The sequence below is a fragment of the Bos taurus genome, chromosome 4 (genome assembly GCF_002263795.3).
Source record: "Bos taurus isolate L1 Dominette 01449 registration number 42190680 breed Hereford chromosome 4, ARS-UCD2.0, whole genome shotgun sequence".
Classification (NCBI taxonomy): domain Eukaryota; kingdom Metazoa; phylum Chordata; class Mammalia; order Artiodactyla; family Bovidae; genus Bos; species Bos taurus.
The window spans coordinates 115,086,936-115,230,226 of NC_037331.1; the positions used below are offsets into that span (position 1 = coordinate 115,086,936).

The following is a 143,291-nucleotide window of genomic DNA, read 5'->3' on the forward strand; positions in this document are numbered from 1 at the left end:
TTACTTGTAGGGCATCGGGGTGGGGTAGAAAGCCTGTGCCCTTCAGTCGGTGGCTCAGATGGTAAAGAGTCTGCCTGCAATGCAGGAGACCTGGGTTCGATCTCTGGGTCGGGCAGATCCCTGGAGAAGGAAATGGCAGCCCACTCCAGTACTCTTGCCTGGAGAATCCCATGGACAGGGGAGCAGGGCAGGCTACAGTCCATGGAGCCGCAAAGAGTCGGACGCGACTGCGCAGCTAACTTTCACTCTCCAGTCCCAGAATCCCTCTCAGCCCGTCTTGAATCGGCAGTTGACCCTGTGGTTTTTGGTTGAACGGTTTACCTAGTGGAGTTGGTAACAGCACCCGGCCCTCAAAGGCGTCTTTGCATTTTTGCTTTTTGGCAGAGTCCCTCATGAAGCTAATATATTTAAATTGCTGTGAAGTAGATAAGTGAATGTCTGTCCCTTCACCTCTTTACAATAAGGGTTCAAAATCCTTTAGCAAGTGGAACCTGAGACAGAGGGGGAAAAAAAAAATCCCTTGAAATGTGGCCTCACAAGACAACTAGACAACACTGTCCCCTAGTGTCTAATATAGGTACTGCTTCACATCCGAGGACAGAACCGTGGTGCCTGGAGACGGAGGTTTCGGGGTTGGTTGAGCGTGTATTTACACGTAGTTTAATCACAAACTGGATCCCACACAAGGAACTTTTGAATTTTCACAACCAAGATTCAAACCAGGTCTTCAAATTCACATCCCTTCCTGAGGCTGGCAGGTAGGGTTCACAGAGCTGCGGTAAAGGCATTCACTTTTCTCAGCATTTATAGTATCATTCATGTGTATGTGTGTGTGTGCATGTGTGCTCAGCCCTGTCTAACTGTTTTGGACCCTATGGAGCGTAGCCCACCAGGCTCCTCTGTCCATGGTATTTCCCAGGCAAGAATACAGAGCGGGTTGCCATTTCCTCCTCCAGGGGATAACCCAGAAATGGAACCTGCGTCTCCTGTGTTGCAGGCAGATTCTTTACCGATGAGCCACCTGAGAAGCCCTTGAAGATTCAGGGGACCCTCCACGCCCCCTTCCCCGCCCCCAAACACTTCAGAAGCCCACCTCAGACCCTAAGCCACCTGTTTGCACTTGAAGGATTCTATAAGATGCGATGGAAAAACCCAAAAGAATTTTTTTGCCAACCCCATGGGAGAAAAGAGATTTGCTTTCTTTTGGAGTTTCTTTCTTTAAGAGTTTCCTGGAGCTAGTGAACCGAGCTCCAGAGTTTGCAAAAACAGGCTACTTGTTTGCCCAGTCCCCGGGTACCGCAGACATACGGCAGGGTAGGGATACTGGGGTCTTGTAAAGAGGACGACGGCTGGTACCCACAGGGCTCCACGCTGAGGATGGTCCCACGCTGGGTTCAACGTGCTGATGCTAGCTTGAGCTTCTTAACACTTTCTGAACCATGGTCCCCACCTTTTTCTTTTGCACTGAGACCTGCAAATCATGTACTTGGTTCTGCTTTTGATAGAATTTGCTACCTTTCTCTTTTCTCCCCACTTCCTGCCTTGACTCTCTGTTCTCAGCACCCTGCTGTGCCCTAAGCCTTGCCCGGAAAAAGAGAAGAGTCTCGGTGATGGTAGTCTAGACCCATCTATTACTCCCCAACCCCAGCCTCTAAGACTAGGAGTGTGTGTCTTCCTCTGAAGTGCACCTGCCACTGTCACGTGACGACACGGACAGGGAAGCCCAGGCATCGTCACGCTTTGGACCCATCGTCTCTTACTGGACCTCGTCTGGCTACCATGCTTATTCTTGCTCTCCAACTGTATCTTTAAACAGTCAGTGACCCTGCTGGCAAACCTAGGTATCAGGTAAAGAAGCATATGGGGCTGAACACTCTTCGGCTCAGGCCACTATTCTGACATATCTGCTTTTTTTTAAATTGTATTTTATTGAAATATAGCACCGAAGAATTGACGCTTTTGAACTGTGGTGTTGGAGAAGACTCTAGAGAGTCCCTTGGACTGCAAGGAGATCCAACCGGTCCATTCTAAAGGAGATCACTCCTGGGTGTTCTTTGGAAGGAATGATGCTGAAGCTGAAACTCCAGTACTTTGGCCACCTCATGCGAAGAGTTGACTCATTGGAAAAAACTCTGATGCTGGGAGGGATTGGGGGCAGGAGGAGAAGGGGACAACAGAGGATGAGATGGCTGGATGGCATCACCAACTCGATGGAAGTGAGTCTGAGTGAACTCCGGGAGTTGGTGATGGACAGGGAGGCCTGGCGTGCTGCGACTCATGGGGTCACAAAGAGGCAGACACGACTGAGTGACTGAACTGAATTGAACTGATTGAAGTATAGTTGATTTTCAATGTTGTGTTAAGTTCTGCTGTACAGCAAAGTTGACTTCATCATACATATTCTTTCTCATATTCTTTTCTATTACAGTTTATCACAGGACAGAATTCCTTGTGCTATACAATAGGACCTTGTTTATCCATCCTGTATGTAATAGTTGCATCTGTGGATCCCAAAATGATAGTCCCTCCCTTCCCCCTGCCTTGACCCCTTGGGAACCACCTGTTTTTCCATGGACGTATCGTCTTTATCCCCCACATCTCCTTTTGATCACAGACTTCCTTGTACAATTTGTCATCTCCTCTCTCCCTGCCCATGTCTGGCAGGTTTCTGCTCCCCTACATGACCGTCCACTTACCTACCAACCACTTCTATCTTCCTCCTACCTACCTGCCTGTAGATCACACACTGAACACCACCTATATGCCAGACACTATTAATAGGTTACGCACATACTCTTCATATTCAAGATCAGTAGTTTTTTCCCTTCACTTTCCTCTTGAGAACACTGAAGCTTAGACAGGTTAGATAACTTGATGGGGTTGGAAACTGATCTCAAATCCTTCTAAACGTAAAGCTCCTGCTTCTTCCTCTACACTAGTGGTTTTCAAAGTGTGGTCCCCAGATCAGCACCCGGAAACTGGTTAGAGATGCAATTTTTAGACCCACCACCCCAGACCTGTTGAATCTGAAACTCTGGGAGGTGGGCCCAGCAGTCCCTCAGAACACACCCTCGGGGTGATTCTGACGGATGCTCAAGTTTGAGCCACTGCTTCCCGCCGCGTTTTACCCCGTTGCTGTCTGCCTTCTCTGCATCCTGGAATTGGTAGCCCAGGTTTGGGGCCCTCCCCACTCCTGCTCCCTCAGAGTCTGAGCGTCGCAGCAGCGGGCAGGTAGCGTTCTGGCTCTAGGTCCCTGCCTTTCCGTCTTCTCTCTTCCTGGGTATCTGCACCTTTTCAGACAGCATTTCCAGAAACCCAAGCCATCTTTTCCCCTCCTCAGAATGCCTCCTCCCTCGCTCCATTTTGGTTTCTTATTTCACTTCTTTCCTGTATACTCAAACTGAAATTTGAAGTTCTTAATTTTGTATTGCTTTTGCTACTCTATCTATGGGGGCTTCCCCAGTGACTTAGTAGGTGAAGAATCCTCGTGCAGTGCAGGAGACTCAGGTTTGATCTTCAGGTCAGGAAGATACCCTGGAGAAGGGAACGGTTACCCACCCCACTCTTCTTGCCTGGAGAATCCCGTGGACAGAGGAGTCTGGCGGGCTACAGCCCATGCGGTTGCAAAGAGTTGGACACGACTAAATGACTAAACCACCACAGCCTATCTATATCATCTTATAAAATCTCTTCCAGCCCTCATACCAGTTTTCTCAGAGTCTTATGTCATCTGGCCTTTTAACTCTTCCCCTTGTCCCTATTTCAGCCTGTCTTATGAGTGTCTGTGAGAGCTATTCTGAAGAGCAGGTCCTGACCCACCATTCAGAGACAAAGAGTCTCGATTCTCAGGTCTCCCCTCCCCCACAGCCCTTTATATGTCTTTTAGGGCACCTCACTTGAATTGCAATACTGTGTGTGCTTGTCTGACGTGATGGCACAGTAAGAAAATGAGACAGGTTTCCAGAAACCATTCAATATAATCAGCTTTAGTGTTTTTTTTTTTAATGTCATCACGTCAACTGGCTGATTAGACACCTGCCATTGGCAGAGAATTTCGTGGACATCACCAACATTTTTACAGACCCATAACGAACATTCCCAGTGACCCAGAACAAACTCCCAATAACCCAGAATTTTCAGGGACTGCAATAAGAAAAGCTCTACCGCCGAAAGCAGAAAGCTTTTTAAATGACCATAGAATCACCTTTGGAAGAGCTGCCTTAGGGCCAATAGAAGAGGTAGACAGGTTCCCAGTATTAGTGCCCTAATGACACAATTACCACCTCCCTCCTCATTTAGCCTGATTCATTAAGCCCTTGGTTTCCATTAGCTAAATCCAGTCCTTTTGTTGCCGGTGGAGGTAATAAATAGTGAATGGCACCTTTCTCCAGCCACCCATCTGATTAGCTTAAAATGACCTCATGCTAGTTTTACACACTAGCGTGACTCACACTGATGTCATCAAATCCTGTTAAACGATTGTTGATTCCCCACGGCCATCAGCACCTTCCCAAAGGCTTCCACAGGGACGATTACTGAAAGCCTTTTGTACTAACTTTTTTTTTGGATGTTGTACAATAAGCTTTACCCGTGAGTTAATTGTCTCTGTTGACATATTAAGTCTTTACTTTTGAGTGCCTTGCATGCAAACAACTTGTCGAGAATGAGCCACCCTTACATTTCCAGGTTTTAGTGAAGGCCATGTTCTAATAAGACTAAAAAAGAAAAAATCCAAGACCAGTTTTCTCTGGTTGGGGAATATTAGTGTTTCGGCTCATGAATTATTCATCAGAGCACCTGACGTTTGTGTCAGTCTTCTCATTTCATCACAACGTGAAGGTATTATCTCGCTTGCCCTCCCAACCATCCCTTCAGGTAGACAGGGAGACAGTTAGCCCCATCTGCCGACAGCAAGGATGTGTGAGTTGATCCAGGTGGCTGAAATCCTGCAAGGTCAAGTAAGTAGCAGAAGAGCCCCAGCCTTCTGTCTGCTTCCGGTAGAGGCTGATGCTAATAGTCTCTCTTAATTATCATAAGCAATTGCTTAAGAAAATTCTTTTTTACATTGGATGGCCGATCCTAAGAAATAGAGGTAATAGGAGCTAAGAATAGGAAGAATGAGGTGAAGAGGAAAGATGACAAAGGAAGAGGAAGAAATTTTCTTTGAATGGACATCGAATCTCAAGCAGTTTCGAATTTACGGCTTCTTTTTACGGAAAACTTTTGATTTAAATATTACCATAGAGGAGAGCTACAAGTTTAATGGTGATTGATTTTTAAAAGTTAAGAACTGGGAAATCAAAGAAGCAAAAGACTTGATATAAGAAAAGAATCTCTCTAGTCAACAGCTAGAGTCAAGCTGACCTTTATGGAAAAAGATTCCACTGCTAAACGAGGTCCCTCCCATGGCCCCTACGTGACTGCCAGTTGCTCCTGTCTCTTCTCTACTGGTGTTAGCTGCTATCGGTGGAAAGAATAGCCTTCCACCCACACTTGAGCTGCAGCTTGTTTCTCTCTGACTTAATCCTGCCCATTTTGGCCCATGACCCAGTTGAAAAGATGGACTTGTTTTTGACTCTCCTGTGTTTGACTTGTGTTTGACTCTCCTGTGAAGACTCGTTGCAAGGTTGACTTGGAAGTTTAAACAAAATCGGCAGCTTGGTATTGGTGTTGACAGTGAAATGTTTAAAAGTAAGTTGTGCTGAATTTGTGTCTTGCTAGGGTTTCCTGAAGCAGTTTGCCTGGCTGGCCAGTAATGACCAATCCATTATTCAACTGTTTATTGACCACTTATTTTGTTTTCTGCACAGTGATAGGCACAAGTTACAAAAGCTTAACATTTGACAAGTGTGTCACTGGTTTCTAAAGCATGTTCATGGCTGCCGAGAGGGAGGGGGAGATAAATTAGCAGTTTGGGATTAATATATACACCATATTTTATATATATATATATATTATAGAATATATATTACATATAAAGAATCAGACATGACTGAAGTGATTTATCACACACTACACGCACTTAAGTTTTCTATTCAATTAGAAGGTATCATTTACAAGTTTTATTTATTTGGCTGGTCGGGTCTTAGTTGTAGCATGGGGGATCTAGTTCCCTGAGCAGAAATTGAACCTGGTTCCCCTGCATTGAGAGGGCAGAGTCCTAACCACTGGACCACCAGGGAAGTCCCCAGGTATCATTTTTTTACTCATTAAATTTCCTAAACACTTAATTTAAAGCAGAAGTTGATGGTGCCTCTTCAATTAAGGAAACACTGTACTATTTTAGTTGAATTTTACTTATACTCTGGTAAGTAAAGGAGTCATATTAACGAATCAAATCTTCTAATTTTCCACGTATCCACCTAAGACATTGACCGACAGGAGAGTGATATCAATGGCTGACAGCAATCAATCAATCAGTCATAAAGCACGATCATGAGAGCAAGACTTGTCAGTCCCTTTTAATTTTCTTCTCCAATGGAGTGACTGTTTTAATTGCTAGATGTAGTGAAGCAAAAGACATGCAATATTTTGATTTTCATGAAGCATTTAAGTTTTATATTTTGAGTAACATAGTCATCACCAGATATGAATTAAAATATATAAAATTCTAATAGATATAGTGTATATATATATATATATATATATATATATACATGTAATGCCTCTGAGTACGTATCTTTGTTCTAGATGTCACAGCAACATAAGGTAAGGGGGGGGGGTGGATAAATGACCCCTACATGGTTACACATCTTGATTAAGGCTTTTCCTTTCTCTTCATCTGAAGAGCCAGTGGGGTGAGAGTTTCATTTGATTTTCATTTGAAAATTGAAATTCAGAGGATTTTCATTTGAAGGGGACCTGAGAAAATACAGTGAAAATAATGGAAAATTAACCTAGTTCATTCTGCTGCCTTCTAATATTTGTGAGACCAGATTGTTATAACAAATGGTCAGTTAAAATACATGTGTCTCCCTCTTCCTGGGTCAGGAACATCCCCTGGAGAAGGGTGTGGCAACCCACTCCAGAATTCTTGCCTGGAGAATCCCATGGACAGAGGAGCCTGAAAGGCTACAGTCCATGGGCTTGCAAAGAGTAGGACGTGACTTAGTGACTAAAAAATAACAAATCTAGCTTTATATACTTTATATCCGCCTTAAGATAAAAAAATCAAGTAGACTGGTCTATAATCTCTAGACATACTTTGCTCTCATTTTCCATACACAGGTAGTATATTTATCAGCTCCAGCTCTGCCCACTTTTGATTCCTAATAACTAATGTCAGCATCTTACATTCTCCAAGTTTCTAGCATGACATTAATGCAAACTGCCTTTGGGAATTCAGTATGTCAACAGCAATCTCACTCAGATGGAGCAAAAGCAACCTGAAGAAAATGTGGACAGAGATAAACAAGAAGTATCTCACCCTCTTCTTCTGGACGAAGCTGCCCCATAATTTCTGCTTTCATTACTGCCTGCAAATAGTGAGCCCAGGAATAGCAGGTCTTGGCTCAAACGTTCCCTTCTACCAGGATTGTGTTCAGACATGTACAACCTTAATGCTCGCTTTCATTGTGAAAAAGAGATGGGGGCGTGTGTGCTTGGAAGGTTGCTCGGTCGGGTCCCACTCTTTTCGACCCCCATGGGTGTAGCCCACCTGGCCCCTCTGTCCATGGGGATTCTCCAGGCAAGAATACTGGAGTGGGTTGCCACACCCTTCTCCAGGGGATCTTCCCAATCCAGGAATTGAACCCGTGTCTCTTGCGTCTCCTGCATTAGCAGGCGGATTCTTGGCCATTATGCCACCTGGGAAGCCCCAGTCTACTTAGTTCTAATTCTGAAAATGTTCAGAAAGCCAGAGGCAAAGATCTCAAACGCTGATTTTGTAAAGGACACTCTTTGTCAGGCCAACTTGAATTTTCTTCGACGATAGAGGTTAACTATGAGAAGAGCTTAGAACGAGTATGGGGCATTTCAATTTTAGTGAGTTTTTGGCCTTTTAAATTCTGAATAATGCAAGTAGGTCCTGGTAGCTTGCGAAACATTTGGGTTTTACTAATAGGTTGATTTACATCATACCCACACACACAATGATTACACAGGGGTTTGTAAGAGTCAGGACACGCCACAGGGCTGGATCCCCGGGGGCAGTTCTGAAGTTCAAAAGGGCTCTGAAAACAGAAGGGCTTTTGTTTGGTATGTGGCAAACTTTTGGGCCGTAAAACCCCACCTGAACCAATGTGAGACTATTTTTAGTCTGTATCCTACTTAGTGTGAGAACGCCTGTGTTTCACTGCAGAAACGCTACCGCGATTGATTACAGCGCTGCTCGGGCCCCTGCTGCTGTTACCCGATGGGCTACACCCGCACTGTTTCCTTTCTAAAACCCCAAATCCTAAGTTCTGAAAGGCAGCTGGAACTAAAGGCAGTGGATGAAAGATTGTAGAAAAGTATTAAATAGTTTCTCTTAGCTTTTTTTAAAAGGATGAAGAAGGTGCAAATGAAATGTATGAAAGATACTAAATCCCCAGAGATAGTTTGCATGGACTTTTGAAAAACTTTTTTAAAAATTCATTTGATCTTATCTGTTGCATGCAGGGTCTGTTTTTTTTTTTTTTTTTTTAAAGTTGTGGCATGCGGGGTCTCTTTTAGTTACAGCGTGTGAACTCTTAGTTGCCTGCATGTGGGATCTAGTTTCCTGACCAGGGATCGAACCCTGGGACCCTGGAGTCTTAGCCACTGGACCACCAGGGAAGTCCTTGGCCTCCTTTTTTATTTCATACAATTAAGATTTTTTTGAGAAGATCACCTGGTCTAACCCCTTCATCTCACTAATGAGGTAGCGATCTCCGGAGGCTATGTGCTTTGCTTAAGGTCCCATATTTCAAAAACCATAGAGGACATTGAAAATGATTTTCTCAGTCACTTATTACTGCAAAGTGAAAGTGAAAGTTGCTCAGTTGTGTCTGACTCTTTGTGACCCCATGGACTATACAGTCCATGGAATTCTCCAGGCCAGAATACTGTAGTGGTTAGCCATTCCCTTCTCCAGGGGATCTTCCCAACCCAGGGATCAAACCCAGGTCTCCAGCATTGCAGGCAGATTCTTTACCAGCTGAGCCATCAGAGAAGCCCTATTGCTGCAAGGCACTCCCTATAAAATGGCCAGGTCCAACTGCAGAATCAAACATCTGTAGACTTTTAGTTTGGTTCTGTGCAACCCCTGAGTTAATGAGAAAACAACACGAAGCAAAATAAATCACTGGGACCCCCTCTTCCCCAGTGGGTGGGGCGAGGGCTTGGCTTAGTTGCCATCACACCTGCAACCTGGAGCACTGCGGTCAGGGCTTGGGGTTTGGCACGTGCTCAGGGCACCTGCTGGGTGACAAGCCAGAGGCTTGGTGCAGGGGCCCTTCACAGTGCACTGAGGGCTTGTCACCTCCCTGGAGCTCGGACAGCCAAGCTGGGTATATGTAAGAAAATTCATGAGGCTGCAGGGGAAGCAGAATTCTGATTGGATCTGTTATATGTTCTATACAAAAAGACGCAAGCAAAGCTTTGCTCATATCTGAGAGCCTGGTGGACACAGGTCAGTACTACAGCTGCTCATGGCCACACCCAGGGGCTGACACAGCCTCTCCATGGCTCCTTGCTCTCAGCACTTGGTGAGGATGGCAGATTACCTGCACGGGGTGAAGTGGCTTTACACATTGTATTATTGTTTTACAATTTATTAACATTTTTATTATTTTTTATTGAGGTATGGTTAATGTTCAATGTTGTGTTAGTTTCAAGTGTACAGCAAAGTGGCTCAGTTTTACACACCCACACAGAGGATGAGAGGGCTGGGTGACATCACCAACTCGATTGGACGTGAGTCTGAGTGAACTCCAGGAGTTGGTGATGGACAGGGAGGCCTGGCGTGCTGCGATTCATGGGGTCGCCAAGAGTTGGACACGACTGAGCGACTGACCTGAACTGAACTAAACACACATAAATATTCTTCTTCACCGTCTTTTACATTACAGTTTATTACAAGATGTTGACTATTCGTCCCTATGCTACACGGCAGGCCTTTGTTGTTAATCTGCTCTCTGTCCCGTCGCGTGTATATGTTAATCCTAAACTCTCAGTTTATCTCTCTCTACCCCTTCCTTTCCCCTCTGGTAGCCATGTTTATTTTCTATGTCTGCGAGTCTATTTCTCTTTTGTAAATAAGTTTAGTTGTATCATTAAAAAAATTTTTTTTCACAAATAAGTGATATCATATAATATTTGTCTTTATCTGTTTGGCTTTTTTCACTTAGTATGAAAATCTCTAGGTCCATCCAGGTTGCTGCAAATGACATTATTTTTGTCTGTTTTTTTATAACTGAGTAATATTTCATTACATATATATATATATATAATATGCACATATACATACACACACACACACATACACCATGTATTATCTTAAGTTGTACAATCTTCACAGAAGTTTTGTAATGAGATGGGGAATGACCCTTAACGTGTATTGTACCACACTTCATTTCATTGGTTATTTCGTCCCAGAGTACTTCAAAGAATCCTTGAGTTTAAAGAGCAGCTGGCTGTTCAGGGGAGTTCCCTGGTGGCCCAGGGGCGAGGACTTGGCTTTTCACAAGGGTCCAGCGACCCCTGCTGGGGGAACTAAGATCCTGCAAGCCATGCGGCTTGGAAATCACTGCCCCCCTTCGCCCACACCACCAAATAAAGAGGAGCTATTCATTTCTCAGCTTTCGTGAAGGATCTTTTTCAGCAAGATAGGCAGGGTTTAGTAGTGAAATGAACACAGAAGGAAACCAAATTTGATAATAGACTTTGAATGACTGCATCAGTGTTAGATCAAGATCTTGTGAAATTCACGATCACAAAGCACAGTCACAAAGTAAAGTGTGTTTTGTTCTGTTAATAGGTGAACGAGAATTCTTTAAAAAGATGATTCATTTTATTCATTTATGTTTGAGAATAATATTAATGCAGTAGCATATACACAGAACTATGTGTATGTGTGTGTACACACAGGCACACACAGAAACACATACACACAGGGAAAGCCCAGTTTCCCTGGAGCAGCGCATGACTGAGCGTTTGGAGACCAGTTCCCCTGGACTGGCTTCTGCTCTGTACCCTCAGCTGACTCTGAGTCTCTATAGCTGGATTTAACCTTTCCTTATTAATGCCAAATACCAATCTGGAAAAAATGCAAAAATACATTTGCTAAGATGTACCAGGCTTGTGCAGTGTGTGTGGGAGGGACCTCTTCAAATTCCTACTCTGTTGTTCGCCAGCCTTGTGCTCTTGGACAAATTCTTTTTCTTTTTTAAATTATGGAAGTATGATAACACATTGACAGGAAACCAGGAAAATACAGAACAAAGTTACATATAGTTCCACTATATATTACAATTCCATTTTAAGTAGATAAAGATTTTTAATTGGAGTTTCAGTATCAAAGCCTCAAAAATCAATAGAATGAATATACAGAGTTGTAGAACGATAAAGTAGAACTGAAAAGCACTATGAACCAATTCAACACAATTAAGATTTATACAGTTTTCACACAATAGTAGGATAGAAATTCTATTCAAGTTCCCATAGACTATAGACTAGGAGACACTAGAACATATCCAGGGACATAAAGCAAGTCCAAAAATGTCATGGTCTAAAGGTTTTGAAACCATACCGAATCTGTTCTCTTATCACTGCGGAATTACATTAGAAATTTGAAAGTGACTTGAAAATAATCCATATACTTTCAATTGCAATGTAACATTTACCAAGAGAGACCTTGACCTAGCCACTGAAAGCTTCAATAAAGTTAGAAGACTGAAAAAAACACAGAGGGTGATTGCAGAGAAGAAAGCATTTAAATGAGAGACTAATATCAAAATGAGAAATTAGCATCAAAGGTCCTTCAGAAACCTCATGTATTTGAAAATTAAACGGCTCTTGGACAGCTTCTTTACCTCTCTGGAATTTGGCTCCCTCATCTGTACAGTGATGACAATGCATCTTCAGAGGGTTCTTGAAGTTTAGGTTCAAGCAAGGTAGACTTGAAGCGTCTCCGGCATTGTTAACACTCTCACATCTCTCCATTGATCCCACTCCTGAGAAACGTCCTTCTCCAGTTTTCTTCTACACGCGGGCAACAGTCTCACCTAAAGAGGCGATAAACTCTCTGCTGAAGGGTCCTGTTGATTTCCGTTCATCGCCCCGACCCTGGAGCCCAGTGAGTCTGTGCAGAGGAACAGTGGAAGGAGCTATTAAATGCTGGCTGACCATTTAACTTTTCCATCTGTGTAAAGAGGGCATTTCTATGTTCCAAAGTTGCAGACGAGGAAACTGAAACCAGAGGTTAAGTAATTTGTCCAAGACAGCAGAGCTGGTCTGTGGTGGAGCAGGGCTTGTTAACTGAGCGATTTAGGACTGGCACATATAACCATGGGCTTCCCTGGTGGCTCAGCTGGGAAAGAGTCTGGCTACAGTGTAGGAGACCACCTGCAATACAGGAGACCCAGGTTCAACCCCTGGGTCGGGAAGATCCCCTGGAGAAGGAAATGGCAGCCCACTCCAGTATTCTTGCCTGATATATGCCATGGACAGAGGAGCCTGGCAAGAGTCAGACACGACTTAGCAAGTAAACCATGTATGTAACCATAAAAATCCATGGAAAGGTTTCTGGAATATCTTGTTATCTTTTGTGTTTCCTCCCTTATTTTCCAGTGCCTTCTATCCCATGGACAAAATAGCAAAAGCATGAGACTTTCCTGGCAGTTCAGGGGTTAAGACTCTGCTTCCACTGCAGCAGGGAATGGGTTCAATCCCTGGTCGGGGAACTAAGATCTTGCATGCCCCCTGGTGGTCAAAATAGCAAAGGCTACAAGACATGGTGGTTTTTTTTTTTAACCTACTGGTTGATCTCAGCCCAACCAATTGAGCTTGAGAATTTACATCAGTTTTCTCTCTTGTCAGCTGTAGGGTTAGGAATAAAACTGCATCGCTATGAGGTTGGCTACTGCTATGTGATCACACTCAGTTGTGTTCGTCGTTTTGTGACCCCCATGGACTGTAGCCTACCAGGCCCCACTGTCCATGGGATTTCCCAGGCAAGAATACTGGAGTGGGTTTCCATTTCCTCTTCCAGGGGATCTTCCTGACCCAGGGGATCTTCCTGATCCCACATCTCCTGTATTGCAGGTGGATTTTTCTTTTTTTGAACCAGTGAGAAACCAGAGAAGTTAGTAAAGACTGTGTAAAAATGCTTCTCATCTTTTGTCTGCTTGCATATTACTTGGTGAGGAGGGGGTTCTAAGACCCAGGAGGCATGAGCTGACTCCGGTTTCAGTGAAACCCTTGCCATTTCTTTGCAGAAGCTGCGTGTTTGCAGGTACTGCCGAGCTTACACACCTGCCGCCAAAGCAGGGGTGCTGTTACCATTTCCTGAGTGCTTACGAAGTTCCAGGCTCTGTTTCACCAACTGATTAAACCTTCACACTGTTCATGGCTGACTTGTTCCCCCCTGTTTTATAGATGGAGGCATTAAGTTTCAGAGAGAATGAGAAACTTGTCCAGTGTAACTCAGATTGTAAGTGGCAGAATCTGAACTTGATCCCATGTCCACTTGGCTCAAGATCTCCATCTTTAATCGCTCCTCACACAGCCTCCTGTGAAGATAATGCCCAGAACTGCCGTGGTGATGGACAAGCTTTTCTCCTTTTCGGAATGAAAGCTTCCAGGGGATCTTCCTGACCCAGGGATCGAACTCGCATCTCTTGCGTTGGCAGGTGGATTCTTTACCACTGCCCCATCTGGGAAACCCAGAGGTTCTATTTGAGTCCCCCGTAAAGTGCTATTATTGTGTCGCTGGCAATGTGTGCTCTTAGATTTGCATCCCAGAGCGGAGGCTTTGCAGGATGAGGATGGAGCCTGGCACAATCTACTCTACCGCGGGGTTGTTCTCCCTGGGTCGGGGGGCAGGGAAGGTAGGGGGACAAATCCAAGAGCTCCCAAGCTGCCTTAAGCCCTTGCTCCACGGTTCGATTAGGTTTTCTGCTTCAGTATTACTCTCTTCCTGCAGTAGGCATGAGCTAGTCAGCACCTCTGGCAGCTGTTCAAACCTTAAAAAAAACGACAGTCCTCTTCCCCCTGCAGCCCTGCCTTTGCTCTGTGTCGAATATTTCCTCAATAGCTGGCTCAGGAAAACAGCCGCTAATTTATGACGATCTGTGAGCCCTTCACCTTCCCAGAGCAATTTACAGTTTTGAAGAAATGGAATCTAGAGTTTCAGGCAGTGAGTCAGAGAGCAATCCCAGCATCGCAAGCACTGGGATATTAACGATGCCCTTCTTACAATGCCATTTTGAGAATGATGGGGCTGATTGGTGCCCCATCTGATTCCTTACCTAATACTTTTATGACGGAAGATACTTTGAGGCAGGCCAACTTCACTTGGAAGTTTGACCTGGGATCGTGCTGATGCTGAAGCTGAAGCTCCAATACTGTGGCCACCTGATGCAAAGAGCCAATGGATTGGAAAAGACCCTGGTGCTGGGAAAGACTGAAGGCAGGAGGAGAAGGGGACGACAGAGGACGAGATGGTTGGATGGCATCACCAACGCGATGGACATGAGTTCGAGCAAACTCTATGGGATAGTGGAGGAAGCCTGGTGTGCCGCAGTCCATGCGGTTGCAGAGTTGGACGCAATGAGGGGCTGAACAACACATCTCTCTTAAGCTGATCTTGTTGTCTTCATCACCTCTTCCCTTCTTCCATTCCTTAAGCCAGTTTTTTTTTTTTTTTTCCCTAAAAGCCTCTGGATTAAAAAAAAAAAAAGTTGTAAGGTAGACTGACTGGTAAAAACTGGGACCTCTGATAGGGTATGTGCTCGTTCAGTGACCAAGTCAGGGATTGTCGATGTATTTGTGTGAGACACAAGCAATACATGCAGGCCAGTGACAGAGCGTGTGGGTGACGGATCACTGATGACTAAAGTTTTCATCTTGTCCAAGCCAAAATTCCGGACACATGATCTGACAAGTACAAATAAATTTATGAGACAACGGAACCAAAGAATTGAAACTGGAATGCATGCCAGAGATATGACAGCTGAAAGAGCCAGAAAGATAACCGGAGAGAGGAGGCTTGCGGGGCAGCAGGAAGAGTCTTGACATTTCTATATTCCTGTGTCATGGGCAAAGACCAAGATGAATAGGCCCAACGACCCACGGCGCCCCTTCCAAACAGAACAGGGAATTAGTGATGCCCTTTCTACAGCACTGGAGCAAAAAACACTGTGCACCCGCTCCGCTCCCGACCAGCACTTCTAACTGCTTCTCAAGCATCCTTTCCTGGATGTGCAGGAAGTGCCTCAGAGGGAACGCTGATCTTTGGTCTCAGTTCACGGCTTCATGATGAACAGAACCATCCAAACTAAATATATTGATTTTTTTGTCTTCCTCTTCCTCACTTAAAAATCCAGCTGGCCCCTGAGAACTTTTATTTCTACATTTCTATCACTGCAATGTCTTTTCTATCCCTATTGGCCGTCATGATCCTCTGTTTTAACTGCTTCATTGGTTCCCTAGTTGACATCCTTGCATTCCATCTCCTCCTCCCTATTTTTCCCAGACACACACACACACACACACTGTCCTCCCAAAACACTTTGCATATTTATTGTCTAGAATAAACTACAATGCCCCACCATAGTGCTGAAAGTTTTCCTTAGTTTAATTTCAAACTCTTCTAACTTCATCTCAGTCCCTGCATCCTGCATTGACTTACACTGGACTAGTCATTTCCTGAAGTAAGCCTCTGTGCCTTTGCAAATGCTGTTCTTCCTTTCCCACTTTTCTCTGTTTTATTTTTAAATGTCTCTTTCTCTGTGGAGCTTGTCCTGGCTCTCCTGATCAGAATGCATCATTCTCTCCTGGGCGCTCCCTACATTGTCCCCACTCGATTCTAGCACATTCAAAGACTAACATGTCTACACCCCCTCCTTGACTCGCCCTCACAGGTGTTGTCTTTAGACCCCAATCACTTAGCCCACTGTCAGCATCTGAAAGATACAAGTGCAAGTGTTGCTCAGTCATGTCCGACTCTTTTCAACCCCATGGACTGTAACCCACTAGGCTCCTCTGTCCATGGGATTCTCCAGGCAAGAATACTGGAGTGAGTTGCCACGCCCTCCTCCAGGGGATCTTCCCGACTCAGGGATCGAACCCAGGTCTACTACACCACGGGCGGGTTCTTTACCAACTGAACCACCAGGGACTTGCTAATAAATGCATAAAGTCAGAGCTGAAATCCAAACTGAGGGAGTTTGGCTTCAAAGTCTGTACTTCTCACCATTAAAGACTATTTAGCTTTGAATCACAATCTTTAGCACCATGACAATGAAGTGTCCTTGGTCATAAGGGAGAGCTGTTAGGAGACATGAATGATTCAACAAAGCTCATCTCCACTAATGCAAAATGTCTCAAATCTTAAGCATTACTGAGGGCAGGTCAGTCCTTTTTATCCCTTAGTTACAACCCAAATAGCTGGACTGGAGCTGTGTGATGTGGCCACAAAAGTCTAAGTTTAAGAAAATTACTAATCAAGGGAAAGAAGCCTCTGAGAATCAGGAGAGTAATGATACTGAACACTTTCCATGTTATAATGCCTGGTATTTTTATAAGCTAACTTGAAAACTCAGAAAAATCCCTCCTTATAGATTAGGCAATGAAAGCTTAGAGACATTAAGTAACCCGTGCAGAAACATATTTAAGTTCCTGAGATGAGATTTGGACACAGTTCTGAAAGACCTCAAAATTTAGACTCTTTACATACGTCAATAAACAAGCAAAATTAATTTTATACATTTTCTGTTGGTACAAACTATTACAACCAAAAATATCTGGATTAAGAATATGATGTAATTTTTATTTTAACTGATAAGCTATTTGTTATCAGTTGTAATTACTGGGAACACAGAGAGCAAATGCTTTTCTGCAAACTACTCCTGCTCTGAATTCATCTTGCACCTTGATAAGTAAGAAGCACAAAAACCAGTAAGATAAGACTGGAAACATTGTGACGGTGTGTCTGGTTTTCAGGGACACATTGTTGCAACCAGAGTTTCAGCCAGATGAAAAGAAATTCAGCAGGCATGGGCTCTCACTTTGCACCTTCTTACCTGTTACTGTTCAGTTGAAACTCCTTTTTTTTTTTTTAATATTTATTTTTAGGCTTCCCTGCATGTGGGATCTTAGCTCCCTGACCAGGGATTGAACCCGTGCCTCCTGCAATGGAAGCATGGATTCTTTTTTTTTTTTTTTTAGTTTATTTTTGGCTGCACTGAGTCATTGTTGCCTTGTGTAGACTTTGTCTAGTTGCACCAAGCAGGATCTATTCTCCAACTTTGGTGTTTGGGCTTCTCTTTGCAGTGGCTTCCCTTGGTGAGCACAGGCTCTAGGAGAATGGGCTCAGCAGTGGTGGTGCACGGGCTTGGTTGCTCCATGGCATGTGGAATCATCCCGGAGCAGGGATCGAACCCAGGAAGCATGGATTCTTAACCACTGGACTGCTGGCTGAGTGCCAAAGAATCCATGCTTTTGAACTGTGGAGTTGGAGAAGGACTCTTGAGAGTCCCTTGGACTGCAAGGAGATCCAACCAGTCCATCCTAAAGGAGATCAGTCCTGAATATTTGCTGGAAGAACTGATGCTGAAGCTGAAACACCAATACTTTGGCCACCTGATGTGAAGAGCTGACTCACTGGAAAAGACCCTGATGCTGGGAAAGATTGAAGGCAGGAGGAGAAGGGGATGACAGAGGATGAGATGGTTGGATGGCATCACCGACTCGATGGACATGGGTTTGAGTGAGCTCTGGGAGTTGGTGATGGACACAGAAGCCTGGCGTGCTGCAGTCCATGGGGTCGCAAAGAGTTGGACACGACCGAGCGACTGAACTGGACTGGACTGGGCTGCCAGGGAAGCCCCTCGGGTGGAAATTCTACAAGTTTCCCTGCACATCTTCTCCTGCCCAAAGGGACCAAGTCAATATCCAGTGAAGATAAGTTGAAATGGTACAGTCTTGCTTCCTTTATTCTCTTATATTAATAAGTGTGTGCTGTGATGCTTCTAAAAAATGTTCTAGAATGAACATCAATAAGGAAAGGGGAGGCCCTGGGAAGGCAGCTCCTCCAAAACCTGTTGCTTGTGAGATTGCACAATGGCAAGAAGCATTTGGGCCAAGCTCTTGGCAGAACGTCCTGTCCAGATTGCCTGGCGTCCAGTTCTACTACTCAGCAGTTTCATTCCCATTGGCAGAAGAATTAGATTTTTATTGGATGCTACTCAGTCTCGAGAACATATAGTGATTGCCTAATGGGAGTCCTTGGGCATTTGTTACTGGAAATAGAAGACATTCAAGGTGAAGAGCTCAAAAAATTTCAAAGTGTATTTGAAATTCTCAAAGGACACGATTGTTCTGAAGGACTGAATGTTGAGATTCCTTCTGGCTCTAATATACACTGAACCTCTGCTTACCAAATGCTGGCTTTGAACAATTTAGCATCTCCCTATTTTGTCGAGAGGGCCTAAAGAAAGTGCCCAGAACAAAATTAAAGTTTTACTGGCTTCCCTGGTGGCTCAGCCGGTAAAGAATCCGCCTGCAATGCAGGAGACCTGGATTTGATCCCTGAGTCGGGAAGATGCCCTGGAGGAGGGCATGGCAACCCACTCCAGTATTCTTGCCTGGAGAATCCCATGGACAGAGGAGCCCGGTGGGCTACAGTCTATGGGGTTGCAAAGAGTTGGACAGGACTGAGTGACTAAGCACATATCTTAATTGAAAAGTACAAGCCTTGGTTTCCTTATTTGATTAAGAGAGGTTTTCATAATACCTCCCTCTTGGGATTATGATGATTGAATGTGTGATGGACTGAAAGTGCTTTTGTGAGCTTTTGCTGTCATCCAGCCTTCTCCTTAAGAAGTGGCTGGGAAATAGTTCCAGATAAAACCATAATACTGTTTGGCAGAACAGAAGACCTCATTAGAGTGCATCTCTCCAGACCTCAGCTATAGACGCTGACAGCATAGGTGCTTTATTCTGATGAGAGTCATAAAGATGCACCTGTCCTGAATGAAAAGATGAAGTGGATTTGCACTGAAACTGGAAGGATGAGTGAGCTCTGAACTGAATCAGGAAGGGTGGAGAGCATGAGGTAGGCAAAGAAGAATGTTCTAGACTGCAGAGCCTGCCTGAAGACCAGACGATAGAGAGGGTTTGGTCGGTCGTCCGTCGTGCCCAGACGTGTCAAGGATGTCTAGTGAGATGAGATTAGAAAGGTGACTTGGGGGACTTCTCTGCTGGCCCATTGGCTAAGACCCGCAGTGCAGGTGGCCTGGGTTCAATCCCTGGTCACGAAACTAGATCCCACACCCTGCAGCTAAGAGTTCGAATGCCACAACTCAAAGATCCTGCCTGACGTCACCAAGATCCCCAGTGCCACAGCTAAGACTGTGCAGCCAAACTGAAAAAAACCAAGCTGGTGACTCGGGAACAGATCATGGAGGACCATGAATGCCACCTGAGGGCTGGGGTCAGCTTCTCCAAGAGGGAGTCGCTGAAGACTGTGGGGAAAGGAGACAGACGTGAGGGACAGAGGTCCTGGGTCTCGCCAGGTTGCTTCTCCTAGCAGCGCAACTCACCTCAGAGATGTCTTGGGTGGGGAAAACATGGAGATAGGCTGGCCAGTGGGTAGCTACGGAGTAGTTTAGCAAGAGTGACAGAGGAAAAAAGCAGAGGGGTAGGTATCAGGGATGTGAAGAGACTGAATGGACAGTGCAAGAGGGGAGGCGGTCGAGGACCAGTTTTCCGGTCGAAGTCACTGCCGTGGGTGCAGGCAGAAGCAGCAGAATCGATCTGAATAAAGTCAGTGTTAGTTGCTCAATTTGTCCGACTCTTTGTGACGCCATGGGCTATAACCCACCAGGCTCCTCTGTCCATGGAATTCTCCAGGCAAAAATACAGGAGTGGGTTGCCATGCCCTGCTCCAGGGACTCTTCCCAACCCAGGGATCAAACTAGAGTCTCCTGCGTTGCAGGCAGATTCTTTATCATCTGAGCCTCCAGAGAAGCCCCTGGTGATTTCCTTCCCAGGCTTGTGGTTTTAGGTCGGTTATCAACTCAGCGCACTCCGGCCAATCAGCTCTAGCTTGGACCATTTTGTCCCACTATTGCCAAGCCCTCTGGGAGGTCCATTGACTGCAATGACAGACCCTTCCTCTTGAAGGAGGGTGCCAGCTACTTTCAAAGGAATGGGCCCTACTTTGGGGGCACTCTTTTCTCTATTTGCATCCTCATGGCAACAGAGAACACACTGATCGCTTCTGCCCACAGCTTTGCAACTTAAGATTCATAGAGCCACTGGCTGGGCAGCTTTTCAGGATAGCCTTTCGTTTTTGTGTTCTTTTTCCTTCTTGGCCCAGCAAGACTAGTTAAATGCAGGAAATGAAGATCACATTGTCTGAGTGTGCCCTGACTAAATTCCATTAGATTGACAAGCTCTGTAAGTCCTGATTATTTTAAGTTGTCTTCGTATGCATAAAAATTGTAACCAGCATCAAACATGTTTATTAAAGGTTCATTGGAGAGTGATGCTGGCTTATCCAGACCTCAGGAGAGTAGTTATGAGACAGTCCTGTCGTCTGCCATGGAAGAGATGCTGAATTCTATACAGGAAGACTTCCTGTTCCCACGTTTCTGTCCCTTTAGGAGTTGGGGGATGGAGGAGTAGGAAGTCATTGTTGGGTAGAAACATAGTAAAGAGAAGCCTCTTTCTGTCACGGGAAGTCAACTAAAAAGTCCTCTCACTATAAGGAGAGAGTAGAATTTTGCAAAGTATATTGGAAGGAGCAAACCTTAGCAATACAATTAACAGAGATTGTACTTGAAGTACCTCTTACAGAATGGGAGGTTTGTTTCTCTGTGGGTGTTTTGGCCTTTGTCAAAAGGGATGCCATCAGTCTCCGATCCATAGGAGTTTATGACCTCAGAAGAATAACAGAGAACATGCTTTGATATATAGGAAAAAACAGTGAAAACACTAACACAGAAATCACACGGAAGGTTCGCCTTTATTTGCTTTTGATGATGACAAGAAAGCAAGTAAAAACAAATGTTATGTGTAATTGAGAGGCTTAACAACTGCTGATGACTTCCATTTATTTAAGAACCTTTCACTGAGTGGCCACAAAATGTCAGAAGTGCCCGATAACCCAAAGACATAAAATTATCGGAGACATACTTCTGCTCTCAGGCTGGTGTACCAGGGGCGATGGAAGCGCAACCGTTGTGATGCCATCAGATAAGCGAACACGTGGACGATGTAGGAGGCTCTCCGAGTCCAAAGGAGAGCGAGACGACTCTTTCTGGAAGCTGAGGGAGAGCTTCAGAGAAGGGGCAGAGCTCCACCTGGGTCAGCAAGGAAGAGGCTAGAGGAGTGAAAAGACACGGAATGAGCGACCGTATGTGGTTTCATCAGGAGAATGACGAGTGAGGCGGAAACTGTTGTCCTTCTCCACATGCGGGCTAAGTTGCTTCAGCTGCGTCCGACCCTCTGTGGACCACTCTACTGTAGACCTGGAGAAGGAAACTGCAGCCCACTCCAGTACTCTTGCCTGGAGAATGCCGTGGACAGAAGAGCCTGGTGGGCTATAGTCTGAGGGGTCGCAGAGAGTCGGACACGACTGAGCGACTCACACTCTCACTACTACAGACTGTAGCCCACCAGGCTCCTCTGTTCACGGGATGCTTCAGGCAAGAATAATGAAGTGGGTTGCCATGCCCCCTCCAGGGGATCTTCCCGACCCACGGATAGAACCTGCGCCTCTTTTGTCTCCTGCATTGGCGGGTGGGTTTTTTACCACTAGCGCCACCTGGAAAGTCATTCCCCTTATGCTCATCAGATCCCATTAGCCGCAGGTATGGGTGCCATATGCTTCTGAAGACATGACAAGGCTCCTCACCAGCCCAGGGGTGTGGTTTTAATAGTCTAAGCTAATCAAATGCATCAATCCCCCTCACCAGTGGCTGCTTTTGGTATAAGCTGGTGTTATTACGAGCTAAACTGTCTCCCCCAAAGCCATGCTGGAGTAGTCACCCCAGCACCTGTAAAAGGGATCTTATTTGGAAACAAGGCCTTTACAGATGAGATCAAGGTAAGATGAGGTCATTAGGGCAGGTCTTAATCCAGTGTGACTGGTCCTTATAAGAAGAGAACACCAGGGACTTTCCTGGTGATGCACTGGTTAAGATTCCACGCTCCCAATGCAGGGGGCCCTGGTTCGATTCCTCATCAGGGAGCTAGATTTCACGCGCAGTGACTAAGACTCTGTGCAGCCAAACGCGTGCGTGCTGTCGCCTCTGACTCTCTGCCACCCTGCGGACTAGAGCCCACAAGCCTCCTCTGCCACAGAATTACCCAGGCAAGAATGTTGGAGTGGGTTGCCATTGCCTCCTCTGGGGGATTTTCCTGACCTAGGAACCGAACTCGCATCTCCTGCATTGGCAGGTGGATTCTTTACCGCTGAGCCACCCGGGAAGCCCGGCGCAGCCACATAAATAAATATTAAAAAAGAAGAGAACGCCAGGTGATGGTGCAGAAACAGAGGGAGAGCATGGCGTTGAGACGGAGGCAGAGACTGGAGTGATGCATCTATAAGCTGAGAACACCAGGGATTTCTGGGAACACCGGGGCTCCTCCTCGAGGCTTCGGCGAGGATTGGTCCTGCTGACATCTCGATTTTGACCTTCTGCCCTATCATGAGATGATAAATATCCGTTGTTTTAGGCCATCAAGTTTCTAGTACTTCCACACTGATGTCATCCAACGGTTGAATTACCCTGGAATTTCTGGATTTTCTTTATATGGAATAATAAAATTTGCTCCTGTGCCCCCTGAAGAAATCTCTGTTCCCCGCATGTGAAAACGCCTTTACTCAAACATCAAGGGTTAGTGGGGTCGAGAGGACCCATTTGAAGTCAGGAAGTCTTTTGCTTGCTACCAGCTGCTGGCCTTGGTCGCCATTTCCAGTAAGTCCTTTGCAGAAGGGACACTCCCTGAAAAGGAACCGCCTTTATTACTGGTGCTGCAGCTAAGTCGCTTAAGTTGTGTCCGATTCTGTGTGACCCCCTAGACGGCAGCCCACCAGGCTCCTCCGTCCTGGGGATTCTCCAGGCAAGAACACTGGAGTGGGTTGCCATTTCCTTCTCCAATGCATGAAAGTGAAAAGTGAAAGTGCAGTCGATCAGTCGCATCCGACTCTTCACGACCCCATGGACTGCAGCCTTTATTACTAGGCAGTTCCAAATCCCACTAAGGGTTCTTCCCTGGTGAAGGTGACAGGGCCGTCTATGAGTCTTGAGGTCCTCTGGCCTCCTCGTCCCAGAAATCCTCTCCTGCCCCACCCTCTCCACCATTGAGTATTTCTCCATCCACCCTCTGGGTTTCAGCTTAGGCACCGTTGCTCTGAGAAGGCTTCACTGACTCCTAAGACAGGTGTAGATGCCCTGTTTGGCTTTTTTTTTTTTTTTGGCATGCTGTGTTTTCTTTGCTGTGAGGGCTTTTCTCTAGTCGTGGAGGGCAAGGGTTACGCTTTAGTTGTGGTGCTCAGACTTCTGCTATCTCTCACAAGACTCTAAAGTCTTATGGGCAGAGGGTAACCCTGACCCTGGTGGTCCAGGGTCTAAAACTCTGTGCAACTAAAGATCCTGCATGCTACAGTGAAGACCCAGTGCAGCCAAGTAAATAAATAAATAGATATTAAAAAAAAAAATGTCTTAGGGGCAAAGACTGCAAATGTCCCACTTACTGTTTCATGCCCTGTCTAATGCAAGGCCTGTCCCATAGTAGGCAGTTGATAAATATGTGTTAAGGGAGTGAAAGAGGTTGTAGTGCTGACTGTCTGCAACCTAGAGTTTATCCACAGAATTCTGATGAGGGCCACGGAACAGTGGGGTTGGCCAGGGCTTTGGCAAAACACAAGGGAGGCAAGTGAGCCTTTGCCCCCAGCCTTGGGGTGCTAAGCATCCCCGGTGGCTCAGAGGTTAAAGCCTGCAATGCGGGAGACCTGGGTTCGATCCCTGGGTCGGGAAGATCCCCTGGAGAAGGAAATGGCAACCCACTCCAGTATTCTTGCCTGGAGAATCCCATGGACGCAGGAGCCTGGTGGACTACAGTCCACAGGGTCGCAAAGAGTCGGACACGACTGAGCGACTTCACTTACTTACTTCAGGGTCCTATACAGGCTTTCCTCCACACTCCTCACCTTTCTTTTCTTCCCACCTTCTACTTCTCTTTCTAGGTTCCTCAAAAATTTTCTAGATCTGTGCCTTATTTGACCTGAATAGGTTAAGGGAAAAAAAAGGGAATCATCATGGGTTATCTAACGTGATCAAGTAATCTACCACTACTTCTCATATGGAAAAAGTTTAAAAATGCTTTTAATACCAGTTAAACTGCATGGAACTACGTCTCCAGAAGAGTCCTAAAAAGTAAGGTCAGGAATACATGATAGGGAGGGAGGAGGAAGCACGTGGGACCTTCCCGACCTTCATAACATAGTTGGTAAGTGGTGCGTACTTCGGTCCGGGTTCCAGGAAGATCTTTTGGACATCACTTCACCTTTGATACTTGAGAATATGTTCCATAATGATCCTGGTGTAGTGTTAACCTGATTGAAGGTCAATCACCCCTTAAAGCTGTCGGTGCATTTGTTGCACCGGTTTTTCTTCTATAGAGGAAAGCACGCAGTGTTTGACAGGTGTAAGAATTCTAAGGTCAAGTTTTGTTTTTTTTTTCTTTATTAAGAAAACATTTGAGTGTTTCCCGGAGAAGGCAATGGCACCCCGCTCCAGTACTCTTGCCTGGAAAATCCCATGGACGGAGGAGCCTGGTGGGCAGCAGTCCACGGGGTCGCTAAGAGTCGGACACGACTGAGCGACTTCACTTTCACTTTTCACTTTCATGCATTGGAGAAGGAAATGGCAATCCACTCCAATGTTCTTGCCAGGAGAATCCCAGGGACCGGGGAGCCTGGTGGGCTGCTGTCTATGGGGTCGCACAGAGTCGGACACGACTGACGCGACTTAGCAGCAGTTGCAGCAGCATGAATGCACCAAATACTGTGCTGCGCATCCTTGTCATCAGTGGGAAGACATTCAGGAGCCGTATCTAGCGGAGCCTATAGCCTGCTATAGGAGTACAAATAAATATATATACACGGAATAAATTTACTCCAAATGTTGTGAAGCAAAGCAATAGATTGTTGAGATAGTGAGTAAGGTGCGGGGGGGAGGGGGCATCTAGCAGATGAGCAGGGACAGCTTCGCTGAGAAGGTGACATCTGAGCGGAGACTTAAAAGGATGAGGAGTCAGGCTTCGGAGTCAAGTCCACGGTAAGTCAGTTAGACGAGCTCACAGCCTCTCCCGCAGCAAGGTGGGACGTACGGGCAACGAGGCCCCGCTGCCAGCACTAAAGATGGCGGGCGGCCGGGGGCGGGGACAGGGCGTGTCCTCGTAGTGATTGGTCAGACGGCGGTGGGCGGGGCGTCACGTGGGCCGGCGGCGAGCATCCGGGCTCCCGGCGGCGGCGCTGCGGAGGCTCCCGGGAGCCCGGCGGCTGCGCGGGGCGGCGAGCGGGCCGGCGATCGGGGGAGCCTCCCGGGCCGGCCGCGTGGGCCGAGCATGGCGGGCTCCCTGCCTCCCTGCGTGGTGGACTGCGGCACCGGGTAAGAGCCGCGGGCGCCTGCTCCGGCCCCGGCGCGCCTGGCGCCTGCCTGCCCCGCGGCCCGGCCCCCCGGTCTCACCTGGGGTGCCCCGGGCCCGGGTCGCGGCCCTCACCTGCCCAGGGGCCCCCTGACTCACTCACCTTGCTGGGGAGGGAGCCGAAGGGAGACGTGGCCTCCTCGCCTACTCCCCGCGCTCGGCCGGGGCTCCTCGGGACCCCTCCGCCTCCCGGGGGTGCCGGCTGCGCACCCCGCTGCCGTTCCCTCGCCTTCCGCCTGCCTCACGGCGCCCCTGCCTTCTCTTCAGAAGTGGCCCTCGTCCTGGGTCCCCAAGCGCATGCCATTTCTCCTCGCTGATAGGGCTTCTTTATCACTTACTTGTGGGAGGTTTTTACAACCGTCTCCCAAGTTGACATCTTAAAAAAAAAAATGTTTGTTTTTTTGCAGCCCACTCTGTCCTCTTCCAATATTGAATGGCTCAGTCAGGCTAAGGTCTTGCTTTAGTTTGCCTAGAGTTGCCTTTGCATTTAAAAATGTTAAAAAGGCTCCATTTTGAAAAACAGAAACATGTAAAATGTGGGAAAGGCTGTTGGTGGTAGTATAGTTTCTATCTCTCCCCCGCGCCCCCCCCGCCCCCCGCACCCCCGCCGGACCCCCCAGCGCATTACTTGTGGGCCATGATTGCTTCTTTTGATGTTGAGATATGCCAGAGATACCCTTCGGAAATCTCCCGGTCCATTCCAGTGGCCCAGGCTCCGCTCATTTTTAGGAAGGTGCTCGCTGAATCCATTTAGGTTTTGGTTTAGAAATTCAAGCTTCCCTGCTTGCACTGTAGGTGAAGTGCTTAATAAAATAGCCTGGAAGTAAGTTTAGCCTCTTAAAAAGATTTTTCAAGATGGGATTTTAGTCATTTTTTGCCACAGAATGAATATTCCATGGCACGTTCACCTTAGCCTCGATTCTTTGTAGAGAAACGCACTCGGTTTAGTTTCCTTGACAACCTTGTGGGGGTGTCTTCCTTAATTTGCTACAGTCCATCTCCTACGGATTGTTCTTTCCTTTTGCTGCAGAAAAAGGAGTGGTTACAAGCTGGAAAAAACTGCCTCTTTGCATGTATTAAATTTCCTTTCAGAGATACACACTGTACCAGAAGTTTTGGGGCTTTTTATTTCAGTAGTTGTTTGGCTACCCAGAACCTGAGCCAATAGCGGTGTTGATAGGAACACCCCCCAGGTACTGGCTTCCTTACGTGTCCCCTTCTCCAGCCATCTAGTGTTCACCCCACACCCACCTGAGGTCTGGTTGTGTCAGGAGAGAAGGCAGCTGGTCAAAGAATCTTTCATCCCCACATTTGCACGAGGTTTTTGTGGTTTTGGTCTCATAAAACTATTGAAATACAAAGCATTTCTTGGTACAAGCAGTAAAATGTGCCCACAGGATTTGTCATACCTTTAATAATAGTAAGCTGGGAGCCTTACTCATCGTTCTTGCTATAAATATCAAAAGTGTGGTGCTCAGTTATGACCGTTGGAGGTAGGTGGTATCTCACGTGGCGGTATAACTTCAGGATATCTTTGTTTTCTGGCTCCAAGTTATGTTATCGTCTTCACGCTGTTGTAGGCTTTGTGTCAGGACTTAGAAATAGTGGCCGGGAATCCTCCCAGTGGGTTTCACACGGACATAGTCTGTTGTGGAAATGGTGATGGTCAGTCAGGAATTTCCAGTGTCCAGTGTGTGGCCAGGAGGAGGAGCCTGGAAGAGCCCAGGTTTATTTAAGCATATTACTGCTGCTTGTATTTCCTGCAGAGCCAAGTGATTTTGGATTGACCTTTAACTCAAAATAGGATAAAAAGGGATAAAATGCAGATAAATATAACTAGGACCGAAGACAAGAACGGGCCTGGAAAATCACCTTAAACTGTAGGTCCGTCGTGCAGCTGCTTTGGTCTCAAGCTTGGCCTTCCTGTATGGGATAGGATTATGAGAGAGTCATTGTCAGTTACGTAATTCCTGTCATCAGGGAAGAAGAGAAATACCTGTTTTTCAGGTGAAAAATCTTTTTCTCATACTAAATTCTAAAAGGAAAATTCATACTGATAGTGGGCATTTATGATTGAGTAGACAGTATACTAAATGGTGCTTTTTTAAAATAGCAAATAAATTTCATCCTGGGAGCCTGGCCTCATCTAATAAACCCTGAGACCAGCTTGGTGAGCTCAGATGTTCTGGGGGCTGGGATGACATGGACCACGGCTCTGCCTGCCCCACTTAAGTGAGTTACTGGGCTGCAGAGTGTTCGGAGAATAGCCTCACTTTTCCTAACTGAACTTGTAGTTCTGGAGATTTTTGTATTCTTTAAACTTATTTTGAGAAACTTCAAATCTACTAAAAAGCTGCAAGAAGAGTACCAAAAAAATGCTATATAGTCTCCATCCAGCATTCTAACTACTAACATTTGCTTTACTGTTCTCTGTATACTTTATACATCATTATCTTTTTGAACTGTTTGTGAGTTGCAGCCATCCTGCTTTTTACACCAGGGTACTTCAGTATATCCTTTATGAGAACATACAAGCACAGACCAGTGATCAGAACCAGAAAATGTGACATTTATGCCGAGTGTTATCTGCTCTGCAGTCTGGATCCCATGAATGGTCTCGCTGTGTCTCTGGACGCTCAGCTCTCCGCCCTCATCAGCACCGTACACCGTGTTTGCTTGTCATCATGTCTTTTTAGTCTCGTTTCCCTGGACCGGCTCCTTAGGCTTTTTTTCTTTCAGGACGTTGGTATTTTTGGCAGCCAGTTGTTACGGATAATGCTCCTCAGTTTACACTTGTCTGGTGTTTCCTTACAGTAGACACAGGGTGTGCGTTTTTGTCAGGTACCAGAGAAGTCATGTCAGAGCTTCTCAGTGCATCAAATCAGCTTTATTGAGAAGTAGTTGACATATTACATTGCATAAATCTAAGGTTACAGCATGTTGATTTGGTGTGTTTGTACATTGTGGAATGATTATCATATTGCATTACTGACACCTCCATCCTGTCATTGTAAACACCCTTTTCTTGTGATCTAAGATCCACTTGTCTTGGCAACTTTCAAGTATATAACAACACAGTGTTGCTAATATCATCTCTGTGCTGTCCGCCATCTCCCTAGAACTTAACTCCTCTTATCAGGAGGCTTAAGGCAGTTGATGAAGTTCACTTGGATCATTGGATATAGTGCCCCCCACTAGATTTCTCGCTGTGTGGTCACCGTTTTCCCCTTTGTAATTCATGTCTTTTGTGGAGAGAGGTTAGGAGATTGTGTAAATACCCTGTTCTGCCTTAAAACTTTTCACCCATCAGTTTTAGTATCCATTGGTGGTATTCTTGTTCTAATTGATGATTACAGCAATGGTTGCAAAATTGTGTGTGTATTTTAAACTCGAGTATTATCTACATTTTTTAGTTAACATTTTACAAAAAGGGTGCACTTTCCAGTAACTCCCTTTTACTTATCATCTGTATGGGTTACGGTTTTCAAAGAGTTACTTATGGTGATTCTTACTACATTCAATGGTTCATGATTTCTTACTGCTGTTCCTTGTTTTCATGCTTCAGCTGTCCAGTAGTAGAAGCCCCATTCAGGGTGTTTCTGGTCATCTTGAGACATGTCCCCATCAATTTTTGAGCATTTTGTTTTTATCAAAAGACTGCAGTGAAGTCAGTGCTGTGCATTTGTCTTTTTTTGCATTTTTTTTCTGGAGCATCTCTGAGACAGGTTTCTAGAAGTGGGACTTCTGAGTCATAAGGTCCTTTTGCCGGATTGTGTCAGATCCCACCCTGGAGTGTGTGTCTTCCCCAGCGATGTGTATCAGTGCTTACGTCTTCTTACAGACTCATCTCTGTAATTGCTGAGTTAAAGAAGTTTTTTTTTTTTTTTTAACCAATCTGGAAGGTGGGAAATGATATCGTTTTAATTTGAATTTCTTATTATGTGGGAAGATGAGCGTCCTTCCACCTGATGAAGTGGCATCTGCATTTCCGTTTTCTGTCTTCATTTCTCTAGCCCGTTTTTCTGCAGGCCTTCGGCCTTTTGCTGCTTTAGTTTTGGAAGCTCCTTGTGGATTAGGGTCTATTGAGGGTCCCACAGGCCACCACCAGGTTCAGAGATTTGCTAGGAATAATCCCAGGATGACAGTGAAAAGGTAAACGCAGAAACAGCCGAGGAGAAAGGCGTGTGGGGCGGAGTCTGGGGGAGCCAGCCGTGGGCATCCCAAGTCCTTTCTCAGTGGAGTCACTGACATCCAGTGTGCTGTGTGTGAGACCCTGTTCACTGGGGAAGCTCCTTAGACGCTCAGTGCCCAGAGTATCTCTTGTGGGGCTGGTTGTGGCACCTTCCGCCTGGCACAAACCAAAATTCCAGCCCCAGAAGGAAAGGAGGTGTTCAGCATCCACTGTATTTGGGGCATGATGGGAACCCTCCTGAAATCTTAAGTTCCCAGATGCCAGCCCGGGGCCAAGTTCAGTTCAGTCGCTCAGTCGTGTCCGACTCTTTGCGACCCCATGAATCGCAGTACGCCAGGCCTCCCTGTCCATCACCCACTCCTGGAGTTCTCTCAAACTCATGTCCATCGAGTTGGTGATGCCATCTAGCCATCTCATCCTCTGTCAACCCCTTCTCCTCCTGCCCCCAATCCCTCCCAGCATCAGGGTCTTTTCCAATGATTCAACTCTTTGCACGAGATGGAGTTTCAGCTTTAGCATCAGTCCTTCCAGTGAACACCCAGGACTGGTCTCCTTTAGGATGGACTGGTTAGATCTCCCTGCAGTCCAAGGGACTCGAAAGAGTCTTCTCCAACACCACAGTTCAAAAGCATCAATTCTTTGGCGCTCAGCTTTCTTCACAGTCCAACTCTCACATCCATACATGACTACTGGAAAAACCATAGCCTTGACTAGACAGACCTTCGTTGGCAAAGTAATGTCTCAACTTTTGAATATGCTATTTAGGTTGGTCATAACTTTCCTTCCAAGGAGTAAGCATCTTTTAATTTCATGGCTGCAATCACCATCTGCAGTGATTTTGGAGCCCAAAAAATAAAGTCTGACACTGTTTCCACTGTTTCCCCATCTATTTCCCATGAAGTGATGGGACCAGATGCCATAATCTTCGTTTCCTGAATGTTGAGCTTTAAGCCAACTTTTTCACTCTCCTCTTTCACTTTCATCAAGAGGCTTTTTAGAGGCCAAAGTTACAAGCAAACTTTCACCTTCACCTTGGTAGGGAGAGCAGTCTGAGGCCTCCTTCCTGCATACTGAGGCATCAGCCTTTTGTGATACAACTTGCAAATACATTTTCCCTATGTATCATTTGTCTTTTGCCATGCAAAGAGTTTTTTTTTTTTTTTTTTAAGCAGTAGGTTTATTTGTCTTTTCTTTATTGTTGTTAGATTTTGAATCATAGTTAAGATGGGTGTTCCCCCTCCCCATTGCCGGATTTTATATGAATCTCTGTTCCACTTGAAATTTATCCTGGGATGGGGTATGAAGAATGGACCTCATTGGAGCCAATTCTATCTTCTTTCCTTCTGGTTGCCCCGTTTATCTCAGCCTCATTTATGAAAAAAGCGTAACAAAACACTGCTTGAAGATACCGCTTTCATTGTGTACTGCATCTGTCTATGCAGTGGTTTATTTCTGGATTCGTTTTGGGTGCCTGAACCTGTCTGCTTCTATGGCAGCATCACTGAGTTTAACTCCTGAGGCTTTATGACTTCATATGTGATGAGGTTGGTGTCCCAGCCACCTCATTTTTAAGAGTATAAATGACTCTTACTTTATTTGATAGTAAATCATCCAGAAAAATAAATCCCTGTGTTCACTGTAAAAAATTATTATTGTCAGGTAATATTGTTTGGACTTTTTAGTCTTTTTTTTTGAACTTTTTATTTTGTACTGAGGTATAGCCGGTTAACAGTGTTGCTATAGTTTCAGGTCAACAGCGAAGGGACTCAACCGTACACCTTGTTAAAAAAAAAAAAATGATTTATTTGGCCGTGCTGGGTCTTAGTTGCTTCACCTGGGGTCAGTTGGAGCGTGTGGGATGCTCCCTGAACAGGAATCAAACCCAGGCCCCTGCTTCGGGAGCGCGCAGCCGTAACCACTGGAGCGCCAGGGAAGTTTCTCCACCCCCTCTTGTAAAACGTGTTTTCCAGTCTATTCTCCTTATTATTTCTCCAAATGGACTTCACATGCAGGTTCTTCTTTTAGTCCCCAGGGAAAACTGCTGATGGTATTTTGACTTGGATTGCATTAAACTCATATGTTAATGAGGACTATTATATTTATGATACAGTCTTCCTATCAGAGAATATGGTGTATTCTTTCCATCAGTTCAAGTCTGTTTTGTGCCTTGTAGGAATATTGTGTTTACCTCAGGTAGCTTTCTTGTTAATCACTCAGTTATGTGATTTTCTTTTTGGTTATTGTAGATGACGTTTTCTCTCCGTTGCATTTTCTGTTTTTCTTCACTATATTAAAGCCATTTATTTTGTCTGCTTCTTTACTGAATTACTAAATGATTTTTATTGTTTGAATGAATTTTTTCCCTTCATCTTTCAGGCTTTCTAGATAGAGAATTTTGTCACGGGCAAATAGAGATTGTTTTTCCTTTCCATTTTTAGGAGTCTGCTTACTTTTTTCCCTGACACACTGCAGTGGCCGTTGCCTCCAAATGGTGTTAACAGGAGTGGAGTTAGTGGGGCATTATCCTTTGTTCTTATCTTAGTGGAATAGTTTCTGGTGTTTGTAAAATAAGTAAGATGCAGGCTTTTGGGCTGCTGTTTGTGTGTATATGTACACCCGTACACATACATGTTAAGAAAGCTACCCAGATATGTCTAGAAGTATCTGTCAACTGCTGTGTTTTGGGATGTTAAAGCATGAATGCGTGTTGCATGTTACATGATTTATCATAAATGGGACGTGCGGTTTTCTTTCTTAGTTCACATGGTGGATTTCCTGACGTTGAAGCACTCCAGCATTTCGTAATAATCCCCCCTTGATCATGATGCCTCATTTTTTGATGTGTAGGTAGATTCTGTTAGTACTTTATTTAGGTTTTCCCGTTGGAACTTGGTATGCATTATAGTTTAGTTTTCTGGTGAGTTCTTTGTCAGCGTGTGGGATCAGTGTTACACTGTCTTCGTGAAACAAAGGAAGGAGTTTTCTTTCTTATTCTGTGCTCTAGGGTAGTTTAAGTAATTTTGGAATTATCTGAGGTTTAAGGTCTGGGTAGAATTTCAGTGCTCCTCTGTGTAGTTCTTCTGAGGCTGGTTAGATGCCCCCTCTCGAATTGAATCAATTTTGGTTATGTTGTATTTGTCTAAAAACAATTCTGTTTTATCTAAATTTTTCAAATTTATGTATAGAGTAGCCATGATTTTCAAAAATCTCTGTTTTTATGGTTGTTTTCCTTTCGTCACTTGAATTTATCTGTCTTGTCTTCATCCTTTCTTCTTCAGGGCTTAGCTAATAATATGGCTGTGCTGTGGATCTTTTTTTTTTTTTAAAGGATAAGCTTTGGGGTTCACTTATTCTATTATTTTTCTGTTTTTTTGATTAATTTATTTCTACTTTTATCTCCTCTGCTTTCCTTTTCTTTTTTTTGAGTTGGATATTAAATTCATTTTAATTTTCCCTTTGTATTGAGAAGGCATTTGATGCTGTGAAACTTTGGCTGTTAAGTCTTTAAGATTTATTTTGGATGTGAGCCATTTTTTAAACTGTTGCATTTGTTACAGTGTTGTGTCTGTTTCTGGTTTTGGAGTTTTGGCTGGGAGGTTTGTAGGATCTTAGCTCCTGACCAGGCATGGAACCCACACCCCCTGCACTGGAAGGCGAGCTGTTAACACTGGACCGCCAGGAGAGTCCCCAGCTCTGATGTCTTTAACTGTATGTATCCCTCACTGGGATTTGGATATAGTTTATTGATACCATTTTCAAGAAATTTCTGTGTTTTTCTTTTGAATTCCCCTCTTAACTCAGTATTTCTATACTAGTATGTTTGAAAATTTTCAAGTAGAAGGGCCTTTTCAAATTTTGTTTTTGATTCTAATTTAATTACATTATGCTCAGAGTGCTGTTTATATTCTGTTCTTTAGATTTCACTGAGTCTACGGTATGGGCAGTTTTGTGAATGTTCTCTGTGTGCTTCAGAAGAGGTATATTCCCTGTTGGTGTGTTCTGAGTATATCTGTATGAGCTATCTTATTAATGACATTTTTGAGGCCTTCTGCTTATTTTTGTCCACCTCAGTTCAGTCGCCCAGTCGTGTCTTTGCGACCCCATGGCTGCAGCACGCCAGGTCTCCCTGTCCATCACCAATCCTGGAGCTTGCTCAAACTCAAGTCCATTGAGTCGGTGATGCCATCCAACCATCTCATACTCTGTCGTCCCCTTCTCCTCCCGCCTTCAATCTTTCCCAGAATCAGGGTCCACTGACTCATCTTTAACTGAGAATGATGTGTTAGATGTTCCTGTCTTTAGTGTGTTTCTTATTTCTTCTTGTTCTATGAAAGTTACTGCTGCCTTATTTTTTAATTAATTAAAAATTTGTTTATTTAGTTTTGGTTGCGCTGGGTCTTCATTGCTGTGGGGGCTGCTCTCTGGTGGCGGTGCGAGGGCTTCTCACTGCAGTGGCTTCTCTTGTTGCAGAGCACAGGCTCTCAGCACACAGGTTTTAGTTGCTCCATACCTTGTGGAATCTTCCCAGACCAAGTATCGAACCTCTGTCCCCTGCATTGGCAGGCAGGTTCTTATCCACTGCACCACCAGGGAAGCCCTGCCTTATGCAGTAGATCATGTCTGTAGATTTGGCGGGTGATACAGGCGGCTTCCCTCATAGCTCAGTTGGTAAATCATCTGCCTTGCCAATTCAGGAGACCTGGGTTCGATCCCTGGGTCGGGAAGATCCCCTGGAGAAGGAAGGGGCACCACACTCCAGTCTTCTTGCCTGGAGAATCCTATGGACAGAGGAGCCTGGTGGGCTACAGTCCTTGGGGTCACAAGAGTTGGACACGACTTGGCGACTAAGCCGCCGCCACCACCACCACCCCAGGTGGATTGTTGTTGGAATAGCTTCTGTCTTAACGGTCTTTGGGTCTTTCTTCTTGAGCTGGTCACTTTCCCCAGAGAGTGCACTTTTGACCCTCTGCGTGGAGGGCCGGGTCTGTGTTCTGAGAGCCGGGTTGGGGGCAGGGAGCACGTCTCATCTATCAGGGTTTTCTGTGTTCAGTCGGGTAGTTCTCAGAGTGGTTCCCGGACTCTCCCAGGCCGGTGACCTTGCTTCACGCTCCAAGTCTCGCTTTGCACTCCCCGAGTCAGCTTGTGGGGACTCGGGGGTCAGGGAAGAGCAGCCGCCGCCCTGGTGCGGGGTGGGGGCCGCGCTCATCTTGGCCTGTGTTTTGGGCCCTTCAGTCCTGGATCCACAGGGCCCTGTGCAGCCGCCCATCGCGGGGCCTTTCTTCAGGGTCCCGGGGGTGTGGGGCCGGTTCTCAGCTTTGCCCACGGCTGGTTTTCGGACGTTCCCAGGACAGTTAGCGCTGATCCTCAGCTGTCCGGGGCCCAATTACTGCAGTTGCCACCTCTTCTTTTCTCCCTGTTGTTGTGGTTTCTGCGTCTTAGAAAGAATCATTTTGTTTTGGTTTTAGTGTGGCTTCAGGACAGAGTGAAATTAGATCACGTGTTTAGTCTACTGTTTTACCCTGGAAGTCAAAAATCACTTGATAATACCCCAAACCCATAAGGAAGCCACAGGTCACGATATTGTATTTACCAGACATGGAGCAAAGGTGTGCTAGTGGTAAAGAACCCACCTGCCGACGCGGGAGACATAAGAGATGTGGGTTCCATCCCTGGGTCGGGAAGATCCCCTGGAGGAGGGCACAGCAACCCACTGCAGTCCTGGAGAGTCCCATGGACGGAGGAGCCTGGCGGTTACAGTCCCTGGGGTCACAAAGAGTCGGACACGACTGAAGCGACTTAGCATGTAGAAGTGGACATGTATATTGGGTAATGTAAAACTTACAGACGAAATAGAGAAAAAGAAAAACACAGACTGTTGGATTTAGAGAAAATAAATCAATTTGAACTTACATATTTAACTGTGTCCTGTAAACGGAAACTACCATGTTCTCTATGACAACCTAAGGAATGTTTCAAGAACTTGGTTATGATCATATATTAATTTTTGCCGTATACAGTGTGTGGAGTGTGTGTTATCTAGAATACTACATTAAGGTCTGGGAACAATTTTAGTTTTATCAAAGTCATGCTCTGAAGCAATGTAGTCACTTTTTTTTTTTTAAACAGAACATCTTAGGAGTGGGTAGGGCTGTCCTGGTTGAATTTGGGGTTTGAGACTGGACCTCATACGGGGTCTCACATAAGGGGTCTCACATAAGGGGTCTCACATAAGGGGCCTCACACAAAAGAACCTGCGCCCTGGATGCAGCTTTAAGAACGCTGTTTTAAGATGTGACATCTCCGCTTTCAAACATAAATTGGTTGAGCTGACACTGTCACCTTCTGCTCTAGACACAGGGCTGTAGGAGGGAGATATGTAAGTGCGTAGAGTTGACACTAGTCAGATCAGCCCTCCTCACTGCAGGCAGTTACTGCTGTGTGGAGAGGGGCCTTTAACACGGGGAGCAGAAGAAGCTTCGCACCGCACAAGGACCTTTTAAAATGTTCGAGGTGAATAAGGATGTGTTGTGTTTGCAGACAGAGAACATTGGGGTACACGTGTCTCTTTCAATTCAGGGACCTTTTAAAATGTTCAAGATGAATAAGGACGTGTTGTGTTTGCAGACAGAGACGTTGGAGGCTACACGAGAATAGAGTGGAAGGCGAAGTGGGTGGTGGGTGTCGGAGTGGGAGCGAGGCTTCTCCAGGACCTCGTGAGCGGGTTTGGAAGTTCGACGTGCAGGAACGTTCTGGTTAGTGGCAGACTTGTCACTCTTGGGCCTGCCTTATGCAGCCCTCGGTTCTGTTTCTGTAACCTCGGTCTGTCCTGGCTTCCGAATGAGAAGAGGCTTCGGGTCCGGGATGCTCAGAGGTGGCACTGTGTTTGGGAAGACTGCTGTCTGTAAGCAGGGTTTCTGTGTTTTGAGAATGATGCTTGGCTGTGCCATGCTAGCTGTCCTTTGGGAAGATAGTTTTCAGATAAACATTAAACAAAGCCTTTTAATGTGAACGTTGTCAATCTTAATTCTTCATGTACACGTGCCTGGGAAAATCTTGACTGCTGTATCTCTTCATATATAGGTATATCGGATGTTCACAGAACTGGAAGGGAAATGAGTGTAGGGAGAGACTTTCAAAGTAGAAACTGCAAAGGAAATTGTTCAGGAAAATAATTGATAGATTTGATCATCTAAATTGTTTCAACGATTATCCTTCAGAAAATGTATAATTGCAGGTAAACCACAAATTCAGAAAAATTAGTAATATATGTGAGCAAACATTACATCCTCAGTGTCTAAAGTGAAGTCGCTCAGTTGTGTCCAACTTTTTGCGACCCTTTGGCCTATAACCCACCAGGCACCTCTGTCCATGGGATTCTCCAGGCAAGAATACTGGAGTGGGTTGCCTTTCCTTCTCCAGAGGATCTTCCCACCCAGGGATTGAACCTAGGTCTTCCACGTTGCAGGCAGACACTTTACCATCTGAGCCACCAGGGAGCCCTCAGTGTGCAAAAGTTTATACAAATTGATGATACCGAAAGTCCAGTGGAAAAATGATCTACGGGCAGTTCATGGAAGAAATACAGTTGGTGACTATATATCAAATAATTCAGCAGTTGAATGAAATTATTGACTATGAGATCCTTTTACTTTTTGGATTAGGAGATATTTTCTAGAAACGGTGAGTCACATTTAGCATTGAGGTAGGGATTGATATTGGGCTTCCCTGGTGGCTCAGTAGTAAAGAATCCACCTGCAATGCAGGAGATGCTGGTTCAATCTCTGAGTCAGGATGATCCGTGGAGAAGGGAATGGCTACCCGCTCCAGTATTCCTGCCTGGGAAATCCCATGGACAGAGAGCCTGGTGGGCTACAGTGGAGTCACGAAGAGTCAGACACGACTGAGCAACTAAACGGCAACAACAGAGGCATTGTTATTACCTTGTACTAATGAAGAAATGGAAGCTGGAGGGATTCCTTTACTTCCTGAAGTCCCAGAGCTAGGGCTGCGCTTTGAACCCGGCACTGAGGGCCCTGTTTAACTCCCTGCAGTGTGAATACGTGCTGTCTGGCAGCTGTTTTCACTGTGAACCTTCCCCCTAAGAACTGCTTTTGCTGCATCCCATAGATTGTGTGTGATTGTGTTTTCCTTGTCATTTGTCTCAAGGTATTTTTTAATTTCCTCTTCGATTTCTCTGTTGACCGATTCGTTTTTTGGGTCAACTATTTTCACAGTATACTTATATATGACCAGTAACATGTCTGCTTCATTTTTGATGATTGTGTAGCATTTTATTGAACGATTGCAATCTATTTAATTTATCCTATTGATGGCATTTGCGTGTTTCCAGTTTTTGTTGTTGTTGTTTTCCTGTTATACTGCTGTAGAGGACATTTTTTGTGCATTTCTTTTTATACATGTAAAATGATTCAGTGGGGTGAATTCCTAGAAATGTGCTATTTGGACAGTGGGGTATATGCATTTAAAACTATTTGAATAAAATGGTGTATGCATTTACAGTATTGAAAAATAAGATGAAACTTCTCCTTATAATGAGACTTCAACTTTTTAATTGTAAAGTTAAGTGTAATTTTCAGTGTAAAATGTACTACCACCTTTTTCAGTATTGGCCCAGATTTTGAATGGTTTCGCATTAAATTCGTAGGTGAGTTTAGTGGTGATATGTGCTGCTGCTTTTACACCCATTGATGCTTCCTATATGAGTGAGGCGTGTCTCTGTCTCCGTGTGTATGGAGTGTTCCTCCCATCATATGTCTCATTCTCAGGGGTAATGTTGCCGTTCTGAATAGCATCTTTCCATCCAGTGTGGATTCTTACTTGTTACTGGTAGGAAAGTTGCTGATTCTTGTCTCTTTTTTTGTTAGGACGTGAGCACGAGGATGGGGAGCTCGCATTTTATAAAAATTCAGAGATGACTGCATGTGATATATACTTGAGTCAGCGATTCCTACACTGGTTGGTCTTCAGAACTGTGGCTGACGGTGGTGGGGAGGAAGGAAGGGGATGTTTAAAATACAAAAATCCAGGTGACTTCTCTGTGACTCTGGGACAGGCCCTAGGAATCTGCATTTTTCAGAAGCTTCCCAGGTGATCCGGTCAGTCAGGGTTGGTACTTTCTTTCCAGACACCTTCCCAGATAATCTGAAACTCACCTGCCAGATAATGTAGGCCATGCTACTGTGAGAAGCACAACCTGAAATCATGTTTCTGACAGGTGACCTTTTTTTAAAAAACCTAATTCTCATCATTTATTTGGAGAAGGCAATGGCACCCCACTCCAGTACTCTTGCCTGGAGAATCCCATGGACGGAGGAGCCTGGTAGGCTGCAGGCCATGGGGTCGCTAAGAGTCGGACACGACTGAGCGACTTCACTTTCACTTTTCACTTTCATGCATTGGAGGAGGAAATGGCAATTTCCAATGGTTTTTCAGATTCTTTCCTCTTGTAGATTATTACAAGATGCTGAGTATAGTTCCCTATGCTGTACAGCAGGACCTTGTTGTTATTGTTTTGTGTATAGTCGTGTGTACCTGCGAATCCCAGGCTCCTGATTTGTCCTCCTGCCCCTTGCCCCTTTGATTGTCGTAAGTGTGTTTTCCGTGTCTGCGTCTAACAGGTGAGCATTTGGGGAGCGTTTGGAGCACTAGGACTATGCTTCCCTCCCCTCCCCTCTCCGTATCCTCATATGTGCCTGCTATGTGGTTTCTGGCTAGCAGGCTGGTTGGAATGTATCTTTGCATAAATGGTGTCTAGAACACCTTCCCTATTTTAAGAGCTGTGTTTTGCTCGATGATTTTTGTAAAGCTGAGCTGTTGTCAGGTCACCTCTAACGGGGCGTGCCAGTCCTTCTAGAGAGAACTGTAGGAGGACCACTTGTTAGTTACATGTACAAACGTTCTATTTAATAGGGTCTCGTTGAGGTTCCATATGGACCTGCGTTGATGAAGATTTTGTTGAAATTTAAAATTTGCATGTCTCTTAAAAAATCTTAAAAGATGTTCCTTACATTGTGAGTATTCAAAGTAAGAAAGCCTCAACTGTGCTTGATGCCGTGTCAAAATCAGCACAGGAGAGTTTATAAAGACGTTGAATCACCATAAAGGGGTCTGAGTCATTGGTGCTCTTGCCAGTGTTTGTTTTAATAAAGGTTTTGGTTTTGCCAGGAAGGTGAGGAGGGAAGGCCTCATAGTGGTTAGTACCTACACCTGTTAATGGTCTCTTCGTGTTGGTTGTGGGGATCATTGCTTGCAGCATATTACTGCCGCCCGGTACCCACGTGACTCTGTGACAGAGGCCTCCTGTGAGGGCTGTGCCATCTCAGCGCGGTGACTTCAGAACCCGAACACCCTGGCAACTGTTGCCGGGCGGCATGCGGTGGCGGCATCATCCGCAGAGGGTGGAATGTTAGAGCTGTGGGACCCGGAAGGGCCGTGTCCATTTGTCCAGCCCGACCTTTGGCCACGGTGGGCCGCTGTTCGTGATTTCAGGGCACACAGCTTGGAGATGGGGATGAGACACAGCTGTTGAGGGACACCTGGTATCTTCAGTGTCACCGTCGGCGCATTTTATCTCCTCCACTTCACGAATGAGTGTGTCTGTGGTGTTCAGAGTGGGCACAGCAGAAAGACTGAGCGGTGCGGTTTGGGACACATGAACGTAACAGCTTTAGAAACTTTTTTTTTTTTTAATTTAAATTAGGAAGTATTTTAGTCCATCCTAAAGGAAATCAATCCTGAATATTCATTGGAAGGACTGATGCTGAAGCAGAAACTCCAATACTTTGGCCACCTGATGCGAAGAACTGACTCATTTGAAAAGACTCTGATCCTGGGAAAGATTGAAGGTGGGAGGAGAAGGGGACGACAGAGGATGAGATGGTTGGATGGCATCACCAACTTGATGGACATGAGTTTGAGTAAAGTCCGGGATTTGGTGATGGACAGGGAGGCCTGGCGTGCTGCAGTCCATGGGGTCGCAAAGAGTCGGACATGACTGAGCGACTGAACTGAACTGAATCACACATAAAAATAGTAGTAGGCAGATGAAAAATATAGAGAGCACTGCTGTCATGCTTGTTCTCTTTCTAATTACACTTTGAATGCATTAGCTCGCCACCCCTAGGAAGTGGGCTGTGTTATGACCCTGCTTTTACAGATGGAGAAACTGAGGCACAGAGAGACCTGTTGGGCAAAGGAGAGAGCTGGGGTTTGAGCTCTGGCAGTCTGGTGCCAGAGCGCATGGCCTCAACCAGTGCAGTATACTCTGTTGCCTTTCAGAAATATAAAAAGTAATATAACAGACATGAGTGGTACTTAGCACCTAATTTTAATAAATGTTAGCATTTTTCTGTACAGCTGACCCTTGGACAACACTGCGGTTAGGGGCACCGACCCCAGCACAGTTGTAAATTTACGTATAACTTTTTACTCTCCCAAAACTTAACTACTACTAATAGTCTTCCGTTGACCAGAAGCCCTCAGTTCAGTTCAGTCCAGTCATGTCTGACTCTCTGTGACCCCATGGACTGCAGCGTGCCAGGCTTCCCTGTCCATCGCCAGCTCCCGGAGTTTGCTCAAACTCATGTCCATCGAGTCGGTGATGCCATCCAACCATCTCATCCTCTGTTGTCCCCTTCTCCTCCTGCCTTCAATCTTTCCCAGCATCAGGGTCTTTTCCAGTGAGTCAGTTCTTCACATCAGGTGGCCAAAGTATTGAAGTTTCAGCTTCAGTCCTTCCAATGAATTTTCAGGATGGATTTCCTTTATGATGGACTGGTTGGATCTCCTTCCAGCCCAAGGGACTCTCAAGAGTCTTCTCCAGCACCACAGTTCGAAAGCATCGACTCTTTGGCGCTCAGCTTGCTTTATAGTCGGTTGTGTGCTGTATTTATCGATACTGCTAAGTGTACATCGTCTGTATGTAAGACGAGTCACCTGTCAGTCCCTACATCAATATTATATTACATAAAACACTGTTATTAACAGTAGACATCAAAAATGAAAAGGTAATGAAATGTAAAGAAATTCAGATCTATTTACAGTGTCGTTCATGCATTGATAACACTGAGGCAGAGAGTGATGGAAGCAGGTGTAACTGCTGTTACAGTTTCTTGGTAGCCCAGCCTCTACACTGGGGAATGAATGGTTACAGAGTTCTTATGGCAGGCAGTATTACAGCCCTATTCCTGTAGAGTTGGAAACACTGTTGCATTTTAACCACCACCACTGGCCTGTAGTGATAGCGGATCTGCAGGGTCTCCAGTTACTGGGGGTGGAGGGGCAGTCATGCTCTACAATAATGTGACTCCTTGAAAGTAACGCAAGGAGTAAGAAAATTAACACATTATTAAGTTTATATTAAATTTCAGTCATCTTACGCTTGTGTAAGGATAGGCTCTCCACTTGAATGCAGGTCTTGCACACGATCTTCTGTGTATATTTATTGAAAATAAATCCACCTGTAAGTGGACCTGCCCAGTTCAAACCTGTGTTTATGAGAGTCAGCTGTATTTGTTTCAAGGTTGGTTTGTTTCTGAAATGACCCTGTTACACACACACAGTGTAAAGGAGAGATTCAACAGTGTCTTTGTCTTCTTTGTGTTCATTAAAACAATGTCTAAAGTATTAAGCAAAGTCTTTGGTCTTCTTTGCATATAAGTTAAACAGAGTGACAATATACGGCCTTGACATACTCCTTTCCCAATTTGGAACCAGTCTGTTGTTCCATGTCCGGTTCTAACTGTCGCTTCTTGACCTGCAGACAGATTTCTCAGGAGGCAGGGAAGGTGGTCTGATATTCCCATCTCTTTAAGAATTTCCCACAGTTTGTTGTGATCCACATAGTCAAAGACATTGGTGTAGTCCGTAAAGCAGAAGTAGATGTTTTTCTGTAATTCTCTTGCTTTTTCTATGATCCAACAGATGTTGGCAATTAGATCTCTGGTTCCTCTCCCTTTTCTAAATCCAGCTTCCACATCTGGAAGTTCTCGGTTCATGTACTGTTAAAGCCTTGCTTGGAGAATTTTGAGCATTTCTTTGCTAGTGTGTGAGATGAGTGCAGCTGTGCGGTAGTTTGAACATCCTTTGGGACTGGAATGAAAACTAACCTTTTTCAATCCCGTGGCCACTGCTGAGTTTTTCAAATTTACTGGCATACTGAGTGCAGCACTTTCATAGCATCATCTTTTAGGGTTTGAAATAGCTCAGCTGGAATTCGGTCACCTCCACTAGCTTTGTTTGCAGTGATGCTTCCTAAGGCCCACTTGACTTTGAATTCCAGGATGTCTGGCTCTAGGTGAGTGATCACACTATCATGGTTATCTGGGTCATGAAGATCTTTTCTGTATATTTCTTCTGTGTATTCTTGCCACCTCTTCTTAATATCTTCTGCTTCTGTTAGGTCCATAGCGTTTCTGTCCTTTATTGAGCCCATCTTTGCATGAAATGTTCCCTTGGTATCTAATTTTCTTGAAGAGATCTCTAGACTTTCCATTCTATTGTTTTCCTCTATTTCTTTGCATTAATCACTGAGGAAGGCTTTCTTATCTCTCCTTGATATTCTTTGGAACTCTGCATTAAAATAGGTATATCTTTCCTTTTCTCCTTTGCCTTTCGCTTCTCTTCTTTTCTCAGCTATTTTAAGGCCTCCTCAGACAGCCATTTTGCTTTTTGGCTTTTCTTTTTCTTGGGGAAGGTTTTGATCACTGCCTCCTATACAGTGTTATGCACCTCTGTCCATAGTTTTTCAGGCACTCTGTCTATCAGATCTAATCCCTTGAATCTATTTGTCACTTCTACTGTATAATTGTAAGGGATTTGATTTCAGTCATACCTGAATGGCCTAGTGGTCTTCCCTACTTTCTTCAATTTAAGTCTGAATTTGGCAATAAGGAGTTCATGATCTGAGCCCCAGTCACCTCCCAGTCTTGTTTTTGCTGACTGTACAGAGCTTCTCCATCTTTGGTTGCAAAGAATAAAATGAGTCTGATTTCGATATTGACCATCTGGTGATGTCCATATGTAGAGTTGTCTCTTGTGTTGTTGGAAGAGGGTGTTTGCTATGACCAGTGTATTTTCTTGGCAAAACTCTGTTAGCCTTTGCCCTGCTTAATATTGTACTCCAAGGCCAAATTTGCCTGTTACTCCAGGTTATCTCTTATATACCATCATGTATGGATGTGAGAGTTGGACCATAAAGAAAACTGATTGCTGAAGAATTGATGCTTTTGAACTGTGGTGTTGGAGAAGACTCTTGAGAGTCCCTTGGACTGCAAGGGGATCCAACCAGTCCATTCTATAGGAAATCAGTCCTGAATATTCATTGGAAGGACTGGTGCTGAAGCTGAAACTCCACTACTTTGGCCACCTGATGTGAAGAGTTGACTCATTGGAAAAGACCCTGATGCTGGGGAAGATTGAAGGTGGGAGGAGAAGGGGACGACAGAGGAGGCATCACCAACTCCATGGACATGAGTTTGAATAAGCTCCGGGAGTTGGTGATGGACAGGGAGGCCTCGTGTGCTGCAGTCCATGGGGTTGCAAAGGATTGGACATGACTGAGCGACTGCACTGAACTTGGTCTTCTCTGGTTCCATCAGAATGTTTTTCTGACTGTCAGCACCACCCCCCGCCCTGCCATTTCAAATGCTGGTTCCTTGCCCAGCAGTTTGACAGTGACTGACCTCTTCTTACACCCCGTGAGAAGTCATTCAGCAGATGTTTATGGAATGTCTGCTACTTGTCAGGGCTATACCAGGGGTGGGAGACAGTCCAGAAAAAGGACCCTGTCCTGGTCATCCTGAAACTCACACTCTAATCCATGTGGAAAGGCAGACTTATTTATATACAAGGTGTGTAATTTTGGAAAGGCCTGGGGGCAGTGGGCCATGTGACCTGTTAAAAGCACAGACTTGGGTGTAGTGATTTCAGTGATTCCCGGCCTGCTTGTTAGCTTCTTGAGGCTTCTTTAGCCTTGGGTCAGTCATTCAGTTTTTATATTTGTTAGTTGGAATATACTTCTAGAAAAATGGTTCGATTGAGGATGGCCTGGGATTTTTGAAGCTCAGTATATATTTCTTTCCTTTCAGTAAGTCCCTGCCCCCTGGGTTGGCTCTGGACGTCTCTTGTGGGTCTGGCAAGCCCTGGAGTGGAGGTCTTGCGTGCCCACTTGTTTTGTGTCCTGAGTAGAACCTGGGAGTGCCCTCAGATGGGTCTTGCCTTTTAGGAACTGACTGGATGGGTCTCAGGGCCAGGCCTTGCCCCACCTTCTAATGATACCAGGACCCTAGATCCTTGGAGACTGAGCAGTCAGGCATGATTTAAGTGGGGTTGACTTGCTTTTTTTTTGTTTTTTTTCTTCATAAACTTTGTTCATTTACTGTATGCTCAAAAAAAGTAAAATTAGCAGATGGTTAATGTATATTTAAAAATCATAAAATTAATTTATTAAGATGTGGAATGATTTAATCACATAGAAAATTTAGGACTTCCCTGGTGGGATAGTGGATGGGAATCTGCCTGCCAATGCAGAGGACACAGGTTTGATCCCTGTTCCGGGAAGATCCCACATGCTGCAGGGCAGCTAAGCGTGTGAGCTGCAACTGCTGAAGCCTGTGCTCTGCAGCGAGAAGCCACTGCAGCAGAAGCCTGTGCGCTGTCACAGAGGGTCTCCTCTGCTCACTTCAACGAGAGAGGGCCCTCCCGTAGCACCAAAGACCCAGCACAGCCCAAAACAACCAGTTAACTAACTGCATACCTCCCTGGCGGCTCGGACGGTCAAGAATCTGTCTGCAATGCAGGAGACTCAGGTTCGGTCCCTGGGTCAGGAAGATCCTCTGGAGGAGGGGATGGCCACCCACTCCAGTATTCTTGCCTGGAGAATCCCATGGACAGAGGAGCCTGGTGGGCTATGCAGTCCATGGGGTTGCACAGAGTCAGACATGACTGAGTGACTGACACTTTTCAAGTAAATAAATGAATAAAAGTACATTTTAAAAAATTGAGTATCAAGCATCTTGAACTAATTCATAAAATAAGATGAATTAATAAAATGACTTTCAGCGCGGCTAGGAAGTGTTTCTGTTCATTGTAAGCGTTACCGCAGAACGAAGCCTCCTTTCCGGGCCTGACCCCTCAGGACTGCGGGCCTGCTGAGAAGGGGGTGCTCAGGAGTGTTTCCAGGGTTGCATTTCCAGCAGATGGTTCCGAGTGGTGGTCCCCCTCCCCACTTTGTTTTTTTCTTTTTTTTAATATATTTAGGAGATTAGCAAGTGCTTTTGGAACAGATAGTAGTATTTTGGCATTCATTTTCGTTAAGACTTTTGGAATCCATCATACAGAGCATCTTGACAGAAAGTGGGCTCGCTCTGCAACGAGATGATAAAGAGACGCTTCTGTCAGATATTCTCGGGAGGTGGCAGTAGCTTTTCTAGACATATGCCATGACATTTTAAGAAAATTATATAATTTCCTGAGCCCCCTAAAAGTTCACGAAGTTTGCGAAGTAAGTACACTTTGCTGAGAGGCAGCTCTAGAATTAGAGCCCGTGTGTTGGGATGTGGGCTCTCTCTCCCGTTCACTGGCTCTTTGGCTTTGGGCAGCTCAGTTAACTTCCCAGTGCCTTGTGTTTTCTCACCGGCCAAACGGGGACAATATTTACTTCCTTTGTGGGATTCCTGTAAAGGTTAAAAGAGTATGAAAGCACCTTAAAAATCATTAGGGATACACAGATGTGCTGTATGTATGAATGTATGTGTGCAACAGTTTTTCCAGTAGAGACAAGCATGTTTTTAACATTTTTGTTAACTGCTTGCTGATCTGAACTTAGTGCTTGATTCTTAGTCACCACAAGGTTTTTATTTTTAAGTTCATGGGGGTATTTTGAGTCTTGATATTTTAGGACTTGGAGAGCTCATAATAAAAGACGTTAATGGAACACAGAGGAGAGTATTATTATCTAAACCTATGTTGATGACTTTGTGCTTTTAGGTATACCAAGCTTGGCTACGCAGGCAACACAGAGCCACAGTTCATTATCCCTTCATGTAAGTAAAGCTCCGCCCTTGGTTTATAAAGGGTTGTGTTTCTCATAACTGTTCTAAGCATTCTGATTCTGGTTTTCAAGGTATGTTAATTTATTTGCCATCTCCTTTTAGAAGATTGTCCTGGTTCCTGGGGAGTTACTCATCTGGCTGCCGAGAGTTGCTATTGGCTACGGCTGTCACCTAATTCTCATGCCACCCACCCACCCTCAACATACACCCCAGTCCTCTGATTTTCTTGTGATACAGTCCTTTGTCACAGTCAGTGGCGTTTCAGCTTGGGTGGGCTTCCCTGGTGGCTCAGACAGTAAAGAGCCTGCCTGCAGTGCGGGAGACCCAGGTTCGATCCCTGGGTCAGGAAGATCCCCTGGAGAAGGGAGTGGCCACCCACTCCAGTATTCTTGCCTGGAGAATCCCATGGATGGAGGAGCCTAGTGGGCTACACAGTCCATAGGGTCACAAAGAGTCGGTCATGCCTGAGCGACTTCACTTTCTTTTCACTTTTCAGCTTGGGTGGTTGCCTCCTAAATGTAGCCCTTACGACCTTGTTGCCCTCATTTGGCCTGTGTTACTTCCTGAGACAGCCTGTCTCCAAATGAGTCACACAGTTCGTTCAGGCATACATGTCTGAGCTGCTTGCAAGAGGTGTGCCTGTTGCTTAAGGTTAATTTGTAATTTTAAGTAAGTATAGTTTTATTAATTTAGCACTTTGGTGGATTATCTGTTGTGTTACACTGTTCCCTTTATTGAAGGATTTTTTTTTAAACTGAGAGGCCCAGTGATTGTTGTACTGTGTTCGGAAGCGTCCTGTTCTGTTTTAGTCGGTCGAGCATGCTAGGGGAAGAAACGCCCTCCCTTTTGGCCAGCGTGCCCCTGCCCACTCTTTACGCACAGTCGTCGTCTCCAGGGCAGAATTCTTCTCTGAAACTGTGTAACTGCTGGGTTATTGTTTGGAGACTGTTGACCGAAGAGGTTATGTCAGGCAGGAGTGAGGTTCTGCCTCCTAAATGTAGCCCCTCGTCAGGTAAGTTGTGCTCTTAGAAATGGTCAGCGGTTGCGGGCTCAGGACGTTGGAGTCGCAGGCTCTGGTGCCAGCGTGGAGCGTGGTGGGCAGCCCTGCAGAGCCGGGGGGGAAGGGGCTTCATCACGAGTATCGTTCGAGGGAGACTAAGGCCTTTTTGGCAGAGATGAGTATTCACGCCACCAGAAAGTGCACCCAGATTCCTTGAGAAGGCCTAACTCACCTCATTCCAGGTCCGTCCTTGCTGGGTCACCGATCACGAGTTTGGTTTTCTAGGTCTCAGTACCTGATTTCCGTGATGGGGCATCCCTGACAGTTGGCATCATTGTCTGCTGCATCTTCATCTTAAATTCATGATTTGGTGTATTCGTTTGCTAGGGCTGCCGTAACGGAGCACCACAGACCGGATGTCTTGACAACAGAAATTAAACGGATGGCACAGCGGAGGCTCTGCAGTCCCAGATCTGGGCGCGGTCTGGGTTGGTCTCCCGTGAGGCCTCTCTTCTCCGTTTGCAGGTGGTGGCTCTGACTGTGGCCTCACATGGCCATTTTTTTCTGCAAATGGCTGAGAGGGAGACCTCTGGCGTCTCCTCCTTTTCACATAAGGACACCGGTCCTGTGGAGTTGAGGCCCCACCCTTGTGACCTCATTTACCCTGTGTTACTTCCTGAGACATCCTGTCTCCAGATACAGTCACACTGGGGTTAGGGCTTCAACATAGGAATTTTGAGGGGACACAGTTCAGTTAAGGGCTTCCCTGGTGGCTCAGTGCTAAAGAATCCGCTTTGCCAATGCAGGAGTCACAGGTTTGATCCCTGGGTTGGGAAGATCCCCTGGAGGAGGAAATGGCAACCCACTCCAGTATTCTTGTCTGGAGAATCCCATGGACAGAGGAGCCTGGAAAGTTACAGTCTATGGGGTCGTAAAGAGCCGGACAGGACCAAGTGACTAAACAACAACAGAATTGGATCATTCCATGCTGAATTGCTACCTTGGAATTGGGCTGTCTGATTTTTCCGAGCAGCGTAGTTTTTACCTTCAGTGCTGCAGCTCTAAGAGGCTGACCTTGCAGCTTTTGCTTTAATAAGGCTGTCAGCAGCATGCAGTTGGCCGCCCCACTGACCTGTCATCACCAATAGAGAGGGCAATTGAAGTCAGCTATTAGCAGGATTTCAGTCCAGAAGCTGTCAGGTCCTTGCTGTCAGAACAGCAGTGGCAGGAGCTAGAGAGAAAAATGTCAAGGAGATGGACATCAAGGAAGAGTTACATCACCGGCTGAATTTGTTGCAAGAGTAGAGAAGCTGGGAGGCAGCGCGAGGTGTTTGGGTTGTAGGGAGTGTGGTGAGACAAGTGGAGAGCGGGCCTCAGGTGCCTTGGGCAGCTGGCGGGCTGCTCCTTCCAGCCCGGGGAGCTGAACTGTGTTCTTGGTCACAGAGGCTTTGCTCCCACGGTGGAAGTTCAAGGTGCAGGGTGCCTTCCAGGGAGAGAAGATGGAGCTCGTATACGTGTATGGCTGTGTAGAGATGCCGGAGCAGGGCTTCCTGGTTCTGTGGGCACAGAGGGGAGGCAAGCCCTGATGTGTGGTCATCACCCCAGGCAGAGGGTGGCCGGAGAGCTGGCCGGGAACGTGGAGAATGGAGCTGTGATTTTGTTTTGCATCCCAGGAATCTTCACTTTCCAGGGGCCTTGTCCTGGCCTAGAGAGAGAGGAACAGTGCCCTGTCCTGTTTCACCAGGGTGGCCTGCTTGAGTCTCATTTATCAGTATTTGAGCTTCTGTGCAGAATTCACTTGATTGTTTGAATTTTTTTTTTTTTTTCCCCACGTTGTTGGGAAATGGGGAGCGTGATGGAAAAGTTTTAGGCAGACGAGTGTGTGCGTGCTGATCCCACCCGTAGAAGGAGGGCATGGGAGGGCGGGAGGGGTCAGGAGACATGGAGCACACTTCAGACAGTCCCATGTGTGGAAGGTCAGGTGTACAGGTCCCGTCAGCAGCTGGGAAAAGGCGTGGTGCTGTGGGGGAAGGTCTAGACTGGAGACAGAGCCAAGAGATGTGTTTGTGTTTTGAATGTCTTTAAAACCTTTATTTTGGTCAAAAAAAAAAAAAGATTATATAACAAAGACCCATTTACCCACCACCCAGAAAGAACAGATGTGAGCACCGTTGCGTCCTGTAAATACATAAACACAGACGCCCTCAGAGCGAGTGCCAGCCCCTCCTCCTCCTCCAGGCCTCCCCACTGCCCCTCCTCCGCTGGGTGTTGTATCCAGTCCAGGCTTCATCCTCATGTCTCAGATGCAGGATGCAATGACAGTTTCTCGTATTGTTTTGTGAGTTTAAACATTTCCAAAATGATATCATGGGGAAGATAACTTCATGTGGTTTTTTTGGGGGGAAAATATACCCCTCAGTACTATGTTTTTTAAGATGTATCAGTGTTGCTCTATGCAGATCTAGATGAGAATTCTTAATCCGTGAATCTATAGCATCTGGGCATTTTCCAGTTTTCCCTGGTATACAAAATGCTGCAGTGTGTCTCTTATCTGCTCGTGCCGGTTTCCCAGGAGTCATAATGAGAAATGGGGTCATGTCACCACTCAGGTGCGCACCTCCTCAGCCTTGTCACTTACTGCCAGGAGGGTGGCTCTTCTGTACTGACTGGAAGCCTGTACTGACCTCCGCGCATATCAGCAGCGGACGGCAGTTTCTGGTTCTGCACATCCTAACCTTTTGAATGCCAATTTCTTGCAAATACCTTCTCCTATTTTATGACATCTTTTTAAAATTTTTTTTTTATTTTCTTTAAGATACAATTTTAAAGCCTTTATTGAGAAATTTGAGACACTCTTTTAAGCATGGTAATTTCCTATGTATCATGTTTTTGCAAAATTGATTACCTCAAAGTATTTTCCCATGGGATTACCATATGTTTTTACTATAACATTTATTCCAACAAAGGGAATTTATAATGCAGCGCATGTGATTTAAACACATACAGTCAAATCAAATTTGATTTAAATAAGAATTTTGCACACGGTGGCTCAGCGGTAAGGAAAACACCTGCCAGTGGTGGGAGACATTGGGTCCCCAGGTCGGGAAGATCCTCTGGAGAAGGAAGTGGCACCCCATTGCAGCACCCTTGTCTGGAGAGCCCCGTGGACAGAGCCTGGTGGGCTACGGTCCCTAGGGTCGCAAAGAGCTGGGCAGGACTTAGCAACTGAACAACGTGTGACTTGATGTATTCACGTGCACAGCTAGCACTTTAAAAAATTTCACATAGTACAGTTTTCCAGTCTTTTTATAATCTGTTTCTATTAAAAATGCATTTGTATTCCAATGTCATAAAGATTTTGTGTTTTCTTCTAAGGAAATTTTAAGTTTTTAAAAAGCATGGTGTGGGAGAGAAGCGCGGTTTTCCAAGTGGAAGGCCAGTTGCCCCGCTGCCATTCGTCGCAGAGCGCCTCTCCAGGCCTGTGAGGCGCCTTGTGTGGTGGGAGCGCTTCTGGTGGTATTTTGTTTCGCTCGTGCATTTGTTTCTCTCTGTTCCAAATTCATTTACAAATTGTTGTAAATACTGTTAGTTTGGCTTGTCTCTTTATATCTGGTAGGTCTGGTTCCTCCTCCTTTTTCTTTCTTAAATACCCTCGGCTGTTCTTAGACCCTTACTCTTTATCCGGCTTCCCTTGTGGCTCAGCTGGTAAAGAATCCACCTGCAATGCGGGAGACCTGGGTTCAGTTTCTGGTTTGGGAAGATCCCCTGGAGAAGGGAAAGGCTACCCGCTCCAGTATTCTGGCCTGGAGAATTCCACGGACTGTGTAGTCCAAGGGGTCGTGAAGAGTCGGTCGGACACAACTGAGTGACTTTCACTTTACTCTTTATCAATAAATTTTAGAATCAGTTTAAGTCCATGAAAAATTATGATGGGATTTTGATTAGAGACACATTAAATTTGTAGAGTAATTTGGAGGAAAACTTGGTATCTCACTGCATTGAATTTTCCTATCCATGAATATGGTATATGTATTTTATTATTTATTTCTATCTCCTGTGTTTTTCAGTGTTCATTAAAAAGCCCATACATAGCTTTTGCTGCATTTATTTTTAGGTACCTTTCTTTATGTTTTCACTGTGAATGTTTTTTGAAATTAAAATTCCTAATTGCCAGCATGGTAGGAATGCTGCTGGATCTTTGAAGTTTTTTTAATCGACAATCTTGCTGTCCTGTCTTACTTGTTCTGATTGCCTGCAGGTTCTTTTTAAGTTTTCTACATAAGCTATTGTGTTAATTGCAAATAATGGTTATTTTGTCTCTTCCAGTCTGAGTTCTTCATTTTTTTTTTTTCTTGACCTGGCTGCACTGGCCAGGACTCCTGTCAGTGACCAGAACTGGGGATGGCAGGTACTTTTGTCTTTTTGAATTTAAAAAGAATGGTTTTGGTCTTTCAGGAGCGATTGCTGTAGGCTTTTGAGGAGATTCCTTTTCAGGTTAATACAGTGTCCTTGTATTCCTAGTTTACTAAAGAGGTTTTTAAAATTAAAAAAAAAAATTATGAATGGATGTTGATCTTAAGGCTTTTTGTGTATCTGTTGAGACAATTATGTGGTTTTGACATTTAAACTTTAATATGATGTATTACATTGATATATTTTTGAATGTTGAACAGTGTTTTATCATTCTTGAAATAAACCCTACATGGTTAGAAATATCAAGTACATGAATTGTATCTGCAAATGTTTATTTGGGATTTTTGTATCAGTGTTCGAAAGTGAGATTAGGCTATAATTTTCCTTTTTTGTACTAGTTTCGTCTAGTTTGTGTATCAAAATTATACTGGCTTTATAAAATGAGTTTGTTAGCTTTCTTTTCTGTCCTTCGGAACAGTTTATGTAAGTTAGGAATTATCCTTTGAGGGTTTAGTAAAATAAATGACATTCTTTTGGGAAATACACTGAATATTTTTATTTTTTAAAAATTACTGTTGTCTGTTAACTGCTGTAGCAAAGTTTGAAATGCTGTGAGAATTGCCAACATGTGACACAGAGACATGAAGTGAGGAGGTGTGGTTGGATAAGTGGCGCTGCTAGACTCATTGGATCCGGGGCTGCCCCACACCTTCAGCTGGTGAAAAACTAAACAGAGCAAAGTGCGATAAAACCAGGCGTGCCTGTGTATTGTTATGGTCGAAGAGCGTTGTGGACGGTGTAGAGCTCAAGTCTTTTGTTTTTTTCATTTAAATCCACTGGACCTGTGTCTGTCTTTTAGCTGGTGTGTTTAAACAACTTACATTTATATGAATTCCCTGGAGGTCCAGTGGTTAGGACTCCATGCTCTCACCGCCAAGGGCCTGGGTTTGATCTCTGGTCAGGGAACTAGGATCCCACAAGCTGTGCAGTGCGACCAAAAACAAAAAAAGACCACTTACGTTTACTGTGATTATTGATTAGTGCTTTTTCTGTTCGTTCTTTCTGTTTTTCATTTCTTTGTTTTGTTTTACCTTTGTGTGGATTACTTTGAGTGTGTTTTAGAATTTCATTTTGACTTATCTGGGGTGTTTTCGAGTGCTTCTCTTTGTGTGTTTTTTTTTTTTTTTAAAGTGGTTGCTCTACCTCTTATATGGGCTTCCCTCATAGCTCAGTTGGTAAATCATCTGCCTGCAATGCAGGAGACCCAAGTTCGATCTCTGGGTTGGGAAGATCCCCTGGAGGAGGAAATGGCAACCCACTCCAGTATTCTTGCCTGAAGAATGGACAGAGGAGCCTGATAGGCTGCAGTCCACGGGATCACAAGAGTCGGATACGACTTAGCAACGAAACCGTCACCTAGCTCTTATGTATACACGGGTTTTCTTAGTCTGATTGTGTTAACATTTACCAGTTTTAGTGACATGTAGAAACCTTATCTGCTATAAGGATAGGTCTCTTTAGCCTCCTTTCTGTTATATTAAGATTTTACATTGAGAAACACTTCAGCGTTAACAATCTTTGCTTCAACTGCCAAACACTATCTAGCAAGCAAAAGAGGAGAAGGAAAGTAATCGTAATTGCCCGTGTTTTCGCTCTTTTCATCAGTTTCCTTCCTTCTTGGTGTCCCAGGATTCCTTCTTTTATCTTGTATCATTTCTCCTCTGTGTAGAGATCTTTCTTTAGCCATTCTTTTAGAGTAGATATGTTGGTGACAGATTCTGTTAGTTTTTGTTCATCTGAGAATGTCTTGATTTGTTCTTCATCTTTGAAGGAGATTTTTGCTGAATATAGAATTCGTAGCAGACGTTTCTCTCAGCAGTTAGAAATGCGCAGTCTCCTTTTGAGCTCCCTGATTTCTGATGGCAGATTTGCTGGAGGTCTTCCGAATTTTCTGTTTGGTCCTTAGTTTTTAGATGTTTGACTATAATGTTTCTTGGTGTGGATTTCTTTGGGTTTATCCTCTTTGGAGTTTACTCCGCCTTGAATCTGTAGGTTTCTTTTGGTTCCTTTTGTGTTTTTTTTTGGTCAGATTTGACAAATTTTTAATGATCATTTCTTTGGATACTTTTTCAGCCCTCCTCCCTTTCTCCTGTTGTCTGGGACTCAGGGTGTATGAATGTTCAGTTCAGTTAAGTTCGTGTCACTCTGAACTGAACTGAACGTTCAGAGCGTGTTCCCGTCGCTCAGTCGTGTCCGACTCTTTGCAACCCCATGAATCGCAGCATGCCAGGCCTCCCTGTCCATCAACTCCCGGAGTTCACTCAGACTCATGTCCATCGAGTTGGCGGTGCCATCCAGCCATCTCATCCTCTGTCGTGCCCTTCTCCTCCTGCCCCCAATCCCATATGAATGTTTCGTCTGCCTTGGTCCAGCCCACACGTCCCAAAGGTACTGTTCATTTGTTTTCCAGTGTGTTTTCTCTCCGTTGTTCAGATTGGGCAATTTCTGTTGTTACGTCTTCAAGTTCATTGATTTGTTCCCCATCCTTTTCTTCTTCTGGGCCAATATTGAGGTTTTATTTCAGGTATTGTGTTTTTTGGCTCTTAAATTGGTGTGTGGTTTTGTCTTTATATCTTCTGTCTTTGCTGTGACCTTCTTTTCTTTTTCATTTGTTTCAGATATGTTTGTAGTTGCTCCTTAAAATGTTCTGTGATGGCTCCTAAAATCTTGTTTGCTAATTCTATTATCTGTGTCATCTCAATGTTGGCATTATGGGCCATCTTTTCCTTTTTCACTTGAGATATTCCTGGTTCCTGCTATGGTGAGAAATTTTTTTTTAAAACCTGGACATTTTGGTTATTATGAGATTCCAGGTCTTACTTAACTCTTAGCTTTTAGCAAGTCATTTCTGGTGTTGCTTCAAGCAGGAAAAGGGGGATACCCCTTGTTAATGCTGGTTTGGGGTTCAAGTTCAGGTTTTCCTCTTGGCCTTTGTTGAGAGTCATTTGGGGAGGGGTTGCATGCTACTGCTGAATGAGGGCAGGAGTTTGGCACCACCCCCCAGGCCTCTGCAGGTACCGTGCACTGGGAGGGCGGCAGGTGGCGGTGCTGACTTCCACGGGGCCTTCTCTGATGGAGCCGCGTGTGAGCCCTGCCTCCCGGGTGGTGTCTACACTGTGTGTGGGGGTTTGCTCTTCTGTTGAGTTTGACTGGAGTCGGAGAGTGGCATGTTTCTATTGCCCCTTTCATCTTTGGCTCGAGATAGCAGGCTTTTGGGGACCAGCTTTGTTTGCTCCCATTGATGTTTCTGGGTCGTTGGCTTCCCTGGCAGCCAGGGTGTCTATGGGACAAAGGAGACCCAGGAAGTCACCCCTGTCTTGGTCCTCGGGTCCTGGGGTCCCCAGCCAGTCTGCCGCTTCACCCCTCAGCATTTTTATGTTTCTTTCAAACATAAAGTCCAATTATTCCAGCAGTGCTTAGAGAGAGGAGTAGGGAAAAGTATGTTTATTCCATCTTTCCAGAAGCAGAACTCGAAGTTTAATGAATTTTGGATGCTTTTGAACTGTGGTGTTGGAGAAGAGTCTTGAGAGTCCCTTGTACTGCAAGGAGATCAAGCCAGTCAATCCTAAAGGAGATCAGTCCTGAATATTCATTGGAAGGACTGATGCTGAAGCTGAAACTCCAATACTTTGGCCACCTGATGCAAAGAACTGACTCATTTGAAGAGACCCCGATGCTGGGAAAGATTGAGGGTGGGAGAAAGAGGGGACGACAGAGGATGAGATGGTTGGATGGCATCACCGACTCAATGGACATGAGTTTGAGCAAGCTCTGGGAGTTGGTGATGGACAGGGAAGCCTGGCGTGCTGCAGTCCATGGGGTCACAAAGAGTCAGACAGGACTGAGCAACTGAACTGAACTGAACTGGATAGGCAGTACAGTCATGTGACATACACATTAAATGTTATTAAAAATGTCCAGTGAAAATTCACTTTCTCCTGCCCACTGCCCTCTTAGATGGGCAGCTAATGATTCTGGTTTCTTGTGCTTCCTTCCCAAGCTAACCCTACATGCACCAGCAAATATTAATATTCACAGACGTGTTTGTACCCAAGTGGTGGCATTCCACAGACACCATTTTGGACCTTGCTTTTTCTTTTTTTTCTCATGACCCTCCTGTGGATTAACACATGGAGAACCGTTTGGCTCTTCTTCACAACCTCATGGTATTTCGTTGCATGGAGATGCCACATGGATGTAAGCAGCTGGAAGGCCTAGGTGTTGACCCTGTTATCTGTTATATTTATTGTCCTACATCTCAGTGTTGGCTGCACACTTCTTGTCTCTCTGTTTCCACCTGAGTCAGGGTCCTGTAGTAAGGTTTGGTGTGCTGGAGAAAGCTATGGGTTACTTATGTGTTTTGCGATGACTCACGTATATATACTCCAGGAACACTCAGAGGTTCTCACTGATAGCCACGCTTTTCTCCAACATGTTCACAAGGACTGCTTGGTCCACATTTTGCTTTCGTAGGGATAAACAAAAGGTTTTGAATATAAGCTCTGTGTACCCACCTTTCCTCTCTTTCATGACTTTGGTTACTTCTGTATAACAGTTAAAAGAAGCACACTTTATGGTTTTGTTGTTGCTAAGGGCCACTAAAACATTGGTCCTTTGTAATTTGGGGTCAGAGTACTTGCGTGTAGCTTTTGGGATTACAACAGAGACTGACTTTGTTGTTGTGTAAAGTTTTGAGTGCGGTGGCTTCATTCTCATGAAATTTAGCATGTTTTTCTTTAAGGTGGTGATTTTTCTTTCGTTAGATCGATTGCCCACGGCGTCATGAATGGAAGAGTCTTTGTGTGTCTGCAGTCTCTGACGCTGACTTGGGGTGGGATTCTAGGTTCAGGCCTGGTTAAGTTTGTCCGGCGCCGCCGCGCGGTCAGGAGCTCCGAGGTCTCCGGCAGGGCGCTCGCGGGGCCCCCTGAGGTGCCGAGGGTGCCGGATGACGGCGTGTCCGTGTGCCGTGTGGTGGTGCGCGCCGTGTCCACAGGTGGGCTGTGCTTGTTTCTGCAGGCGCCTTCGTACGCCTTGGCCCTCCGGACTCTTCTGGCCCCTTTCTCAGCCTCGAGGCCCCGACAGGCTCACTGCTTCTCAGCCGAATGCCTTCTCTGGCTCAGTCCCCAGCGTGTCCTGCAGGAAATTCTGGTCCTTCAGATGCGTGCCACCCTTCATAACTTGAAAGCTTCGAGGCTCAATGTGCAGTGGGTTGGGGTGAGAAAAGGAGGCGGGCAGAGTGACTTCTGTCCTTTTTTTCCTGCTTTTGAGGCTGTTACTTGAAGATGCCTTTCTGAGGAAAAGGATTAAAATTCACTCCCATAGCTTTGTTGCTGTTCTTCATTTGTAAATAAATGGGGAATTTCAGATAGTCTACCTTTAAAAATAACTGTATGTGTTTACTAATTTGTTTTGGAATAAAGTTGATGAAGAAGAGTTTATAGGAATTCAGAATGTAACCAGGGGCTAGGAATTGAAATGGAAAATTGAATCTTTGTAAGGCTTTCCACATTAGATGTTAAATTCTGGAGTTAAGTTTTATATGATTATTTACTATTAAGTATATTTCTAAATATCAAGGTTAAGCTCTTATTAAAATTTTTCCAAAAAGTCATTAATATTTTTACATAAACAGTTGTTTGATTATTTTACTTTTCTTTTGTCAGATATTAGCAAAATCTTGGTTTTTCTTTTAATGAGAAGTCAGGTTTTTTTTGTAACAATACTAAAAATGTATTTTAAATCTGACATAGAGCTTTATGAATATGACTTGAGAGCATATAGTCATTTTTCAGTTTACTCTTTAAAATATTTTAAATTTTGTCTCTTTCTATATTTTAAATTTTGGCACCTATTTGATACTCCATGGGCATTTCATTTACTGTCTTGAGGGATTTTTTTTTTCAGATGAAACTAAGAAATTTAGTAATACAGCTTTTGTCAGCTTTGAAAGTAGACCAGCTAAGTTTCTTTGTGCCTTGCTGAAAATAATACTGGGACCTAACAGCTTGTTTCTGTATTACTTTATGTACTCCTCAATAATAGTCTTTTCTGTGAGCACGCTTGACCCCAAATAAAACCCTAACATTGAAATTTTGCTTATACCTCTATAGGGACTATGTTATCCTTTCTTGATGGTTGGAGTGAGCGTGTGTGGTGATGGATGCTTTGTGCTGTTTTCCCTCAGGTATCGCCATCAGAGAGTCGGCGAAGGTGGTCGACCAAGCTCAGAGGAGAGTACTGAGGGGAGTTGACGACCTGGACTTCTTCATAGGGGACGAAGCCATAGATAAACCCACGTATGCCACCAAGGTAAACCCCTCTGTGAGCGCACAGATGCCGCCAGGGTAAACCCCCCTGTAAGAGCACAGCCAGGAAGGGCAGCAGGACAGGTGATGCAGAGGGGTGCTTTGTGTGGAGACGGTGCCCGTGAACGGCAGAGTGCATTTTAATTCTTCTGTTGGAAAAGAGGTTTTTGTTGTTGTTGGTTTGACTCGGGTGTTTTGATGTGGGAGAGCAGGTGAACTCACACAGCCTCGGGATGCAGGACTGACCTGGGATGCTGGACCGTGTGGGAAGCAAGGTCTGCTCCCCTGGGGTATTGCAGGTGGGCTAAATACCCGCCAGATGCGGAAAAGTTGTAGATTGATCAGGTGAAAAAGCAGCACTAAAATTATTTAACTAGACATTTGTTCTAAAAACCCTACAAACTCCACAGATCAAATGGTGTGGTAGGTTAGCTGTACTTTCCCATCTGTTACCTATCCCATTGTTAAGACAATTCTTTGTGCTTAGAAATGGCTGGAGTAGAATATAAGCAATAATCTAATACAATCTTTCTGGCAAAATGCCTGTTACTTCTTTATGTAAGTTCACATTCTCTCCATGCAAAGGCCCTATTTTCTCTAATAACTGGGTCTCTTCCATCTCTCCTGGGCCAGTGTGGTTGTTAAACTGTTGATCTTACTGATACGAACGTGGTTTGGTTTCTCTTGCTCTAGTGGCCAATAAGGCATGGAATAATTGAAGACTGGGATCTGATGGAAAGGTTCATGGAACAAGTGATTTTTAAATATCTTCGAGCTGAACCTGAGGATCATTATTTTTTAATGGTGAGTGACTGGAACTAACAAGAATATATCCCCGTAAATTCCAAGTTGCTTAGATTTTAAGTCCAAGTTTCATTCTTCCCTGCGGAGCTTTAAATTCCTGCTGAAGCTGTTTGTATGAATCGGGGTACTTTTTGGGTAAATGACAGAAGGCTCAGCAAAAATGTCTAGAACCAAAAGGGGCTTATTGTCTCACAAAATGGGAAGGCTGCTCCAGGGCTGGTTATTTCAGCAGCTCAGAGATGGGAGGCGATGGCCAGCCTAGGCACTAGTTCGGCCTCTCATGTTGGTTGCCCCCGGCCGGGATGGCGGCCCGAGTTCCTGTACCACCTCTTGGTGTGTTGGCTTTCAGACGTAGAAGTGCTTCCTAAGAATTAAGAACCCCTTCCCAGAAACCTTCCTGGTAGATTTGCGCCATCCCTCCATGCCTAACCTGGTCCCTTGCAAGGGGAGTGCAGTGACCTTCACAGGTGTGGGTAACCAAGATTCTCCCTGGGGCTGATGAGGGGACCACGTCAGACACCTGGCCCCAGGAGGGCAGGTCCGTAAATGGGCCTCCAGAGACACCGAAAATGGGGGAGGAATGGATTTGGGTGGGAACCCAGCTGTGTACTCAGATGTCCTCCTGAAGTAAGCGTATGACTCTGATTTTGCTTCTTATAGCGGAGGAAACTGAGTCAAGATGTTACTTTGCCAGGATTTAAATCTTACTCTGAAATAAAATTGAGCTGAATTATGGGCCCTGGTAGTGTGGTACTTAATTGATCTTGTTCAAACAAGGTAAAACATGACAGAGAAATGAAAAGAAATCTCTCATTATGGAATCTTTCCCAATTGTTCTCTTCAACATCACATGTTCCCTTCCATGAAATGTTCTTTTTAAGTTAAAATTAATTGCACATAGAAAACACGTGCGTTATGGAGAGAACTTGCACACAACATAAATTGCACATTAAAACCTACATAATTTAGCTTTGGATTTTTTCCATTTAAGTACATTCTCAAATGGTCCCTGGTCCAATTATATAGTTCTCTCTAATGTTAAATATGGAGTGTTCTTTAGAATTATCTGCCTTAAAATATGCTAACTACAAAGACTGTTACAGTGGCCCATGGAATCTGTATATTTAAATCTATTAGAGCAAGTCCTTGAAGGTGCTCTGATCTTTTTTTTCTGGCTATGTCACCACAACTAGAAATTATCGAGGGTGAGTACCGTGTTTTTCTGGCCACGTGTATTTTCTCTCTTGTGCATCTACTGTGGTTTATGTAAAACAATTGGAGCCAGGAAGCTGACGGTGTGTCTGAGTGGCTTTATCTTTAGAGCCAGAGCAAATCACAGATTCCCACCTGTCACATTTGGCGTTTCCCCTTCTCTTGCACATCACGTAACTACCTACCTGCTGGACAGGACTTTAGGGGAGGTGCCACCCAGCAGCTTCCTTCTGTCTGCCCCAGCTTCCCTGCCAGAGCTTTCTTCTCCCTCCACTCGGGATGCCTGCTCTTAGCCTGTGGGGCAGATGCACACCTCTAGGACACAGCTCACAGGCAACGTTTCCTCCAAGAAATTTTTTTCTGCTTGAGCCTGCATTAGCCTGGGAAGCGCTAGTGGTAAAGAACCCGCCCGCCAGTGAGGAGACACAGGACCCGTGAGGTCGATCCCAGAGTCAGGATCCCCTGGAGAAGAAAATGGCAACCTGGCAGCCCTCTCCAGTGTTCTTGCCTGGGAAACGCCATGGACAGAGGAGCCTGGTGGCTGTGGTCCGTGGGGTCACAAGGAGTCGGGCACAGCTGAGCACACACTCGAACAAGATAAACCACGGTCTTGAAAGAAGTGTGGCGTGCTTCATATGAACATGGAAAGGTTCATTGGCCAAAAACGAGTACCTACAATGAACCCTCAGAAATAATCCAGTTTTTTAAAGGTCAGAAAATCCTGTGTTCCACGTATTGTGCTTTGGACTTTCCAGATCAGTTCATCGCACAGTGTGACCGAGGCGTGTCTTTCAGGTTCATCCCCGCAGTCCTCTGTTAATGGGGAAGTTCCAGGGGGTGAAGCTGGTGTAGAGAGATGTATGGTCGAGTCTGAAAGTTAGCTGAAGACATTTATGAAACTGTGGCATCAGATGAAGGCTTCTTGGGATAAGAGAAGCCAATGGGGTTAAATTAAAGGTCCTCAGTCATCCCGCAGATTGTTCTTTATGGCTGTGGTGACCAGATGCCTGGATAGCGTGAGAATGATCTCATCGTGGCTCATGTATTTCAAGACGTTTCAGAGACTCAGCTCCTCTCGGTCATGTGGATTGAGCAGATAGCAAATGGGAGTCCTGCCCTTTTCCCAACACTGATTTGCCCAGAGCTCAAAACAGAATCGCTTGTGTTAGAATCTTGGGGTGCTCTTGAGTGGGAATTGAGTTGTCTCGTTGGAGAGATTTGCAGACTTTTTGAATATGAGTCAAGGAGGAGGAGCAAGCAGCATGCATGCCCGAGAACCAGGAGCAGCAGGAAAGATGGACGTGCCAGCTCAGAGAGAACCGCCCTTCCTTCGTGTGTTTCTGCCACGGGGTCCTCAGTGGCCTGGGTGATGCCCGCCCGTGTGGGTGAGGGCCTTTCTCTCTACTTGGTCCTGACTGCTCATGTCTCGCTGAGACACCTCACAGACACACCCAGAAGCGATGCCGCACCCGCTTTCTCGTCCCTCACGCTGCCGTGTGTCCTGACCCTCTGTGCTGCTTCCCTTCCTGACTCTTGAGAGTGATGTGGACCCACTCTGTCCAGCGTGGTGGTCGCCGGCTGGAGCGGAGGTGGACGGCCCTGGGTTCGCGTGGTCCCACCCCTGACTGCGTGCTTTCCACCTTCCAGCACCTTGTCATCTCCTCTCCTGTTCTCCCCTCCTTGAGGATTTATACTTTTGAAAAGGTTACTTCGCTGCAGTTATCGAGAGTCTTGGGGGTGGAGCAGTGTTAGCCCATGTGTTCAGTTTGCTGTCTTCATCAGGCGTGTGGATTGGTTTTGAGGCACCGATTCATTCATTCATTTAGAGTTAGTGCCAGATGATGTGTCACCATTATTAATGAATAAAAATGTGTAACTTGTGTTCATGTGACGTTTCAATCGTGTTTCAGTATTAAAAAAATAAGAATTTGATATCTCTAGTTTAAATCTCATACTAAATAATGGTTTGGGAAAGCTTCATTTAGATTGGTGTCCTAAAGGAACAGTTATGAGTGGGACACAAAGGAAGTGGAGGATTGAGAAAAAACAGATTTATGATTACGGTTCTCAGACCCCATGAGAATTGGCTCTTAATAATGCTGAATTTAATTTGGGAACCAGGAGAACCTAATTATATTGAAAACATTCCCTTAAATGGAAGTATACAGATTTTAAGGTAAATTCTTCCCAGATGGTGAATTGTTTGGTAGCAAGTAATTAAAATGTAAAATGCAGTGGTTTAAGCAAGTTAAGGGTTCTCTTTTTCTTAAATACATTTGTAGTAAGCAGGGCAGCTTCTTTATGTTACTGGAGATCTGTTTAGCACATGGCTTCCATTCAAAGGTTACCTTATGACCACAGATTGACTGCTGCAGCTCCAGTCATAACCTCTGCATTCCAGGAAGGTGTTAAGAGCAGCAGAAGGGAGTCTACTATTTGAGTATCCCTTCAGCCTTGTAAGGAGCTCTCCTAGAAGCCACATCCACCAGCTTTAGCTTCTTGTTGGCCAGAACTTAATCACTTAGCCGTCCCTGTCCAGAAGGAAGTCTGGGAAATGCTTTTCCTGTGGGCCCATGGTAGATCAGTGGTCATTAAAGCAGAAGGGAGGCTGGGTGCTGGGTAGGGAGCTTGCATTGCCTGCCGTAATGACGTGACTGTGGGCATGAAGACAGTGGCAAGACAAGATCCCATTCAGCGTCTTAACACTCTGGCCGGGTGTGGCGAGGTCGCCTGTGCTAGGAGCCAGCAGGCCACTTCCCCAGCTCTGCTCGCCGCCCTGCCTCTGTGAGTCTCTCCGTCTGGATAGATACATCAGACAGCTGTACTGGGCAATTCTGTGGAACTTTGCACACAAGCTGTAACCCCAGATTTCACAACATTTGTAAAGATTTTTTAGTATAGGACTGTAAGTGTGAATTAGAAAATTTGGAAGATATCTGTGGGACTTTTCACACCCCTGTGCCATTAACATACATTTTAATATTTAGCGTATCTTCACTTAATCTTTTCACTGTGTTTTTATATGTTTTTGCATCAATATTATGTTTTCCATCCCTCTCCCCCCATGAGGGGAGAGGTTTTCATAATCCTCATTTTAGTGGCTATATAATCCTCTATCCAGTGAATACTGCCTGTCTGTTTAGCACTTCCACTATTTTTAGATGTTTACTTTCACTTCCAATTTCTTGGTTTTATAAGAAGTAATATGAAGTAATCTTTGCATAGTTTTGTCTATATTTAGAATACTTGTTATGTTAAAGATATAAAAGTTATGTATTAATATGATTTTGGGGTCCAGAAGTATTAATAAGTTTGAATCTTTAGTGTACTATTTCATACTAAAATCTTCAGTGTACAAGAGACCACATTATTTGAACTCTTGTCGGAATTGGATTAATATTTTTGATTATCTGACATTAATTCGCATTTTTAATAACTTGGACCTTAAACCTTTTTCGTATGTTAGTTGTCTGTCCTGTTTTGTGAATTGCCTGTTCATGTCCTGTGCTGTGTTTTTACATATCAGTGTTATATTGCTTTTCCTATAGCTGTGATTTCTATGAACTTTTTTTTTAACCTAGAAGATTTTTTTAATGTGTTAGTCACCCACTCGCGTCCAACTCTTTGTGATCCCCTTGTACCAACCCACCAGGCTCCTCCGTCCGTGCGATTCTCCAGGCAAGAGAGTACCGGAGTGGGTAGCCATTCCCTTCTTCGGGGATCTGCCCAACCCAGGAATTGAACCCGGGTCTCCTGCACTGCAGGTGATTCTTTACTGTCTGAGCCACCAGGGAAGAAAGATTTTGGCATCTGGTCTATTACTTCATGACGAATAATAAATGGGGAAAAAGTGGAAACAGTAACAGATTTTATTTCTTGAGTTCCACAATCACTGTGGATGGTGACTGCAGCCATGAAATTAAAAGATGCTTGCTCCTTGGAAGAAAAGCTATGATAAACCTAGAGAGCATATTTTGCTGACAAAGGTCCGTGTAATCAAAGCTCTGGTTTTCCAGTAGTCATGTACAGATGTGAGGGGGGGTGGACATAAGGCTGAACACTGAAGAACTGATGCTTCTGAACTGTGGTGTTGGAGAAGACTCTTGAGAGTCTCTTGAAGTGCAAGGAGATCCAACCAGTCCATCCTAAAGGAAATCAACTCTGATTATTCATTGGAAGGACTGATGCTGAAGCTGAAGCTCTAATACTTTGGCCACATGATGCAACTCATTGGAAAAGACTGATGCTGGGAAAGCTTGAAGGCAAGAGGAGAAGGGGACGACAGAGGATGAGATGGTTGATGGCATCACCGACTCAGTGGACATGAGGTTGAGCAAACTCCAGGAGATAGTGAAGGATAGGGAAGCCTGACTTGCAGTTCATGGAGTCGCAAAGATTCGGATATGACTGATAGACTGAACAACAAAAGTTTCTTTTGTGGTAAAACGTACATACCGTAAAATTTACCATTTTAACCATTTTTGAATGTCCGGTTTGGTGAATGGAATACATTCCCATTGTTGTGCAGCTGTTACCACCATCCACCTCCAGGACTGGTTTATCTTCCAGCCTGGCACTCTGACCCTGTTAAAGAATAACTCCCCCCTTTCCCCTCCCCCGGCTCCCCCATCCTCCTTTGTATGTCTGTGACTGCAGCTCTTCCAGGCCCTCATACAAGCAGACTTGAACAGTATTTGCCCTTTTGTGACTGGCATGCTTCACTTAGTATAATGTCTTCAAGGTTCAGCCACATTGTAGCGTATCACAATTTCCATCTTTTTAGGGCCAATAAATATTCTTGTTGTAGGTATGTACCATATTTTGTTTATACTGTGAACTCTTACGTATAATAGGTAGCAACCTTTTGTCAAGAGCACATACTTGTTTTTATCATTTTCCCCCCTTTGCACATTATGTTTTGAGCTAATATACCTGTGAATTTTTATGTAGTAAGTCTATTTTGCTTTGATGTTGACACATAATTTTCATCCGTCTGGGATTTATTTGGAGCACCAGTTGACACTGAGCTCAAACCCAGGAAGAATCCAGGAGCCTGGCTTCATCTGTTTTCTTGCTGGGAACGTCTTCCGTAGGCTCAGTTTTTGCTTCACACCAAACAGGCAGCTCTTGGCTGGGAGACGAGAAACACTCCCTGTTAGCACGCACACTTTCCATGCTGTTTTTGTCTTCTCCTGATCCTTTTTTCCCCTCTACTTAGTTTAAATGCTTTGTTTATCAAGTGTACTTATTAAGGTGCTTGCATTCCTCTTCAAGGTGAGAAAAGATTTTGTAGCTCTCTGTGGTTAATCTATATAATTTCTTCTGGCATGAGTTAGGTTATCGACAGTATAGCTGACATTTGCCCAGCACCTGCTGTGTGCCCTGCCCCTCCCCCACTCAGCGTTTGCATGTATTTACCCAGTTATTTAACCCCACCAACAGCCTTTGTTTTTCAGGTTGATATGCTATGCTATGCTAAGTCACTTCAGTCGTGTCCGACTCTGTGCGACCCCACAGACGGCAGCCCAGCAGGCTCCTCCGTCCCGGGGATTCTCCAGGCAAGAACACTGGAGTGGGTTGCCATTTCCTTCTCCAATGCATGAAAGTGAAAAGTGAAAGGGAGGTCACTCAGTCGTGTCCGACTCTTAGCGACCCCATGGATTGCAGCCTAACAAGCTCCTCCATCCATGGGATTTTCCAAGCAAGAGTACTGGAGTGGGGTGCCATTGCCTTCTCCGTTTCAGGTTGATAGGAAGCACTTTAAGGAGATACTTGGTAGCCAGCACTGTTGAAACCTGCAGCTGTTACTCACGTGCTTTAGATGAAAGAGGTCTAGAGTAGCAGCATGAGGCTGTGCTGACCATGCAGTGGGTTTGTTTCTTTTTAAGGAAGTAACAGGTTTAATCCCAACACCTTGAGGCTGGCACGTTAAAATAAGTTACATGTTGGGTGACTTTTAGATCCCTTATTTACAGTCTGCTTTTGATGCCTCTATTATTTCTTCCTTAAGACTGCGTTCTCTCTCCCATCCGGGGAATATATTGATTCTAATTGCAGTAATTAAAACTTGCTTGGGGCACTGTGTTTGAGCTTTGCCTTAGTTGCTAGACAGCAGTCTGAACCAAAGCCCCCCGTCGACAGCCCGCTGACTTGTTTGAAGAGACAGCGCACAGCACAGAGTCAGAAGGTGCAGAGGACTTCCAGTCCTCGGGGCCTCCTCTCGGCTCTGCGCTGCCACCCGGTGTGCGTCCTGAGAGGACACGTTCCTGAGAGGACCCGCCTTTCCTGGGTCTCAAGCAGAGGGCTTAGTGTGCAGGCACGGGCACTGCACACGAGCTTGTGTGTGCCGTGGTGACGAGATACACACACTGCTGTACATCTCGGGTTTACATTTTATTTTAGACTCAATCGTGATGAAAAGCGTTGTGTGAAATGTACCCCTTTATCCGTATGTTCGTGTTTAGTCCAGCGTGCTGCCTGTGTTCACCCTGTGCTGTGACAGGTCTCTGGAACGTTCCCATCTCATTATCTGACACTCTGCCCTTGAAGCAGCTCCCATTCCTCTCCACTGCACACCTTGTTTTGTTTTTTTGAAGTTGTTGACACAGAAGAACATGAAGGCGTGTTCATGTGACAGCTTGTTCGAGGGAGTGTCCCGTGTCAGCACCCATAGAGCCCATGCTTTTTAATCGCTGCGGAAGGTTGTGTTTATGGATGTGGGGTCGTTTGTTGCATCAGTTCTTAGAGACGGGCATTTGGGTTTTTTCCCATCTTAGAAACAGCGCCTCTCTGAGGCACTTTGGTTTTTTTGCGGGGATAGGGTGATGCGATTTTGTTTCCTGGTCTTAGCCGAGAGACTGTCGCTAGTAGGCGTGTCTCTCACTGCTCCTTGCTGATGCTTTTGGTAACAATAACTCACCACATGCCAGGTGCTGCCTGGGTTTAGGCTCCTGTGAGGTCAGCACTAATTGTGCAGAGAGAGGAAGTCAGTTTCCAAACTTAGGAAAATCGAAGGCGGGGCGTGAACCACAGAGCTCTCCTCCTGGGCGGGCTGGTGTGGGCTCGGCTCAGCTGTTTTGCTGCCCGCTATGGTGTCTGGTTTTTATGTGTTTTGTTTGTGTGTTCATGTTTGAAAACTCAGGTTTGATTTTTCTCTTTGATTTTTATTGGGTGAGTTCTTCCTGAGAACTCAGTAATTTTTAAAAATTGTTTTAGTTACTTTTATTTGTACAGTTTAAAATATTTTGAAAGAATGTTAGACTTGAAAGTTTAAAAAAATCTTTACAGATTACTTCCATATACTCTTTCTCCAGCTCCCTCTGTTAACATCTTTCGTAACCGCAATGTAATTATCAAAACTAGAAAATCAACATTGATGTGATGCTGCTAACTCATCCACAATCCAGATTTGAATTTTTCTGGTATTTCCCTTTTTTGGTCCCAAGACTCAGTATTTAAAATTTTTTTTTAATGTAGCTGTACGTTTGTGTATTTACTTGCATTTGTAGGGGTGACTGCTTCCTCCTGTGCTTAGTGACTAAGTTATTACACTTCCACTTTTTATCACCTTCTCTTCCTTTCCTCTGTCACCTGCTTTGGACTGATTGTTACTAAACACTGGGCTTCCCTGGTGGCTCAGAGGGTAAAGAATTGCCTGCAGTACAGGAGACCCGGGTTCGATCCTTGGGTCAGGAAGATCTCCTGGAGAAGGGATTGGTTACCCACTCCAGTATTGCTGCCTCGAGAATTCCACAGATGGAGGAGCCTGGCTGTAGTCCATGGGGTTGCAAAGAGTTGGACACGACTAACACTTTCACTAAACATTCTAATATTTACATCTATAACGTTATGTATACTAATATATGTGATACTCTGTCAATAAAACAATTATTTTTTGATTCCATGATACAAGGTTATCAATGTCTTTTTATTCTTTCCTCCTTTCCATGTATACCTCTCAACTTAATACTGGTTCTGATGATTTAATTTACGGTGTTTACATTCTGTTCTATGGCTATAATTCTCAGAAAAGAAAAATCTTTATTTCTACATCTTATATGGATTAATTGCTCACTGTGAGTCATTGGTTGTACTTTCTGCATTTTGATTGTCTGGCTAAAACTTATCTCCTAATAGTTAATTCAGGAAAGCTTCATAGGAATGAGATTCTCCCAGGTTCTTATATGTTTAAAAGTGAAAAGGGAAAGTCACTCAGTTGTGTCCGACTCTTTGCGACCCCGTGGACTATACAGTAACTCTCCAGGCCAGAATATTGGAACCTTTCCCTGCCCCAGGGGATCTTCCCAACCCAGGGATCGAACCCAGGTCTCCCGCATTGCAGGCAGATTCTTTACCAACTGAGCCACCAGGGAAGATTTGTTTTTACAACACAACTGGTTAGCAATGTGGCCACACCCTCCTGCCCTGAGGACCCTGTAAGTGACCCAGTGGTACACACCTGTGTAGTGTTGATGGCTGAGACCAGCTGTACTTTCTGTGCTTTAAGGGTTGTTCTGTGTGCTCGAACATTTTCTGTTGTTCAGTTGCTAAGTCGTGTCTGACTCTTTGCGACCCCATGGATTGCAGCTCGCCAGGCTTCCCTGTCCTTTACTATCTCCTGGAGTTTGCTTAAACTCATGTCCACAGAGTTGGTGATGCCATCTAACCATCTCATCCTCTGTCTTCCCCTTCTCCTCTTGCCCTCAAGCTTTCCCAGCATCAGGGTCTTTTCCACCGAGTCAGCTTTTCTCATCATGTGGCCAAGGTATCTGGAGCTATTTCTCCGCTCTTCTCCAGTAGCATATTGGACACCTTTCGACCTGGGGGGGGGGTCCATCTTCTGATGCCATATCTTTTTGCCTTTTTGTACTATTCATGAGATTCTCCTGGCAGGAATACTGGAGTAGGTTGCCATTTTCTTATCCAATGAACCACGTTTTGTCAGAACTCTCCACCATGACCCATCCATCTTGGGTCTCCCTGCCGGGCATGGCTCATCACTTCACTGAGTTATGCAAGCCCCTTCGCCATGACAGATGTGTGATCCATGAAGGGGCTGCTCAGACTAAGCGTGCTAAAATCCCACAGTGTTCTCTCAGAGTTCTGGAGGCTTCAGGTCTCTAGTCAGGTGCCATCAGGGCTGGTGTCTGGTGAGACTGTCCTTCCTGACCTCTCCGTGTCCTCCACAGTCTTCCCTCTGTGCGGGTGTGAAAGAGAGCTGTCCGGTCTGCCTTCCTTTTCTTGCAAAGACATTAATCCTGTGGAATAAGGGCTCCCCCATGACCTCATGTACCCCTCTCCCCTCCCTAGAGGCTTCCTCTCCAGATGCTTCACACAAGGGTTGGGGCTTCAATGTAGGAATTCTGGGAGACACAGCTCAGTCTATAACAAAGGGTAATGTGGAATTTTTTGCCTAAAGGCCCAGAGAATTTTTATTTATTTATTTTTTCTTTCTTTTTTTTTGCAGCTTAAATATATGATGTATATCCATATTTATTGACATGGAAAAGTGTTCACAACATACTGCTGAATGACAAAAAGCAGGTTTATTTATTCTTTTTCTGTAATCCTGTTTACTTCCTCCTCTTTGATAATGGTAGTTATTTTAAAACAGATATTTGAATTTTCTGAAATGTCTTTACCATGATTTTCACCTGATTCGTTTTTTTCTGTTTTTCTGGGTGAATGTTTTTTGGTCTGCCGTTTGTTTTTCCTGTTACTTTTCTGCCTTCCCTCCCTTTCTCGTGCGGTGTTTTTATATGGCCTTTGGCTGGTTTCTTTGAGTTCTTTCCTCATCTTGGAATGAAGGGAGTTCTTCTGGACAGCTCTGCGTGTGAGTTTGGGCCGGGCGCGGGTGAAGAGGGTCTGGGCGAAGCTGCTTCTGCGTGGGTCTTTCTGCCTCACAGCTGATGGCAAAGTTGCCTCATCTGACCTTGTGGCCTGTGCTCTCACAGCAGCTGGGGCTTGGGGAGGGAGGCTTCTCAGCTCTTCTCTGCTCAGACTGGTCTTGTTCCACGCCGGGGCGCCCTGCTTCAGCTCTTCTCGGAGACCCGCGTGGCTGGCCTGCCATCTGGAGTCACCGGTCCTTCCCCTTCTTGGTGTCCTCTCTTGTCCCGGGGGACGGGGGGGTGTTACTGCCCTTGGCAGCTCGCCGCAGGTCTCCTCAGCTTCAGGGTGTGTGGGTGTTGCATTATCGAAGGTAGAGTTTCCTTTTCTGTGTCTGGTTCTTGTTTTGGGGGTGGCTAGTAAGAGCAGAAGTGTTTAGAGAGGTCCTTGCTCTACTGTGTCAAAGCTCCTAAGACATTAGGAGCTGTAAGACCATTTCTTTCTTTTTTTTTTTTTTTAGACCATTTCTTAAAGTACTGATTTCTTTAGAGTACTCCCTGAGTGTGCCCTACCTGTGAAATTAAGAAATGGTACAGCAGCCTAGTTATCATGCTTTTAGGGTAACTCTTTTATGATTCTGTTGTAGTGACATGAAATTTGAGTGAACGCTACATACAGTGAATGTTTTCTTACAGACAGAACCGCCACTGAATACACCAGAAAATCGAGAGTATCTCGCAGAAATTATGTTTGAATCATTTAATGTCCCAGGACTCTACATTGCAGTTCAGGTAAAAGCAGAGTGATTTTTATGATTCTTAAATATCCTTGGCTGTCTCATAGTGGAAGGTGATCCTAAAGGCTCCTGTTGTGAGACTGCTGTGTGTTCTTCCTTTTCTGCACCCTCCACACACACACACACACACACACACACACACACACACACACACTCTATTTGGGTTTGAACTCAAATGCTGTCTGAACATGTTCTGTGATCTGTGTTTTTACTGCTGGTATGGAGCTGTCCAGCTTTTGTCTTTTCACATACATGAGCATCTAAGGTATTTGGGTGACAGGCTTGAGACAATGGTTCTTTTTTGGCTTCTTTCCCTTCTGATCATAAAAAAGAAAAGATGCTATAGAATCTGTTGAAAAACAGAACAAAACTCTCTAGAGAACAAAAATCCCTTTGGGATTTGGGCTCCATGAGCTTGTAGAAGCTAATTGTTCTGAATGTGGGGTTTTTGTTGGTTTTGGTTGTTGTTATTTATCTGCTACTCTATATAAAGGAACTGAGATTTTTGGGCATAAATTTTTAAAAAGTATCTCCCAAAATATTTTCTGCATACTCTGGTCCTTCACTTCTAAGAAAAAGGAGGAGGAGGAGTTACATAGAAAATTAATCTGGGAGATAGCAAATGCCATGACCTCTGGTGGTTCTTACCAGCTTTTCTTTGCAAGACTCTGGTTTATTTTGCGGAAAGCTTGACTTCTTAGGTGAAGCTTACAGAATTTGCATGTTAGTCCCCCATGGGACTGGGATTTGAATTCTTGGGGGAAGATGGAGGGTGGGGAAGGGAAGAAGTTACTCAGACTTGTTGAGTAAGAGAAGGCTTGACTGAACCTGAGAACCCTCAGGTGAAGGCCTTGGGAAGAGTCTCCCCGAAGGCTCATGGTCTCCGTGTCTCCCGTGCAGGCAGTGCTGGCTCTGGCCGCCTCGTGGACATCGCGCCAGGTGGGCGAACGCACGTTAACGGGGATCGTCATCGACAGCGGGGACGGGGTCACCCACGCCATCCCAGTGGTAAGCGGCATCTTCAGGGCCTCACTCTGTGGGCCTCACCTGATCAGAGGTGAGGGAAGAGACGAAGGGAAAACACCCTTCTGGAGTTAAGACACCACTTTAGAGGACATGGCTGTACTCAGCCAAGGTAGCAGGAGTTTCACACCCAGGAGTGTGAGAAAGAAGACAGTGGCCCGTGTCCATGGTGCTGGCAGTTTGGGATCTGCAGTGGGAGGTTCCTGCAGTCAGAGTATCAGCAGTGGTTTGGGGTCTCCTGGGTTCCGCGTGATCCCACGGTACATCACCAGGGGGTTTTCCTGGCTCACGTTCTGAGCTGTCCGCTTGGGTATCAGTAGCTCAGGATGACCTCTTTGGTGTGTCACAAGAGGTGGGTAGCTTGACCCAGCTCCTGCTTTAGAGGAATCACGTCTTGCTTCTTATTTAAGAGCCAAGAAAGGGAGATGCCCTGGTGGCTCAGATGGTAAAGAATCTGCCTGCAATGCAGGAGACCGAGGTTTGATCCCTAGGTTGGAAAGATTCCCTGGAGAATAGAATGGCACCACGCTCCAGTATTCTTGCTTGGAGAATCCCACAGACAGAGGAGCTATAGTCCATAGAGTTGCAGAGTTGGACATGACTGATTTTCACTTTCAAGGGATGATTGTTTATTTTGGCCTGCAGAATACTCTGCAATGTCAGTTTTTGGTTTTAAATTTCAAAGTGTTAGAGAAGTGATTTCTTAATTCAGGCTTCAAGAGAACACTATCTGTTTTTTCTTTCAGTCCAGTGGATTATTTAAATTAATTATTTGAAAGTGAAAGTCACTCAGTCGTGTCCAACTGTTGACCCCGTGGACTACACAGTCCATAGGATTCTCTAGGCCAGAATACTGGAGTGGCTATCTGTTCCCTTCTCCAAGGGGGATCTTCCCAACCCAGGGATTGAGCCCAGGTCTCCCGCATTGCAGGTGGATTCTTTACCAGCTGAGCCACCAGGGAAGCACATTATTTGGTTTGCTCTTTTAAAGATGAATTGAAGCTGCCTGCAGGGGGCGCACAATGGACAGTCAGACCCGCTCTGATTCCTCATCTTCCTCCTGCAGACTCAGATTCAACCCTGTTACTAGTTATCAATGGATACTGCAAGTGTGTTTTTTGCATACATGGGTGCGTGTGTGTGTCTTTTAAAAGTGCAAACTGGTGGTTTTTTTTTAAAAGCAATTCATTTACTTTAATTGAAAAAATAGTCACCATTTCATTTCAGGCATTTGAGAAGTGATATACTAATATGCTAAAGCTTTAATTCCTGGAAGGCCAGCGTTCACTGCAGGGCAAGGTTCCCGTGTCCACAGTCCACAGTCAGGAGGATACAGCCACATTCCTCCCGCCTGCCCCCCTGCCAGTGTGCCCTGAGCCCCGGGGGGGTGAGGAGAGACGGGGCAGAGCCTTCTCCGTGCCGGCAGAGCACCCTCCGCTGGGCCCTGAGCCCTCCCCACTCTTGAGGGCCATGACCAGTGTTGGAGACCCTCGAGGTTACTGCTGAGGGCTGGCCTCCGCGTTGAGGTCATGCCCTCAGAGACAGGGCAGACCTGGGTCTGGACGGTGCCCTGCTTTTTGCCTCCCTCTGGCATCTGGTTGAGGAGAAGAAAAGAAAACTTCTACATGGTGTTCAGGCCCACAGAGAAAGCTGTTGTTCAGCTTTTTATCTGTTTCTTATTTCCAGTATTTTCCTGATTATAAAAATTACATTTGTTGAACAAAATTTGGACAGATAGAGAAGGGAAAAAAAAAAAAAGACCTGTAGTACCCACTCAGAGGACTGCATTATGCTTTTGGTTATGTATCTTTCTAAGCTCTTAAACACACGTGCATATATTTTAAGCAGAATTAGAATATTCTGTGTCTGATTTTGTATTCTGACTGTACAGTGTAATCCTAAATTTATATTTTGCATATTGGTTTATCCCTAGTGTATGGTTAAATATTCTGTGTAAAAAATAGTTACTACATAATAGCCCATCCTCTGGGTATAGCATCACTCATTTATTTTCCTGTTGTTGGTTTTGTGGGCCGTTTTAATATATTTAATGCTGCAATGAAGCTGATTGAACACTGGTTGAATTCATTTTAGAAAGTGTTATATATAAAGCATAGATGGTAAAGAATCTGCCTGCAGTGTGGGAGACCTGGGTTTGATCCCTGTGTCAGGAAGATCCCTTGGAGAAGGGAATGGCAACCCACTCCAGTATTCTTGCCTGGAGAATTCTGTGGACAGAGGAGCCTGGTGGGTTACAAAGACGGAGTGACTAACACAAGACATAGAATATAAAAATTGTGAGTGGTTTGTGTCAGAGAGAGCTCATATTCTTATGAGTGTTTATGTTTCTCTTTATTATTTTAATAATTTGTTCATATCTTTTATCTCGATCTTAAAATATTTAATAAATGGCTTGGACTCTTTGGGAAGGCCACAGCTTCTCTGCTAGATGGAGTTACGTCAGAAGAAACCTCAAGAGGAACTCAGGGACTTGTTCCTGCAACTTAACTGGTGATGGCGTCTGTGCTTACAGCTGTTAGGACTGACACGCTGTGACACGGAGCCGCCTCTGTCCGCTCTGTCCCAGGGGCTCGTGGCCCAGGAGACAGGGCTTCACGGGAGACTGAGGGTCCCTTCTGCACTCGAGGAAGCTGGCCTCGCTGACCGTCAGCTCCCTGGAGCGAGCTAGAGGCGCCCAGCCTGGCTTCTGTGGTGGCTGTGCCCGCAGGGCAGTGGGCGGGGGCGCCAGGCTGCAGCTCCTTGCTGGCACCGGCGGAGGACGGCCCAGCCCCTCCCAGCATGGTCCCCCGCGGCGGAGCGCTCAGGGGGGCTGACCAGTCATCCCTGAGCAGTGCCACTCACTGCATGGTGGAGGGCACCACTTCCTGGGCGCTTACTACCTGCCCGGGACTGGCTGGGTGCTGGACTTACCCATGAAGGCTGTGTCACCAACATCCGCCCCATGTGCCCCACGTTATGGATGAGGGCACCGAGGCTGAAACGTGTCACCAGCGTCCGCGGCCCCTCAGCCCATGCCTGTGGAACCAGACCGAGTCCAGGTTGCTGGCATCTGCGTCCTGCCTGCTAACCAGATTGCTGAATTTTCACGACAGGTCCACTTCTCGTTGCTGTAACACTTATAAATAAAACTTTTTCCTTTTCGTTAGAGGAACAAAAGGAGGATTCATCCGTTGTTCTGACTGGCAGCCATACTTTTTGGAAATGAACTGTCTTACAGGGTTTTCTCTTCACATTCTTGAAAACATCAGGTTCTACTGATGGAACCGCACTTGGCTCCAGGCCTGAGTGAGCCCTCCGCAGACAGTGTGGCTGAGGGAAACCCCGTGGTGCTGCGCGGGCAGGGCCGACTCAGCCCGGGAGCCCGTGCCTCCTGGACTTGCTCACAGGCCTCCCCTGGTCTTTTCCCTCCTTCCCTAGGCAGAAGGCTACGTGATTGGAAGCTGCATCAAGCACATCCCGATTGCAGGGCGGGACATCACCTATTTCATCCAGCAGCTGCTGCGGGAGCGGGAGGCGGGGATCCCCCCGGAGCAGTCTCTGGAGACCGCCAAAGCCATCAAGGTAGAGACAGGCGGGGGCAGGCTGGTCTGCCCGGAGAGAAATGGTGTTTGGAGGGTTCCCTTGCTGCCATCCCCCCCGCCCCCCGCTTCATCTTCCTTCCTCCTCCCTCCCCAAGAGAACGTGGGTCTCTATCCGTTTATGCTTGCGGGGGTTCCTGCTGTTAATGAGGGCAGCTTGGTGGCCAGGGTTGAGCACCGGACCCAGGCCAGCATCATTTCAAGAAGCCTAATTAGGTTAGAACTTCAGTTAGCTGAGCGTGTCTGCCTCCCCTCCCTCCAAGTTCATCTCTAGCTTAGGGAGCAGCAGCAGTGATGTCAGGGGTCTGGTGAAGTCAGCCAGCGTTCAGACGCATTTCCAGCACCTGTAGAGTGTGGTTCTGAGCCCTGTGAATTACAGCTCAGAGTAATGCTGTTCCAGGGTGGGGTCATTGATCGGCGCCCCCCACCCCGCCCTCTGTCGTTTCTAGACTGTAATGACCATGCTGGAAAGGTTTCAGGGGCTTTAAGATCAAATCAGTAAGATGAGAAGAAAAACGTCCTACCGGGCCTTTCTAAAAGTGCCTGCTTGACCAGGCCCATCAGTCTGGTCTTTGTGTTTCTCTGTATCTAGCAGCTGACAGACCCTTTTTAAAGAAGCTTTCTTTCCAGGTTGAAAATCAGGACAAATAACTGAAAATCAGGACAAATCACTAGAAATCAGGACAAATTACCGTTTTTTATTAGAGCCAAAATGCAAGAGAGTCTTCATAATACAAGGGTGATTATTATACAGATGAAGAGCAAGGGTTTTGTTTATGGAGAAGCATTTAAGTGTGGGGGTGACACGGGGCCTTGGGCGTCTCCCCTTCTCATAGAGCACACAGCATCTGAACCTCAGGGAGTTTAACCTCCCCTGCCTGTCCCCAACTAAGCACCCAGTAAGGGGCTTGAAGGGAGCAAGGGGGCACTCCCTTTTTTCCCCCCGCCCTCGGTGAGCACAGGTGTTCTGGGGCCGGGGCTTCTGCGAGGAGGGGCCCCCGCTACCCTGGGTGTCCAGGACAGGAGCTTCCAGGGAGGAGGCGCCTCAGAGCCGAAATTGCAGCCCCGGCCCGACCCCAGATCCACCCTCTCTCCTGGGAAGGTCACGGAAGCGTCCTTTAGACTGAAACCTCCCCCATCTGCCCTCCCTTCGCCTTTCTTCTTGTCCCTTCCCCGCCCCCTCTGTCATGCACGTGACCAGCCCTCGGGGTGGACGTGGGGGAGCGGAGCCCTGAGCGGTGACTGGGGGGCTGCTTTCCGGGTCCCCGTGGTGGCCTTTCCTTGTCGCGGGCCCTCTGGGGCCCGGTGCTGACCCTGACCCTGGATCTGGTGCGTTCAGGACGCACAGCGTGTGGCTCAGCTGTGAAGTGGGGCTGAGAGAGACCCCTGTCCCTCTAGCCAGCTGCCTGGCCTGTGGTTAGTCCTCCACTCACTCCTTCCTGAGACCGGGGCGGGGGCGTCCTGGAAAGGTGGTGGAGCCCCTGCACCCCACAGGGGTGGTCTCCGCAGGCCTGAGGCTGGTGGGCCTGGCACTCACGGTCCTGGCAGCAGGGGTTCAGAGCTTAGTGCAGACACGGCTGCGCCCCATCCAGCATCACTGAGGTGTTCATGCCGTCACTTAGACCAGTTGAGATGCCCTAAGAACTCAGCAGGCCTCCAGGGCAGCGGCACACTTCTGTCTGCAGTCTGCAGACTTGCAGTCGTATGGACTCACTCTGATGTTAACGAGCACAGTGTTGTGGAGCTTATAATTTGACAGAGTATATCAAGGATGGCAATAGGATCTGTTTCAGGGATTCTAGGACACTTCAAACTTATTATCGTGAAACCACCTTCAGTTCAGTTCAGTCTCTCAGTCGTGTCTGACTCTTTGCGACTCCATGGACTGCAGCACGCCAGGCCTCCCTGTCTATCACCAACTCCTGAGGCCCTAAGATGTGCGGTGAGCATGAGTTCTGTGCCTGGTGTTGAACACAGCCTACGTTGCCCACAGGAAGCTTATTTCAGGATCTGGTAACCAAGAGCCACCTGCTTCTCTGCTGAGGTCAGCTCTCAGGACAGGTGGTTGACCAGAGATCCCCAGGGGAGCATCACCAGACGCCAAGGAGACACTGGGCACGTCTCAGGCTGGTGCTGGTGCCTGGGTGAAAACCAGGAGCAGGTTCTCAGGCTGCGGTGCGTGGCCACTCTGTCCTGCCCATTGGCCTCTTGTCCGTGGCGCCTGGCACCTTGTAGCGTGCCGTGTCGTCTGCTTCTTCGTCACGTCGTTGCTTCCTCTCCTGACTCCGTGCTGGAGTGTGTGCTCCAGCGGGCAGGGGTGTGTGTTTTCTTGTGAGTCCTGTGTGTCCACGTTGTAGAGCTGGTGGCTGTGCCGTGTCAGACTGCACAGCAGGTTCACGACCCGTGATCAGCCGTGTTCGGTATCAGGGTGAAGTCGGCCGTGTTCAGTGTGGGGCTGCAGTGCAGGTCTGCTGGCCTGGGTGGACGGCTGTGAGTGCCTGGGCAGGCGCCGCGTGGGGCCCCACGAGGAATAAGGAGACGGGAGATGGAGACAAGATACCTAGTACATGCTGTCAGTACTTCAGCTGATAAGCAGCAGAATATGACAGGGGAGGGCTGAGATGAATAGCCGAGCTGCAAAGCAAGCAGGTTCACTCATAGTCTGGAGCAGAGTCATGAAAAGTCTGTGAGGCCGGACCGCGTCCGCACTGGAGTTGTGATGAGCGGGCAGGACTGGTTTCGGGGTGTCCAGGGCTGGGGGTCACTGGGTCTCGGTCAGAGGCAGACTCTGGTGACTTCGCTGTGTGTGTGTGTCTGCAGGAGAAATACTGCTACATCTGCCCTGATATAGTCAAGGAGTTCGCCAAGTACGACGTGGATCCTCGGAAGTGGATCAAACAGTACACGGGGGTCAATGCCATCAACCAGAAGAAGTTCGTCATAGATGTTGGCTACGAAAGGTTCCTGGGCCCTGAGATTTTCTTTCACCCGGAGGTAAAGAGGCGGGCTTTCTGAGAGCAAAGTCCGTCGTGTGTGGTGGAGCGATGCTGCCCCCTGGTGTATGTAGGCAGCAGTCCTCGGGCCGCCTTCCCGTAAGGACCGCCGGGCGCCTGCTGTACCCTCTGCAGCTGTTACAGCGCCGTGTGTTATAGCACCTGCTTGACTGTTGCCCTTTTTAGACCTGGCTCTCTGTTGAAAAAACAGGTAACAAGTGATTAGGAAGATGCTTTAAGAGCAACAGAAGATAATGGAATGGTGTTGCTCTCATAGTAACGAGAAAACTAGTTAACCCCCGCAGACCATCAGTGTGGGCGTAGGAGGGCACGTGACCTTTCCATTCTTTGTGACGGTCTGTCCCAACTCCAGTTTTGAACCCCGTGTTTCCTGCTGCAAATTAAAATTAGTTAGAGCTCCTGTCTGAGCAGCAGCCTTTCCGTCAGACAGGCTTTAAGAATTACAGGCCTCATTGTGTTAACTATAGTCACAAAGAGTTATTATTAACTCTTACAGATACAGTAATGAAGAGACGACATTTTAAGATTTAATAAAATGGGTTGTATTCGTATTTTGGTTTGTTTTTCTAATTCAGTTTGTTTTGGTAGGTAGGTTACACGCTGCCACCTGTTTCCACTGTGTGTCACCTTTCGTGCAGGCAGATGGCTCACAGTGTCACCTCACCACAGTCTTAACACTCATTCGTGCCCTTTGATATCATAGATTTAAAACAGACACAAAACTGACCATGACCAGTGAACAGCTGGTGAGCACCTGGATGTTACTTTCTTGAGTTCATTAAAGGTGTCCTTGATTTTTAAAGCATAGTTCAAATGTTTAAAATTGAATTCTTTTACACTTTACCTTATTTGACTTACAGAACTGAATCGAAGACTGTTTACTCAGTGACGTGACCGTTACCATATTGTTTCATTGGAAAGCCACCCCTTCCAGCCGTCCCCCTTGCACCTCCGCCAGGCTTCTGGCTCAGGTTTCCAGTGTGATTGTTCATTGGCTGTGTTTTCTCTTGTATCCTGGGCTAATTTTTACATGACATTAATACTCATAAGTGATACACTTGTTCTTACTCACGGTGTTTCCATAACATCACACACATGTGACTTACAGTCTTGGACTGAAGGACTCCTGGTGTCTCCTGACGCAGGAGACACCTGCGTGCTCTTGGCTCCTATGTGATGTTTTCCCCTCACTGAGCCCACACGTGTCGCCGGGACGTGTCACCATCAGTCACCCCATGCACACTCACTTGGGTTCGTTTGACATACCAATATTTGACGTGGTCATTCTAGCCTGATGGTTTTAAAAGTTACAGTACATACTGTATTTATTACAGTCACTTTAAAAAAAAGTTATTGAGAGAAGTATGTAATGTTTCTTTTATGTTTGTACAAAATTCAGTTTGCCAACCCAGATTTCATGGAGTCCATCTCGGAGGTTGTTGATGAAGTCATACAGAACTGCCCCATCGACGTTCGTCGTCCGCTGTATAAGGTATCAGCCGCCTGGGGAGGTGCTTGGGTTTCATCCCACAGCCTAAGGCCCAGCATTCTTAGAAGAACAGGTTCTTAACATCAGTGTGCAGACGTTCCTGTCTCACCGTGGTCTTGTAGGATTTGTTAAAGGCCAGCATACTGGTGAAATGTTTTTCTTGGAGTGGCAATGACATAAATGTTTGGAAATAGGACTCAGTTAACCGGAAGTTTTTAAGTCTTCTTGTATCTTTATTCTTATCTGGCCAGCTGTATTTTAAATTGGACAATTTTAACCCTGCATAGTGACCGATAGCCTTATATAACTATAACTATATAACTATATAACTTCCCCGCCTGCTCTCCCTGAATTCGCTGGTCTTGCTTCACGCATGTTTAGGTTTGTCCCACATGTGCTGTTGCCAGAAAGAAGTTAGATCCTAACTGAAGCGTCGGGTGGGAATGCCCATGTGATAATGTTTTCCAGAATTCTGTGTGACCAGGGAGCTTTGAAACCTGAGATGAGAAAAGACTAGTCTGTGTAATTACTGGATAAAAGGAGATGTTGCTGACAGCTGGATATTGAGAGCAGGAAGTGGCGGTCAGCTGGCCTTCCTTCACCTGTGGTTGCCCTCTGCCTCATGCTCTAGGCCCGCAGCCTCTGCCGAGTCTTGCCTTCTCAGCTCGGGGGGCTGAGCTTAGAGGAGACCATCAGGCCCGGGAGTGAGGGCGTACACAGCAGAGTACTGTGTAGTCTTCAAAAAGAATGAGGTGAATCAGTGTAAATTCAGATGAAAAGACGTTATAGTATATGTTAAGTGAAAAGGGAAATCGTAAAATTTATATATACTATTATTTAATTTAAAATGTAGTTTGTGTATGTATATATACATACATCAGATCAGATCAGATCAGAGTCACTCAGTCGTGTCCGACTCTTTGCGACCCCATGAATCGCAGCACGCCAGGCCTCCCTGTCCATCACCAACTCCCGGAGTTCACTCAGACTCACATCCATCGAGTCAGTGATGCCATCCAGCCATCTCATCCTCTGTCCTCCCCTTCTCCTCCTGCCCCCAATCCCTCCCAGCATCAGAGTCTTTTCCAATGAGTCAACTCTTCGCATGAGGTGGCCAAAGTACTGGATTTTCAGCTTCAGCATCAGTCCTTTCAATGAACACCCAGGACTGATCTCCTTCAGAATGGACTGGTTGGATCTCCTTGCAGTCCAAGGGACTCTCAAGAGTCTTCTCCAACACCATAGTTCAAAAGCATCAATTCTTCAGCACTCAGCCTTCTTCACAGTCCAACTCTCACATCTATACATGACCACAGGAAAAACCATAGCCTTGACTAGACGAACCTTTGTTGGCCAAGTAATGTCTCTGCTTTTGAATATGCTATCTAGGTTGGTCATAACTTTCCTTCCAAGGAGTAAGCATCTTTTAATTTCATGGCTGCAGTCACCATCTGTAGTGATTTTGGAGCCCAGAAAAATAAAGTCTGACACTGTTTCCACTGTTTCCCCATCTATTTCCCATGAAGTGATGGGACCAGATGCCATGATCTTCTTTTTCTGAATGTTGAGCTTTAAGCCAACTTTTTCACTCTCCACTTTCCCAGTATGCTACTGGAGATCAGTGGAGAAATAACTCCAGAAAGAATGAAGAGATGGAGCCAAAGCAAAAACAATACCCAGCTGTGGATGTGACTGGTGATAGAAGCAAGGTCCGATGCTGTAAAGAGCAATATTGCATAGGAACCTGGAATGTCAGGTCCATGAATCAAGGCAAATTGGAAGTGGTTAAACAAGAGATGGCAAGAGTGAATGTCAACATTCTAGGAATCAGCGAACTGAAATGGACTGGAATGAGTGAATTTAACTCAGATGACCATTATATCTACTACTGCGGGCAGGAATCCCTCAGAAGAAATGGAGTGGTCACCATGGTCAACAAAAGAGTCCGAAATGCAGTACTTGGATGCAATCTCAAAAATGACAGAATGATCTCTGTTCGTTTCCAAGGCAAACCATTCAATATACATACATACATACATATATATTTGAAAATGTTTTGAATGATATATGCCAGACTTAAAATATCTTTGGGGTTGGGAGATGGATAACTTTTACTTTCTACTTTTTGTGTTTTAAAATTGTTTGAAATTTTATAGTTAAATATTATTTTTATTATTTCCTATGTAGGAACATTCTCCTATGTAGACAGCTTTTTATGGGTGAAAACAAATTATAATTTTATTTTTATTGTTCAGTTCAGTTGCTCAGGCATGTCTGTTTTTGACCCCATGGACTGCAGCATACCAGGCTTCCCTGTCCATCACCAACTCCCAGAGCTTGCTCAAACTCATGTCCATTGAGTCGGTGATACCATCCAACCATCTCATCCTCTGTTGTCCCCTTCTCCTCCTGCCTTCAGTCTTTCCCAGCATTAGGGTCTTTTCCAATGAGTCATTTCTTCGCATCAGGTGGCCAGAGTACTGGAGCTTCAGCTTCAGCATCAGTCCTTCCAATGAATATTCAGGACTGATTTCCTTTAGGATTGACTGGTTTGATCTTGCAGTCTAAGGGACTGTCAAGAGTCTTCTCCAACACCACAGTTCAAAAGCATCAATACTTCAGTGGTCAGCTTTCTTTATGGTCCAACTCACATCCATGCATGACTATTGGAAAAACCATAGCTTTGACTAGATGGACCTTTGTCAGCAAGATAGTATCTCTGCTTTTTAATATGCTATCTAGGTTGGTCATAGCTTTTCTTCCGAGGAGCAAGCATCTTTTAATTTCATGACTGCAGTCACCATCTACAGTAATTTTGCAAGAAAATAAAGTCTGCAAGAAAACAAAGTCTCTCACTGTTTCCATTGTTTCCCCATCTATTTGCCATGAAGTGATGGGACCGGATACCATGATGTTCATTTTTTGAATGTTGAGCTTTACGCCAGCTTTTTCACTCTCCTCTTTCACTTTCATTAAGAGGCTCTTTAGTTCCTCTTCACTTTCTGCCATAAGGGTGATGTCATCCGCGTATCTGAGGTTATTGATATTTCTCCCGGCAATCTTGATTTCAGCTTGTGCTTCATCCAGCCCAGCATTCCACATGATGTACAAGGTGACAATATACCGTCTTGACATACTCCTTTCCCAACTTGGAACCAGTCCACTGTTCCATGTCTAGTTCTAACTGTTGCTTCTTGACCTGCATACAGATTTCTCAGGAGGCAGAACAATTACACCAAAGAAAGTCTCAGACCTACAAAAGATTTTCCAACCTGGAGATCTGGCAAAGGGACTGAGAACCCCAGGGAATTTGACTTTAGAGGCCAGTGGGATTTGATTTTTACTGTTACATGTGCTTAATTAAACATCTCTCTCCTCCAATAAAATGTGCAAGAAAGGGAAACTAGAGACAGAGGAGAGTATTAAAGCTTAGTAAAATTCATGCCTTGTTCTCTTTACTTCTTAAATCTCAGCTGACATTGGCTGTATCTTCATGTCCGTGAAAGCACGGAACAGGTGTGCTCTCTTTAGTCTTCGTTTCATTGTAATGGAGATGAAACTTGTGCCAGTGGCTACGAAGGTTCAGGATGGGGTGAGATTTTTTTCTTTAGACCGTTGAGTTCACTTTCAGTGAAATTACAGGAAGTAGAGATGGCCTGGTAGCCTGAGCTCCTTCCTTACTTAATAGAGGACTGCCCTGGGCCCCAGAATAGACGGACCCAGGTTAAATGGAGCAAATTGGTCTTGGACTTGTAGTTATAAAATCCTGGCTGTATTTCCTGAGTTGCACAGCATGTCTTGTAGCTTATTTATTTTATGCAGAATAGTTTGTATCTCTCAATCCCCTGCCCCTGTCTTGCCTCTTCCCGATCCAACTGGTAACCACTGATTGTTCTCTATGAAGAGTGAAAGTGGAAGTTGCTTAGTTGTGTCCGACTCTTTGGGACCCCATGCACTACACAGTCCATGGACTTCTCCAGGCCGAATACTGGAGTGGGTAGCCTTTCCCTTCTCCAGGGGATCTTCCCAACCCAGGGGTTGAACCCAGGTGTCCCGCATTGCAGGCAGATTTTTTATCAGTTTAGCCACCAGGGAAGCAGATTGTTTCTATAACTGTGTCTTATTTCTTGTTATGTTCATTAGTTTTTTATATTCCATCTATGTGATTTCATACAGTATTGTTTTTTTCTGCCTTATCCCTCTAGCCTATTGCCCTCCAAGTCCATCCATGTTGCTGCAAATGGCATTATTTCATTCATTTTATGGCTCGGTAACATTTCATTGTATATATGTACCACATCTTTATCCATTCATCTGTTGATGGACACTTAGATTGCTTCCACGTCTTGGCAATTGTAAATAAAGTTGCCATGAACATAGGTGTGCTTGTATCTTTTGAGTTAGTACGGTTGTCAGGCTTCTCTATCCCTGAGACCTATGGCCCCCACCGGCCACTGCTCTGCCCGTCACCTCTGGAGGCTGTCACCCCAGGTTACAGGCTCTCGGGTAGGCAGCCTTGTTCTTCGGATTCACTCTGTACTTGTGGTCCCGCTTCCTGTCGTCAGCTCCTCCTTGTGAGCGTGGACATGAGCATGCTGTGGCCAGAACCTTCAACCATGACGTCTGTGTTCATGAAATGCAAGGATGTACGGTTGGTGGGATTTTACGAGTAACTCTAAAGCCCTCTTCTGGTTAGAGACATGCTACATACAAGTGCTTCTGCAGAACACACGGATATCATGCTCTAGAGAGCTGAGTGGGCATGTCTTTGGGATCATGTCTTTCCTCTCCAGTCTTACTGTCATTCTCTTGTTTGTTTCTGATGCTTCTTCCTGCTTGCTGGGCCCACTCTTGTCAGTGTCTCAGGCACCTGCCATGGGGCTTCCAAAATGCTCAGTAAACCACCCAGGAAGTAGGAAGCAGGTTCACACCCACACAAGCTCATGACTGCTGTCTGCTGAGCCCTGATGGGTTACCCACTCAGGCATGAGGCCCTGCAGGAGGCTGGGCTCCTGACTTCTGCTTTCGTGCCTGGTCCCTCCAGTCCCCACAAGCTGAGATGGGCAGTTCTGGTGGCAGAGAGGGTTATAGGGGAACCTGCAGGGAAGGCTCTGAGGCAGCTCCCTGGGGCCCTGAGGCCTGCCCTTAGCTTCAGAGCAGGGTGTCTCCCCTTTGCCTCATCTGCTTCAAGGCACCGCCTGGACCAGGAGGGTCAGGATTTCTTGTGTTTCCCAGGCCCAGTCGCAGAAACTAGGTGGAGTGTATTATGGTGAAGTGAGCAGAAGGCTTATTGTAGGCCCTACTGAAAACACCCGAGACCTCCTCGAGCCTTGAGTTAACATGTTCCTCAGGCTAGTAGGCAAGAAAAAGAAGTTGGTGGAAAATACGATGTACCTTTGAAAACTGAGAATCTTAAAAAAAGCCAAACAATTGTTTTAGACAAAAGGAGGAGTCTTAATCTTAATTTTTTTTTGTCTGGCCTGAAGATAAGAAGGTTATTCATGGTACTTTCCTGATGGTCCAGTGGGTAAGAATCTGCCTGCCAATGCAAGGGACATGGGTTCAATCCCTGGTCCAAGAAGATTCCACGTGCCACAGAGCAACTAAGCCCATGCACCACAACTACTGAGCCTGCGAGCCTCAACTACTGAATCCTTGCTCCACAGCAAGGGAAGCCACCGCGGTGAGAAGCCCACACACTGCAATGAAGACTAGCCTCTGCTGGCTGCAACCAGAGAAAGCCTGTGCAAAGAAGAAAAATTTAAAAATTAATTTTTTAAAAGGGGTATTCACACGCCGCCTTTTTCTGTTTAGTCTCTAAGTGTGATGGAAGTTGGGTCTGGAGAGGACTAGCATGTGAGAGCTGACTCTTGGCCTGTGACTTCCCCACGAGGCCAAGTCATTCCAGGCAGCAGATGCTGCTGGAAACAAGATGTTTTTGGCCCTGGCTGTCTGTGGGCTTCATCCCAGGAGCAGTAAAGTACATAGATGTCTGGGTCTCACCCTGAGATTCTGATATAATTTTCTGGGCATCTGGATTTTAAAAGCTTCCCAGATTTTGATGTGCAGCTGAACTGAGAACCATTGTTAGCAGCTAGTCACTCTGAGGTTTTCTCAACCTGTAGGGAGCTGTTGGCATGGAGATCTCTTCAGGGACAAGTGAAGAAGTGAAGTGAAAGTCACTCAGTCATGTCCGACTCTGCGACCCCACGGACTATACAGTCCATGGACTTCTCCAGGCCAGAATACTGGAGTGGGTAGCCTTTCCCTTCTCCAGGGGATCTTCCCAACCCAGGGATCGAACCCATATCTCCTGCATTGCAGGCGGATTCTTTACCAGCTGAGCCAAGAGCGGAACCCAAATACTGCAATCCCAGCAAAACATGCAGCTATTTTGTGCCTACAGTTTAGAGAGGAAGCTGGCTAAGGTACACAGGATGGTGGGCAGGGGGCGCTGTGAATCTGTCAAGCTGGATGAAGAATAAGGATAGAGCCTCTAGCACAAAATACACTTCATGTTACAGGAGTGGAACTTTTGTTATTTTTAATCCCATATAAGATATTCAGTGGACTTTACTATTAATACAGACTTTGTGTTTCTACTTAAAAAGGTGACAGGCTCTGGCTAGTGTATATGATGATGTTGGCCAGGATGTTTCTTACTGGCATAAAGACAGGGCCTGTCCTATAGAGATAATTATGACTGAGACTTTTTATTTAACATCATGGAATAGACATTTATGTAGCAAAGTAAGGACCTGTTGAAAAGGCCAGTCCACTACAGGGGTTTCAACAAGCAGATGAGTGAAAGGTGTGTTGTGCAGATTGGGGTCCGTGGCCTTTGAGCAAGTCAGCGGACAGCACTATGAAAACACAGGAAAACGTAGACTCTGCGGATGAGCAGAGATGACTATTTCCAGATTAAAATGCATTTAGAAAATTTGAGAAGTAGCCCTGGCCTGACAGCTCAGCTGGTAAAGAATCCGCCTGCAATGTGAGAGACCTGGGTTCGATCTCTGGGTTGGGAAGATCCCCTGGAGAAGGGAAAGGCTATCCACTCCAGTATTCTAGCCTGGAGAATTCCAGGGACTGTATAGTCCATGGGGTCGCAAAGAGTCCAACACGACTGAGTGACTTTCACTCACTCAAAATCTTTAATAAAACAGTAACCACTGCTTATCAGTTATCACTTTGTCTTTCTCCTTTTCTTGAAATATAGGTAGGTAGGTAAATATATCATGCTGTATTTACATTTTGTATCTTGTATATTAACCTAGCATTGTGTTGTGAACATTGTCTTAAGGAATTAACGTTTTTCAGAAGCATTTTTTTATGGTATCTAATGCTCCACACTTCATCTGCTTCGGTATCCAACTGGTTTTCCTGCGTGTTAAGTTTTGGATATTTTTCTAGCTCAGGTCAAGCTTTCCTTCTCTCCCAGGACACACTTGGTGGTGTGTTGACTAGTGATGCTTCTTGATGGGCAGGTTCCGGTCTGAGGTTTGCTGACTTGATGGAGCGGACGCCTTCCAAAATGCTGAGATGCTCGCGTGGGTCAGCGGGCTCTGAGCTCGTCAGGATCTCCAGGCAGGATCCCACAGGAGCTGGCGGGAGGGGGTAACTGGGTGTTGGGGGAACGTCTTTCCTGAGGAGGGCGGACTGCTAGAAACTCGTACCTTGGAAACTTACCCACCACTCTTGTTCCGTGTGATAAAGGATCACCTGGTCTTTTAAATTTTCTTTAGAATGAATCACATTGAACTTCGGCTTTTGTTGAAAGTTTCTCGAGGAGTGTCATTTTTTGTATCGTAACATGTAAGAGTGTAGGCTCCGGAGCCAGACCACGGGGTTTCTTCATGCTGCCTGAGGCGTCAGGCGGTGTCACTTCAGTGCAGTGATGGTTGGCGCTCTCTGAGCCTCTTCCTGCCCTGGAGCATGGTGGGTACGATCAGCGTAATGGTCCCTCAGAACTCTCGCGATGATTCGGTTAGAGAACGCATGCGCAGGGTAGAGCTTGAGCCTGGATGTAGCAAGTACTGTGTGAATGTTAACTACTGCCATTTTATTAGCGTCTCTAAACCTCATGGCCACAAGCTCGGGCTGTGCGGTCAGGCCTACAGCTTACTCGCTGTGTGGCTCCAGACTGTGATTTGACTGCCGGCCCTGCTCTTTTATCTGTGAAATGGTGTGGCAATGCCTGTTTTATAACGCCATGTGAGGCTTACTTACGAGGGACAGCGACCATCACCCGGCACCTTGCTAAATAAGCATGTGGTCACCGTTAGGACTGTTCATAGGCCAGGAATTTGAAATGACACCATAATGTTCTGGTTTAGTTCAGAGAAAATGCTGTGGTATTTTAAAAAATTTTATCCCGATAAAGGGTTGAAATATGCAGTTTTGTTATTTGACTCAGTTAAGGGAAGGCAGGAATTCTTTGATTTAGTAAATCAGTGATCAGTCTTGCTAAGACTTCCAGCAGGTTAGTGCATTTTGAGTTTTTACTTCAGTTAAGATCAGTCGCTCAGTCGTGTCCAACTCTTTGCGACCCCAGGGACTGCAGTAGGCCAGACTTCCCTGTCCATCACCATCTCCCAGAGCTTGCTCAAACTTATGTGTGTCAAGTAGGTGATGCTATCCAGCCATCTCATCCTCTGTTGTCCCCTTCTCCTGCCTTCAATCCTTCCCAGCCTCAGGGTCTTTTTCCAGTGAGTCAGTTTTTCGCATCAAGTGGCCAAAGGATTGGAGCTTCAGCTTCAGTATCAATCCTTGCAGTAAATATTCAGGACTGATTTCCTTTAGGATGAACTGGTTGGATCTCCTTGCAATCCAAGGGACTCTCAAGAGTCTTTTCCAATACCAGAGTTCAAAAGCTTTCATTCTTTGGCACCCAACTTTATCGTCCAACTCTCACATCCATACATGACTACTTTAAAAACCAAAGCTTTGACTAGACGGATCTTTGTTGGCAAAGTAATGTTTTGGCTTTTTAATATGCTGTTTAGGTGGGTCATAGCTTTTCTTCCAAGGAGCAAGCATCTTTTAATTTCATGGCTGCAGTCACCATCTGCAGTGATTTTGGAGCCCAAGAAAATGAAGTCTCTCACTGTTTCCATTGTTTCCCCATCTATTTGCCATGAGATGTTGGGACCGGATGCCATGATCTTAGTTTTTGAATGTTGAGTTTTATGCCAGCTTTCTCACTCTTCTCTTTCACTTTCATTAAGAGGCTCTTTAGTTCCTCGTTGCTTTCTGCCATAAGGGTGGTGTCATCTGCATATCTGAGGTTATTGATATTTCTCCCGGCAGTCTTGATTCCAGCTTGTGCTTCGTCCAGCCTGGCATTTCATATGATGTACTCTGCATGTAAGTTAAATAGCCACGGTGACAATATACAGCCTCGACCTACTCCTTTCCCAGTTTGGAACCAGTCTGTTGTTCCATGTCCAGTTCTAACTGTTGCTTCTTGACCTGCATACAGGTTTCTCAAGAGGCAGGTCAGGTGGTCTGGTATTCCCATCTCTTTGAGAATTTTCCACAGTTTGTTGTGATCCATACAGTCAAAGGCTTTGGCGTAGTCAGTGAAGCAGAAGTGGATGTTTTCCTGGAATTCTCTTGCTTTTTCAATGATCCAACGGATGTTGGCAATTTGATCTCTGATTCCTCTGCCTTTTCTAAGTCCAGCTTGAACATCTGGAAGTTCACGTACTGTTGAAGCCTGGCTTGGAAAATTTTGTGCATTACTTTGCTCTCATGTGAAATGAGTGCAATTGTGTGGTAGTTTGAACATTCTTTGGCATTGCCTTTCTTTGGGATTGGAATGAAAACTGATCTTTTCCAGTCCTGTGGCCACTGCTGAGTTTTGGTTTAGTTCAGAAAATGCTACATTTTAAAAACATTTTATTCCGATAAAGTAGTTGTTGAAATATGCATTTTTTATTATTTGAATTGACTCAGTTAAGGAAAAGGGAGGAATTCTGTAATTTGGTAAATCAATAATCAGACTTGCTAAGACTTTCAGCAGGTGAGTGCATTTTGAGATTTTACTTCTTATTAGAGCTTCATAAAGACTCTGCATGATGGCAATACAGGAGAGAGGGTCCCCCTCAGCTGAAGTTGATTGCCAGAAGGTCCAGATAGAGGTGGACGGGTGAGCCACCTCCATGGGTGGAGGACAGGGTGGCTGAGGCCAAGAAGACCTGTGAGTAGACACGGGCAGGGTAAGCATGGCATCTGAGTGGGCATGGCGATGTCTAGCAAACCCACTCATTTATTCAGTGTGCAGTAAATTCCATTGATATCCCTACCACCCCAAAACCTTTCAGAAATGGAAAGGCCAATCCTACCTCATCCCCCAGGTTGTACTAGAGGAGTCAGTGGCACAGATTGGTGCCTGGAGGGAGGTGCCATCCCCTGACTTGAGTGCTTGGCAGGCCTGGAGTTGTGCTGCGAGCAGCCCGTGCAGCAGCCTGGGGCCATAGGGGCTAATGGCAGGGCTTCAGCTCTTGGCCCGAGAGAGCCGACTGTCCCTCGTTCATTTGGACGTACAGCTGCACCTCCCCTCTTGCGATAGGTCAGGTTCTTTGCCTGCACCAGCCGGCTCTCAGGCTGTGTGGGGCCACGTGAACGGATGAGCGTGTGGAGTGCCTCGTGAATCCCTGACCCTTGACTGCTCACACTCAGGGAAGGACGGGCCCTTAGATCGGAGGGCGGGGCGCAGGACCTTTGAGACACAGTGACGTCCCGTGGGGAGAGCAGGGCCTGAAAGAACCCGGCGAGACCAGGGAGGAGGTGGGAACGTGGGCTGGGGTGAGATGCGAAGGGCGTGTGTATGGATTAGAGCATAAGACGAGAACCTTAGTGAAATGAGGATTTCCAAAGGGAGCCTCAGTACATATTTGCTCAGCTGTTAAATGCTGAGTTAAAAAATCTTATTTTAAGAGATTGTGTTGGCCTGTGCTGTACAAACAGTGAAGTAAGGTGGGGGGCTTACAGTGTTCTCTCATGACTTCAAAGATGGTATTAGTTAAGGAGGGCATTAGAAACGCTTTCTCTGAGCTGGGGTTTCTGCTGAGAGCTCTCTGTACATGTCTTGTGGTGTCTGCTTAGGAGGCTGTTTCCTTCCTGTAAGTGGGGGGCTTAAATTACAGTATTAAAGTTTTACTATTTGTGATATCATATTGAAAGACTTCCCTTAGAAGAATATTTGCGTACTTTTCTGTGTGGAAATTGGTTAAGAATCCTGTGAGGCTAAATGTTCCTATTTCTAAGGTGCAAAATCATTAAGAGAAGCACTGTTGCTTCCCTTGAAATGAGATGGACAGAATTCATGTATTGGTAATTTCACTTATTTCTCTATTTTTGTTTTTTTCCCACCATTCTGAAAGTGGAACAAGCATAGGTGATAATAGACCAAAGCCAACACTGCCTATTAGCTAAGTTTAAACTCTCAGGATAACTCTGAATAGCCACTTGGGTTGAAAATAATAAGTTTGTGTAACATTCTGATGCTCATAAAACACTAGTTAGCGAACCAGCCTTATTTTCATGAAGCCAGCCAATTACTGCTGGAGAAGGTATGCTGAGAACATGGACAGCAGAGTGTGTCATCTCCTCTGCCTATGTCATAGTTACGAAGACTTTAAGGAAATATTTTCTTCTAGAAATTCTGTACATTTTAGCCCTTAAATCTATGATCCATATTGAGTTCAGTTGTGTGTGTAAAGTAAGATAGTTAGTAAATGTTCATTTCCCCTGCATGGATATTAATCGTTCACCATCATTTGTTGAAAAAGACTATTCTTTTCCTATTGAAGCATCTTGGCAACTTTGTCCAAAATCATTTAACCATGTGTACACAGCACTGTTTTGTATAAATGGATGAATGAATCTTACACGTTATGCCTTTGCAAGTGACTCCAGAGTACATCATGAGAAACGCTGGGCTGGAAGAAGCACACGCTGGAATCAAGATTGCTGGGAGAAATATCAGTAACCTCAGATATGCAGATGACACCACCCTTACGGCAGAAAGTGAAGAGGAACTAAAAAGCCTCTTGATGAAAGTGAAAGAGGAGAGTGAAAAAGTTGGCTTAAAGCTCAACATTCAGAAAAAGAAGATCATGGCATCCGGTCCCATCACTTCATGGGAAATAGATGGGGAAACAGTGGAAACAGTGTCAGACTTTATTTTTTTGGGCTCCAAAATCACTGCAGATGGTGACCTAAGGCATGAAATTAAAAGACACTTACTCCTTGGAAAGTTATGACCAACCTAGATGGTGTATTAAAAAGCAGAGATATTACTTTGCTAACAAAGGTCCATCTAGTCAAGGCTATGGTTTTTCCAGTAGTCATGTATGGATGTGAGAGTTGGACTGTGAAGAAAGCTGAGCACCGAAGAATTGATGCTTTTGAACTGTGGTGTTGGAGAAGACTCTTGAGAGTCCCTTGGACTGCAAGGAGATCCAACCAGTCCATTCTGAAAGAGATCAGCCCTGGGATTTCTTTGGAAGGAATGATGCTGAAGCTGAAACTCCAGTACTTTGGCCACCTTCTGCGAAGAGTTGACTCATTGGAAAAGACCCTGATGCTCGGAGGGATTGGGGCAGGAGGAGAAGGGGAGGACAGAGGATGAGACGGCTGGATGGCATCACCGACTCGATGGACATGAGTTTAAGTGAACTCCGGGAGTTGGTAATGGACAGGGAGGCCTGGCGTGCTGCAATTCATGGGGTCGCAAACAGTCGGACACGGCTGAGAGACTGAATTGAACTGAACTGAAGATCTTGCAATGCTTCTGAAATATAATGAACATTCGTTTTTTCATACTCTAATGAATTAATTTGTAAATTAAAAAAATCCATTACAGAGATATGACCGGTAATTGCAGTAACTGGCCCATGACTGTATCCTGGACTGGAGTTAAAAATGCTAGGAAGTGCTAATAGAACAGGTGACAGAATTGCAGTAACAGTAATAGGTGAAAGTTATTGTATTAGTGTAAATTTATGAGGTTGAGAATTGTACTGTGAGTCTTCTTCTACAAGCCAATGCCCAAAATAACCAAGAATGCTTTTAAACTGTGATTCTTAGTAGCTCACAGGTACGCATTTTGTGTGAAGGTGTTAGCAGGAGTCTCTTCAAGAAGATGAGGGTCGTGGTGCTCTGCAACGCCCCGGTGGGGTGGGATGGGGAGGGAAGCTCACAAGGGAGGGAGTATATGTATACTTACAGGTGATACACAGTGTCGTACAGCAGCAACCAACACAACATTGCAGAGCAATTATCTTCCAATTAAAAAAAAAAGATGAGGCTCAGAAGACCCTTGTTTTACTCTATTAAGGTTGCTGTCTGACCCGTCCTAGACTTGGTCCTGGTGTTCTCAGCTCCTAGCCGTGTTGAGGGGGGGCACCTGGCAGGGGCAGCAGGCAACGCTGGGTGCAGCGTTGGTGGGTGGCCCCCTGACTCTTGGCGGGAACCAAGCCCCCTCCTGTTGTTTCTGAGTGATTTTGCCACAGATGACAGGGTGCGGCAGTGATTATCGGTGACATTGATGTTGGGGCAGGATGTTGTTAGAAAGATGCAGATTTGTGATTTGTCAAGAGAAGACGGAGGCCTGTGTGGGGAGGGGTGTGGTAGAAGTTGCCCCCTTGAGAGGTAGAACGGGCAGCGTGATTTTACTTGGTTATGGTGGAGGAAAAGCACCAAGAGACAATTTGTGACGCAGGAGAAAAGCTCAGTTTGTACTTTAAAAAAATATATTTATGCATTTATTTGGCTGCGTTGGGTCTTAGTTGCAACACGTGGGGTCTTCGTTGCAAGCCCGTGGGATCTTTGGTTCTGGCCCACCGACTCACTAGTTGCGGCACGGACTTAGTTGCCCCAAGGCACGAGGGCTCTTCCTTCCCCCACCAGGGATTGAACCAGTGTCCCTTGCATTGCAAGGTGGATTCTTAACCACTGGACCACCAGGGAAGCCCCAATTTATACTTCTTCCTTGATAGCACTGACGTTGCCTCAGTGATTAGCTTCTCATAAAGCTTGAAGTGTATTACTCAGATGACTGAAGGGTGAGTGGGGAATGTGTTGTGGGCAGGTGATTTCACGTGAGGAAACCTCTGTTTTGTGTCTTTTAGAATGTCGTTCTTTCGGGAGGCTCGACAATGTTCAGGGATTTCGGACGTCGTCTGCAGAGAGACTTAAAGAGGGTGGTGGACGCCAGGCTGAAGCTCAGCGAGGAGCTCAGCGGTGGCAGGATAAAGGTGAGGCCTCTGGGCAGCCAGGCGGGGCTGGACGCTGCGCTGGTCTGGGCCATGAGGGGTAAACACGAGTTGGAGCCACTTTCTTAGCCACACTGTGAAGTCACAGTCAGAGGTCTGTTGCCCGGACTCCCTCCAGCTGTGCAGTCAGGACAGGTGCGGACCTCCCAATGCACCAACGCAACTCTTCCCCAGCACCCCCCCTCCTCCCCCCGCCCTCTACGCCTGCCAGCAGTTTCTTCCCTCTTGTCAGAGATCAGGCATGTCCCGTGATGACCAGTACCCCAAGGAAGTGGATCACTTTTCAGTGAGGAACTCTAATGTCCTTTGGAACGTTCTGATTAAGCTCTCATCACTGGAATGAGCATGGCACTCCACTGTGTTCCTCAAGATCATAACCCTTAACCAGCTGGTGGATTTACAGTGTTGGGTTTGGTGTGGGGCCCATGGGAGCAAACCCCGTGTCCTCACCTCCTGGGATCACCCCAAGGTGGTATCATTTCTTGGAGTATTGTTGGGACACCTAAGTGTTACTGCCCCACGGTTTTCCTGATAGCTCAGTTGGTAAAGAGTCCACCTGCAATGCAGAGACCCTGGTTTCATTCCTGGGTTGGGAAGATCCCCTGGAGAAGGGAAAGGCTATCCACTCCAGTGTTCTGGCCTAGAGAATTCCTAGAGAATTCTATAGTTCATGGGGTCGCAAAGAGTCGGACATGACTAAGTGACTTTGGGCTTCTCATGTAGCTCAGTTGGTAAAGAATCTGTGTGCAATGTTGGAGACCTGGTTCAATCCCTGGGTTGGGAAGATGTCCTGGAGAAGGAAATGGCAACCCACTCCAGTATTCTTGCCTGGGGAATCCCATGGACAGAGGAGCTTGGCGGGCAACAGTCCATGGGGTTGTAAGAGTCGGACACCATTTAGCCCTATCTTTCTTAAGTGTTTCTTAGAATTATCTCTAGATGTGAAAACATCTAATTTGCTTAGTTCAAAAAAATAAGCTGGGTTAGTTGCATGGAGTGTTTATTTCTTAAAAATGCCTTTAAATTGAGGTAACCTGCCCTTGTGTTGTATACTTTGTTCTCTGCACCACCTGGGCTGGGATTGGGGCTGGGGCCGTGGACTTGGCAGTGGGAGGGCTGAGCACCTTCCTTTCAGGGTGGAGGTGTTGAGCCTGAAGGTGGGGCCAGCGGGGTGGGAGGAGGGTCCCAGGTGGGAAGGTGTCAGGGTGCCCTGTGCACAGGACAGTCAGCTCACACCACTTCCCTTGCAGCCCAAGCCCGTGGAGGTCCAGGTGATAACGCACCACATGCAGCGCTACGCCGTGTGGTTCGGAGGCTCCATGCTGGCCTCAACTGTGAGTCCTTTCCTGGATTGTGCTCTTTTCATCTCTGTTCTCTGTTGAGTTTGAATTAATTCTCTCTTACCGGAGATGAAATGGTGTGTGCTCTAATTGTGTGTGGCTCTAAACAGCCCCACATTTAATTGAGATAGAAAAAAGACTTTAATGACCATTAGTGGTGCAAATTAGTACCACTAATTCATAAATACCCTTGCAAATTAGGGGTTACAGATATTGTAGATAAGTGAATCTGAAAATAACCTACAATGTCGCATTAATCATTAATTCTAGAAATTTTCTGAGTAATTACTGCTTTTTCTCCTCAAATTTGTGACTAGCTAACGAATTGCTAACTTAGGGCGAGCAAGCACATAGTTGCTCCTAAATAGAAGCTAAATAAGTTTTCTTGCCTGAAAAATCCCATGGACAAAGGAGCCTGGCGGACGACAGTCCATGGGGTTGCCAAGAGGCAGATGCGATTGAGCGCCTGAGCACGCGGGCAACTTTTTTAAAAAACGAAATAAAACTCCCGTTTGGCAGTTCAGGCTCACACAGTCCGCGGCCGAGGTGGGGGAGAGGGTGGCGGTTCGGATGGGGGATTGTCTGCTCTGCTTGGTCGTCTGTCTGATGCTGTTCCCTTGCCGGCGCGTGTGCGTGCTCCTCTCGCAGCCGGAGTTCTTGCAGGTCTGTCACACCAAGAAGGACTACGAGGAGTGCGGCCCGAGCATCTGCCGTCACAACCCTGTCTTCGGGGTCATGTCTTAGTGGCGGCTTGGGCACCGCCCCCGCAGTGGTGTCGGAGCGCAAGTGTCCTTCAGACCCGGAGATGACGGGCCCTGTACATAGAGCGCGAGCGTGGTGTCCCATTGCATGCGGCGCCGCCCGCCGGACAGCTCGAAAAGCCATCTGCGCGCCCGTCCCGCCCCTCGCCCTTGCCCTCGCCCCGCCCCGCCCCGCCCCCCGCCCCCGCCCCGCCCCTCACTCGCCCTGCCCCGCCCCGCCCCTCACTCGCCCTGCCCCATTCCTAACCCTCACCCTACCTCGCCTTGCCCCGCCCCACTCCGCCCACTCATCCCCACCCCGCCCATGTCTCCGCCCTCACCCCATCCATCTCACCGCCCTCACCCTGCCCACCTGATTCGCCCCACCCCTCACCCCGCCCCATTTCCAACCCCCGCCCCACCTCTCACCTTGCCAATCTCCCTGCCCCGCTCCTCTATGCCCCCACCCGGCTCTATGCTCTCGCCCCGCCCCTCACCCCGCCTCTCACCTCGCCCTGCCCCCGCCCATCTCTCCACCCTGCCCCTCACTTCACTCCGCCCTCGCCCCTCACCCTGCCCCATCCTTGCCCCTGCGCCCCCTACCCCTGCCCGTGCTCCCTGCCCCCACCCCCGCCCCTCACAGAGCTCTGCCCCTCGCCCCGCCCCATTCTCGCCCCCGTCCCGCCCTTGCTCCCCGCCCCCTCACTCCGCCCCTAGCTCCCCCCACCCATTGCTCCGCTCCACTCTGCCCTCGCCTCCGCCCCGCCTCTCACACAGCTCTGCCCCACCCCCGACCAGCCCCTCGGCCCGCCCCCTCGCCCTCCTCTCCACCCAAGCTTCTAGTCCACAGTTGGGTTCTGGAGTTCAGCTGCGACTCTTGAGTCATAGGTAGGGAAAACCCTAGAATGTGACAATAGCTCCCCCCCACCCCCCCTGCCCAGGACAGAGTATGGGACTGTAAAGCCTCTTCCTCCCAGACTATTTTTGTAAATAAAATGTTATAAACTTGAAATACAAAATTGATGTTTATATTTCCTATCATTTTGTATTTTATGGTTCTTTGGTACAACTGGCTTGACCGCGAGCACGCGTAGATGTCGGTGTCATGGAGTGTCGTCATAAAGCGTTTCTAATCATGAGGCATGTTCTGACGTGTTTGTAGGCGAGCAAAATAAAGCAGAGCAAAACGTTTTTGCCACATGTTTGCTAGATAACGACTACACTTGATTGAGCGACATGAAGTTTAACCACTAAGCAGTATTGTATGAGAATCATAACAGACAATGTATCTTTTCCTTTTCCTGTGTGAACTTTCTGGAACTTTTATAGAAGATGCCAGTGTGCTGTTGGTGAGCGTTGGATGAAATACTACCTTGCACTATTGTAATAAAAGCACTTAAACTCTTTATAAAGATTTACTGTGGTGCTGTGGTGGTCTTTGGGTTTTCACCTTGGTGCCTGTGGTTTTTTCAAAGAGTATCGAAATTTGTTTCACATCCGCGGAGGCTTTGATGATAACAGAAGTTTGGGGAGGAAGTTTCCTGAAACGGTGTGGGATGCCTGTGATGCAGGGACCACTCCGTCATTCAAAGTGGTGTGGATGGTGCTGGATGAACTTGTGCGAGTGTTGGGGCTTGGGTGATCCTGGTGGTTTCCACCATCCCGTCCCAGGAATTCAGAATTCATGGCTTTAAGACTGGAGCAACTACTCTGACATCTGCTGAGTAGATTGCTGGCTTAAAAGGTAATTTGCTAAATTAAGGGATTTAGTTTTAGCCCATTCTTCATATAATACTTATGTTCCTGTTTAAGCTGCTATTTTATGGCGTTTCTTCTAGGTCACGAAGTATGTTTTGTTTTTTCTCTAAAGATCTGAATTTGTAAAGAAACATTTGGTTTTATTATTTAAGGTTAAGATGACATTGGGGATAATAAAGGAATCTTTGTGCTCAGTATGGTAAAATCTGGGTTTCCTGGGCTGTAGGTGGCCCCTGCCACTTGTTCCCGATGGTCAGTGACCCAGGCCCTTCAGCGGAGGGTCTCAGGCCACCTGGTTCTTCCTTTGTCCAGACAGTTTCTCCACTTTCTCTGGGGTTGGCTCTGCTCAGAGTCCCAGGGCTGCTGTTTGAATCTTCCAGCCACCACTTTGTCACAAGTCCAGGTGGGTGTGTCTCCTTCAGCAGCCCTCCCACCGTGTACCAAACAGCATACTGGCAGGATCACCTGCCCTGACACCACTTCTGCTTCTGCTCAGAAACCACTGGACCCAGGGGCCCCTCTGCTGTCCCATCTCCATATCAGTTGGCGTCTTCACATGTGGGCCCTTTGCCTCCCCAGCCTCCCGGTCTCTGCGCTTCTCACCGTGAACACACCATGTCTCCTCCCTCCTTCATTCCCACCTTGCCTTGACTTGGCCAGGCGCCAAGTAGATTGGAGTTATCATTTTTTGTTTCTTCAATCAACCTGCCAGATGCCATATGTCAAAGTGAAAGTGAAAGTCGCTCAGTCGTGTCCAAATCTTTGTGACCCCATGGACTATATACAGTCCATGGAATTCTCCGGGTCAGAATACTGGAGTGGGTAGCCATTCCCTCCTCCAGGGGATGTTCCCAACCCAGGGATCACTCAGGTCTCCTGCATTGCAGGTGGATTCTTTACCAGGTGAGCCACCTGCAATGTGCATTGGTCATTCTATAAGGAGGGTAAATGCTTAGAGTTATGGTGGTAGTTTTCAGATTGAATTAATACAAGATCATAATATCGTGAGTTAGGTATTACTGGTTGATGGGTAAAATCAGCCTTCTATGATGAAAATGCCTTGTAGCTCTCAATGAACAGTTTTCTATTAAAAAAATTTCAATGAACTTACACTTTCACAGAACATATTCTAAAATGTCAATAGTTCTTTTTTTAAAAACAACTATTAAGCTTTTAGATAGCATAAGAAATCATGGTACCCTATTTGACAGATGTAGACATAATCTCAACTTTACGATGATAAGCGTATTATTGGGATGCTTTACTTAAAATTTGGTAACTGATGTGTGAGCATTCCCCCTCTAATCCAAATCCCTTGGTATGTAATGTGTGCTAGGGAGCTGCTGATCGAGGATGCTTAGATGTTAAATTATTTTCATTTTCGTTCATAAGGCTTTGTGAATGTATGTTTTGTCGTGTGCATTGACTGGATTGTATAAGGCAAATAAGATAAAAGAGAGCAATAATGGGACCATGATAAGTGTTCAGTAAATTTTAGCCTTTGTTATTCTGTTATAAAGCAATTATTGTGTCTTGAGACATCATATTGTTGTTCCGTCGCTGAGTCGTGTCTGTTTTCAACCCCATGGACTGCAGCACACCAGGCTCCTCTGTCCTCCACTGTCTCCTGAGGTTTGCTCAAATTCGTGTCCATTGAGTCAGTGATGCTATCTAACCATCTATCCTCTGCCCCCGTCTCCTTTTGCTTCAGCCTCTCCCAGCATCAGGGTCTTTTCCAATGAGTCAGTTCTTCACATCAGGTGACCAAAGTATTGAAGCTTCAGCTTCAGTCCTTCCAGTCAATATTCAGAGTTGATTTCCTTTAGGATTGACTAATTTGATCTCCTTGCTGTCCAAGATACTCTCAAGAGTCTTCTCCAGCATCACAATTTGAAAGCATCAGTTCTTTGGCACTGAACCTTCTTTATGGTCCACCTCTCACATCCACACATGACTACTGGAAAAACCATAGCTTTGACTGTATGGACCTTTGCGGGCAAAGTGATGTCTCTGCATTTTGCATCATAATTGTAATAAAATTGTATTAAAAATTTTAAATTGTAATAAAATTGTTTGAGTAGGGGAAAATAAAATTTTAGGATCATGAACTAAATGGCCTTAAGGACTTTCAATAAGAAGGTACTTTTTAAAAAGATATTACAGGACTTCCCTGGTGGTCCAGTGGTTAAGAATCCAGCTTGCAATGCAGGAAACACGGATTCGATTCCTGGTCAGAGAACTAAAACCCCACATGCCTCAGACCAGCTAATAAGCCTGCTTGGCGCAACTGCTGAGCCACATGCCACAATTAGAAGGAAGCCAGCGTGCAGCAAGTGAGATCCAACACAGCCAAGTATTTTTTAAAAAGTCATTTTTTTTAGAAAAGGTATATAGTTGTAGAATCTAAACATCACAGGGTACTTTCTTTTAATCACAATGCTGATATAGCTGAATCATTCTCATCATCCATGTGATAAAGCTATCCTGTTCCTTCACAGCGGCTGTTCCTCCCCTGGTTCTGGGAGCTGTCTCTCTCTGACACCCTGAGGATGCTCAGTGTTGGGAGCTGTCTCTCTCTGACACCGTGAGGATGCTCAGTGTTGGCTGTATGTGCACCATAGACATGCTTCAGTTGATCGTGCCTGGATTTGACAGTTACTCTTTGGTGTTAACGGCGTGGTTTCAGCAGCAGGTTGGTGCACAGCATCCTGAAGGGGTCCGCCCAGAAGCGGCTTCTTTCTGAGTACCCTTGCCCTCAGCTGCAGCATCACCTGTGTGGGAAGTCTTCTCGGACCTTCCCCACCGAGTCAGTCTCGAGTTACCCAGACACCAGTTGTGCCTGCTGTCCCTCACTGGACTGAGGTTCCTGAAAACGGGACTGATGTTTGTGCCGCCAGGACCCTCGCTATGTCTGGCACATGGTGGGTACCCAGTAAATATTGAATGAAGGTTCTTTTCAAGTGAAGACTCCATCCCATTTTCCAGGCTGGGTGTGAGAAGCATTGTGTGTTTGGGTAACCTTAGATGAAAGAGGGGTTTTGGAGGTGTGGGATGTTTCCCATTGGTATTTTAAGATTTTTTAACAATATAAAATATAGCTTGTGCATGGATAAAGGAGATGTGGTCCATGTACAATGAAATATTACTCAGCCATAAAAAAGAATGGAGTATTGCTATTTGCGGCAATATGGATGGACCTAGAGACTGTCATACTCAGTGAGGTAAAGCAGAGACAAATACTCTATGACATCCTTTACATGTGGAATCTGAAGCAGTGGTACAAATGAACCTATTGACAACACAGAGCTCGAGTGACTGATGTAGAAAACAGAATTCCGGTTACTAGGGGGTAAGGGGGAGGGGTAAGTTGGGAGGTTGGGACTGACAAGACATGTACACACCACTGTGTATAATGCAGATAACCAGCACAGAAGGACCAGTGCAGATAATTAGGAAGCACAGCATAGGGAGCTCTGCTCAGTGCTCTGCAATGACCTATGCGAAGTGAAAATCGCTCAGTGTGTCAGACTCTACGATCCCATGGACTGTACAGTCCGTGGAATTCTCCAGGCCAGAATACTGGAGTGGGTAGCCTTTCCCTTCTCCAGGGGATCTTCCCAACTCAGGGATCGAACTCAGATCTCCCACATTGCAGGCGGATTCTTTACCAGCTGAGCCACAAGGCAAGTCTGCAATGGCCTGTGTGAGAAAAGAATCTAAAAAAGGGTGGATATATGTATAACTGATTCACTTTGTTGTATACTTGAAACTAACTGGATGTTGTATGAATAAATCAACTATACTCCAATAAATTTTTTTTTTAAAGAGAAAATAAGATTGTCTACTATAACTCCATCCACCCAATCTAGCTCTTCTATCAAATAGATCAGTGATTGCTTGGGAGAGGATTGTGGGCAGGGGTAGGGAAGGTTGGGAGGAAATGTAACTACCAGTAGGAACGGGGTTTTTTTCTGGGGTGAGTAAACTCTCCAAGGGAGCTTCCCAGGTGGCTCAGTGGTAAAGAATCTGCCCGCCAATGCAGGAGACACAAGAGACTCGGGTATGATACCTGGGTTGGGAAGATTCCCTAGAGATGGCAGCCCACTTCAGTATTCTTGCCTGGAGAATCCCATGGACGGAGGAGCCTGACAGGCTCCAGTCTGTGGGGTTGCAAAGAGCTGGACATGACTGAGTGACTAAACGCACACAAAGTGTCCAAAATTGATCCACAACTGTGAATACACTAAAAGCTGTTGAATTATTAATATATGCGTTAAGTGGGTGAATTCTATAGCATGGGAATTATATTTCAGTAAAGCTGTTAAAAAACAGAAAAAAAAAATCCAGCTCTTAAAGTGTAACTCCAGTAAATGTTCTGTAAACCTGAGAGGTAGGTGTTCAGCGCTGTGGAACACGTGTGTGAGTGGACCTCTTTCCGCTGTGTCACTGTCTGCAGTGTGGTCAGTGAGCAAGCCCAGAAGAAGAAATGACCCCCCAGGAATCTTGAAAACATAAGCAGATTTTATGGAAGTGATAACCAGTTCATTCTCCAAGGTAACTACTATGAATCACGAGCTCGTCTCTGATGGATGCACCCAGAGTTTTGTGATTTCATTGTTTATGATCCCTCCATTGTATCTCATTTGTAAAAAGCACCGTTGTGCCAAACAAGCTTGTGAGGTTAATTGAGCGTGTCGCTTATTTAAAACCACAAGAGAGCCTCATTAAGAATATTTATCTGTTAAATAATTCTTTACTTAGTTGAAATATATTTCATGTGTTTCTTTTAAAACTAACTGTCAGGATTCTTAAATGGCAAAATAATTGTGTGGGGTTCTGATTGGCAATTACATCAATTTCACTTGGTTGGAGGGAAATAAATCTCGTTAATTAAAAAGAGGAAAAGTCCTGTAGTTTGCTATTGGTATCATGGAAGGATTTTTTTTTAATGTTAAAATATGAATTCCTTCTACCCTGTATTATGTCTCAAAAGTAAGCAGCTGTTCATTCTTTGAAGATTGATTTCTCAGGTTTTATCCATTAAAAAAAATTATTTTTGGCTGTGCTTCTGAGGCTTTTCTCTAGTGGAGAGCAGGGGCTACTCTCTGGTTGCAGAGTGTGGGTCTCTCTCGTTGCGGAGCATGGGCTCAAGGGTGCGTGGGCTTCAGTAGTTTTGGCTTCCGGGCTCCAGAGCATATGTAGTGGTTGTGGTTCACAGGTTTAGTTGCTTTGAGGCACGTGGGATCTTCCTGGATCAGGGATCGAACCTGTGTCTCCTGCATTTGTTCAGTTCAGTCAGTTCAGTTCAGTTGCTCAGTCATGTCTGACTCTTTGCGATCCCATGGGTTGTAGCACGCCAGGCCCCCCGTCCATCACCACTCCCAGAGCTTGCTCAAACTCATGTCCATCGAGTCGGTGATGCCATCCAACCATCTCCTCCTCTGTCGTCCCCTTCTCCTTCCACCATCAATCTTTCCCAGCATCAGGGTCTTTTCCAATGAGTCAGTTCTTCACATCAGGTGGCCAAAGTATTGGAGCTTCAGCTTAAGCATCAGTCCCTCCAATGAACATTCAGGACTGATCTCCTTTAGGATGGACTGGTTGGATCTCCTTGCAGTCCAAGGGACTCTCAAGAGTCTTCTCCAACACCACAGTTCAAAAGCATCAATTCTTCGGTGCTCAGCCCTCGAGCTCTCACATCCATACGTTCTTTACCGCTGAGCCACGGGGGAAGGCCTAGTCATTGTTTTTAGTCTGGGATGCTACAGATTATTTCTGCTTATGAGGGTCTATGCAGGTGGCACTACTGGTAAAGAATTCACCTGCCAACTCAGGAGACGCAGCCCTGGGTCTGGAAGACCCTTTGGAGGAGGAAATGGCTGCCCACTCCAGTATTCTTGCCTGGAAAATCCCATGGACAGAGGAGCCTGGTAGTCCATGGGGTCCCAAAGAGTCGGACACAACTGAGCAACCGAGCACACATACACACACATGCGCATGCACACACACACCCAGTCATATATATATATTCCTCCTGGTGAGGGACAGGGAGGCCTGGGGTGCTGCAGTCAGACACTGAGTCACAAAGAGTCAGACACGACTGGGCCACTGAACAACAACAATTATGTGTGTGTGTGTGTATGTTAATAGTATTTACCATAAAGAATTCCAAAAAATTTTAATTGATAAAAGGGAAATACAGTTATAAATTATAACAAATCAATAATCACCAACCCAAGAGTTTATGGTGTCCAATAAAATTTAAATGATATGCCATTGGTTATATTTTCAATATTAAGGGGTCAGATCAGCTGCAGTAATTGATCAGATCTCCATTTAATTCAGTCATGGCTACACTAGCACTTACTGCAGATAAATTTTTAATGGCTTCCCATCAGACACACTTTGACCTCGAGTAGCCTTTCTTCGTGCTTCTAGCTTATCTGGCCGTAGTGATCAGATGAGAAGGGGATCTGAGGGAAGGCTCTTGGTGTTCCTGTTTAGGACAGTGTGGCTGAACGTGGGGACGGAGCAGAGAACTGGCCGCCTGAAATCCTGACTCTCGACTCTGGCATCGCTGTTGGCTTGCTGCTGGTCCTTGTTAACATCAGTTCATTTCTGTCTCCTCCTCACCTTCTGAGAAGTGATGATGTGGGCCAGAGGGGTCAATGACTCCAGGATCCCACTGGACGACTCCAGTGATGAGAGTTTCTGGAAAAATGAGATGACGTTGTCAAGGAAACAACAGCAGGCTGTGGTCCAGCTCTCCGTGCACCTCTCAGATTGTGCGGTTGCCTCAGGTTTTTGTTTTTTTTTTTTAAACCAGGAAAAGCCATTGTTTGTTGCATGCTTGCTGGGTTCTGGGTACTGTGCTAAGCCCCCATTCTGTCATCTTACATTTGCTAAGTGCCCATGAGCTAGGCTTCCATGATAGCTCAGTTGGTAAAGAATCCGCCTGCAATGCAGGAGACCCTGGTTCGATTCCTGGGTTGGTAAGATCTGCTGGAGAAGGGATAGGCTACCCACTCCAGTATTCTATTTTTTTTTTAATTTTATTTTTTAACTTTACAATGTTGTATTGGTTTTGCCATATATCAACATGAGTCCGCCACAGGTATACACGTGTTCCCCATCCTGAACCCTCCTCCCTCCTCCCTCCCCGTACCATCCCTCTGAGTCGTCCCAGTGCACCAGCCCCAAGCATCCAGTATCGTGCATCGAACCTGGACTGGTGACTCATTTCATGTATGATATTATACATGTTTCAATGCCATTCTCCCAAATCATCCCACCCTCTCCCTCTCCCACAGAGTCCACAAGACTGTTCTATACATCAGTGTCTCTTTTGCTGTCTCGCATACAGGGTTATTGTTACCATCTTTCTAAATTCCATATATATGCGTTAGTATACTGTATTGGTGTTTTTCTTTCTGGCTTACTTCACTCTGTATAATAGGCTCCAGTTTCATCCACCTCTTTAGAACTGATTCAAATGTATTCTTTTTAATGGCTGAGTAATACTCCATTGTGTATATGTACCACTGCTTTCTTATCCATTCATCTGCTGATGGACATCTAGGTTGCTTACATGTCCTGGCTATTATAAACAGTGCTGTGATGAACATTGGGGTACACATGTCTCTTTCAATTCTGGTTTCCTCAGTGTGTACGCCCAGCAGTGGGATTGCTGGGTCATAAGGCAGTTCTATTTCCAGTTTTTTAAGGAATCTCCACACTGTTCTCCATAGTGGCTGTACTAGTTTGCATTCCCACCAACAGTGTAAGAGGGTTCCCTTTTCTCCACACCCTCTCCAGCATTTACTGCTTGTAGACTTTTGGATCGCAGCCATTCTGACTGGCATGAAATGGTACCTCATAGTGGTTTTGATTTGCATTTCTCTGATAATGAGTGATGTTGAACATCTTTTCATGTGTTTGTTAGCCATCTGTATGTCTTCTTTGGAGAAATGTCTGTTCAGTTCTTTGGCCCATTTTTTGATTAGGTCGTTTATTTTTCTGGAATTGAGCTTAGGAGTTGCTTGTATATTTTTGAGATTAGTTGTTTGTCAGTTGCTTCATTTGCTATTATTTTCTCCCATTCTGAAGGCTGTCTTTTCACCTTGCTTATAGTTTCCTTTGTTGTGCAGAAGCTTTTAAGTTTAATTAGGTCCCATTTGTTTATTTTTGCTTTTATTTCCAATATTCTGGGAGGTGGGTCATAGAGGATCCTGCTGTGATGTATGTCGGAGAGTGTTTTGCCTATGTTCTCCTCTAGGAGTTTTATAGTTTCTGGTCTTATGTTTAGATCTTTAATCCATTTTGAGTTTATTTTTGTGTATGGTGTTAGAAAGTGTTCTAGTTTCATTCTTTTACAAGTAGTTGACCAGTTTTCCCGGCACCACTTGTTAAAGAGATTGTCTTTAATCCATTGCATGGATTTGTCAAAGATAAGGTGTCCATAGGTGCATGGGTTTATCTCTGGGCTTTCTATTTTGTTCCATTGATCTATATTTCTGTCTTTGTGCCAGTACCATACTGTCTTGATGACTGTGGCTTTGTAGTAGAGCCTGAAGTCAGGCAGGTTGATTCCTCCAGTTCCATTCTTCTTTCTCAAGATTGCTTTGGCTATTTGAGGTTTTTTGTATTTCCATACAATTGTGAAATTTTTTGTTCTAGCTCTGTGAAAAGTTCTGTTGGTAGCTTGATAGGGATTGCATTGAATCTATAAATTGCTTTGGGTAGTATACTCATTTTCATTATATTGATTCTTCCAACCCATGAACATGGTATATTTCTCCATCTATTAGTGTCCTTTTTGATTTCTTTCACCAGTGTTTTATAGTTTTCTATATATAGGTCTTTAGTTTCTTTAGGTAGATATATTCCTAAGTATTTTATTCTTTTTGTTGCAATGGTGAATGGAATTGTGTCCTTAATTTCTCTTTCTGTTTTCTCATTATTAGTGTATAGGAATGCAAGGGATTTCTGTGTGTTGATTTTATATCCTGCAACTTTACTATAGTCATTGATTAGTTCTAGTAATTTTCTGGTGGAGTCTTTAGGGTTTTCTATGTAGAGGATCATGTCATCTGCAAACAGTGAGAGTTTTACTTCTTCTTTTCCAATTTGGATTCCTTTTATTTCTTGTTCTGCTCTGATTGCTGTGGCCAAAACTTCCAAAACTATGTTGAATAGTAGTGGTGAGAGTGGGCACCCTTGACTTGTTCCTGACTTTAGGGGAAATGCTTTCAATTTTTCACCATTGAGGATAATGTTTGCTGTGGGTTTGTCATATATAGCTTTTATTATGTTGAGGTATGTTCCTTCTAGTCCTGCTTTCTGGAGAGTTTTTATCATAAATGGATATTGAATTTTGTCAAAGGCTTTCTCTGCATCTATTGAGATAACCATATGGTTTTTATTTTTCAATTTGTTAATGTGGTGTATTACATTGATTGATTTGCGGATATTGAAGAATCCTTGCATCCCTGGGATAAAGTCCACTTGGTCATGGTGTATGATCTTTTTAATGTGTTGTTGGGTTCTGATTGCTAGAATTTTGTTCAGGATTTTTGCATCTATGTTCATCAGTGATATTGGCCTGTAGTTTTCTTTTTTTGTGGCATCTTTGTCAGGTTTTGGTATTAGGGTGATGGTGGCCTCATAGAATGAGTTTGAAAGTTTACCTTCCTCTGCAATTTTCTGGAAGAGTTTGAGTAGGATAGATGTTAGCTCTTCTCTAAATTTTTGGTAGAATTCAGCTGTGAAGCCGTCTGGACCTGGGCTTTTGTTTGCTGGAAGATTTCTGATTACAGTTTCAATTTCCGTGCTTGTGATTGGTCTGTTAAGATTTTCTATTTCTTCCTGGTCCAGTTTTGGAAAGTTGTACTTTTCTAAGAATTTGTCCATTTCTTCCACGTTGTCCATTTTATTGGCATATAATTGCTGATAGTAGTCTCTTATGATCCTTTGTATTTCTGTGTTGTCTGTTGTGATCTCTCCATTTTCATTTCTAATTTTATTGATTTGGTTTTTCTCCCTTTGTTTCTTGATGAGTCTGGCTAATGGTTGGTCAATTTTATTTATCCTTTCAAAGAACCAGCTTTTGGCTTTGTTGATTTTTGCTATGGTCTCTTTTGTTTCTTTTGCATTTATTTCTGCCCTATTTTTTAAGATTTCTTTCCTTCTACTAACCCTGGGGTTCTTCATTTCTTCCTTTTCTAGTTGCTTTAGGTGTAGAGTTAGGTTATTTATTTGACTTTTTTCTTGTTTCTTGAGGTGTGCCTGTATTGCTATGAACTTTCCCCTTAGGACTGCTTTTATAGTGTCCCACAGGTTTTGGGTTGTTGTGTTTTCATTGTCATTCGTTTCTATGCAAATTTTGATTTATTTTTTGATTTCTTCTGTGATTTGTTGGTTATTCAGCAGCATGTTGTTCAGCCTCTATATGTTGGAATTTTTAATAGTTTTTCTCCTGTAAGTGAGATCTAATCTTACTGCATTGTGGTTAGAAAAGATGCTTGGAATGATTTCAATTTTTTTGAATTTACCAAGGCTAGATTTATGGCCCAGGATGTGATCTATCCTGGAGAAGGTTCCATGTGCACTTGAGAAAAAAGTGAAATTTATTGTTTTGGGGTGAAATGTCCTATAGATATCAATTAGGTCTAACTGGTCTATTGTATCATTTAAAGTTTGTGTTTCCTTGTTAATTTTCTGTTTAGTTGATCTATCCATAGGTGTGAGTGGGGTATTAAAGTCTCCCACTATTATTGTGTTATTGTTAACTTCCCCTTTCATACTTGTTAGCATTTGTCTTACATATTGCGGTGCTCCTATGTTGGGTGCATATATATTTATAATTGTTATATCTTCTTCTTGGATTGATCCTTTGATCATTATGTAGTGACTTTCTTTGTCTCTCTTCACAGCCTTTGTTTTAAAGTCTATTTTATCTGATATGAGTATTGCTACTCCTGCTTTCTTTTGGTCTCTATTTGCATGGAAAATCTTTTTCCAGCCCTTCACTTTCAGTCTGTATGTGTCCCCTGTTTTGAGGTGGGTCTCTTGTAGACAACATATATAGGGTCTTGTTTTTGTATCCATTCAGCCAGTCTTTGTCTTTTGGTTGGGGCATTCAACCCATTTACGTTTAAGGTAATTATTGATAAGTATGATCCTGTTGCCATTTACTTTATTGTTTTGGGTTTGAGTTTATACACCCTTTTTGTGTTTCCTGTCTAGAGAAGATCCTTTAGTATTTGTTGGAGAGCTGGTTTGGTGGTGCTGAATTCTCTCAGCTTTTGCTTGTCTGTAAAGCTTTTGATTTCTCCTTCATATTTGAATGAGATCCTTGCTGGGTACAGTAATCTGGGCTGTAGGTCATTTTTTTTTTCATCACTTTAAGTATGTCTTGCCATTCCCTCCTGGCTTGAAGAGTTTCTATTGAAAGATCAGCTGTTATCCTTATGGGAATTCCCTTGTGTGTTATTTGTTGTTTTTCCCTTGCTGCTTTTAATATTTGTTCTTTGTGTTTGATCTTTGTTAATTTGATTAATATGTGTCTTGGGGTGTTTTGCCTTGGGTTTATCCTGTTTGGGACTCTCTGGGTTTCTTGGACTTGGGTGATTATTTCCTTCTCCATTTTAGGGAAGTTTTCAACTATTACCTCCTCAAGTATTTTCTCACGGTCTTTCTTTTTGTCTTCTTCTTCTGGGACTCCTATGACTAGAGTGTTGCTGCATTTAATATTGTCCTGGAGGTCTCTGAGATTGTCCTCATTTCTTTTAATTCGTTTTTCTTTTTTCCTCTCTGATTCATTTATTTCTACCATTCTATCTTCTAATTCATTAATCCTATCTTCTGCCTCTGTTATTCTACTATTTGTTGCCTCCAGAGTGTTTTTGATCTTATTTATTGCATTATTCATTATATATTGACTCTTTTTTATTTCTTCTAGGTCCTTGTTAAACCTTTCTTGCATCTTCTCAATCCTTGTCTCCAGGCTATTTATCTGTGATTCTATTTTGCTTTCAAGATTTTGGATGATTTTCACTATCATTATTCGGAATTCTTTATCAGGTAGATTCCCTATCTCTTCCTCTTTTGTTTGGTTTGGTGGGCATTTATCCTGTTCCTTTACCTGCTGGGTATTCCTCTGTCTCTTCATCTTGTTTATATAGCTGAGTTTGGGATGTCCTTTCTGTATTCTGGTAGTTTGTGGAGTTCTCTTTATTGTGGAGTTTCCTCACTGTGTATGGGTTTGTACAGGTGGCTGTCAAGGCTTCTTGATTAGGGAAGCTTGTGTCGGTGTTCTGGTGGGTGGAGCTGGATTTCTTCTCTCTGGGGTGCAATGAAGTGTCCAGTAATGAGTTATGAGATGTCTATGGTTTTGTAGTAACTTTGGGAAGCCTGTATATTGGAGCTCAGGGCTGTGTTCCTGTGTTGCTGGAGAATTTGTGTGGTATGCCTTGCTCTGGAACTTGTTGGCCCTTGTGTGGTGCTTGGTTTCAGTGTAGGAATGGAGGCATTTGGTGACCTCTTGTCAATTAATGTTCCCTGAAGTCAGGAGTTCCCTGGAATCAGGGTTTGGACTTAAGCCTCCTGCTTCTGGTTTTCAGTCTTATTTTTACAGTAGTCTCAAAACTTCTCCTTCTATACAGCACCATTGATAAAACATCTAGGTTAAAGATGAAAAGTTTCTCCACAGTGAGTGACACCCAGAGAGGTTCATAGAGTTACATGGAGAAGAGAAGAGGGAGAAGAGAGTAGAGGTGACCCGAATGAGATGAGGTGGAATCAATAGAGGAGAGAGCAGGCTAGCCAGTAATCGCTTCCTTATGTGCACTCCACAACTGGACTGCTCAGAGGTGTTCATGGAGTTATACAGAGAAAAGAAGAGGGAGGAAGGGGACAGAGGTGGCCAGGAGGATAAAAGGGGGGAATGAAAAGGAGAGAGACAGATCCAGCCAATAATCAGTTCCCTAAGTGTTCTCCACCATCTGGAACACACAAAAATTCACAGAGTTGGGTAGAGCAGAGAGGGGTTAGGGAGGAGACACAGGCGACCTGGTGGAGAAAAAGGAGAGTCTAAGGGGGAGAGAGCAGTCAAGCCAGTAATCTCACTCCCAAGTAAAAGTGGGTACTGAAGATTGGGTTCTTAAAGGTACAAAATTGATAACAAATACCAAAAAGCAAAAATTAAAAATCTAGAGTGGAGTTTGGAATTTCAAGAATACAATGTTAAAGAAAAGAAGAAGAAAAAGAAAGAGAAAAGAAAAACAAAGTCACAAAAATTATAAAGAAAATATAGGCACAAAATTGATAACAAATACCAAAAAGCAAAAATTAAAAATCTAGAGTAGAGTTTGGAATTTCAGAAATACAATGTTAAAGAAAAGAAGGAAAAAAAAAGAAAAAAAAAAACAAAGTCACAAAAATTATTAAAAAAATATATATGAAGTTTGCTTTTAAAAAAATAGGGTTTTTTTTTTTTTGCAAAGTAATAGTAGGTTATAAAAGTGAAAATTAAAGGAGTAATAGAGGACTTAAAATTTTTAAAAAATTAAAAAAAAAAGAATGATCGTAAAAATAGTAAAAATATATCTAGGACTTTCTCTGGTGTTGTGGGTATTGTGGGGTCAATTTATTTCCAGCTAGTTCCTTGGTCCGGCTTATATTTCTCAAGATCTATAGGCCCCTTCCTATGTAGTTGGTACTAACGACAGGGTTTTAATCTATTGCACCTGTCGCTTCCAAGGCGGTTCCCTCTGTTTTAGCTTCTTCTGTTTGCTGGTCTCTTCAGTGTCTGATTTCCGCCCTGACACAAAGGGGGCGGTGGTGGACACTTTTTTTTTGGGGGGGGGGCTCACCTGTTCAGTCGCGCTGTGGGGAGGGAGGGACGCTGCAAACAAATAACACTGGCGTGTGCTCGCAGTGCCTCAGCCACACTGGGCCTGCCCCCGCTCACTGCGCGTGTACCCTCCCTGCCCACACTGCTCAGGCTCTAGGTTGCTCCACCGTGAACCATCTGAGGGCGGCCCTGGGCTGCCTGCACCTCCCAGGTCCAAGCCGCTCAGGTTCAGGCACTCGGGTAGTCCTCAGAGGCGCAGACTCGGTTGGGCCTGTGTTTTGTGCCCTTCCCAGGTCCGAGCCTCTCAGGTGATGAGGTGTTTGGCGAGCTCGGTTGCTGCGACTTATCACCTCCCCGCTGCTCGGTTTTCTGGGTGTACAACTGGCGCACCTTCTCAGGCGGATTTTGACTGTCCAGAACCCCAAGAAGTCTTAGTTAGCAAAGAAGCCTGCTTACAGTTTTATAGATAATGTCTCTCTGGGGCTGCGATTGCCCCCTTCTGGCTCTGGCTGCCTGTCACCGGAGGGGGGTGGTCTGCAGCTGGCTGTCTCTGTTCAGTCCTTTGTTCCGTGCACGGGCCTGGCGGTGTCTTAGGTTAGGGCTGGCTTTTCGCGTGGTAGTTATCCCACAGTCTGGTTTGCTAGCCCAAGTTATTTCGCTCAGATAGTGCTCGGGGCATTCAGGCCAGATCCTTGCTCTAAGTGACGCAGCCCGCGCCGCGCCTCCCTGCCCAGCCCCCGCTTGCTAGTGGCGGGTGCAGGCGTCTGTGCTGCTTCTCCGCTGGGGGAGTTACTGTTGGGCTTGTAATCTGTGGGTTTTAATTGTTTATTTATTTTTCCTCCCTGTTATGTTGCCCTCTGTGCTTCCAAGGCTCGGCACAGACTCAGCAGTGAGAGTGTTTCCTGGTATTTGGAAACTCTCTTTTTAAGACTCCCTTCCCTGGATGGAGCTCCATCCCTCCCTCTTTTGTCTCCTTTTTTGTCTTTTATGTTTCTTCCTACCTCCTTTCGAAGACAATGGGCTGCTTTTCTGGGTGCCTGATGTCCTCTGCTGGCATTCAGAAGTTGTTTTGTGGAATTTACTCAGCGTTTAAATGTTCTTTTGATGAATTTGTGGGAGAGAAAGTGGTCTCCCCGTCCTATTCCTCCGCCATCTTCCACTCCAGTATTCTTGGGCTTCCCTGGTGGCTCAGCTGACAAAGAATCTGCCTGCAATGCGGGAGACCAGGGTTTGATCCCTGGGTTGGGGAGATACCCTGGAGAAGGGAAAGGCTACCCACTCCAGTATTGTGGCCTGGAGAATAGCCCATGGCGTCACAAAGAGTTGGATATGACTGAGCGGTTTTCACTTTCAAGGCATACAAACCTGGTGTGGATGGAGTAAGGGCACTCAAAGTGGGGCTGGGTGCAGGAGTTTGGTCTTTCTCTCCAGAACAAACCCCTCTGTTTACACGTCACAAGACTGTAAACAGAAGACCCAGTGATCAGATTGGCCAGGCATGCCTGGAAGTTTTAGCCGAGGCCTGTAGCTTTTCTCTGGAGACTGAGCAGATGAGGAAGAAAAGAGGGGGTCAGCCAGACCTGAGGACTGCTCAGGAGTCTTCTCTTGGGAAAGCTGACTCATGAGACCAGAGTCTGTCAGAGGCCGCCTGCGAAGAGCTGCAGGATGTTCGTGCCCCACCCTGTAGACCAGCGGGTGGAGGGGATCAGAGCTGTCAGATGAGGGTGGGGGACAGACTCTTTGTGATCTAGGGAAGTAGGCCGCACGGCTGTGAGGATGCAGTTAGTTTTCAGTCTTTTAAAAGATACTTATCTATTTCTTTATTCTGGCCGTGCAGGGTCCTCATTGCTGTGCAGGCTTTTCTCTAGTGGAGAGCAGGGTCTCCTCTCTAGTCGAGGTGCAGGGGCCTCTCACTGCGGTGGCTTCTCTTGTTGCAGAGCATGGACTCCAGGGCGCTTGGGCTCCAGCAGTTGCAGCTCCTGGGCTCTGTAGCTCAGGCTCAGTGGTTGTGGCATGCGGGCTTAATTGCTCCGCAGCATGTGGGATCTTCCCGGGTCAGGGATCAAACCCGCGTCTCCTGCATTGGCAGGCCGATTCCTTGCCGCTTAGCCACCGGGGAAGCCCAGTTTTCAGTTTTAAAACTGAAAATTTAAAATTTACACTTAAAATTAAAAACGTTTAAAAATGTTCTGCTGAATTAAAACGTGGTAGATGTTTTTCACAGGTATTGTATATTAACGCACGTATATGGGATGTGTTTTCTATTCTATTAATAGAAAAATGGTGCAGATGAACCTATTTCCAAGGCAGCGATAGAGACACAGACGTAGAGAACAGATGTGTGGACCTCGAGGGGGCGGGGAGGATGGATTGAGAGAGCAGCATTGACGCGTACAGACTACCATGTGGAAAACAGCAGGAAGCTGCAGTCCAGCACAGTCAGCTCCACGCTCTGGGGGGACCTCCAGGGTGGGATGAGGGCGTGGAGGGAGGCTCAAGGAGGGAGGGGATATGTGTACTCCTACAGCTGATTCACGTTGTCCTACAGCAGAAACTAACACGGCATTGTAGAGCAATTATCCTCCAATTAAAAAAAAAATTAAGGTGTTCTTCACTCTTCTTAGCCCTGTGCTTTCTTTCTTTTGCAGAAAAAGAGCTTCTATGATTTGTCCACAGTCAGTGGTATTTGAGAGCTCTTACAGAAGGATTTATGATACAACACAGTATAGATTAGGTGCTCTAACTAGTCATCAAACATAAACTATCAAGAGAAGTAAGTTTGTGAGCTATAAAGGTACAAACGACTGGTGTTTTCCACTGACACGTCTCCTCTTAATAAGGATAGTGTACTGAACTTGCATTTTGATTGTGCAGTCATTTTCTTGAGCTGAATCAGTATGTTTTAACATTTATCCATTAGCTCTCATGTCTATGATAAATTAAACTTTATAGGTAATCAGAACATTATTGCCTGATATCATTACAGAGCTCTGAATTACCGTTTAAGAATGCTATTGCAATAGTATATGTAACCTAAATGTCCCTGCTGCAAAGATGAATGGTATTATGAGGTTTCTGGGAACACGCCCTTCACGTCTGGGTTGATTTACAGTTGAGTAACTTTTAAAGAGCTGACGGCCCTTGTGCTGAGCTGTTATAAGCAGTGACCTTTCCAAGAGGGAGTGTCCTCTGTGATTGGGCAGTGATTCCTAAGCCTCCGATAGTAACACATCTACTAAGTTAGTTGTATCAGTGCCCTGAGAGGTTGTTACATTCATGACATAGGAAAGTAGGTGCCCTGTTTCACAGTGTCACGTTAGGAGGTTATCTACATGTAAATGGAATCATGATGTCCATACGACTTAATAACCACACCCTGGGATAGTTTTTCAGAGTTTTGTTTATAGATAGCTGGTGGGAGAAGGGGATGACAGAGGATGAGATGGTTGGATGGCATCACCAACTCGATGGACATGAGTTTGAGTAAGCTTTGGGAGTTGGTGATGGACAGGGAAGCCTGGCGTGCTGCAATCCATGGGGTCGCAAAGAGTCGGACACGACTGAGCTACTGAACTGAGTGGGAAGCTGCTATAAAGCACAGGGAGCTCAGCTTGGTGGTCTGAGATGATCTCGAGGTGTTGGATGGGTGGTGGGTGGGAGGGAGGTCCCAGAGGGAGGGAATACACGTGTATGCATATGGCTGATTCACGTCATCGTACAGCAGAAAAGAACACAGCATTGTAAAGCAATTATACTCCAACAAAAATATCATTGACACACTCACACAAAGAGATGTACATTTTTGAGCATATGTATTTTTTCTTAAATCTTAAGCTCTACCACTCCAGTGCATTGCTGTAGGAAGCTTTGGGCTGTACGTACTGGAATTATACCTATTCAGTTCCTTACCCGGGGAAGGCTTGTTGCCAGCATGAATAGAATGGTCAGTGGACTTGGAGTTCTGTCCCCAGCATCAGAGATGGATTTGTGGGGACGACAGAGTGACAGACCTGTACACCAACCAGCTCATCTCTCCCCACCCTCCTCACCACAAGATCCTCTTGTTAACACAGGATGAGAAGAGATAGATGTGATCAAAATTCCTGCCTGCATCCACCGCACAGCATTGGCCTTACTGGATTGCACAGGACTCGAACCAGAGACCCCGTGGAGACCAACAGAAGCTACTCAGGACTTTTCGTAAGTGACCTGTGGCTTCTGGAGGTGCTTGTTATAACAGAGAGATGAAAACCAAGTTCCAAGCTCAAGTATATTTAGGAATCCTTGTGTTAGAGAAGGCATGTTCCTTTTTTCTTTTCTTTCCTTCCTTCTTTCTTTCTAGAAGGCATATTTTGGACTTCCCTCATGGTCCAGTGGTTAAGAACATGCTGGCCAGTGCAGGGGCCGTGGGTTCAATCCCTGGTCTGGGAAGATCCCACATGCCGCGGGGAAACTAAGCCAGTAGACCACGACCACCAGGCTGTGCTCTGCAGCAAGAGAGGCCACTGCAGTGAGAAGCCCATACACCACCATGAAGAGTCGCGCCCGCTTGCAGCAACCAGAGAAAGCCCGTGTGCAGCAGCAAAGACCCAGCGCAGACAAAGCAAAACCGAAAAAACCCAAGCATGCGTTTTTACTCAACGGAAGCGTGAAAGTCGCTCAGTCATGTCCGACTCTTTGTGACCCCATGGACTATACAGTCCATGGGATTCTCCAGGCCAGAATACTGGAGTGGGTAGCTGTTCCCTTCTCCAGGGGGTCTTCCCGACCCAGATGAGAGCATTTAACATGCTGGGATGCGTGGTGTCCTTCTAAGCAGGATACTGTTTGCTGCGTTCTGTTCAGTGTCTATCCCTGAAATAGGAACGCCTCTGAGCGCCACTGGTCCAGAGGACAGAGTCAGGGGAGCCCTCCTACTGGGATCCCCCGGGGAGAGCTGTGTTCAGAGGGCATTGTCCATGGAGAGCCATCTCTCATCTTGCTCTTGGTAGACTTGGTGAGAGAAATTGAGGTTTCTGAAAAGGATTTTTTTTTTACTTTGGAATCATTATGTTTTTTTTTTTTTTTTTACTATGAACTGAAGAGAAATGAAAATTGTGCTTCTGATGGTCATTGGTGATTTAAAAAATTAAGGAAAATGGAAGTCACAGAGGGTATTTTGCAGAAAGACTGTAACTCACAGAATGGGCTGTTTGGCATTCCTTCCTGTGGGTTTTCATTTCTCATGCTCTTATCTGAGAGGACGCACATGTTCAGGGTGTTACCCGCTTCAGGCTGCGTTTGTGCGGTTTTCCTGTGAGGACATGATTTCTATTTATTGGCATTTGCTTTCAAATATGAGCAAAACTCCTGGAGGGAGAGGACCTAGAGATGTTAGTGGTTCCTGCCATGCTAACATGCTGGGGACCGACAGTATGGTGCTCACTGTGACATCAGTTTCTGGTTTTTAGGGAAAACAAACTCCTTTTAAGAGTATGATTAAAAATATGAGCGGTGTGATGCTCACTCGTCTTTTGCTCTCGTATGAGGAATCACCAGTTTTATTTTTTGTTTATTTAAAAATTTTAATTGACTTTTGGCTCCTGGGTCTTCCTTGCTGCTTATGGGCTTTCTCTAGTTGCCCAGAGAAGGGGCGACTCTCTAGCTGCACTGCCGGGGCTTCTCACTGGGGTGCTTCTTTTTTGGGGGAGCGTGGGCTCCAGGGTGTGCAGGCTCCAGTAGCTGTGGGGCTTAGTTTCCCCAAGGCACGTGGGATCTTCGTTCCCGGACCGGGATCGAATCCATGTTCCCTGCATTGGCGGGCGGATTCTTAACTGCTGGACCACCAGGGGAGTCCCATTTTCCTTATTTTAATCTCGAGTCACAGTTGTGTGCTTTGGAGAATATTCTTTTTTTTGGGTGGGGAGAGGTGGATATTCTTAAAGAGGATAATAATCTTTTTTTTTTTTTTTTTTCAATTTAACAGTTGTAGTGGGCATTGCATTTGTGGTTAGGGCAAGGAGTTTCTAAAGGTCATTTACTTGTGGATGTTTTCTTGGTTCAGGACTTTGGAGAGCGTGATCAGTTCTCCATTACATAGGCGCTTCCTGTTATATGACGGGGGAGGGGTGGGGGGGTGAGGGTGTGTCTCTGATTGTACCCCAGCCCTGCGCTCTGGCTGTTTTTCTTTGTGAGAATGTAGTTTTACTTCTGGAAAAAGTAAAAGGAAAAATAAAGATGGAAACTGCTTTCCTTTTAGTTTGGGGAAAAATAATTGGTAGTACAGAAGACAAAACTTTGTTATGTGGAAATAAATGAAGACCCAAGTAAGTAAGAGGCTGATTACTCAGAGCTGTGGGAGCTTGGGGGTCGCCACCATTCTGTGTGCTTGGTGGGGCAGCTCTGTTGTGGGGAAGGGGTCTCTGGGGTGGAGGCTGTGAGTGCGGGGGACCTGGGGCAGCTGACTTCCTATGTGACTTGTTAGGGGAGTGTATCAGGCTTTCCGCAGTTGGTCCTAAGTTGGGAGTGAGGGAAGAGATCAGAGAAGCTGTTATTGATGGAGTCCTAGCCATCGACTGGGTTGCTGAGCTTCCCAGGGGGCTCAGATGGTAAAGAATCTGCCTGCAACGCAGGAGACCTGGGTTTGATTTCTGGGCCGAGAAGATCCCCTGGAGAAGGAAATGGCAACCCACTCCAGTATTCTTGCCTGGGAAATCCCACGGACAGAGGAGCCTGGTGGGCTACAGTCCACAGGGTTGAAGAGTCAGACATGACTTAGCGTCTAAACCACACAGCCACAAGCTGCCCCTGAGGTTTGGCCTCCTGGGCTAACACGTGATGAAAAGTGAATCCGTTGATCTAAGGAAGAGTTGGAACATTTTATTCAAGCCATATTTGAAGATTATAACCTGGGAAGTACATCTCAGAAAGCTCTGAGAACTGTTCCACTCTTTAGAAGTCAAGACACAGTTTTTTGAGATAGAGGGATGTACCTGAAATGATGTATTATTGACAGTTTACATAATCCAGACTTGAGCACCATCAGGGTGGGTCATGTGGGCACTTTACAAGATCAAAAATGTGAAAATGAAGTCTCTCAGTTGTGTCTAACTCTTTGCGATCCTATGGACTGTAGCCCACCAGGCACCTCCATCCATGGGATTTCCCAGGCAAGAATACTGGAGTGGGTTGCCATTTCCTTCCCAGGGGATCTTCCCAACCCAGGGGTCGAACTTGGGTCTCCCACTTTGTGGGCAGACTCTTTACCATCTGAGCCACCAGGGAATCCCTTACAGGATCAAGGAGGAATGCTACCTTTAAGGAGTTGTCTTGCTGATGCTGGGAGAATGTTGCTCTTTTTGTCCTGGGCTTTCGTTATTGTTGTTGCTTTGGCTGTATGAGGTCTTAGTTGCGGTGCCCAGGATCTTTTCACCTGTGGCGTGTGGGATCGAGTTTTCTGCTCAGGGATGGAACCCAGGCCCCTGCATTAAGAGTGCGGAGTCTTAGCCACTGGACCACCAGGGCAGTCCCAGGGTTGCTCTTTTAGGCTGAGCATGTTTCTGCCAATGGGAGAGGTTTGATCCATACGTAATGCTTATGCATGTGCACAGCAGTTGGGTGGTGGGGGGAGGGAAGAGGTCGAAGGGCAGAGAAGAATGTTTATGTTTAGATTGTTCTTGTCTTGCCATAAGATATGAATTTTATATCACATGCTGCAGGCTGTGGGTCTGGGGCAGGCTGTCACGTTCGGTCTGACGGCCGTCAGGTTGTGTGTTTAGTTTTTCAATGGGAAGGTGAAATTATGAGTAATGTGTGGATGGTCCAGTCTACATTCAAAGCACGCACACTGGCCGCCCAATCTGGAGTCCATGCTGCTCTGCATGCTGCTATCACTTTAAGGCAATGAAGCCTTTGAAGTGTTTCTACCACCAACTGCATTTTCCCATAGAAGACTTGGGTGATGGCAAAAAGACCCCCAGATGCAGCCGCTGCACCAGAGTGCTGGTCCCTGCCGTGCTCGGCTGTGCTCTGTGGTCCCACGAGCATCACCCATCCCTGGGCCGCTGGTGGCCCTGGGGGTGGGTATGATGAGGTCCCCAACTCTCTGGGGTCTTGTGATGACACAGTGAAACCCAGAAGACAGCTGGGGAGACCTGCATCCATTTCCCGGGGCTGTGCTAACGCAGGACCGCCGCAGGGGCGCCAAAAGCAGCAGAGATGCACTGTCGTACCGTCTGGAGGCCGAGGGTCCAAGATCACGGTGTGGCAGGGCTGGGCTGGGAGCAGCAGGATGCCTGGTCTCGGTGGCCTTCTCCCTCTGGGCCTGTCGGGGCCCACCTTCCCCCTGTTTATAAGGATGCCAATCATCTCAGGTGAAGGGCCGCCCTGCTCCAACATGACCTCATCACAGAGTTACGTCATCAGAGCCACTTATCTCCTGGGAAGTTCCCAGATGGTCTAGTGGTTGGGACTTTGTGCTTTCATTGCAGGGGGCATGCGTTCGATCCCAGGTTGGGGGACTATGACCCTGCATGCTGGTGAGCCAAAAAAAAAAAAAAAAGAGAGAAAAACAAAAAACTGCTTATTTTCCAATAAGATCATGTTCCGAGGTACTGGAGGTTAGACAAAGACATACAGGTTTGTGGGGAGGCCATTTAATGCATAACGAGACCCCTGAACACACGAGCCTTGGGTTCCTTGGGGCTGCTGGGTGTCTGTCTGCTGTGCTCCTGGGGTCTCCGCAGGCAACTGGGCCATGTTACCCAGGCAGTCTCCCCACTTGTAAGAGGAGGGTGGTGAGGCAGACCTCATGTGCCTTAGGATTAAAAGAGGGAATAGGTGGAAAGGAAAGGGCTCAGCACAGTTCCTGGGATAGAAGAGCTGTTGGAAATGTGACCAGAAGCCCTCGGTCTGCAGGACTGCAAGGATCAGCTTGCGGAAAGAGGAACAGCACGTCTCACTAAGGGACCGGGCGTCTGGGCTCAGGGGAGAAAGTGCTTCCTCCACCTCTGACGGCCCGGCCTGCGTTCCCAGACACTTGCAGACGTGGATGGCCCAGCTCAGGCCTCGCTTCTCCAGGAAGCAGTTGGCAATCAATGTTCTCAAGTTCATTTTGGGCCGTGGACGTTGCTGCTCCTCGCCCCTCTCCCTGGGGCTCTGTTCCTGAGGGCAGGGCCTCGTGAAGAAACTTCTCTGCACACGGAATACTGGCCTCGTCACCAGGCCCCTCGTTGAGTGGTCTCAGGACCACTGTGGGAAATCAGAACGCGGACCCCTGTGTGAAAATGATTCAGAATTCAGGATGGCAGGAGCAAGCTGTTCAGGCTGAGTGCGGAGTCCCTGTGATCAAGCAGCCGCCAGAGTTTCCCAGGAAGAGGCGTCCAAAGGACCACCGACATCTGGGGAAGCAGCCGTGTGCAGGAGGGCAGAGATGCAGCGTGGCCCACCCGCCTTGCAGGGGTTGATGGAGGGGCAACCCCTCCTAGGTGGGAGAGTGCAGGCCCCTGGGAGGAATCCCAGTCCTTTGTAAGGATGCCCGTTGTCACCAGGCTGCGTTCCTCCCTGGGGAGCAGGAGGTGAGACTGCCCAGGGGTGAGTCTGCCACGCGCCTGGCCGTGCTGCTTACTGATCCATGAGTCTTCCTGTAAAGCCGAAGACAGAAGAAACAACCGTGGCCAGGAAACACATTCTGAGCTCTCGAGGGCACCCGGTGAATGCCCACACTGGGACAGTCAACTAGAGCGGCCTGCCAGGGCCCGCCGCTCTTCCCTCTGGCATAGCTGGGGGTCCCCAAGTTCAGGCTGTGGGGGGCTTGAATGCGGGGTGGGGCAGATGTGTGGCTTGTGGCTCAGCCCTGGGACAGGGACACTCCTATTGGTGGGCCCGGTTTGCTTCTCTACCAAATCTTGTTCTCCTGGTGAAGCACAAATGATTATCCAGCTTAAACTTGTGTTTGTGTCAGACAAAAGCAAGTGAAGAATTAAAACATTTGCGAGGGTGCATCATGAATATCATACCCTCAGTACACTTGGCAGGGGCCCAGGGAACGTAGACAGAGGATGAGATGATTGGATGGCATCACCGACTTGATGGACATGAGTTTGGGCAAGCTCCGGGAGTTGGTGATGGACAGGGAGGCCTGGCGTGCTGCAGCCCATGGGGTTGCAGAGATCCAGACATGACTGAGTCACTGAACTGAACTGAACACTTCCAAAGGGAGATAGTCCGTGAACTAAAGCAAGCTCAGGATAGCAAGAGCTACCATGTCCGTGGATTTCAGGCAGGAGCGTCTATAAACTTTCGATCTATTCAAACAATACCTACCTACCTTTTACTTTCACAAGATTGTCTTTTTCTCCCCCACAAAGAGTTTTCGATTAATAAGTGTTTTGTGTGCGTGTATGTTCTTAGTTGCTCAGTCGTGTCTGACTTTTTGTGACCCTTTGGACTGTAGCCTGCCGGGCAACTCTGTCCATGGGATTTTTTTCAGGCAAGAAACTGGAATGGGTTGCCATTTCCTCCTCCAGGGGATCTTCCCGACCCAGGGATTGATCCTGCATGTCCAGGGTTTCCTGCATTGCAGGCAGATTCTTTACCCTCTGAGCCATGGGTTTTGTCAAATTGAGGTTGTCCTTCAGAACAGATTATTCTTATTTCCTATTTGCAAAGCATGTGGTTTATCTCCAGATAGGATAGAGTGAAAACACAGTAAGTTATTTCAGCAGAATTAGGTTGGGAGGGGATTTTAAGAAATACTTGCTTCAAAACTTGCTTCTGCTCTTGAGACTTTCAAATTTAAATAATATTCAGCAGCAGAAAGCTTTAAGAATAATATTGGATGGGCCAAAAGGTTCATTTGGGTTTTTCCTTATGATCTTATGGAAAAACCTGGACTAATTTTTTGGCCAATCCAATATATAGGTTTAGTATAGAATTTAGTATTGGGCCTTCCCTGGTGGCTCAGATGGTACAGAATCTGCCTGTAATGCAGGAGACCCAGGTTCAGGCTCTGGGTTGGGAAGATCCCCTGGAGAAGGGCATGGCAACCCACTCCGGTATTCTTACCTGGAGAATTCCATGGACAGAGGAGCCTGGCAGGCTACAGTCCATGGGGTTGCAAAGAGTCAGACACAACTAATACTTTCATGACTCTCTTTCATACTCCACTTAAAGTTATTATAAAATAATGACTGTACCTAGTTAGAGTCTACAAGAACAAGAGGGCTGATGGTTTCAGAAAACCCAGGAGGACCGACAGACAGTCACGAGGAGAAATGCCCGGAAGCCAACCGGAAGTGCCGAACCACCGGCGCCCCGAACCACCGGCGCCCCGAACCACCGGCCCGCCGCACCACCGGCCCGCCGCACCACGTAGCTGCATCCTTGCTGCTACCGCCCAAAAAAGAAACACAAGCCTGCACGCCTGTGCTGCCGGAGAGGACGTCTTGGTGTGGGGCTGCTCCTCCCCACTGCTGACTTCTGCCGGGCAGACCTGGTCCCATGGGGAATGCCAGCCGCGAGACCACGTGGGAAACGTGTCCTCCCGGGCAGGTGGCTCATGCTGCCTTCTCCTGGAGAAGGCAGTTGAATTGCCCGGTTCACTTCAGGCTTCTTCAGACCCCAGTGCTTTTTCTGCCTGGCTTCCTCACCAGTCTGATCCTAAACATGGTGATTTATGTCCTTTGTCTCTGCATCTGAACTCTGGCTGTGAGGCAGTTAAAATGAAAGCAAATTGAGTTCTTCTCCAGAAGCTGTAGGTGGGAAGAGGCTGAACAAGGAAAGAGCTGAAAGAACAAGAGACACCATCATGTGGGAAGGAAAAAGCTGGAAAGCCAACCCCCCCACCCCCACCCCCGACACACACACTGGTCCTTTTGTCAGAAGAGACAGATACGCTAGTTTCAAATTTGGTTCAATTGTATTTTTAATAGGATCAGATTCTTTTAACCATTTTAGAAATGGAAATGTTATCCAGTGACTAAGCGATATAAGCATAAACTTCCCCAGGTGATCTGAAGACAGAGGCTCAATTTTACTGTTAGACTGGCGTATCAGATGTACTAAGGGTTAGAGCAATGAAAAAATGAAAGAAAGAATTTAAACTGCGCTGCTTGTAGTAGGTCTATGACTTCTTTAGGGTGAGTAATGATTCCTGTCAGGCAAGTAAGAAAATATTCCCATGTCATGAATCTAATTATCTACAAACAAGCTTTTCAGGAGTAGAGGAGTTGGTTTAAAACACTTCATGGAGAAGCCTATTTTTTGCCTTCAATATAGTTATTGGCCTAGTGAAAGAGTGGAGTTTTTATTTGTAAATAAAAGGATCTAGTTAGTTTGACTCCTTGTGACAAAAAACAAGTATCAAAAGTAGTTTCAATATATAAGGTTTTATTTTTTCCTGTAGGCGGGCTGTCCGTAGCTGGCATTGAAGTTTACCTGAGTGCCCCTGGGACGTGCTCCTCCCAGTGTTCTGGCCTACAGTCCCTAGAGTGTGGCCACGGTCCTCATAGCCCAAAGTGGTGGCTGGAGCTCCAGCTAACACACCTGCTTTCCAGTCAGCAGGAGGAAGAAAGTGACAAGAAAGGGAGTGCCCCCTTTTCAGGGTACTACACAGAGGCACCATCCCACACTTTCTTGAGCTTGCTTGAACAAGGTGACAGCCAGCTACCAGGGATGCTGGTAAATGTAATCATTTGGCTGAGGGACAGTGGGCCTAGCTAAGAATCAGTGTTTCATGATTAGAAAGTAGGAGGGTGGATGTTGGGCGGTGATGAGCCATCTCTGCCACAGCAGAGTTGAAGGATCGATGACGTCAAGGACGATAGGGCCTCCTGCCCTGGCCTGAGTTCAGGGTTGCCCCCTCCTGCGATGCTATATGCGCTGACATCAAGTTCTAGTTCCCAAGAGTCAAGCCGGTGGCTTAAAAGCACACCAGTGGGTCTTTATGCTTCTCTTCTTTGATCTAAACTTAAGGAAATAGGACACTTTTCTGGAGGATGCTCTTTGCTGGCCTTGAATTCTCCATCAACAAAGCTAATATTGTCTTATTTGGACGGTTGAGAGTAGGACTGAGGTGATAGAAATTACTAGAAGACCCTTCATTTTAATCTTAGGCTGTCGATCTCTTCGTTATCCCCCCTGCCCTCTCCCTGCTGTTTAAAGCAAACAAAACAAATGAAAACAAGGCTCCTGGATGAGTCTGTTAGGCCTGCTGCCGTCAGACTCACAAACTGGGCGGCTTAAACAGCAGACATCTCTGCTGTTCAGTTCTGGAGGCCGCAAGTCCAAGGTCAAGGTGCCGGCAGGGCCAGGCTCCCCTTCTGGACTCTGGAGGTGGCCCCGGTCCTCCGCCTTCCTTGGTTGCAATGGCATCACTCCAAGCTCTGCTTCCGTCATCCCCGTGGCCACCTGCCCTCTGGGGTCTGACTTCCCACGGCCTTCTCCCGTGTCTCTCCCCCTCTTCTTCTCTTGGCTGTGCCGCACGGCTTGCGGGATCTTAGTTCCCCAACCAGGGCTTGAACCTGGGGTGGAGAAAGCGCCAAGTCCTAAGCACTGGCCCGCCGAGAGAGAATTCCCTCTTCTCCTCTCCTGGTAAGGACACCTGCCGTGGGGGACTAAGGCCCGCCCTTCTCCGGGGTGTGTGCTTAGTTGTTCAGTCGTGTCCGACTCTTTGAGACTCCAAGTCGTCATCTCTGTCCATGGGGATTCTCCAGGGAAGAATCCTGCAGTGGGTTGCCATTTCCTCCTCCAGGGGATCTTCCCGACCCAAGGATCGAACCTGAGTCTCCTGCGGCTCTTGTGCTGCAGGCAGCTTCTTTACCCACTGAGACAAAACCAGCAGGAAGATGGCTTCACTGCGGCAGGGGTGTGGGGCAGAGCACTTGCCTCCGTCGGCCTGACCAGGGCCGTCACGACGAGGTGCAGAGTGGTTGTGGCTGTGGGTCGCACCCTGCAGTCTAGCCGGGCAGCGGGAGGGGGTGTGTGAGGCAGGGTGGCCCAGGACAGGACCAGCGAGTCAAGGAGAAGCCCAAGAGGGCTTCCTCTACAATGCCCCGCTGACACCCCGCCCCCCAATTTGCTACCTGTTATGTTTTCTTTTTTCCAGCTTTATTGAGATGTAATGACACAAAGGGACTTCCCTGGTGGCTCAGATGGTAGAGTCTGCCTGCAGTGTGAGAGACCCGGGTTTGATCCCTGAGTCGGGAAGATCCCCTGGAGAAGGAAGTGGCAAGCCCCTCCAGTATCCTTGCCTGGAGAATCCCATGGACAGAGGAGCCTGGCGGGCTACAGCCCATGGGGTCACAAAGAGTCGGACACGACTTTCACTTTCAGTGACACACAGCAGTATGTGAGCTCACAGCAGTGTGTAAGCTCATGGCAGTGTGAGCTCACGGCAGTGTGTCAGCTCACAGCAGTGTAAGCTCACGGCAGTGTGTAAGCTCACGGCATTGTGTAAGCTCACAGCAGTGTAAGCTCACGGCAGTGTGTAAGCTCACGGCAGTGTGAGCTCACAGCAGTGTGTAAGCTCACGGCAGTGTAAGCTTAAGGTGTGCAACACTGCTTTTGGATGACAGCTTGATAGATTCAAGTTTTACATTTTATAACTAGAAATAACTCACTTGAAAGGCAAATGTTTTAATTATGGTTGCCAAAGCAGAAACGTGGTGGAAAGGGGAGGGGTAAATCAGGATTTTGGGATGAACACACATATACACGCTACTGTACATAAAGTAGAAAACCAGTAAGACCCACTGTGTAGCACAGGGAACTCTACCCAATATCTCTGATGACCTGTATGAGAAAAGAATCTGAAAAAGAATGGATGTATGTATATGCATAACTGAATCACTTTGCTGTACATCTGAAACTAATACAACATTGTAAATCAACTAGAGTCAATAAAGTATTAAATAAAATTACATCATCAACCCCCCCCGCCCCCCCCACACACAAATTTCTTATTGAGGCACTTAGCTTCTTGAAAGGGCTTCCTTGATGGCTCAGGTGGTAAAAATCCACTCATAATGTGGGAGACCCTGGTTAGATTGCTGGGTCGGGAAGATCTGCTGGAGAAGGGACAGGCTTCCCACGCCAGTATTCTTGGAATAGTGAACAGAAGTCAGAAGTGACAAATGTCCTTTCCCCCGAGGGATAAGGAGAGCAAGACTGAGGGGGAAGACTGGGGGGCACACGTCTTAGCTGACATCTGGTCACTCCCAGATCTACGAAATGTAATGGAAGCTGCCACCGTTTTCATGCTGACCCCTCCCCACCCACCCAGAGCGCTGGGGAAATCGGGTCCTTGCTGCTTGGTGTGAAAGAGCAGAGTTCAGATTCAGAAGGCTGGAGCTGATGGACAAGCTCTGTGCAGACCTTCACAATCCGCAGCTGAAGACACGAGATTCAGTTTCCCATTGACAACATGAGAAGTCAAGCCATGTATGTTATAGGGACATATCATATGGGGAGAATCAAATAAGGTAATGTGAAGTGCTCAGTACGCCATCTGCTCAATCGCTGCTGCTGTGATGCTGTCTGAAGTTCGGCAGATGTCTGTATAAGAAGCATCGTTCACGGAACATTTGCTGACCAAAACAATGGGCGGTAAGATACGACTGCTGTTCTAAATGTTCGTAATTCTGATACAGAGACGAGATGTCCACAAGACATCCTAAATAACATAAGTCATGTGTAAGTGCTGGAGGCGGCTATGGGTCAGGGCTCTGGGGTCAACACGACAAGAGATCACGGGGGCACCAGTGGTTGCTGTGTGCTAAGTCGTGCCAGTCGTGTCTGACTCTGCAGCCCCATGGACCGTAGCCCGCCAGGCTCCTCTGTCCATGGGGATTCTCCAGGCACGAATGCTGGAGTGGGTTGCCATTTCCTTCTCCAGCGGATCTTCCCCACCCAGGAATCAAACCCAGGTCTCCAGCATTGGCAGGCAGGTTCTTTACTTACTGCTTGCACCACCAGGAGTCATTGGGGAAGCCTTCAGGGAGGAAGTGAGACTCTGAGTTGGAGACACAAAGCTAAGCGAACAGAGTTGTCCTTATGGGTTCCCAAGCACCCATCAGCCCAGACTGGGCATCCGTGGCCATGTGCAAGGGTGGCCTAATCGTACAGATCTGGTGGGAGGGCTGTTGGAGGACTCACCAGGATGGCTGGGTGCACACATTTGATCAAGAAGATCAGAATGCGGTGGCAGGAGTGGGTGGTGTGTTTCTCTGAGGTTCTAATTAGGGCTGGCAGCTGGGATCTGTACTATTTCCTTCTGTGCCATCTCAACAAAACCAGTTAAGCCTTATTGCATCCACACACCACCGTGTGCACAGGCCAGAAGCAGGCGGAGGCCTGTTGAGCTTGTTGCCTTTTGGCTTCTAATGGAAAAATCAATTTATTCCTGCTTATTAAGCTATTAGTGCATATTGGATTTTACCTTCCGTTTTTCCTGTAAATCCTCCTTCTGCTTCCCCTTTCTCAGGCATCGGGGAAGAGTCTCTTCTGGGTTTAAAAATGGTGAATAGGAGACTTCTAAGCTCAGGGGAATGAACCAGATGCTCACCAGACGTGTCTTGGACCCTCTAAGAACTTCCTTATGGAGTTATTAAATTCCTCAAGGCTTCTAAATTCTACAATCAAGCATCGACTTTATTAATTGCATAGTTAAGAAGTGGTCCCAATGAGGAATATTACCCAGCCGTATAAAAGAATGAAATAATACCATTTGCAGCTCCATGGATGGACTTAGAGATTATCAAAACCTCAGCAAAGTAAGTCAGAAAGAGAAAGACAAACACTGTATGATCACCACTTATGTGTGGAATCTAAGATAAGACACAATGAACCTGTGAGACAGAAATAGACAGAGACATTGAGATGGACTCGTGGTTTCCAAGGCCAGGTGATGGGGAGGGAGAAGGAAGGACTGGAAGTCTGGGGTTAGCAGATGCAGACTACTGTATATAGAAAAAACAGCAACCCTACTGCAGAGCACAGGGAGCTGTGTTCAGTATCCTGGGATGAACCATAATGGAAAAGAACATGAGAAAGAATGTGTATGTAAGTATAACAGAATCATTTTGCTGTAGAGCAGAAATTAACATAACATTGTAAATCAACTATACTTCAATCAAAAAAAAAACGAAAAAAACAAAAAAAAAACAAGAAAACCAATGAAGAAATCTGACTCAGAAGTGGCCCCACTGAGAATCTAACGGCCTCAGCCTTGTTCTAAGGGTACACGAAGTCAGTGACAGGTTGGATGAGCAGCCCTTTCTAAGCAGGGAAGGGAGATTCAGGGTGCCTGTGACAGCACGTTTCATGGGTCCTCTTGGCTGGGCTCTGGGGCCCAGTTGTCTGGCCGCACACTAGTCTAGACGTTACCAGGATGGTATGCTGTGGATGTGAGTCACATCTGTGAGCACGGACATTAAGGAGATCGCCCTCCATAATGTGGGTGGGCCGCATCTCATCAGTTGAGGGCTCTAAGAGCAAAATGTGAGGGTTTCTGGGGAAGAAGGAATTCTGCTTCTAAGCTGTAACACAGACGTCCTGCCTGAGTGGCCAGCTTGCCAAGCTGTCCTGCAGGCTTCAGAGTCGAGACTATAACACCATCTGTTACTGACTTCACAGATGGTCAGCCAACCCTCTGAGTCGCAGATGTGCCAAGTCCCTCCAATCACATGAGTGGATTCCTTAAAATAAATCCCCCGTGGAACACTGCCCACAGACACTTGTACGCCTCCTATTGGATCTGCTTCTCTGCAGAGCCTTGACCCACACCTGACCTCCAGTCCTCTCTGTCTCTGTCGTCTCTCGGGCTCGGGGTATCCGGTGTAATTGCCAGCCAGGATCTTTCCTCCTGACCTGGACTCAGCCTCAGAAATCACCCCAAAGATGCAGGGACTGATTGTGCCCAGTCGGCACCAGAGAGGGCACCTGTCTGCTCTTCTAACTCTAGGGGGCACTCTTTATGGATGTCAGCTAATGGAACAGATACCTGTCGTCATGTTAAGAGATGTGTGATTTTATGCCAGTGGCCACGGTCCATCTGACCCTTGGAAGCAGGTTTCCAGCGCCTGTCCCAGAAGTGGGCACCAGAGGGCGCCCCAGCACCACTGACCGCTCTGGTCCTGCTTTGGCAGTTAGGTTCTGGCTCCAGGCTGACCTCGGAGAGTGTGGGGTGGGGGCGTGGGGCTGGGGGTGGGCCATATGTGGCTGCAAAGTGCTGACCTCATTATCCATCCTCGGAGGTCACTTCCAAGCTGAAATCCAAGAGAATAGAGGACAAATTACATGCATTAACCCTTCCGGGTTATTGAAAAAACTTATCAGAGTTGTTCAGTGGCTCAGTCGTGTCCCACTCTTTGTGACCCCCTGGAGTGCATGCCAGGCTCCTTTGTCCTCCATTATCTCCAGGAGTTTGCCCACAGTCATGTCTGTTGAGTCAGTGATGCTATCTAACCATCCCATCTTCCGTTGCCCCCTTATTCTCCTGCCCTCCATCTTTCCCAGCATCAGGGTCTTTTCCAGTGAATCAGCTCTTTCCATCAAGTGGCCAAAGGATTGGAGTTTCAGCTTCAGCATCAGTCCTTCCAATGAATATTCAGGGTTGACTTCCTTTAGGATCGACTTGTGACCTCCTGGTGTCCAAGGGACTCATCACTGCAGGGAGTGGTAATGAATCAGCTGGGCTTTGGGGGACAGAGAGAGTGTGCCCATATGACCCTTTTGGCTCTTTGGGAACAAGAACTCAGCGCCAAGGGAAAGCCTGGTTCCAGGGCGCTCCGTCTCCCTGCTGGCTGCACACCCAGCAGCCTCACTGTGCAGAATTTGCCTGGGGGTGGGGTGCCCAGGCGCCTGAACCCAGGAGAGCTGGTGTGACCTCACCAAGCCCTCGTGCTGGGGGGTCTGGGGGCTTCGTTCTCTCAGAGTTTAAATTTCTCTCTGTCTCACACACAAACACACACACACAAATTACCCAGCATCTTGCCCACCAGAAGCCACAAATCAGAGTGGGGGAAGGGGCTGCCCTCCAACTGTAGGACCAACCCCGATGGTGAGGAAGAGGTCATCTCGGCACAGGACTTGGTGAACATGATTGCGATTCTGAACCAGGAAGACGAAATAGGATCCGCATGCACTAAGGAGACTCAAAGGCGTGTCAGCAGTTTAAGAAAGTTTTTAGCTTAAAATGGTTAAAAGAAGGTTTCGTAAATGAGTAAATGGAACTAATGGTGCTCAGTTGCGTCTGACTCTTTGCCACCCCGTGGACTGTAGCCCACCAGGCTCCTCTGTCCATGGGATTCTCCAGGCAAGAATACTGGAGTGGATTGCCATTTCCTCCTCCAGGGGATCTTCCCGACCCAGGGATCGAACCTGGGTCTTTTGTGTCCCCTGCACTGGCAGGCAGCTTCTTTACCACTGAACCACCTGGAAACGAATGGAGTCACCTGGAATTTTCACGCAAGGGCCCATCACCAAGGAGCTGTGTGTTGATTTGTAAATATGAGGGTCCTCTGTACCTTGCTGTGGTGCCCCTGGTTATCATGGGGTGGGCACAGGTGGTGGGTGGGGATGGAGAGAGGGCAGGAGGGTCCCTCCCCTCCACCTGCTGGCAATGCCTCCTCATCTGCTCCCTTCTCCATCTCTCCCCTCTTCCCTCCTTCCTTCCCTCCTTTCCTGCGCTGTGCACCTTTGCCGAGTCTTCGTTCTCTGACCAGGGATTCAACCCACGCCCTGGCAGGGAAAGCACCGTGTCCTAACCGTGTTTCTAACACCTGCTTTGCACTGTGGCGTGTGAGCCCGGATTGCAGAAAGCTTGTTCTTCCCTTGCTACACCCTAGGGTACCCACCACCGCCCTGACCAACTGCAGCTGCCTTCCCATCTCCCCTTGAACACACAGGTGCTCCAAAGGAAGCGTTCAGCACCTTCTCGACCCTTGAGATCTTGCAATCTTACTAGGAAAACTGTATGTTAATATGTAACCAAGGCTAAGCCTCTGATCTATCTGCAAATGCTGCAGGATTTCAGACAAGACATGAGAGTGGAGAGATGCTATTTGGCTGGGCGTTCACTGTCAGGTGGAACGTTTTGGAGGGGTGACTAGGTGGGGCCCTGGGGCTGGCGTTCGGTTGGAGGGATTGAAGGCAAGCTGCAATGCGCCCAGTCCACCAGCAGGATGATGTAGACAAACTTCATTTACACGAGGAACTCTTTAAATCTGGTTCATACCCGTGGCTGATACTTTTATTTGTTTGGCTGTGCTAGGTCTTCATTGCCACATGGCCTACTCTCTAGCTGTGGCAGGCGGGCTTTGCATCCCGGTGCCTTCTCTTGCTGCTGATCACGGGCTCTAGCAGGTGACGGCTTCAGTAGTCGTGGTTCCCAGGCTCAAGAGCACAGGCTCAGGAGTTGTGGCGCTCGGGCTTCCTTGCTGCAGCATGCGGGATCTTCCAGGACCAGGGATCGAACCCGTGTCTCCTGCATTTGCAGGCAGATTCCTTACCACTGAGCCACCAGGAAAGCCGCAAGAAGCACTTCTTATCTGAAGGGAGAGCTGAGAACACAAACTCCACCTTCCTCTAGAGAACAGCCCAGCACACCAAGGTATAGGACTGTAACCCCTCCTGTCTTTTTCATTTATCTTCACGGGAGTCCCAGATTGGCCAGCAGCTTTAACTGCAGTTCTTCCCAAAGAGCATCTATTCCACACCAGGTTTTAAATACAGAAGCCATAAAATTTAGTGGGCCATGTTCTTTGGGCTTACGTGTCACATACACATCTGAGGTGTAGAGCTGTGGCTTTTGAAGCATACACAGCACTGCCTGACTTATGCCTTTCGGGGGTACAGTTTTGTCCTTGGCGACCTAGAGCTATTTGAAAGTCCTTCATCACTGCTGGCCAGAGGGTGTGCCAGTGGTGATCAGTTCAGTTTAGTTCAGTCACTCAGTTGTGTCCAACTCTTTGTGACCCTGGCAGACTGCAGCATGCCAGGCCTCCCTGTCCATCAACAACTCCCGGAGTTTGCTCAAACTCATGTCCATTGAGTTGGTGATGCCATCCAACCATGTCATCCTCTGTCATCCCCTTCTCCTCCCGCCTTCAATCTTTCCCAGCATCAGAGTCTTTTCCAATGAGTCAGTTCTTCGCATCAGGTGGCCAGAGTATTGGAGCTTCAGCTGCAGCATCAGTCCTTCCAATGACTATTCAGGACTGATTTCCTTTAGGATGGACTGGTTGGATCTCCTTGCTGTCAAAGGGACTCTCAAGAGTCTTCTCCAACACCAAAGTTCAAAAGCATCAATTCTTCAGTGCTCAGCTTTTTTTATAGTCCAACTCTCATATCCATACATGACCACTGGAAAAACCATAGCCTTGACTAGATGGACCTTTGTTGGCAAAGTAATGTCTCTGCTTTTTAATATGCTGTCTCAGTTGGTCATAACTTTTCTTCCAAGGAGCAAGCGTCTTTTAATTTCACGGCTGTAGTCGCCATCTGCAGTGGTGATAGGGTGAGCCATATCTGAAGCTGCCTCCGCTCTCTGGAGCAGATCATACCCTTTCTTTTAATCACAAAAAAGAGAGAGAAATTTTAAGACACCAAGATATCTATCTTGGAACTGGCTCATGTGTTCGGAGGGCCCTCTGTGCTCTATCATGGGTGGTGCTTGAAAGTTTCCAGCTTGTTCTGAGTCTTGGCCCTGCTTCCAGGTGGGGACCCAGAGGGTGGGGACCCAATGTCGTCTGAATAGTGCTGTCCCCAGGGTGCACACGGAACAGCAGACAGCCTCAGACAGAAGCCTGGACCCTTGTCACCAGCACCACATGGGGGGGGGGGTCTCTCCATTTCTGTCGTGTTTTCAGCAACTAGAGACTTGAGGTGAAAACCAAGGACAACCTCTCTGCCTTATTCAGAACACCAAGGGTTCATTTCTCCCTAATCTGTGACTTTTCTCAGAGCAGAGATGGTCGATGTGGGAGAAATCCAGATACCGCTTTCTTTTCTCCAGTGTACACATATCAGAGAGAACATGCAGGCAGGGTTTCCTTCCTCGGGGCCGGGAACTGGGAGATAAGCAGGCGGTGCTGTCTTGGACAGAGGCTGGCACCTGGTGGACCTTGCTGCCAGCTTGTTGGTGTCATTGGCTCTGGAGGGAGGAAAAAGGATTACACAGCAGCTGTGGTCATCTGTCCCTTTTGGGATTTTCCCAATTGCTACCACTACGTGGTTTATTTCATTTTCAGATTTTATTGAGACCCTATTATCCTCCAGGGCATCAGTCTCCTGGGCCCCCCATAAAAAACCAGCCCAGACTGGGTGGCTCAACCCGGATGAGTTATCTCCAGGTTCTGGGGCAGGAAGTCCCAGATCAAGGTGGAGGTGGGTGGGTTCCTCCTGAGGGCTCTCTCCTCAGCTTGTGGACGTGGGTCTTCATCTTCCTGGAAAGGTGGGTCTTCGTGTCTCGTGTGCATGTCTGACTGTGTTCAAATTTCCTGCTTTGATAAGGACGCCAGCCATCTCGGAGGAGGGCTCCCCCCTGAGCTCATTTTATCTTGATTTGTGAAGAGCCTATTTCCAGATAAGGTCACATGGTGAGGTCCTGGGGGTCAGGCTCAATTTTGGGGGGGACCCAGTTTGATCCCCAGCAGCTGGTGAGGGGAGGACGTCCCTCTCTCCTTTTTCCCCCATGTGTCTCAGTGTCTTCAGTTCAGTTCAGTTGCTCAGTCGTGTCCGACTCTTTGCGACCCCATGAATCGCAGCACACCAGGCCTCCCTGTCCATCACCAACTCCTGGAATTCACTCAGACTCATGTCCATCGAGTCAGTGATGCCATCCAGCCATCTCATCTTCTGTCGTCCCCTTCTCCTCCTGCCCCCAATCCCTCCCAGCACCAGAGTCTTTTCCAATGAGTCAACTCTTACCATGAAGTGGCCAAAGTATTGGAGTTTCAGCTTCAGCATCATTCCTTCCAAAGAAATCCCAGGGCCGATCTCCTTCAGAATGGACTGGTTGGATCTCCTTGCAGTCCAAGAGACTCTCAAGAGTCTTCTCCAACACCATAGTTCAAAAGCATCAATTCTTTGGCGCTCAGCCTTCTTCACAGTCCAACTCTCACATCCATACATGACCACAGGAAAAACCATAGCCTTGACTAGACGAACCTTTGTTGGCAAAGTAATGTCTCTGCTTTTGAATATGCTATCTAGGTTGGTCATAACTTTCCTTCCAAGGAGTAAGCATCTTTTAATTTCATGGCTGCAGTCACCATCTGCAGTGATTTTGGAGCCTCCAAAAATAAAGTCTGACACTGTTTCCACTGTTTCCCCATCTATTTCCCATGAAGTGGTGGGACCGGATGCCATGATCTTCTTTTTCTGAATGTTGAGTTTTAAGCCAACTTTTTCACTCTCCACTTTCACTTTCATCAAGAGGCTTTTTAGTTCCTCTTCACTTTCTGCCATAAGGGTGGTGTCATCTGCATATCTGAGGTTATTGATATTTCTCCCGGCAATCTTGATTCCAGCTTGTGTTTCTTCCAGTCCAGCATTTCTCATGATGTACTCTGCATATAAGTTAAATAAGCAGGGTGACAATATACAACCTTGACGTACTCCTTTTCCTATTTGGAACCAGTCTGTTGTTCCATGTCCAGTTCTAACTGTTGCTTCCTGACCTGCATACAAAATTCTCAAGAGGCAGATCAGGTGGTCTGGTATTCCCATCTCTTTCAGAATTTTCCACAGTTTATTGTGATCCACACAGTCAAAGGCTTTGGCATAGTTAATAAAGCAGAAATAGATGTTTTTCTGGAACTCTCTTGCTTTTTCCATGATCCAGTGGATGTTGGCAATTTGATCTCTGGTTCCTCTGCCTTTTCTAAAACCAGCTTGAACATCAGGAAGTTCACAGCTTGAACATCATGTATTGCTGAAGCCTGGCTTGGAGAATTTTGAGCATTACTACTAGCATGTGAGAGGAGTGAAACTGTGCGGTAGTTTGAGCATTCTTTGGCATTGCCTTTCTTTGGGATTGAAATGAAAATAAATGAATGTTTATTCATTTATTTAAAAAAATTAATTTAAAAAAATTCAAAGTTTTTTTTATGTAAGCCATTTTAAAAGTCTTTTTATTGAATTTGTTACAATATATATATTTTTTGTTTTTTGTTTTGTTTTTTGTTTTTGGCCATGTGGGATCTTAGTTCCCTGACCAGGGATCAAACTCACGCCCCTTGCATCAGAAGGAGGATTGTTAACCACTGGACCTCCAGGGAAGTCCCTTGATTTATATTTATATGTGTTTATGCGCATGTGCTAAGTCACTTGAGTCAGTCCTGCTCTTTGCAACCCCATGAACTATAGCCCACCAGGCTCCTCTGTCCATGGGATTCTCCAGGCAAGAATGCTGGAGTGGGTTGCCATTTCCTTCTCTAGGGGATCTTCCCCACCCAGGATTGAACCCAAATCTCTTGCATTGCAGGTGGATTCTTTACCATTAGTGCCACCTGGGAAGCCCTGGTCTGTGTTTACATCTACGCCTAAATCCATAAAATTTACAACAGCAGGTGCACCCTTCCCAAGACCATGCAAGCGACCTGTGGAACTTCGTTACTGTAACAGGTCAGCATCATGACCCATAAGCCTGGGAAGAGCCAAGCAAACACAGGGTGGCCGGCACTGCTGGGCCTCAGTCCACAGATCACACACCTCTGGAGATCCCCCCTCCACCCCTTGTAAAGGATGTCCCTCCCCTGGACCTTAATTTCTCTCTGGAGCTGGGGGCCCCACCACTCCAAACCCTTAAGCACGGCTCAGATCACTCTTGTGTGACCTTTCCATAATAAAAAGAACCTTTTATGTCAAGTTTGGAGTCAAGGACATCTTCTCTGGTATCAGTGCTTCTAACTAAATCACTGCAGATGGTGACTGCAGCCATGAAATTAAAAGACACTTACTCCTTGGAAGGAAAGCTATGACCAACCTAGACAGCATATTAAAAAGCAGAGACATTACTTTGCCAACAAAGGTCCATCTAGTCAAAGCTATGGTTTTTCCAGTAGTCACCTATGGATGTGAGAGTTGGACTATAAAGAAAGCTGAGTGCCGAAGAATTGATGCTTTTGAACAGTGGTGTTGGAGGAGACTCTTGAGAGTCCCTTGGACTGCAAGGAGATCCAACCAGTCCATCCTAAAGGAAATCAGTCCTGAATGTTCATTCAGGACTGGAACATGAACATTCAGTGTTCATTGGACTGATGCAGAAGCTGAAACTCCAATGCTTTGGCCACCTGATGCGAAGAGCTGACTCCTTGGAAAAGACCCTGATGCTGGAAAAGATTGAAGGTGGGAGGAGAAGGGGAAGACAGAGAATGAGATGGTCAGATGGCATCCCCGGCTCAATGGACATGAGTTTGGGTAAACTCCGGGAGTTGGTGATGGACAGGGGAGCCTGGCCTGCCAGAGTCCATGGTGTCGCAAAGAGTCGGACTCTACTGAGCTACTGAACTGAACTGAACAAGTGCTTAGTGAAGTGCAGCCCCTTCCCGACTTCTCCAGGGGGTGGGGGCTGGACCACCCGCTCCCCAGCGGAGACCCAGCAAGGAGCGGGCACCGTCCTGGGGAATTTCCTCCATGAGGGGTGGGCGGGAGGTGCAGCTGTTGCCAAAGGCAAGGGGAGTGCGTGACTTTAGGAATGTGTTTGCAAATTTTCTCTTTTCATGTTGGAAACCTTCTGCCAGCGCAATCTAAACTGTTTTAAAAATGAAATCCTGTCCAAACGTTCCCGATTTTGAGTCGCAGACGGTGTGTTGGTTGGTGTGTTGGTTTCGAGCTGCATTTCAGGAGGATCTACTCAGAACTGGATCCGCCAGGGGCGCCTGGGAGGCGGGGCCGGGTGTTCGGGCCCCGCCCCGTCCATCACCCACAGGCGACCCCTGCCATCATCAGAGGAGCTCACAGAGTCTGTGAGACCGTGAGGCTGCTTGACCGGCTCTCAGACAACTGTGCAGTTCCCTCACAGAATTATATGCTTCTAGAATTTTCCACCGGAAGCCTCTGAAGGGATTCTGAGAACCCACTGCTTACTTGGGCAGAGTCTCAACTGTATATCCCCTCTCTCCCTGGCAAGTGCGCTGGGAATAAAACTGGAGCTGAGCCTGTGTCTGCCTGTAGTCACCTGCTTAATGCACTGTCATCGTGGGGGTCTCCCAGGGTTGGTGCTCAGAGGGTGGTTGCAGAGACCCCTCCCCCAAAGCCACCGCCCCCTCTCCTGCGTTTGTTACTTGATTTATGTTCCTGAAAATGCACACCAGATTCCCTGAGTCTCCATTGCTCTATTGGCTTCTGCTTTTTGGGGAGGGAGAGGGCCTGTGTGATGGGGGGAGTGGAGTGGGTAGGGGGGGTGTGGGAAGGAGGTGGCAGTCTGTCACGTGGACCTGAAAGTGGGGGTGTGGGGTGGAGAAGCCCCAGAGGAGCCCAGTGGGTCAGGGATGTGTCCTGGGAGAAAGTGATGCTCTCAAGAGGCAAGAGGTGGGTGGAGAAGAGCTGGAGGGGTGAGTGGATGGGGGGTGGTAAGGGCCGGGATATAGAGGGAGGGAGGGATGGAGGTGGGGGGAAGCAGGGGTGGGGTTGTGAGGAGTGCAGGTGCCCAGGGGAGGTCAGAGTGGAGCCCTGGGGGGTGGTGGGGGCTGGGCAGACTGGGGGAGCCCTGCCACCCTCTGGGGGTGATGTGGGCCCTGGGGCTTTGTGGGCAGGCGTGGGGCAGGGAATGGAAGGGTGGGGCTGGGGGTTTGAGGCTCTTCCTGACTCCTGGACCTGCCCCCGGTGGGCAGGCACCGGGCTCCAGGCTGGTCCACATGTCTCCCACTTGTGTGGCCTGCCTTCACGTGCTCATGTATGCCAGGAGGTGTCGTTCCAACCAGGCACGGACCTCCGTTCTGAAAATGTAGTCTGTGGCTCCCCACACTTTCCAGGCACATTCACACCTGCGTCGTGAGTTTGTGGCCTGGTATGATGACAAGAGAGTGTCATCAAGAGATGACAATAAGAGCTCCTTGTCCACCAAGGAGATCCAACCAGTCCATCCTAAAGGAGACCAGTCTAAATATTCATTGGGAGGACTGATGCTGAAGCTGAAACTCCAATACTTTGGCCGCCTGATGCGAAGAGCTGACTCCTTGGAAAAGACCCTGATGCTGGGAAAGATTGAAGGCAGGAGGAGAAGGGGACGATGGAGGATGAGATGGTTGGATGGCATCACTGACACAATGGACATGAGTTGGAGTAAACTCCGGGAGCTGGTGATGGACGGGGAGGCCTGGTGTGCTACAGTCCATGGTGTGGCAAAGAGTCGGACACGCCTGAGCGACTGAACTGAACTGATGATGGCAGGAGACCTGGAGGCTCGCCACGAAGTACTCTGTGCCTCCAGCGGCCTCGACATCCCCACCCCAGACCCCACCTGGCGGGCTCACCACCTCCAGGCCCTCCCCATTGCCTTTTCTTCCAAACCTTACCATCCCCTGTACCCCGAGGGCCCCAGGAGGTAGTTAGCCATATGACAGACTCGGGAAGCGCTGACCTTCTGAGGTTGGGATTATGACAAACAGGAGGGGTGACCTTCGTAACCCAGCCTGCCCGTGAACTGGCTTGGTTTCTCTTTATTTCCATCGCCGCGTGCTGGGTCCGCCGACCCCTGGCTGTTCCGAGTGTGCCGTGTTTCTGGGCCTGCCGCTGTCACAGAGCCCCGGCTGGCCCTGACCCGTAGGGCGGCCGTGGGCCTGAAACCCCAGCACAGCCAGGCCTTGCTTTGTGCGACAGGCGTGTTCCTGGAAAACCACCTGTTGCAATAGCTGCTGCTGCTGCTGCTGCTAAGTCGCTTCAGTCGTCTCCGACTCTGTGCAACCCCAGAGACGGCAGCCCACCAGGCTCCCCTGTCCCTGGGATTCTCCAGGCAAGACAGAGTTTCCTTCAAAAAGGAACGGCAGGTGAGGTGGCACCGAGGTGCGTCTGTCTGTTTTTCTCCTATGCCTCAGTATAACATTTCCCACTGTTGAATGTGATAGTAACATGTATTAAGTGACAATGAAAATGCAGAGCACATAGTGTGGGCCCCAAGAGGTGGGGATCTAGAGAGGGGATGGGGCCAAAGTCCAGCTTTTTCCCTTTCCCATCCAAGTACTAACCAGGCCCGACCCTACTTACCTTCAGAGATCAGACGCGATCAGGCGTGTTCGGGTGGCATGGCCGTAGACTGACTTTTTCTTTCTAGTCCAAAGATCTTTAGCAAGCTAGTTCACCTCTTTGCCTCATTTTTCTAACTTGTCAGGTGGAGGTACTAGTAGTTGCTATATCATAAGGTTGTGCTACTGTAGAGCTGTGATGGACAGGGAGGCCTGGCGTGCTGCAGTCCATGGGGTCACAAAGAGTGGGACACGACTGAGCGACGGAGCTGAATGGCTGACTGTACAGCTCCGGGAACTCTATTCAATACCCTGTGATAAACCGTAACAGAGAAGAATCTGAAAAAAATGTGTGTATATATGTATAACAGAACCACTTTGCTATATACTAGAAATTAACAGGACAGGATAAATCCGCTATACTTAACTACATGGTGCTGTGGAAGGAGACGGTGCCGCGACTTCCCGCAGCTCCAGCACACCCATGGAGCAGAGCCAAGGCCAGTCTTCTCCTCATGTGACCCCCCGACCCCCTCAGGGCCGGCAGAGGCGACCTGATTTCCTCCTCCCTCATGTCTCTTTGTCACATCAAATTTACTGGCAAAGAGACACCTTGGGTAGTTTCTTGGCACCAGAGGTCTTTGCAGATTTCCTGACTTCTTGGCAGGCAGGCAGCACAATAGGAGAGAAGCCAATCTCACATGAAAGCCCATGGAGCTGGGGTTGGGGGCAGGCACAGTAGCAGGAGGGCCCCGCAGGGGCGAAGGGCAGGCAAGGAGGATTGTCAGCCCCCAAGCCTGCAATGGGCTTCCTTGATAGCTCAGCTGGTAAAGAATCCGCCTGCAATGCAGGAGACCCCGCTTGGATTCCTGGGTCAGAAAGATCCCGCTGGAGAAGGGATAGGCTACCCACTCCGGTATTCTGGCCTGGAGAATTCCATGGACTACAGTCCATGGGGTTGCAAAGAGTCGGACACGACAGAGCAACTTTCACTTCGCTTCACTTCAAGGCTGTAGCCCCTGAAGCTCCCTGCTCCGTGGGCCAGCACCACCCCCCTGCCATGGGCTTCAGGGGAGTTCAAACTTGAAAGAAAACTGCCCTGTGGGTGGAGGACTGTTTACCATCCCACCCAGACCCCGCTCCTGGGGGACCATTGGCAAGGTGCATGTGGTGAAAATATATTTCCCGTAGCTTTCCAAAATGAATGCGCACACTTCCATTTAAATTTTACTTGAATAGCTCACAAGAAGAAAGATCTGGACCCATAATCTGAGATATTTTGTAAACTAGCAAGAGAATTGATTCAGTTCATATAGAGGCAATTTTACTCATAAGAGATTGGTTAGGTCAAAATGACTGGGTTAAGTATAGCCAGTTGGTAAGTAAATTCAATTTTCTGTGGCAAGCATTGTTGCCACATGCCACTGTAAGAGGACAGGCGTGATTTTCTGCAAAAACATACTCCAATACATACAGTTTCCTCTAACAAGCATTTAAGGGAATCTCAAGTTAATCTAAACTTGAGGTTATAGGTAGGGAATGAGGACAAATTCTCTGAAGATGGAGACTGATAACAATCAGACACAGAGCATGTTCCATTTGACCTTAAAGCAAATTTTGTCTTCCTTGGCCAGGGATATGTTTTGTGGGTATAACACAAAAGAGCCAGGGGTAAGTGGCAACCTGGAGACTGTTTTCCACATAATATAGAAGTTGCATTTTTATCAGTGATTTTTCCTAGCATGCAAAGTAGTAAAGGAAGAGCAAAGGAAACTCAGATTAAGCAGAATGAAGGGAACAAGAAAGATAAGAACAGAAATCAGTGAACTAGATGGCAGATAAATAATAGAGAAAAATCAGTGACACTGAAAGTTGGTTGTTGGAGAAGATCAACCAAATTGATAAATGTCTCAAAAGACTGATGGGGAAATAAAGAGATAAGGCCCAAATTACCAGTGTCAGGAATGAGAGGGAACTATTCTACCTGATGATGAGAGACAGCAAAAGAGACAGATGTATAGAGCAGTCTTTTGGACTCTGTGGGAGAGGGAGAGGGAGAGGGTGGGATGATTTGGGAGAATGGCATTGAAACATGTATAATATCATATAAGAAACGAATCACCAGTCCAGGTTCGATGCAGGATACAGGATGCTCGGGGCTGGTGCACTGGGATGACCCAGAGGGATGGGATGGGGAGGGAGGTGGGGGGGTTCAGGATGGGGAACACGTGTACACCCGTGGCGGATTCATGTTGATGTATGGCAAAACCAATACAATATTGTAAAGTAATTAGCCTCCAATTAAAATAAATAAATTTAAATTTAAAAAAAGGTGAGAGAATATTATGAACCGATCATGTCAAAAAGTTCCACAACTTAGAAATAAAATGGATAAGTTTCTTGAAACACAAACTATCAAAACTTACCCAAGAAGGAGTAGATATACTGAATGGCCCTGCATCTGTTAAAGATTGAATTTACAGTTAAAAGCCTTCACATAAAGAAAACTATAG

The 143,291-nt window shown here is 46.3% G+C and overlaps 1 protein-coding gene and 1 long non-coding RNA gene across 8 annotated transcripts; one reads left to right on the forward strand and one right to left on the reverse strand.

Annotated features, from left to right (window-relative positions):
• Window positions 1-25,670: 25,670 nt before the first annotated feature.
• ACTR3B (actin related protein 3B) lies at window positions 25,671-118,842 on the forward strand. Of its 7 annotated transcripts, XM_005205978.5 has the most exons (12): window positions 25,671-25,802; window positions 47,039-47,094; window positions 58,761-58,885; window positions 59,575-59,685; window positions 71,418-71,513; window positions 72,419-72,526; window positions 75,980-76,123; window positions 78,961-79,134; window positions 80,554-80,646; window positions 94,782-94,907; window positions 96,176-96,259; window positions 96,914-98,419. In XM_005205978.5, the coding sequence occupies exons 1-12, from the start codon at window positions 25,759-25,761 to the stop codon at window positions 97,007-97,009; spliced, it is 1,257 nt and encodes a 418-aa protein (XP_005206035.1). In that variant the 5' UTR covers window positions 25,671-25,758; the 3' UTR covers window positions 97,010-98,419. The 7 variants fall into 7 exon arrangements, 6 of the variants coding, with proteins under 6 accessions (XP_005206035.1, XP_005206036.1, XP_024847054.1 ...); XR_009494297.1 differs by lacking the exons at window positions 94,782-94,907; window positions 96,176-96,259; window positions 96,914-98,419 and adding exons at window positions 101,262-101,455; window positions 116,689-118,842; XM_005205979.5 differs by lacking the exon at window positions 94,782-94,907.
• On the reverse strand, window positions 87,950-88,917 carry LOC132345157 (uncharacterized). The gene is made up of 2 exons (XR_009494298.1): window positions 88,333-88,917; window positions 87,950-88,247 (listed from the first exon to the last, which is right to left on the reverse strand). It is a non-coding gene; the product is annotated as an uncharacterized lncRNA (long non-coding RNA).
• Window positions 118,843-143,291: the final 24,449 nt, after the last annotated feature.

Coding starts and splice junctions, on each gene's coding strand:
- ACTR3B (XM_005205978.5), top strand. CDS start 25,759: ATGGCGGGCTCCCTGCCTCCCTGCGTGGTGGACTGCGGCACCGG. Junction 72,527..75,979: donor TCACCCACGCCATCCCAGTG/GTAAGCGGCATC, acceptor CTCCTTCCCTAG/GCAGAAGGCTACGTGATTGG. Junction 94,908..96,175: donor TCAGCGGTGGCAGGATAAAG/GTGAGGCCTCTG, acceptor CTTCCCTTGCAG/CCCAAGCCCGTGGAGGTCCA.